At 45.2% G+C, this 144179-nt stretch overlaps 1 protein-coding gene across 1 annotated transcript; it reads left to right on the forward strand.

The window, feature by feature from the left end:
- The first annotated feature begins 22087 nt into the window (after positions 1-22087).
- On the forward strand, positions 22088-103699 carry LOC147898636 (uncharacterized). Its single transcript, XM_087379208.1, has 12 exons — positions 22088-22781; positions 22989-23165; positions 46662-46738; positions 46852-46989; positions 86822-86944; positions 87492-88079; positions 88197-88394; positions 88873-88962; positions 89049-89168; positions 102996-103109; positions 103277-103369; positions 103502-103699. The coding sequence occupies exons 1-12, from the start codon at positions 22088-22090 to the stop codon at positions 103697-103699; spliced, it is 2610 nt and encodes an 869-aa protein (XP_087235334.1).
- The last annotated feature ends 40480 nt before the right edge of the window (positions 103700-144179 follow it).

Here is a 144179-nt window from a genome sequence, read left to right on the forward strand (position 1 = left end):
CAGCTGATCGAGGAAAACTACAGTACAAAAGAAGCAAATCAAATGATATATGGGAAGCCTCTTGCCGACACTCTCTAGGATACTCCTATTAGAGGAGAAGAATTGTTGGCTGGACCCTCTGATGCAAAGAAAGCCAATTAGACAAAGCTTACAACATGAAAGATGCTCATCCCCAAGCTCACAGTGCAAATCAACGACACAGAAGAGGACATTGAAATAGTCATGCTCACACCTCCAAAACGTACAGCAAATAGTCCATTGACTCCTACAATTACGAAGCAAAGAACCTCAGGTGGCACATTGGGCAAAGTTTCCAATTCGGAGGTTGAGCATGCAATGACCATTCTCAAGTCATTCCACGACCATCAGCACAGTGTTCATCCCACCTTAACAAGATAGATTTAGGACCTTCAAAAAGAGAGAGATGCACCAGCTCAACATGCAATAGGAAGAGCAAAAGCAATGGGAGGAATCTCAAGAGGAGTTGGAAAGGCTCAGGGAGGAATATGCACAATACAAGGACTCTCAAGAATAGCAAGTATCCAAGCTACATGATTAAGTGAAAATTGAAAAGGAATGTCTACCAACCATTACAAAGTGGTTAGATGAAATGAAGGACTTCTTTCTTCAACTAGAGAGACTTTCAACAGACAACAAAGATGAGTAGATTCAAAACACTTTGCTCAAAGAGATAATTAAAGCCCTACAAGGATCAGTTTAGCGACTCCAAGAAATTGCCGAAGAGTAGATGGTATTTTCATGTCTTCTGTGGAGTTGGCCGACCTAGAGCTACAATTGATTAAAACATCTCAGGCCCTATGGGCTAATGTGAAAAACCAGTTACATGTGATTGCCAGAATGCCATATGAGGCCTTTTCTTTAGTAGCTTATGCTTATGAAGCCATGGCCCAAGAGATGGAGGACATGCGAACCAACCTGAGACAAATGCCATCGCGAGACACCCCAATGGATGATGCTGAATTTAACCATGCCCTCAAATAGAGTTTCTTAACTCTAAGGTCGATATTTTAATTGAGGCTACAGCAAAAGTGGAACCAACAGAAGAACCTATGCTTGCAGAAGAATGTACAGAGCCCGTCAATTCTAAACCTAGGGGGGAACATAGCAGTGGTGGCAACCAAGGATCTAACTGTCACTAACACCAACGAATCCAATATGCCAGAGGAGCCTACGGGGGGCAAACATGCAAGTCAGGACATGGTATCCACATGGGATGAACCTCTCTTTGGCATGAAAGAGAGTTTTGACGTCAAATGTAGCCAAACTATCAATTTTCAGTACAGTAAAGAGTATTTCTAGAAGGGTAAGGGTTTGAGTCTACATCTTTTTGTCCCAAAAAGATTAACCACTGGGGAGTGCCAGCTGTTGAGGGTTAACTCCACCACCCCACTAAGCCACTACTTCTAGGAATAGAATATAGTTTGTAGCTCAAAAACGGTTATAACTGTTTCCAATAACTCTCTTGGATTTTGTCTCTACAATTATGTATGCAGCCAACAATTATCAGACTGCAGTCTGACTAAGGTATTAGTATGTTTTTGGCTCAAGCTGAGCTCAATTGTTGTTCAAGAAAATATCAAGAGGAGAGACTTTTGTGTTCAACTCTCCTATAAGTTTGAATGTCTAGAAATCAATCTGCAGTCTTTCTTTTGAGTTATTCGCTTTGTTTGCTACTATGTATTATTCTTTGAAATAGCATTGCTTCCAGTTAAGTTAGTCAAGTAATTTGCATTGTGAGTTAATTGGGAACACCTCCCTTCCTCTTTCCTCCATCTCTCTTTCAAAGCTACCCGATGCCGCCAAGCTACTGCTGCTATATCATCGCCAAACTCAAAGCTTCCCCAACGATCACTGCCCTCAAATCTATAGTCCATGTCTCCAATTGCTTGGATGCCGCCCCCTCTAAATGCTTTCGGCCCAACACTCATGCCTCAAAATGAAGCTGTTGCCCATGAATTTATAAGTCATCCTAGGGAGCAATTTTTTAAAGCCCCTCTTGGCATAGCTTTCCGATGAGTTATGTCAGGAGGGGGATATTTTTCTCATGTACTACCAATGGTTTCCCCCCTTGCACATAGCTCAATGGCAAGCTATGTTGGAGGAGGGTAAAAAATGAAACACATTAACTCGACACCTAGTATGAACATGATCAGGGCCATTGGAACAACCTCCATTCTTATTTGGAATGAGCTAGCCCTCACTTATTTCCCACCCCCTCTAGCATATTTCTAACCTCGTCTGGCATAGCTTGCTGGTGAGCTATGTTGGGGGTTCCTCCACTTGCGATGATTCAAAAAATTTCAACCCCCTGCAAGCATAGCTTGCTAGTGAGCTATGTCTGAGGGGGATCAAAAAGAGAGGGAGAGATAGAGAAAGATAGATAGAGAGAGAAAGAGAGGGAAAGATAGGGAAAAGAAAGAGAGAGAAAAATAGAGATTGAGAGAGAAATTTAGAGTAAGAGCATAATCTCTTACCCCCTCTGGTATAGCTTGCCGACAAGCTATGTTGAAAGGGGCCCCAAAAAGATAGGGGAAATGTTTTTTAAAACTCCCCTCTAGCTTAGCTCATGGTGGGCGAGCTATGTCGAAGGGGTATCGAGAGGAAACATTTTTTAAAACCTCCTCGATGGTTGTTGGTTATGCAAAATTCGAAGGCCCTTCTCTTGATACTAGTCACCTCTTGGGTCTCTTAACCAAAAAGAGATGTCCAAGAGCCACTTGGGTGAGAGAGAAAGAGATGGGGGGAGGGGGGGGGGAGGGAGAGAGAGAGAGAGAGAGAGAGAGAGAGAGAGAGAGAGAAGGGGGGGGGGCACAGAGATGGGTGAATAGATTCCCCCCCCCAGGCATAGCTCATCGGTGAGCTATGTAGGAGGGGAATAAAAAACAAATAGAAAAAGTAAATTTTAGCCTCCTCCAGCATAGCTTGACGGCGAACTATGTCATACAAGGACCAAAAAGAGATGGGCGAGATGCTTTGTGTTCACAAGAGGAACATAAATGCAATTCCCATGGTGTCATCACCTAAGACCTCTCATCACAAAGGCTTGGTTGTAAGTCTTCAACTTTAAAACACACCCCCTCTAGCATATTTCTAACCCCCTCTGGCATAGTTTGCTGGCGAGCTATGTTGGGGGGGGACCAAAAAAGAAACTAATTCAAAAAGTTTCAACCCCCCACAAGCATAGCTCGGCGGTGAGCTATATCTGAGGGGGATCAAAAAGAGAGGGAGAGATAGAGAAAGACAGAGAGGGAAAGAGAGGGAGAGAGAGGGAAAAGAAAGAGAGAGAAAAATAGAGACAGAGAGAGAAATTTAGAGTAAGAGCATAATTTCTTACCCCTGGTACAACTCGTCGGTGATCTATGTTGAAAAGGGACCCAAAAAGATAGAGGAAATATTTTTTTAAACTCCTCTCTAGCATAGCTCGTGGTGGATGAGCTATGTTGAAGGGGTATCGAGAGGAAACATTTTTTAAAACCTCCTCAATGGTTGTTGGTTATGCAAAATTTGAAGGCCCTTCTCTTGGTACGAGTCACCTCTTGGGTCTCTTAACCAAAAAGAGATGTCCAAGAGCCACTTCCAAGAGCCACTTGCCTAAGAGAGAAAGAGATAGGGTGAGAGAGAGAGAGAGAGAGAGAGAGAGAGAGAGAGAGAGAGAGAGAGAGACAGAGAGAGACAGAGAGACAGAGAGAGACAGAGACAGAGAGACAGAGAGAGAGAGAGAGAGAGAGAGGGAGGGGGGAGAGATGGGTGACTAGATTCCCCCCTAAGGCATAGCTCACTGGTGAGCTATGTAGGAGGGGAATAAAAAACAAATAGGAAAAGTACATTTTAGCCCCCTCTAGCATAGCTCACCGGCAGGCTATGTCATATAAGGACCAAAAATGCTTTGTGTTCACAAGAGGAACATAGATGCAATCCCTGTGGTGTCATCACCTGAGACCTCTCATCACTTAGGCTTGGTCATAAGTCTTCAACTTTAAAACACACCCCCTCTAGTGTATTTCTAACCCCCTCTGGCATAGCTTGTTGGTGAGCTATGTTGGGGGGGACGAAAAAATAAACTGATTCAAAAAATTTAAACCCCCCACAGGCATAGCTTGCCGGTGAGCTATGTCTAAGGGGGATCATAAAGAGAAGAAGAGAGAGATAGAGAGAGAAAGAGAGGGGGAGAGAGAGAAAAATAGAGACAGAGAGAGAAATCTAGAGTAAGATCATAATTTCGTACCCCCTCTGGGATAGCTCGCCGGTGGCAAGCTATGTTGAACGGGGACCAAAAAAGATAGAGGAAATATTTTTTAAAACTCCCCTCTAGCATAGGTTGCGAACGAGCTATGTCGAAGGAGTATCAAGAGGAAACATTTTTTAAAACCTCCTCGACGGTTGTTGGTTATGCAAAATTTCAAGGCCCTTCCCTTGGTACTAATCACCTCTTGGGTCTCTTAGCCAAAAAGAGATGTCCAAGAGCCACTTGGGTGAGAGAGAAAGAGATGGGGGGGGGGAGAGAGAGAGAGAGAGAGAGAGAGAGAGAGAGAGAGAGGGAGGGAGATGGAGAGAGAGAGAGAGAGAGAGAGAGGGAGAGAGAGAGAGAGAGAGAGAGAGAGAGAGAGAGAGAGAGAGAGATGGGTGACTACATTCCCCCCCCTCAAGCATAGCTCGCCGGCGAGCTATGTATGAGGGGAACAAAAAACAAATAGAAAAAGTAAAAATTTTCCCCCTCCAACATAGCTTGCCAGCGGGCTATGTCATACAGGAACCAAAAAGAGACAAGTGAGATGCTTTGTGTTCACAACAGGAACATAGATGCAATCCCTGTGGTGTCATCACCTAGGCTTGGTCTTAAGTCTTCAACTTTAAAACACAAATCTGCCCATTTGTCAACGGCCAAATAAAGAGCTTGCAAGCTCACGGCATCTAGATCTCTGATAACTCTTTCAATGCGCTTTTCCCATTGGAAAATCCTGCCTGACGGCCCTTTCACACGTAGAATCTATTTGGATCACAGTGATTAACTTTGATTGAGATTGCAATGGAAATGCAAAAGATCAATCCATAAGAGTAATCTTGACGACACTTTTAAGCACAAGAATCTATTTGGATCATAGCGACTAACTTTAATTGACGTTACAACCAAAATGAAAAAGATCAATCCTTTACATACACAAAGTCTATGGAATGAGTGCAAAAATCCTTGTTGGCGAGCGACGACCCATCCCCATGAATTTGGAAATGCCACACGTTTCCCACTGCATTGATCAAATTCATGGAACATAGAACAAGTCAATCTACATTGTGGATCATAATGTCTATGCTATGCTTCCTTCTCTTTGCCCTTGCCATCACTATAGAGCTAAAGATCATGGTCATATGGGACCCTTGGATCATCCTCATTAGACTTCACATTAATGAGAGATGGGGTTTTAGGATGTGCCTTCAAAGACCCAAATCTATTATCCCTCAAGCAAGTTGAACTATGCAAGGGAGGTGTAGGTTGTTGGGCCTGCCTACCTAGGAGCAGCACAATGATGGTCCACCAATGAATCATCAAGCATTACAATAACCAAGCTTCTAAGTCCCATCTGCAAGTGACGCAAGATGCTTTATTGCACTTGCCACAATAAACTAGTGTCCAATAGCCCGTAAGAATCGAGTGATAGAAACTCAAGCATGAGATCCATACTCAAAGACTCGAGTGGCACCTGAAGAAGTGGAGCCAATGTTCAAAAGGTTTTTCAATTGTTCAACGACAAAAAAAGTGGATTTGTTTGTGACTGCATGGATACAAATAGTCATACAAATATTCCAACACCCACATGCCACAATCCGTACTCTCAACCCCAAATCTCCATTTACCACCTACTCATTGTGTCAATTGTAGGGAGTGTTGATTCAATGAACACAATGCACACCACACAAGGTAGAATGGGGGGATAGAGAAGAGGAAAGTAGAAGAGAGCTCAAGAGGAAGAGGACTCACAGGAAAGGGGGGAACCTACACTCCAGAGGAAAGGTCCCATAGATTCTAGTGTTGAGAGGTTGAGGGTGATGATTTCCAATTTGGGAAGCTGTTGTAGGGAAGGAGCCACTTGAAAGTTGATCAAGTAGAAAATCTTTTGAGCCTTGAGTCAGGACTATGAGCCCTCACGACTACTCATCATCAGTCATCATGAGCTCATGGACCATGGTCAACTCACAACGAGTCAAGACTTAAGACTGATGGTCAAGTGACATAGCCAAGGGCTAGGCCCAAGCCCAAAAGTACACTTGAAAGTGACTTCGTTTTGGATGGCATTCCTTGCTTTCACTCTTCTATTGACAACTTTGATGTTTTTCAACATTTATGTGAAGACATGCAAATTTCCAATTAGTCATTCTCTTAACAATTTGCTATTTTTAATACCCCTCCTGTGGTGTGGAGATGTCCCCATGGGCATGTCGATCAAGGCAATAACTTATCTCAATGGCTAGTCCTTCTCCTCCGTTCCTTATGATTTAGTCCATATCCTCTCCTCTCTCACCCTCCTAGCCCTCAACCAATCCACCATTAACTTTTTCAATTGATGTTCTCTTCTTCTTGATGTTGCTTTCCTTTCTACTCTCTACAAGTCCCTATTCCCTCTTTGGCTCCCTCCCTCCCTTCCTCGCCTCCCTCCCAAATCTCCAAATCATACTTGCTTATGACCTCCTCTCTAATGAACTCCTCTTATTGCTAATTTCATCTCCTTGTAGCTCAACAATTAGCTATTGTTCTCGGGCGGGGTCAAATGTCCATTGCCTTTAGTGTAATCCTATAAGTTGCAACAATACATAGTCTACAGCTTAAAGAAACTAATTATGCCTCCACCATCAAAGCCCTGAATACCTACATCAACTTACTAATTTGAGAACTAGTAATTGGAGCACCATCGACACCCTTAAAAGCCTACAATTGAGCTGGTCTAATGCCACAACAACATCAATGACATATTTACACTTGGAAGACTCAAGGCAAATGTGCCAAAGATTCTTGATCAACTATTGCTTTTGCTAATTTTGATTCAATCATGTGCAACTAGTTTTTCAACTATACACTCCGCAAGAGCAAATTGAAGGGTTGTAGTGAACCCTTGATATGTATCTGTCAATCCATTCAATGTGGTACTGACAAGTTGTGAATTTGGCACCACCTCATCAATGTTGGCAAGCTGTTCCATGAGGTCCTTGACCTTTGTCAGGTATGCATCCGTAGAGTCACCTTCATTCATGCTGACTTCCTATAATTGCCTTCTCAAATATGCAACACGAGCTTCATTGCGAATCTGATAGAGAGAAGCCAATTTATCCCAAGCATCCTTTGCTGTCCTGCAAGACCGGATGTGTGGAGTAATGATTCTCTTGCATGATAAAGCAATGCATGAATGTGCATTTGCGTCTCTTGATTCCCATCTTGACTGTTCTTGCCAGTGTACAAGCAACCGGCACTTGCACAAGCGCCCCCAGCTCCAAGGCTCAATCCTGTTCTCATTTGGACACAAGTCCCGCAACTACTCAGGAATCCGAATCCACAACCATATCCAAGAGCACCAAATCCAACTCCTTAGGCAGTTCCAATACATCAACTGCAAGCCGAGGAAGTAGACTCACCATTCAAGTATGAAGCAGAGTACCCAGTGTACTATGTAGAAGGCACAGAGGGTCTAATACCAATCTACACAAATCAAGTTTGGCCCAATACGTATCGAGCGCCAATCAAGTGCTACATTTGTGGAGAAAATCATCGGATCGCAAAGTGCCCTCATCGTGGTAGCCCAGCTACTTTCCAACCACTCTGCAGAGATTGTGGCATAGGACATGCCTGTATGGATTGTCCCATGAAAAATAAGGTCCCACAACAAACAAAGGTTAATCGTGATGTCCCAATCGGAATTATTGGGGTGGACCATCAAAGTTTGGGGCTGGTGAGCATAATATCACAACCTATGAATGTAACTACACGCCAGCAGAAAGAGGCCACCAAGGACCCTAACATTCCAATCCAACCTAGACGACTTCTTAAAAAGAAAGCACAAGTGCCTCCACCTTCGCCAAGCAATGAGTAGATGAGCTCATCCACATCAACTCCCGAGCCTCAAATAAAAGAAGCTCCATACCCAAATGCAAAGGTGGAGAAGGCTCGTTTTCAAGCACTTCAACAATGGGTACAAAAGGAACAAGCTCAATTTGAGGCTGAGAAACAAACTCAATTTGAGGCTGAGAAACAAGCTCAAGATCCAATACATGACTTGGCCCCACAGAGTATTGATACTGTCCTTGAGTCTCTGTTCCAACAACAGGCTCCGTAACATAATGTACCGCCATGTCAACTTGAAGGAGCTGCACTCTCTAGCATCCTGAGTTGCCCTGTGTCAATTCCCATCAGAATCCTCCTACGAAATTGTCCCAATCTTTGGGAGAGTTTCAAAGGCTGGATTGAACTCGCCAATCCCCCTCCACCTATGGACGACATCGAAGATATCCCTGTGCAGATGGGTGAGAGAGATGACATACACAACATTATTGTGCCTTTGATCCATAAGGCATATAATGAAGTCCAAGCCATAGTGGATGGTGGGAAGGTGTAAATGTCCTATCAAAGGAGCTCTACGATGAATGGGGTCTCCCACCAATGCAAAAGGCTAATTTCAACATACGCCTTGCCGATGATTCATGGGCTAAACCCTTGGGAATAGTGAATGGCATGTCAACAAAGGTCACAGGAGTCCACTTTTCCCTTCAATTCACAATCTTGGATCTCCCCAAAAAATCCTATCAAATCTTACTGGGACATCCTTGGTTACGGGAAGCATCAGTTCTCCATGACTGGGGAACTGATAGACTGACAATCCAAAATCACGACACCGCAATCAGGGTGAATGTGGGGACGAGAACTATAAAACCAATTGTGCCTAGAGTGTTGGATGACACATCTTCAACGACGATCCCAAGCAAATCAGCTCCCCTGCAATAGCATAATATAGCAGGCGATTCCCAAAGCAATGTCAATAACTGGATACAAACATTGGCAACCATCGACAACTGCCATTCATTAGACCCCATTTTCTCGCAAATAGATGCTAAGGTGCTACAGGTAGATCCTCCACTCACACATGAAGAACAAATCGATCTAGAGGTGCCATTCTTTATGGTTGAACTCGAGTGGGATAATGAACCTGAAGAAGGTACCCATACCAATTATGAATCCGATTTCCCTTCGAACCTTGAAACTGAGGCTAAGAATGCTGAAATTGAAGATCAAGTCTATGAGAATGACTTAGCCATTCTTCATGCCCTAATGGCAGTCGAGCTCCCAAAAATTAAACCTCCAAAGTTGAATAACAGCAGAAGATCCCACAAGAAAGCTGAAGGAGGAAATCGCAGAAAAGCCAAGGCCGAACACTTCAATGAATTCGAACGAGTCCATGTTGAATTGTATCTTGCAAAGCCAACTCCCTCAAAATCAGAACCACCGCCTCTTGAATGGTCCCCTGAGGGACTAGAAGGAGTATGCGCATCAAATGAAACCTTACTTGGGAACACCTTACCAATGGAAAAGTTACCCCACAATTCCCAAGGTAAGAAGTTTCAGAAGTATAAACCACATGTGCGAATGAAGCTCGATCAAGAGACTTTAGAAAAAGAAAGTCAAAAAGAGCTAACAAATTGGTTAATGAAACTATGCCACCCAATACACATGGCACATGTCAGGCTAGTTCAACACCATCAGAGGCTGATCTTCGAGAAGTGCCAGAGTACTTCAAGAATTACACAAGTGGCAGTGTCCCAATAGCAATGCCAAGACCACTAAGAGGATCTAAAGTTCAAGAAATCGATAGCATTGGAGAAACTCCAATCTATGAGGGACCGGCAAAAACTCGCACAATAAACCTCGCCCTTGAAGGGGAGGAAGAAAAACTGGTTTTCATTGGGAAATAGCTTCGACAAGAAGATGAAACCAAACTCAAAGCACTCCTAATGGAATACGGTGACTGCCTAGCATGGTCATACAAAGAGATGAAAGGAATTTCACCAGATGTGGCAATACACATGATACCTATAAGGGAAGGTGCCCACCCCAAGGTATGTGGACTTTATCGGACAAATCCTAAGTATGGCACCATGGTTTATGATGACGAGCTGGAAAAACTCTTAGATGCCAGATTCATCTACGAGATAGAGCACACAGATTGGGTTTCACCCATCTTCATTGTGCCTAAATGCAACAAGAACCTCAGAATATGCATAAACTTAAAGAATGTGAATGCCACCACAATTAGGGATCACTATCCCCTACCCTTAATAGAAACAGTGTTGGAAAAGGTGGCAGGTTCTGAAATATATAGCTTCTTGGATGGCTTTAGTGGCTATAACCAAGTGCAAATTGCTCCTAAAGACCAATCAAAAACAACATTTGCTACAGAATGGGGTATTTTTGCATATAGAATCATGCCATTCGGCCTTTGTACTACCCCGGCCACATTCTAGTGAGTCATGTTCACAGCTTTCAAGTCATTTTTGAATAAGTTTTTACAGGTATTCTTGGATGATTTGTGCATCCACTTGAACAAAAAAGACCACTTCAAATTTCTTGAAGAAATACTAATCAAATGCTAGGAGTATGGCATCTCCCTAAAATCCAACAAAATGCCAGTTCATGGTCACCCACGGAGTTGTTTTGGGACACATTGTTTCTCAACATAGGATTGCAACTGACATGGACAAAATCAAAATCATCATGGAATTGCCGCCTCCTACAAATTCCAAAGGTGTATAGGTCTTTATGGGACATGCTAGCTATTATATAAGATTTATCTTGCAGTATGCCATGATAGCCAAACCACTTTACAAATTATTAGTGGAATTCTTATGGACAAAAGAGTGTGACCAAGCCTTTGAGCTTTTAAAGTGGCACCTAATCACAGCACCCATCCTTATATCTCCCAATTGGGATATTGATTTTCATGTTCATACTGATGGATCCAAGTATGCAATTGGGAGTGTGCTTTGTCAACCTGGAGAACATAAGAAAGACTACCCCTTCTACTTCGCCAGTCGACAACTCAATGATGTAGAGATCAACTATACAACCACAGAAAGAGAAGCCCTAGCAATGGTGTATAGTGTAAAGAAATTTCGGCACTATGGTGTGGCGATATCATTGGGTACTTAATGGCAGGAAGACCCCCCTTGAAATGAAAGCAGTGGATGCCAGAAAACTAACTTTAAAGGCTGTGCCCTATCAACTCATTGCAGGACAACTGTACAAGATGGGCAAGGACCAAGTATTAAGAATATGTGTAATGCCTCATGAAATCATGCCAATCCTGAGTGAAGTCCATGAAGGCATTGCAGGAGGAAACTTCCAAGGGGAAGCCACAGTAAGAAAAGTCATCCTCGTAGGTTACTGGTGGCCAACACTTTGGGCAGATGCCTATGAATATGTAAAAGGCTGTGATGTATGCCAACGAACTACAAAACCAGAACACAAAGACTTCAACCCCTAACAATAGTTGTTGCACAAAACCCATTTGAAAAATGGGGGATTGACTATGTGGGTCCCATCCATCCAGCAGCAAAGGGAACATAGGCATGCTACATCATTGTGGCCACTGATTACTTTACAAAATGGGCTGAAGCTAAAGCAATTGGAAAGGTAGATGCCAAAAGCACAGCAAGATTCTTCTACGAGAATGTGATCACCCGATTCGAATGCCTCGTTGAAATTGTGTCAGATAGAGGCACACATTTTGTCAATGAGGTAATCCAAGAACACTTGTTTGGCTTTATGGTAATCCATAGAAAAAGCACACCCTACTACCCCCAAGGGAATGGACAGGCCGAATCCACCAACAAAATATTATACATTATCCTCACCAAGGTAGTAGAACCATAGCGTTCTGATTGGGCAGAGAAACTGAATGCAGACTTATGGGCATACCGAACCACACTCAAGGTCAGTACACGAAACACACCTTTTCAATTGGTGTATGGCCTTGAAGCTATGGTCCCACTAGAATTTGTAATACCAAGCCTACGCATAGCAATACAGGAAGGCATGGGAGATCATGAATCCTTAAAAGAAAGACTCTATCAATTGGAGAAGCATACAGAGACAAGACTAGTCGCCTACCATGCCATGACAACCAAAAAACGCAGAAGAAAGACATGGTTTGACAGAAATCTTAAAGCTAAAGACATCAAGGAAGGTGACTTGGTCTTGTTATACGATGCCAAAGTACACAAGGCGAAGCTGAAGTATCTAGGTCAAGGACCCTACAGAGTAAGAAAGATGAATCCCATCGGAGTTGTGCTGCTAGAAACATTGGATGGAGTCCAATTCACCACAACAATAAATGGGAACCGACTGAAGCGTTGCTACTTCAACACGCAAGCCATCCCCGACAAAAACAAAGATTTGCAAAACCCAAGTCTTCCTTAGTTAGGATTAGATTGTATCACGAGCACTCACTTACATATGTATGTCTTCGCACATATAGGTAGCGTCAATCGATTTCAACTTAGGGCTCAGAAGTGATGCCTGAGTTCTAGCTACCTTGTGAAATCCCAGCAACAACAAAAAATCATATAGTTAATCCCTACCTAGCTACTAGGTCACGTGCACTTACACGCTTTTGCTTAGACACATAGATGATTGCATGAATAATTGTGCCACACACTTTCATTCCACTCTCAAAGCATGTATAAAAATAAGATTTCTCACAAACACACACAAAGGTCATACCTGCATGCCAACTAATCTAATGATCAATGGTACACCACATGCACATGGATGTAGGTTCAAAAAACATGCCGCCACTAAAGAGGATGCGCAAAAAGAGCCCACCACCTCAACGAGACCCCCTCCAAAGTTTGCAGCCATCTACATCCTCTCAACCACGGTGATGATAGGCATTTGTGGTCCAAAGCGACACCTCTGAGGAGAATTCAGTGCATGACCAAGAAGAACAAATGCCACCCTAGTCACCACCAGCCTACACAACCATTGACAGGGCCCAGTCATTGGAACTTATGTGGCCACCTACATCGACTTATGCTCTTTCCAAGGCAGCAACATCTTATTTAGAGCAAAGGGGTCTGGGCAGTTTGTATGAGAACCTAAAATCCTTGGAGGATAGCCCTACAATGACCACATACATTAGGGACTTTCTCCATTCTTACCACTCCAGCAATGCACAAGTTGGCAAGTACGGTACCATCACTGTACCTTAGAGCCCACTCAACATTATTCTTAATAGTACAGTCATTCAAAGGGCCTTCTAACTCCCAACACAAGGTGCCAAATATCCTACATGGCCTACCGATGCTTAATTTCTCAAAGTACAGCCTCTCCTCGTCGCCAAGGGCACACTATTCCATAGGGACGGCATATTACTTCGCACCATCCTTAACCCTCGTCTCAAGGAAGCAGCACAATTCCTATCCACAATCCTGGGGTTAAGTGTGGCAAGAATAGATCCCTTCCACTCCACACATTTGTTTTGCTGAGTAGGAAACTAGAGCAAGACTAGATCCAGCACTTAGTCATCTTCTTCACAAAAACTAGATGGTTCATCAAGCCAAAAATGTAAAATTCCACACTTATTGGCTATAATCATAAAAAAAGAGCTACAGGAACGAGAAATGACTCTGCCCCAGTCACCAAAACCAATTGAGGAGCTTCTCACCAGTATGGGAGCCATCACCAACTTCTCCTACTATCACATTGGCAAATGCAGATACCTTAGAAGAAATGCATATTCTGGAGGTCGAAATTGAGGAATTGTCCCACAAGATCGGTGCACAATTGCAACCAATATATCTCCAACAATAGCAGCAACCAGAGCCTGAGGCAAGATCGGCACCAGAGCCCGAGGCTACATTAGCACCAGCATTGCCCATCGACTAGGGACAAATCAACAGTATGACTATTGTACCCAAGTGACTAAAATACAATTGGAACAACCCCCCACAAGTACTACAGAATCATCAAGATGGCTACATGGGCACCACTTGTATTAGCAGTATCGCTAGTCCTCATCACTGTCTATCATTCTCCAACATCAAGCTAGCCAAATGATCCAAATGTCCGAACTATTCACTAGCTTGGCCAAGGAAGAATATGCAAGAGAATTGGACAGACAAACTGCAACAGAAATCGAAGACTAATTCCAGGCAATCGCCATAGAGGTCAAGGCACTTCGGGCACAAATAGATGAGAAGGAGGTAGAAGAAGTGTGCATGAACCAAGCTCTCCAAGCTCAAGAGAAGGCAGTGAGGGATGTGACCTCCAACCTCCACCAAAGCCAAACATAGTTGACAGCAGCAGTACAAGCAACGGCAATCTTCTAGACCTACTATAACTCCTTGACCTCCGCGCATGCTCAGCAGACGGAGTTAGTGGCACAAGCTCCACTCACTCTAATTCACAAAGAAGAAGAGCTCTAGGATTGCAAAGACAAGCTTGAAGACATGAAACAATCTTTGGCAATACGTGCCTTCAGCATTGACGAGGTTATAAGGAAATGCAGAATCTTAAAGGACCAACTTGCTACCGCTAAAGAGGCCAGTACTTCACAAGCATAAGTCTTGGAACAATGGTATAATGCCATTGAAGACATTCCTCAATAGGCAAAGGTCACCTTGCAAATGAGAAAGCTTAAGAAGGCATATACATCCATCTACCTTAAATACAAAGAAAAAATGGATGAGATGCACTCCCAAAAGATAATCATCTCCAAGCTTAAACTCCAACTTCCCATATCTAACCACTCTCTCTACCAACCTCATAACCTCACTTACCATTGCTACTACCACCCTCTTAACCTTCCCCGAGCTCCATCCTAACATCTATTCCCTCCATCGTCTCTTTGCTCATGCCTCTCACCATTTTCAACTAACCCAGCAGTCACAAACTTATGAGCCTCTCACACCTAGCTTCTTCCCTTCCCTTGCTAATACTACCCTTGAGTATTACCAAGCTACTCAAACCATTTGCCCAGTTCTTCCCCCCCTCCCCTCTGCTCCCCCTTCCACAACTAATACTCTTCCATATTTCTCCCCCATGTCCCCAAATTCTTTGCCTACCCCGTCATCACCTCCGACACTACTTGTGCTACCCTCAGCAGAAATTGACATAGTATTTGATTTTGAATATCAGGATCTAGTATAATCCAATTCGTACTTCCATGCCAAGTTCCAATGATGGGTATGATTTTGATGAGATACCACTTCCCAATAACCCCATCAAGGAATTTGGGTCAAATATCCTGATATGAAAACTCGAGGTGGATGGCAACTTCCCTACCAACCTTCGTCAACATCAAATTAGTGAAAATTGGATAAGCAAGTTGGATCCACAACCTGATTGACGCCGTCCCAAGCTCTTTGATGTAATCTATTTGAAAGAGTACCTACATGCACCTTCTTGTCTCAGAACCCATCCCAAGTTCTATGCAGTTCCATGACACAAAAAATGGAAATCCAACATACACACTTTGGATGAAGATCGCACCATTAATTAACCAATGATCGAACCATACTCTAGTGTAGAATGGAATATCCAAGGCACAATGATCCGAGCACTTCAGCAGCATGAGAAAATAATGCGCAGCAACATTGATTGCTTCCTTCGCCTAAGTGCTATCTTCTGCAAAACATTGGAATATATTCTAGAGGTCCCATGTTACCTCGATAGCCATTTTCCTCCACTCAGTTTCAATCCCAATGAACGGGTCGATGCTAAGATTACAAGTCGACTCTATCAAAAAGTCATCTTCTTAGAAGCATGCCACATATCTCTGTTCAAACAAATGGTGGATATAGGCTACCTGGGAACTGAGCAAAAATTGTATGGTGCCAAGGCTTTATAGCAGGATCAACTGGCACGACACAAGTTCCATAGCCACTCGATTGCACGCATGGCAACCCAGCTACATACTCACAATAAGCCATAACCCAAGGACGGGTAATCAAATGGATCCGGGAGTATGTTATCTCTGTGCCAACAGGGACTTGGGTCGTACAAAATGTGTGTGTAGAGTAGCGACAAAGCTCCGCTTGTACTTGCATAAGGCTAGGAATAAATCTCTCTTAGGAATCCTCAACATGCAAGTTCTACTTGCGATTCCTACATGCGAGTTCTACATGCAACTCCTACATGCAATTCCTACATGCATGTTCTACTTCCAACTTCTACTTGCAAATCCTACATGCAAGTCCTACATACGATTCCTACATGCAACATGCAACATGCGAGTTCTACAGGCAACTCCTACATGCAACATGCAACATGCAACTCCTACATGCAACTTCTATATGCAAGTTCTACATGTAGAGAGAGAATGTCTTACAATTCCTACATGTGGAGAGAGAAGCTCTCCAACTTGTATAAATACCCCATAATGGAATGAAGCCCGAACCCTTTGGGGCATTGTGTTGAGTTCTACTTTGGTATTCCAAGCAATTGTCTGAAGTGTCCATGCTTCCTTGCACTCCACGTCCAAAAGCATGTCCTAACTCCTCCTCCCCTCTCCTCCAAATCCTCCAACCTTGCAACCCATCCTCTCCCTCTCCTCCTCCCCCCTCCTCCTCCTCCTCCCCTCCCTCCTCCTTCTCCTCCTCCTCCTCCTCCCTCCTCTTCCTCCCTCTTCTCTATCTCCTTCCCCCCCATGCTCTTACATCTTCTTTCTCTCCCACTCCTATGCTCCCCCTAAACCCTTAGTTCCTCAACCCTTAACCTCCATGAACTAGGAGGGAGACGATTTCTCCACCATGTACTCTACCCTAAACCTTGGATCCTCCTTCTAACCCTTGAACCTCTTCTAAACTCTGGAGCCTCTTCTAAACTCTAGAACCTCCTTCTAAACCTTGGAACCTCCTTCTAAACCTTGAACCTCCCTCTAACCCTTAAACTCTTCCTAAACGCTTCAACCCCCAAGGAAGGTGAAAGCCTTCATTACCTCAACCATGATGATGCATGGTCCTTTCACACATGCATGCACTATGTTTGCTTACCACACTTAAGCCTACGTCTCTCACTGGAATACGACTCAAGGTCCTAAGCTACACGTATACTACAAATGACAACCTCGATATATCTGTAGGTGACAAAAAGCCTCGGAACCCTGCATACTGAGAATACCCTGCTCTTCCTGCGGAAATTGTGGTGGGAAAGAGCTAACAGAGGGGACCAAAAAAAAAAATACAAAAAAGTATTTTTAGCCCCGTCCGAAATAGCTCACTAACAAGCTATGTTAGAGGGGGACCAAAAAGAGAGAGAACAAGTGCGAGATACAGAGAAGAAGAGAAGAAAGAGAGGCACAGAGAGAGAGAGAGAGAGAGAGAGAGAGAGAGAGAGAGAGAGAGAGAGACACATAGAGACAGAGACAGAGAGAGATAAAGAGAGAAGGGGGGGGAGGGAGAGAGAGAGAGAGAGAGAGAGAGAGAGAGAGAGAGAGAGAGAGAGAGAGAGAAGAGAATAGAGGGAGTGAGAGAGCCCAAAAAAGAATAGAGAGAGAGAGAGAGAGAGAGAGAGAGAGAGAGAGAGAAAGAGAGAGGGAGGGAGGGAGGGAGGGAGGGAGGGAGGGAGGAGAGAGAGAGAGAGAGAGAGAGAGAGAGAGAGAGAGAGAGAGCCCAAAAAACAATAGAGATATTTGAATGGTAATGACCAGCAAGCTTGCTATGGAGATGACATCAATAGATAAATTGCATCAGATAGACATAGGGGAGGAATTACAACATAAAGAGACTAGTGAAGGAGATAAAGAGGTCCAACAGAAGAATGTTGCAATTGGGGTGAGTACTTTCCTTCAATGACTCAATGAATATAGCACTAATAGATGGTTAAAGTAATCTATTAAATGTTTTGAGGTTTTTTGTGTGGATACTTCTTTGACAAAAAATAGTGAATGCTTTCAGCTCTCAAAGAATTCCCAAGCAAAGATTGCTGTCCATTCCATTCCAGATGAGAAAGAACATGCTTCCAGTCAAGAAGCAAGCGGGAGACAAAAGGGCATCCAGGCAAAGTGCCATCAGTGCAACCAAAAAAGAAATCCGAGTGATCGAGTTGCCAATGTCCAAACACAGAAATACTGATATGAGTGACCAAATCCTAATCATAAGAGCCCAAGGCTGATCATCTTGCAGAAATTGCGGCAACATTTTCCCCTTGTGGGCAAGAATATGCACATGAATATCCACACACCTCAACACACACACACACACTTTTTTTAAAAAAGTGAAATCTTTATATTTCTGTGTGGGAAACCTCAAAAGAGGTAAAAACCCACCAATAAGTACAAGGAAAAAGTTTTTACAAGTAAAACCTCAGAGCAAAAGTCATGAGGTATCCAAGTAAAAAGTTACATATCAAGCTGGAGGAGAATCAAACATGGCATCCTCCAACTTCAAATTGTTGCTCTATAAAAACTGATGCAGTGATGAAGCCACACCATCAATAAAAACAAGCTGTTTTTTGCCCTTGTGATTCTTCTTGATATAGGCTGGTACCCGAAATTTTTGAATCAGAGGGTCAAAAACCTGTTGTAACATGGGATGGAAAGATTCTAGTAAAAAAGGTACTTCTGCATCCCTGACAGAAGAAAACTCTGGCACAGGCATCAAAGGCAGAGAAGCTAAATCAACATCCGTATCTTGCGATGAAAAAGCTGCATCTAATGAAGCAGGGTTGAAGCAGGGTTCAGCATTTGAGCTTCATTCGGTAGGCCATAGACTCTCTCAGAGTTGGAATAGTGCATACAGCTAGACTGTAAATAGGCAAATAGGAATTCAACTCTGACCAAAGTCGTTCAATATTGTCGGCAAGCAGGTCTTGCAGGAGATGACGGATGGGGGCGCAGACTCCTGTTTTGAATGCGTGGGAAACGCTGATCTAATGTTAGCAGCGTTTGAAAGCACCCATGAGGTGAGAAGTATTAAACGTTAGGTGAAGCGAGACGGAGCGGATTGCTTGACGAGGATGTGGTGAGCGATATTTCTCAACATTCAATATGGATGACGAAAATTTGTGCAGGGATGGGGAAAAGCGGTGCTGGTGGGGATCGACGTGAGTGGAAAGCAGCCGTGTTTCAACCCCACGAAGGCCCAGCCAAGTGGTGGAGGAAAAGATTACAGCAACTTTGGGCCTATAAAGTACCGCTTCGGCAACAGGTTTTCTTTTGGCGAGTTCTTTTGGGAGTGTTTCCATCTGGACAGCTATTAGCTCATCGACACATTGCTCCTGCACTTTGCCATAGATGTTCTGCTTCTTCGGAGACTGTGCCTCACTTGTTTTGGCATTATCCGTGCTCTCGTGAGTTTTTTTATCTGCTTGACAACACTTGCGAGCGAGATTCCCATCTGTTCTGTTTGGGAAGTTCTTCTGGCTATTTCGGTTTCATCCATCCAGACCAGAGTTTCATCTTTTCTTCGTCTGGGTTCACTACTAGGCACTATGGACTTTATGGACATATAGGAATTGTAAAGTATTTGGTGATCCTACTTTCTCTCTGTTTGGCTTTTTTAGGCATTCTCTGCAGCAATCTTTCTTTGATTGCTTGCAGACCTGCTGCATAAATCATGAGGTCTTTTTGGCATATACTGAAATTTTCAGTTGATGTAATTGCAGCACATTTTTTGAGGTTGCTACTCATATAATATAATCAATCAAACATTTCACCAAAAAAAAAAGTGTGTTGAGCTGTGTGTGTAGGAGATGAGTGGTGAGTGCAGGTGTGTGGTGAGTGGGAGCCCTCAGCGATGGAGCCCTCCTCCTCTGCCTCGCCAGCCTCGTCTTCCTCCCCGTTTCTGTCCGTACAGTCACCTTCACCCTTTACCTTGCCTTCCGTACAGCTGCCGTCAGCTGTACGGCCTTCCATACTGTATCCGTGCAGCCTGCTGCCCCCGTACAACTCCTCGTATAGTTTTCATGCTCCCTACAACTCCCCGTATAGCCTTTCGTGCCTATTGTACGGCCATCCGTACAGGCTGTACGGTCAACTGCGCAGCCCCTTTCCTCCTCTTTTGTCTTCTCTGCCTCAGCGCCTCCTTCTACCTCTGCTTCTCTTACTCGTGTTTTTCTTCAGCAGAAGCATGGTGGTTTGTCTGCCTCACCTTTGATCAAACCGGCAAAGCTGGATATTTTTGATGGCCCTTGTTCTTCCCTCCAGTTGGATCTTCTTCGCCAATTGTGCTCTACCTCTATCGTAGAAGTTCCTTCAGTCAAGGGATTGGATTGGTCATTGTTTGGAATGATAGCTTCCAACACCATCTCTTCCGCCACCATCTTTTGCAAAGCCTTAGGCCGCGTTGCTATAATACTGAAAGGTTGATTGATTGTGGTGATTAATTCCAAGGTTATCTTATGCTTGAAATATTTCATTACTATTGATCGTGTGAATCCAGGGGAAGAGTAATTGATTGGGTGATGCCATCTAGCAAGCATGATCCACCATATTTTGGGCGCGTAGCGGGGATGAATAAGGCTTATGCCTAATTTTTGATATTACAAAATCTTATGTACATAATTGAATTTTGTAATATTAGTGGTTTGGCTAAGTGTATAAACTAAAGTTAGAAAAAGCTTTTTTTTAAGAAAAAGCCAGCTATTTTAGAAGGTGGATGGGCTTTTTGTAAAAGGGTGCATGGAGGAAAGCACAGGGGCTTTTGTATGATTTTTGCTTGGAAGCTTTTTGGGAAATATACATAAATACATAGGAGGTGGAAGGAGATCACCACTCCTATGGGGGGAGATTGTACCCAGCACGCTTGTTCTGTCTCTTCCGTTTGTTAGTTTTGAGAGTTTGTGCGTATTTTCGAAGAGTGTTGCTATGTTTTTCAAGGATTTGCAAGTTCCGCGAGCATTTCCTATCGCAGCTATTGGGTTGCCAATTCGAAAGAAACCTATTTTTTTCCAAGCTGCTACTTGCAAGGAGGGGCTCACAACAAAAACCAAGGGTAATGATTAGTTTAACTGGCTAGAACCCATTAATCTCTCCAATTTTGTGTTTGCAAGCACGAAAAGGCTACATAGTTTTGTGGGAAATGTGCTACAACATGTAAATTTGTTCAAAATTGCTGGCATGTGAGCTGAAATGGATCGCAACCTGGTTTTTGGCAGGTAGAGCTAATTTGAAACCAGGTTCGGGTGAAGAGGCTCTAAGAGGCTATTCACATAGGGCAGAGTTTCAAATCAAATGTTGGAAAAAAAAATCAAGGTTTTGGTTTTTTGAACACTCACGTGGAGATGATTTGCAGGTGCTTTTAATTGCAGCTGCTAGTTTTTCCAACAATCTTAGCCTTTCTCCTACTTGCAGACTAGAATTTGTACAAATGTTATGGGCTACAGCTAGTCCAAGGTAATGACGCTTGGTTTTCTCTTGTTGGGAGGAGGGGTTCGTGAAGTAGTTGGTTTTTTCAGGAAAAGCAATCATTACGGAAAAAACTTTTTGTGTGAATGCATTGATTTGAAATCGACCTTGAAGAAATTGCAAACCAAAAGCCCCACGTGAATGATAAGCGAGGGTTAGTGATAAGATTAGGTTAAGGGAGAGAAGCGAGCCAATTGTCGATGTTGTTGTTTGCCACCCTCTGCTTCACATTCACGTGAAAGCTCCCTTGTGTCTCTCCTTAGAAAAGGCCATGGCTAACCGCGACTATAGCACTACCTTTAAGCTACTACCTCTAAAGAGGCAGCAATGCTAACAAATCATAACCAAGGGTTCATGATTAGGTTAGGTTAGGTGAGAGGAAGCGAGCCAACTGTGGATGAAGTTCACCATCTTCTCCTTCACATTCACGTGGAAACTTCCTTGTGGAAAAGGCCATGTCTAAGAACCACTATAGCACTACTACCTTTAAGGTAATACCTCTAAGAAGGAAGAGTGCTAACAAATCATAACCGAGGGTTAGTGATTGGGTTGGGTTAAGTGAGAGGAAGCCAGCCAACTGTCGATGATGTTCGCCACCTTCTCCTTCCCATTCACGTGAAAACTCCCTTCGTCGAAGGCGATGGCTATGGCTATGGCGACTGCTGCCCTCCTCCTCTGAAACCATCGCCATGGCTGACCCTCCCCTCGCCTCTAGACTCCTCCTCACCCAATCCCAAGCCTCCAAACGAATCAAGCTCATCAATCAGCCCCCCCTCCATCATGCAGACTCCCCCCATGATCACTTCCCAGCCGTGAATTTCTCTTCCTCATCCCTCCGTCCCTCTCCCCCTCATCCCCCCGCCAGCGGCGCTAAGCGCCCCCGACAAGCCCGGCTCAGTAGCCATGGGGTCACCTCGGACCTCTTGCCCCTGCTCCGTGCGCGCGCTCCTGCTGCTGCAGAAGTGGGCGATGATGCTCCAGAGCTTGCAAAGCTCGAAGCTTTGCAGGAGGATTCTCAAGTGGAATGGCAATTGCTACCCTGTTTGAAAGAGGTGATTCCAACGGAGTTGAGTAGGACTGCAGCAGACAGGCTCCTGGATACTTGCCCAAAAATTGAGCCATTTCCACGAGTACGCCGATCATCTGCCCATTTTATCTCAGGTGGCACTGGCACTACCCGTGGCCATTCGGGGTCAGATAAATTCATCTCAGAAGTTGACGCAACAGGTGAAACGCTCGAAAAGGAAGACAAAGCTAAACTGAAGACACAGAAACGCTTTGCGAATAGCAGCTTGATGTTGTGGAAAAGCAGAAGAGGAAAGTTTGCTGCGCACCCCTCAGCTCAGTCAGGCCCAATCAACTATCAGTGGATGTCTTTTTTGAGTATCCTTGGTAAAGTTTGTAGTTGATGAATTCGACAATTAGGAGAGGGAGACGGGCAGGGTAGGAAGAGGGGCGAGCTTAGAGGGCTAAGTCATGTATGAAGAACCTCACGTATAGAGTCGAAGTGCATTGGAACTTCGAGCTACTTAGCGTATTCAGTAAGAAACTTGATACTCTCGAGGAATCTTTAACTTTGCTTTTGGACAGAACTACTGAGAGAGCAACCGGATTATCCAGAATTTATCTATTTGCAACCATCACGGGTGACAACTTCAGCATTTGATCCTTACGATCTTGAGATTGTTTCCCATTGTGAGATTTGTACTCCTTACTACTATACCATGAGCAGTTCAGGAGTCACTTTGTTCAGAGACATGGATGCAGGTCTGCAAATAGCCTTCTTATTAAAATTCATGTTCTTTGATATTCATTGAGTTTGCATTATTAACCACCTGCCCGGTAGGAGCTTCTGGTAATGAGATACCTCATTTGCATGGTCCCGATAGTCCCTTTGGTGATCTTCCAATCAACTTGTGCTAGCTTGCATTTATTGTTTCGTATTGAGTGAAAGGTTCACCACTTTCTTTAGAACTGTAGGATGGCCTTTTCTGCTTTCTGACCAATCGTCACTATGGGGGCGGGGGGGCATTTTCAAAGTTTCCTGCTACTTTATTAAATGTATCATAGTTGCTGCCAATAGGCATAAATTCACTCCTTTCGTGACAGCTCATCCACCGCAAAACCCCAACCGCAGCTAGAGCCGGTGCCAAAGACTCCTAGAGCACCAGTGCCCACAGCCTCTCGGGCCCACCCCCCTCCGAGCTTGGAGGAGGAGCCTCAGAGGACGCAGGTGCCTCCACTGCAGCACCCTTCCCAGGGGACAGTAGCAGACTCCACACGGCCTTCTTCTCCCCCTCCTGTGGACCCACCAGCCTCCTCTTCGCAGCCCCCTCCCGTGCCTCCCCCTCCCGCGCTGCCTTGGCTTGCTCCTTCCCCGGTGATTACCCTCACTACCCGCCCTTCCCCTCCAGCCCCCTCACCTTCCCCTCAATTAGGTGCAGCCTCTTCCTCGAGCGCCTTCCCAGGCACAGCAGCTGACCCTGCTTTTGCGATCACGGGCAAGGCAAAGGCTCCCCCGTTGACCTCTCCTCAAGGCAGCAGGTCAACGCTCTAGGAAACTAGGACTCAGCTTCCTCTTCCCACAATTCCGGGGAGCATGGTCATGTTGATGAGTCCGCGGGCCTTCGCATGCGTGCTGGGAGGCCGCTGCTGCACGAGTTCTGGCAGTTGGGACCTTGGAACTGTTTGGAGATTCAGGATTCTTACCCCATGCCCTTGGAGTTGACCATTCTGGTCCTCCAGCCCCGTAAAGGGGGCATCAGTGCGGTAGGATCGTGCACCCACCCGGTTCGGATCCTCCATTTTGCCTCCACGGGGGTGGAGAAGTGGACACTAGAGCTCTTTGACGCAATGATGGAGCACCAGATACTTCCAGCTTAGCTTCTCTCCAAGGAAGCCAGGGTTAGGCCTGGCTGTAGCAGTGATTTGCCCGCCACCACAACAGAGACGGTTCTCTCACAGCCTCACTACTAGACCCTTCAGTAGTGCGCTGACCTCTTTGGTGTAGATGTCTCCTTCATGCGGTACTGGGCACACAAGGTAGGGATCGAGACTCCGGTCCGCCGTTGGCGCACGGACATAGATTACTCTCCCTTTAAACCTTCGGTGAAGTCGTTGAAGTCAAGTTTCTTAGAGTAGGCTCCCACACACAGGCGAGCCTTGTTTACTACCACCCCTTCCCCATGAGTTTGACTGTGGTGACCTGGAATGTGCATGGCCTTCATGACCGTGCGCCCAGTCAGCCTCAGTACCTGATTCTCCCTCAGGAACTGCAGCGAGCTCTAGTAGGTGGATCAATTAACTTTCTCTTGATTCAGGAGCACATGTTTTCCGCAGCAAACATCACACGCCGTCACCGTCTTCTCCTTGGGAGGGGCCCAGAGGTTTGGTCTCCAGCAATTGGCAAGAGCGCAGGGGTCTGCATCTCAGCAACCCAAGCGGTAGCCCCATACACTTTTGCGCAGGGCGAGCTCATTCCAGAGGCCGCACAGTGTGGATGGGCCTTTAGGTGGGAGAGGCTCAGATTGGTGTCTTGAGCGTGTACGCACCCGCTTGCAGACAGCACCACCCGGCTTTCTGGCGACAGCTCACGGATTGCCTCCCAGAGGTGGACTCATGGATTGTTGGAGGGGACTTCAATAATCTTGAGTTCCTAGAGGATAAGCAGGGAGGAGCCTCTTTTGCAGAGATGCCAACAAGGGAGAGGAGTACTTGGGAGTAGTTCATCTTTGCAATCCATGGCAGGGACCCTTGGCGAGAGCCTAAGTTTTCTAGGACCCCGGGCAGCCTACACTACTCCTTCGGCCAGCGGAGGTAGGATGGACTACTGGAGCGCTTGGATAGATTCTATATTGGGGGTTGGGCTCTACTCTGCGGTGGCTCCACCGGCATTTTAGTAGGCACCACGATGTCCGACCATTCTCCAACGGTTTTGCACTTACAGTAGCCCGTTGCAGACTCCCCCAAAAAGGGGTTTGTATCTCAGATGTTCTGTTTCAGGAGGCGGACGTTCAAAAGCGGATAGCAAATCTCTGAAGACACTAACCCTAGGAGGGATGGACAGCTTGGATGGTTGAGAGGATTCAACGTAGCAGTCGGGAGCTCCAGAGTCGGCCCTCTAACGGAGAGCGGCTCTTCAAGAGCAGGAGAGAGCCCTTTGCAAAGACCTTGCATCTATCGAGAGACTCAAGGAGCAGGATCGGGGATCCCAGTGGCTTAGGAATCGCCTAGAGTGTGCACGCTTGAAGCTATAGGATTTGAAGGTTCGCAGAGCAGAGTTCTCATACCATTCTTCCCCGGCCAGGTCGGTCCAGCAGGGAGATAGGATGACCCGACAGTTCTTTCAAGCCATCGGAACACGGTCCACAGGAGCCCAACTTCAGAGGCTTTGAGACCCACATGGACACATGCGCACGGACCCGCAGGAGATCCTTGAGTTGACTACAACCTTTTGAAGCTAGCTTATTCAATCATAGGAGGTATCGCCCACCACCATTCTGGCTAGAGAGGCACAGGTCCCCTCAGTATTTTCATAGGGCCTTAACAGACGGTTAGAGGCTCCTTTCATTCATGACGAGTTGTGGGAGGCCTTTTAGCCCTTCCAGCCCAGAAGTGCCCTGGCGAGGATGGCCTAACCCCGACCTTTTTTTCGATGCTTCTGGGAGCATATCTCCACCCTTTTCAGACTAGCCTGCCAAGAGATCTTCGACTCAAGATCACTCCCACACTCCTTGAGCAGAGGCTAGATATGCCTGCTTCCGAAGGGGGGCGACAGATCAAACATTTGACAGTGGAGGCCGATCGCCCTTCTGGACACCGCTTACAAGATCTTGGCTAAGATCTTGAGTCTACATCTAAGACCCCACCTCCCATATATTATTCATGAGACACAGACCGTTTTTGTCCAACAACATAGCATCTTGGATAACATCTTCACTTTCTGGGAGCCAGTGGACTAGGCCAGGGAGGAGGAGCAACCACTCGCCATTCTTCTTGAAAATCCATCTCGCTCTTCTGAAAGACAGCAATTTCTATTTGATTCACTACGAACCTCCTTCGTAAAAGACAGCAAGCACACTTCCCCTTTTGCTCTCCCTCTCTCTCTCTCTCAACAAAGACACTAGGGCCCAGGACAACATGTCGGGCTGGACCCCCCCGAAGGTATTTTATTACTTGAAGAGAATCTGTTACAAAAGTTCAGCGTAGAGCTGTCTAATACACACACCTATTCAAAACGTGAAAAATCCCTTTATTACAAGAGCTTCAAGCTCATTTCAAAATTGGCAACATGCCAATTGTCAAAAATCTAGACTAAGTCCTTTTACATGCCACTAAGGGCCATTCTGGAGTCTTCAAAGCACTTGGTCACACGAACCGCCTCCTAGATGCTTGTTAGGCTCCCGTAGCGCTTAGGAAAAAATAACTCTTCCTAGTACCTGCAACAATTAATTAAAGCGCACCACCATGGCACCCATTAATTGTTAGTGCTTTGCATGCAAATAACACACTATGGACTAATTCTAGTCACAGTGGGCGTCCCCACTGAATACATGTGCACACCTAAACAAATATAAAAATATATATATTTATTCTCTGGTTGACCAGAGTCAACACTCTTGATTATAATTAAGGAGCTTTGACCAAGGGTCGAGGCGCCTTAATTATAGCCAAGTCTCTCCAACCGAAGTTGGCACATCTTGGTTAACCGGAGTTAACCCTCTTGGCGTATGCCAAGTCTTGTTGACTAAAGTCAACACTCTCTGACCGTAGTCAGCTCTGTAGTTCTCTGGTTAACTGCAGTTAACCCTCTTGGTAATAAACCAAGTCTTCTTGACCGAAGTCAGGTTTACTTGACTAGAGTCAAGTATCTTTGACCATAGTCAATCCCTTGACCATTAAAAGAACTCTTTGACCATAATTAACACATATAAACACTTTAATTATGATCAAATAAATGGTCAACTGTACTTTGACTTAGGATATTTACATTGTGGTGACATTCCCCTCGGCTTCTATTCAGTTGACCTCAACTGAAAAGCTTCCTTGTAAACATCCAAAAGCTGTGGATGGTCGGATAACATGTCTTCGTCCATCCACTTGGCATCTAATGCCGTATAATTCTTGAATTTTACAAGATACCTGTAAAACTCCTTACCCTGAGGGCCTTTACGTACAGTATGGTACACAATCTGCTCTGGTTGAAGGACCTCCTCCAACTCATCCACTTCTGGTGGATCCTCAATATTGGTTCTGTAGGCTTTGGTCCCTGGAATTTCTTTAGAAGACTCACATGGAATGCATTGTGAATCCTCCAATGCTCTGGCAATGCTAATCTGTATGCAACCTCATTTATTCTTTCTGTAACCTTGAAAGGGCCATAGTAACTTTGCATACACTTTCTGTTTGCCTTTAAACTTGCGGAGCCTAGCTTTTTCAAACTTCAAAAGTACCCAATCCCCTTCCTTGAGATTTAACTGTCTCCTATGCTTATCTGCAGCTCTTTTATGTTTCTCTTGAGACCTTTCAATTGCTGTCCGGACTTGGCTGTAAGCTGTCTGGAGGTCTCTCACAAACTGATCAATTGCAAATATTTCATCTTTGGTCCTCAATATAGGTGGCAAAATCACCTTCCCATATATGACCTCAAAAGGGGCTTTCCCTGTAGAGCTATGTACTGTATTATTGTAAGCAAACTCTACCAACGGTAGGTACTTTTCCCAGTCTGAACTTTAGTCACCCACGTAGCATTTTAGCATATCCAAAACTGTAGAATTTGCTACTTCACTTTGACCATCTGTCTGGGGATGGAAAGAAGAAGAAAAATTCAGATTCGTCCCCATGTTATCAAATAAAGCTCTCCAGAATAGACTGGTCATTTTGGGATCTCAATCACTAACAATGGACTTAGGCATACCATGATGTTTAAAAATCTGTACCATGAAAAGCTTAGCCATATGATATGCCTTTATGGTTTTGCGAACCGGAATGAAATGAGCTTGCTTGCTGAATCTATCAATGATAGTCCAAATCCCATCATTCCCTGACTTTGATCTTGGCAAATCAAAAATAAAGTCCATTGTAATACTTTCCCATGGTGCCTGAGGCACGGGAAGAGGCATAAGTAGGCCAAGTGCCTTCCGTCTATCATACTTCACTTTCTGACACGTAAGGCATTCAGTAACAAACTGATGTATATTTTTCCGCATCCCTGGCCAAAAGAAATACCTCTCTAGTGCTAGAGTTGTTGCTGTAATTCCTCTATGTTCAGCATAGGGAGGTGCATGGCATTCCTCCAAAATCTTTTTCCTCATCTCCTGGGTGATGCATAGGCAATCATTTTTCATTAGATACCCATCTTTCAGGGAATAGTGACTGGTGGATTGCCCCTCTTGCATTTGCTGTAAAATTTCACCAAAATCTGCATCACGAGCAAATTGCTCCCTCATGCCTTCCAGGTCCTGATGATAAGCAATAGTCACATTATTGACCTGGGGTCTTCGGGACAAGGCATCTGCCACTCTGTTCCGAATTCCTGGGGTATGGACAATCTGAAAATGATACATTGACAGCATGTTTGCCCATTTCATATGCTTCTCGGAAAGCTTGGTCTAAGTCAAAAAGTACCTCAGACTTTGGTGATCTGTCTTAACAGTAAAATCTGCACCCAAAAGATAGTGCTTCCATGTATGGATGGCATGAATTACAGCCAATAACTCTTTCTCATAGATTCCTAGATATCTCTCTGCATCCCGAAGTCTCGTGCTTTCATAGGCCACTACATGACCATTTTGATGCAATGCAACCCCAACACATTCTCCACAAGCATCGCAATCAACATCAAAAGATTGATAAAGATCCGGGACTACAAGAATAGGCTCTGTAGTCAATTTCTCCTTGAGTGTATTGAATGCTTTCTTCTGTGATATTCCCCATGTGAAGGCTGCATTTTTCTTAGTAAGGTCATGTAATGGAGCTGCGATATCAGCAAAATGTCTGATAAACCTTCTGTAGTAAGAACACAGGCCTAGGAAACTTCGACCTTCATGCACAGTTTTCAGCTCTGGCCATTCCTGAATGGCACAGATCTTTGCTGGATCCATTTGTATCCCATTCTTGGATATTATATGCCCCAGATAATGGATTTCTTCCAAGAAGAATTCACTTTTCTTGCTGTTTGCGTAGAGCTGATGATTTCTCAGCTCTTGAAACACTATAGCAAGATGTTCCCTGTGCTCTTCTTCTGTCTTAGAAAAGACTAAGATATCATCAAAGAAAGTACCCGTGAAATGCCTATACTTTCGGAAGATGTGGTCCATCATTCTATTGAATGTGGCCGGAGCATTTGTCAACCCAAAAGGCATCACTAAGTATTCATACAACCCGAATGTAGTGCGGAATGCTGTGTGTACATCCTGAGGCTGTATCCTCACTTGGTGATAGCCACTCTTTAAGTCTATCCTGCTGAAAACTGAAGCTCCATTTAACTGATCCAGCACATCATCAATGCGCAGAATAGGGAATCTATTCTTGATGGTCATTTTGTTCGGTGCGCGATAATCGATGCACATACGGAATGAACCATCTTTCTTCTGTACTAGCAGTACAGGGGAACAAAAAGGAGACGAGTTGGGCTGAATCAACCCTTTGGACAGCAAGTCCTGTACCTGAGCCATAATCTCCTCTCTCTGAGTCGCGCTGACGCTATAAGGTGGTCTGTTTGGTGGCTCACTACCAGGCATTAACTCTATCTGATGATCTTTTGGTCTCTCTGGGGGTAACTCCCCTGGCAGAGCATCGGAAAAACAGTCTTTAAAGTTTACAAGAAACTGAAACTTATCTTTGTCTGCATCATTCATTTCAGCATGCATATCATTCTCTTTTTCTTTTACAAAAACCATGTACGCAGAAATTGCAGACTTTATTGCTTTACCACATGTAACATCAGATACAATGGGGATAGTCTCCCCTTTATTCTTGGCAATTAAACGCTGATTTTTCCCCCTATGCACAAACTCCAGCACTCTTTCAGGAAGAGTTAACTTCACTGCCTTGCGATGAAACCAAGGCATTCCCAAGACTACATCGTGATGTTTCAGTGGAGAAATGAAATAGTCTTCTTGATCCACATAACTCTGAACATGAAGACGGAGCTTCCCTATCAAGGGAGTGACTGGCACAGGATTCCCACAGAACATCTGATCGGCATCCAAAGCCCTGCCCAACTCCTCCGTCTTTATTCCCAGCCTCAGGGCTAGATCCTCTGATATGAAATTATCAGTAGCCCCTGGATCAAATAAAATTAGCGCTTGCTGGTCTCTGATTTTGCCCCATGATAGCAGCAATTCTCATTCTTCTGGGTTTGAAACATGACCCAGTATGTCAGGAATTCCCCCCGCCATTGGCTTTTGCGGTCCTCGTGGCTTCTCTGCCTCTTTTCCCTTCGAAGTTGAAGGCTTTTCTGGGCACTGGGCAGCCACATGCCCCTCTTTGCCACACTTGAAGCATTTCCCATCTCTACGGAATTCAGCTATCTGTTCAGGGGTGAATAGAGATTTGCCTTTATAAACCTTTGAAAACTGAGTATCCCTCGGCTTCTAAGGCTGAAACCCTTTCTTTTCAACCTTGGGGTACTCTTTCTTTTCTGATTTTGGAAAATCAGTTTTCTTTCTATCAGTACGTCCTGCATGCAAGGATAGCACTATAGATGGATCTTGTAACGGCACAAGACTAGCTACTGAAGCTGAATGCATAATGTCTTGAATGTTCTTTGCCCCCAAAGCATTCACTACTGCCTGAATTCTTGGAGTGAGACCTGCTCTGTACTTTCTCATTTGGGTCCCTTTGGAGATCTTTTTGAAAGGTGCAACTTGCAAATAAGCATCCCAAAACTTTTGGTTGTACACATCCACTGTATCTCCTGCATCCATATGCAAACTGTCCCAATCTTGAAGAACATGGTCTCTAAACTGTTTAGGCATAAACTGATGGTAGAAGGCTTTCTTGAAGTCCTTCCACTTTCTTGGGGCTGACCCATTTGTGGTCTGTGCACTCCACCATGCACTAGCTGTTGCTGTCAAGTGCAAACTGACCATTCTTAACTTGGAAAATTTTGAAAACTTTTCTATGCCGAATGCAGCTTCAAACTGCCTGATGAACTACAATGCTTTGTCTGTATGACCATACTGTCCATTGTAGGTCATAAACTTGACAGATTTACCTCCCTCTTTGAATTCCTTAGTCTCTCTGGAAGACTTTCTCTTCCTAGACTTCTTATGTTTCCTTTTCTTTCTGGATGGTTTATCTGATAAAGAAGAAGAAGATACAGAAGTCGAACTTGAGGTAGACGGTGATGGACTAGGAGATCGGTGATGATGCCTCGATCTCTTCCTGCTATGAGACCGTCCCCTATGAGATCTCTCTTTCTCAGGCTGTACACGAGAGTGTGCCTTTGGCATTGGCACGTCATATGCTCTATTAGGCATAGCTTCTGCTTGAAACAAATGCTGAGCCCCTGGATCTTTTCTGAGATTTTCCATCTCTTGCATACGAGCACGTACCATCTGTTCAAATTCTTGTTGAGTTTGCTGCACACTTCTCTGTCTTGGATGTACATCCCTATCTTGTGAATCCCACTGGATAGGTGATTGATCCATATTCTGAGATCTGCAAATTTTCACACACCGTGTAGGTAACTGATGCACAACTACCTTTGCTTTTCCGACAGAAAAAAAAATACCTCAACAAGAGGTGTCTTGCATTCACAACTGGTGCCAGTAATTGGGCTATCAGTTCAAAGCATAAACCCACAAAATTGCTAAAGCATCAACAATTGTATTGCCCTTTTTCTGGCTACTGCAAAAAGCACTCAGAAGCATCTGATTCATCTTCCCAGTGTACAAAGGCATGCATTTTCTTTTTCTGCAAATCTCTGATTTCTCTGCTTTTCTGCTGCTTTTCTGACAGTAGAAGTCTGACAGGCAGGTGAAATTTGCTAGCAGAAACAGTGTTTGCAACTGTCCCTTTTTTTTTTTTTTTTTGAAAGAATAGTAACCAGATGGAGTAACTGGCTAGTTACTCTAACCAGACTGACTAGTTCTGGTCTGGTTAGTCTGCATCTAGACTAACTGGATTGGTCACAGTCTAGTTACAGTGACCAGACTGGTCTGGTTGGGTCAACTAACTGGACCTCTAACCAGTCCACTAACCAAGGTTAGGCTAGATAAACCCAGGGTCTGCCACATCAGCTACCTGATCTGGCTGCCACATGTACTGCCACGTCAGCACCCCTCAGGCCTACATGCCACGTTAGCAACTTGTCAAGACCTCTGCCATGTGGGCGCCACGTCAGCTCGCATGTGTGGCCGCCACGTCACCTGTGTGCCACGTGTGAGCACCACGTCAGCTTTGTGCACACCTGCCACGTCAGCAGGTGCCTAAGGTTCCAAACCTTGACTGTCAATTGGTCGACGTCACGCGTCGAGCCTTCTGGAGACCATCCATCGTCGCGGGACCTTCTGCATGCATCTAAACATCTTGGGCATCCGCAAGCACCCCGTCACCTGATGTAAACACGTGCGTAAGGGCGGTGTTCCTTTACGCCACTTAGACTCCTGGCGTTGGCTCTCCGTCTTGCCTTTCTTTCATTTCTTTCAGCAACGAAGGACAAAAGCACCCGTTCAGCACAAGCGCCTCTCAAGCATAGCTTTGAGCGTCAATTTGGCGATGCAAACCTCCACCCGTGCACGCCCGTCTGCGACCTTTTGCATTTGACATTGGTCGCTCATCCGTTAGCATCTCGTCGTTGATGACCTTCCCTCTAAGCCTATTCTCCGTTAGGCATTCTTTCGTTGTTGCGTTGGAGATCCCAGACCTACCAATTAATTCCTCTCCTTGGCTAGAATCGTCACAGCCTTAAAAGGCTATGAGCCTGGGCTCTGATACCAATGAAAATCCATCTTGCTCTTCTGAAAGACAGCAATTTCTCTACGAACCTCCTTCGTAAAAGACAGCAAGCATACTTCCCCTTTTGCTCTCCCTCTCTCTCTCTCTCAACAGAGACACTAGGGCCCAGGACAACATGTCGGGCTGGACCCCCCCCAAGGTATTTTATTACTTGAAGAGAATCTGTTACAAAAGTTCAGCGTAGAGCTGTCTGATACACACACCTATTCAAAACGTGAAAAATCCCTTTATTACAAGAGCTTCAAGCTCATTTCAAAATTGGCAACATGCCAATTGTCAAAAATCTAGACTAAGTCCTTTTACATGCCACTAAGGGCCATTCTGGAGTCTTCAAAGCACTTGGTCACACGAACCGCCTCCTAGATGCTTGTTAGGCTCCCGTAGCGCTTAGGAAAAAATAACTCTTCCTAGTACCTGCAACAATTAATTAAAGCGCACCACCATGGCACCCATTAATTGTTAGCGCTTTGCATGCAAATAACACACTGTGGACTAATTCTAGTCACGGTGGGCGTCCCCACTGAATACATGTGAACACCTAAACAAATATAAAAATATATATATTTATTCTCTGGTTGACCGGAGTCAACACTCTTGATTATAATTAAGGAGCTTTGATCAAGGGTCGAGGCGCCTTAATTATAGCCAAGTCTCTCCAACCAAAGTTGGCACATCTTGGTTAACCGGAGTTAACCCTCTTGGCGTATGCCAAGTCTTGTTGACCGAAGTCAACACTCTCTGACCGTAGTCAGCTCTATAGTTCTCTGGTTAACCGCAGTTAACCCTCTTGGTAATAAACCAAGTCTTCTTGACCGAAGTCAGGTTTACTTGACTAGAGTCAAGTATCTTTGACCATAGTCAATCCCTTGACCATTAAAAGAACTCTTTGACCATAATTAACACATATAAAACACTTTAATTATGATCAAATAAATGGTCAACTGTACTTTGACTTAGGATATTTACATTGTGGTGACACTTCTTCTCGATTTCGAGAAGGCATATGACAGGGTGGAGTGGTCCTTCTTGGAGGGGACCATGCAAAGGCTCAGTTTCTCAGAGAGATGGATCAGAGGGGTATCAGCTCTCTATGCGGGCAGCTCGAGCCAGATGATTATTGGGGGCCACACAGGCAAGGCCTTCCCTCTCTCCCGCTCAGTGAGGCAAGGCTGCCCGCTGGCCCTTATCTTTTCCTTTTCACCACAGAGACATTAGGTTACTTCCTGTGCTCCCAAACTCTTGGTATCACAAGGATGCGGCTTCCGATTAGGCGGGAGGAGGAGCTCCTTGACTCCGAGTTCCCAGATGACATAGCGCTCTATGTGGATGGCTCTGCGGCTAGCCTAGAGAGTGTCAAAGGGGCCTTAGCCATTTATTGCGCGGCTTCTGAAGCTCGCATAAATTGGACCGAATCCATTGGTTTCTTCACAGGCTCGGAGGACACTGAGGAGGTCCGAGATTGGGGTGCTGATTTTGGCTTTCGTATCCCGAGAGGAGAGACGGCACGTTACCTGGGCTGCCAGGTAGTAATTGACATTTCGGCAAAGCAACAATTCAACTTGGTCCTAGAGAGTGTCAAGCGGAAGCTCTCCATGTGAAGAGGGGATCTTGGAGGAATCCCAAGGGAGCTCTCCACATCCTACTACTCCTTGTGAGAGCAATGCAAGCCCACATAGTCCAAGGTGTCATTCAAATGGCTTCCAGAGTTGTAGCAATGTGAATCCTCAAGAGAAGAAAGAGGAGGAGGAAGAAAAGAGAGAGGGAAGAGAGGGGAAGGAGAGAGAGAAAGAAGGGAAGGGGAGGGGGAGAGGAAAAGTAAGAGAGACTAATCAAAAGGAGTGATTTCTCTGCCAAACTCTCGCTTGCGGGTTGTGCACTAGTGGTGAACCAGGTACTCCTAACCATAGCCTGGTACATCGCCTCGTGTTGGTGTTTTCATCGAGGCTGCATGGAGCAGCTACGTTGCCTAGTACAGAACTTCCTCTGGTCGGGATCGGATGGCACGCGCAACACTAGAGCCAAGGTGGCCTGGCAAACAATGATCTTGCCACAGACATAAGGGGGACTTGGCATTATTGACCCAGAGATGCAGAGCAGAGCTCTCTTTGGCAAGCTGGCTGTGAGAGGCCTTACCCCGGGGGTGGAACCCTGGAAGCTACTACTCCGGTGGGGGCTTCTTGGGAACACGCCTCGCACTGGGCGACAATGGAAGCAATCCTACAGGTGGATCTTCTCCAAGGCTCTGCTAACAAGGAAGGGCTAGGCTCCGCTAACAAGGAAGGGCTCTCCATTGATGCGGAGTCTCTACAAAGTGTGTTAGAGATTGGCAGGAGGACTCATACGGGCTAGGCCGTCTTGCAAAGAGGAGTTTGAGAGGCAACCTCTCGTTTGGCACCTAGACGTCAGAGACCTAGAGGGGCGCATGCTAGGGCAGCAGACCCATATCGGATGGGCACAATGGGATAGGGGAATGGCCAGATCCTTTGGGTCATAGAGACGACTTCCTAGAGAGATAGAGGCCCGCGACACACCCTCTCCTACCTCTGAGGAGCAGGTATTAGGATGCAGGAGATTGAGGAGGCGATCTTGGACTCCAGGTGGGAGGGACTACGAAGCCCTTGGACCCCCCATTGCTAGTCAAGACAGTTCTCACGGACAGGGGTACCACTTCGGATACGCTTTTTTCTGGAGTCTCTTGGTTCCCCTCAGTCTCGTTTCTATCAGGTGGGACCGGGAGGCTCATTGCAGGACGAGTCGGAGAGGGAGGAGGAGACAGAGGTGAGCCTAGAGGACCTAGAGTGGCAGAGGGTCAGGATTGTGGGTTGCTTGGGCATAACTTGGTACATTGATCCGTCCATCGTCTTATCGACCCCAAAAGGAGCGGTATGGCGCCTTTGAATTTGGGAGGGCAAACCCTTATGTGACATTTAGTGGGACCCACGGTAGTGGTTTTGGCTTGCTTGCATAGGGCACTTGGACCGGATAGAGGAGGTCTCCTTCTCGTATACCACTCACATTGGGTGTCATTTACAGCTGGAGACAACACGATGGTCCCCTTCGAGGGAGTGCCACTGGCTAGAGCAAGATGTCCCGAGAGAGGTCATAGGCCAATTTCCGCCTCTGGACGAGGTTGCGCCCACGAAAGATCTCTTACTTCTTCTTGTTGTTGGTGCATGGGGGTCTGCCCATCGGCCCTTGGCTAGAGCAGATACCGATTGATGGTAGATGCACTGGTTGTGGGATGGACTTTTGGAGACCATCCCGCACTATCTTTGGGGCTGCCTCGTTGCACAGCGGATTTGGTTGGCAGTCCTCAGGATTGTTGCTAGCATGCAAAGGATGAGCAAGAATTTCACATGGGGGATGGTGGCTTGGCTCACGGGGGGAGGCCACGCCTTTGCGATCAACCCTATCATGCCGGCTTATAGGATACATGGACAGCAAGATTCCCGGATTGAGATCCATGACGCAGTTCAGTCCACCCGCTCACGCCCATCAGCTCTCCCGGAGGATGGTGTTTGGGAGACCATCTCTAGCATCACTACTTGGAACGTATGGGTGGCTAGATGCAGCAGGGTGATGGGGGGCCAGTCAATCCCTCCGACGCTACTCTAGTAGCCATCTGGCAGGATATTATATTCACATTGTGCGCCATTTGGGAGCGCAGTACTCCAATGTGACTATCGAGATGCGAGAGCGCTTCTACCAGACATGGCCAGCAAGAGTTTTCTACACCCTTTTCACGAGGGGTATTCGTTGGGCATATAGACCACTAGCATGGTTACTAGCTCCTGTTTCGGAGTCTCTATAGGCGATGAGCCGTAAGATCTGGACACAGATGATTGTTCTTGTAGCTGGCAACCAGTTCTTTTCTCTCTTTTCTTTGTTTTCATCAACAGCTCCTATTGGAAGTTGGTTGTATGGTTTTTAAAACCATTAATAGAATTTACTTCTTGAAAAAAAAAAATCAAGTTAGATGAGGTACCTAGATTCAGGGTCATTGTTGACGACCCTAACATATCCAATGACCATATTATGATTAAGCGCTCGGATGGTTTCTTTTTTCGATAGAGAGTCGAAATTGCGGGCAGACAAGATGAGTGCAAGATCTATAGAGCCTATGGGCACTTTGTTAGGGATTTCCCTAGAAAGAATAAGAGGCCTAAAAAGCCTTCTGATATAGCTCCTCCTCGACCTCCTCAGAGTGCCCCTATCCACGGCAGAGTATTGGTACAGCTCTACCACAATAGGGTGTTGGTATAGATCCTCGATAGAGTGCTCCTCTCGCATTGATCTCAAACTCTACACGACCAACACCTGTGGCACTTCTGATCCTTCGACGAGCACCGAGATTTGTCCACCGACCTTCGTCATCGCCAAATCAAATGACCATTGTTCTGGAGGCCACTTCCTTATAGACCATAGACATTCCTGTCTTGGTGGGTGGTCAATTGAGTCTTCTGATCGTGTTCATGTTGGGACCTCCCTTGCTACTTATCCTGCACTCTAGTGGCTATCGCTCACGAGGTTTCCAGTCTTCAATCCTTCCAGTGATACATAAGGCTTCGCCTTACCTCAGATTCTTGCTCCATATACTATTTCGATTGCGGCTCCAGATGATGCTCAGTTTGCAACTCCCTCACCTACCCCTATCCCAAATTTTTGGGGTCATGGTTCTTATGAGCAAGCTCATCCCCCATCCACTTCGTCCCTTCTAGATAAAGGGAAGGGGTTGGCACCTACTTTCTCTCCAGTTTCTCTCTCTCCAGTTTTGCCTACAGGCAATGTTTGCCTCTAGGTCGGGAAGGCGTTCCATTCTACTTCCTCTTGTCAATGAGGATTGTTAGTTGGAACATACAGGGCCTTGGTGGTATACCTCATCGCCGTTGCAGGCAGCTTATCTATACTTATCTCTGTCCAAGTGTTACAGGGGGATCCATTGATATTCTTTTCCTTTAGGAACACAAGCTAGATGTCAAAGGTTGTTCAAGTCAGGTAAATTGCTTTCAGGTCACACATTTTGATCAACTGCCCTTGGTACTATAGGGGGGGGCATACATTTCAGTTTCAGATTCCATTCTTACTCTAGTGGTTGGTCATGGTATCATTATCCCTTCTAGAGCTTAGTGGATCGTTCTTTTGATTGGGGGACATAAGATTGGTTTTCTTAACCTTTACGTCCCTAATCGAGGGGATCGTGTCCTTCTATGGAAGGAACTTCCTTCTTGGACTCCCATTGCAGATTCTTGGGTCACAGGGAGTGGCTAGCTTCAACATGGTGCAGTTTCAGTTTCCTTTCGATAAGAAAGGGGGTAGAGAAGGAGGTATTCATTGTTGGAGAGAGTGGCTTGGGATACCTTCTTATCTTAGTTCAGTGGCAGAGATGTTTGGTTTGATGATGCTTTTCACACTCGGTCACAGTCTCTCTAGTTTTCATGGTCGAATAGGAGATCTCTGATGCCCATTCATACACACATTGACAGATTTTATATTGACAAGTGGGCTTTGAGGTGGTTCTATTTGCATTGCTCCTGGGATCCCTACTTCAGACCACTTTTCAGTGGTGTTGATGATTTTCGAGCCCCATAGGAGAGGTCACTCTGCCAGTCTTAGGATTCTAGATGCCTTGTATGTAGAGGAGGATCTCACCAAGGTGGCCTTACGGATTTGCGTTTCCCGTATGCAAGGTACAATGTCATCCCCTTCTCTTGTGGCAAAATCCCTATCTGACATTAGTGACTTATAATCATTCCGTTGCTAATGCCAGAAAACAAGAGATACTCATACAAGAACTTGGCTTTTGCTGACAGTTGGCAGCCCTTGAGAGGGAAGAGTAGAAATGGCCTACAGATGCTTGGATTCAGGAGCGTCTTGCTGCAGCAAGGGCTCTTCACCATAGTCATTGGAGATCAGAGAGTGGAGTATGCTTTTCATGCATGAGAATCCTTTCGGATTCATGGGGGCAATAGAGTCAACAAACACTTTTTTGTAGCTCATGGCCTAAGACACAGCAGAGAGTGTGTCATGTAGCTTGTTGACTCAAAGGGGGTTTTGCAGACTAGATGCCGTCATGCACATAGCCATTGATTTTTATGCATCACTTCTTGCAGCAGATCCTAACATGCCGGTCATAGATGAGGCCAGGGTGCAGAGATGGCAGCACATCCACTACTGGTGGTGAAAGAGGATATGAGGATCTTGATGCGCCTTTCACCAATATGGAACTTAAGATTGCTTTACTTGCTCTTCATAAGGGCAAGTGCCCGGGTTTAGATGAGTTGTTTCTCGTATTCTTCATTGTCCATTGGGATGAGATTGGGGATCATATTACCTCAGCGTTGCAGGTGGTTTGGGACTCTAGTACTATGCCTAGATCACTTACAGAGGGTCTCATTCATCTCATCCCAAAAGGGGGTTGCAAAAGTTTGGTGTCACTGTGGAGACCTATTACTCTTTTGGGCACCTTGTATAAAATTCTAGCAAAGGCAATGAACTTGCGAATGCAGCCCTATCTTTTGGACCACATCCATGACATGGAGACAGTTTTGTGCATGGAAGGAGCATTTTTTATAATATCTTCTCTTTTTGGGAGGCTTCGGATTGGGCTAACAAATTGGACAGAAATTAGCTTCTAGATTTTGACAAAGCTTATGACAGAGTGGATTGGAATTTCCTAGAGGGCGCCCTTCAATGTTTTGGATTTTCTGATGTTTGGATTGGACGGGTTTCCTCTTTGTATAGATCAGCCCACAGCCAAGTACTTATGAGAGGATTTAGGGGAGAGATTTCAGATTTCCAGATTATCCATCAGGAATGCCCTCTCGTCCCTTTTCTCTTTCACTTTGCGGCTGAAGCTATGAGCATTTTTCAGATGCCTCTCCTCAGATGCTCATTTTGTTCAAGGAAGCCTTGGATTTGTTTTGTATTGCAGCTGGTGCCCACATTAATTGGAACAAATCCAATGGTTTTTATATCAGCGACGATGAGGATCTTCATCGTGATCGAATTGGCCTCTTTGTCACGTAAGTTTTTCTTCTAAAGACGAGTTGCAGCAACTCAAAAAACATGTAGAGCTTGAAAATTCTACTTCTCTTCATGCCTGGGTTTTTGAATCCCATCCCTCCAGGCTACAGGCCAAGGATTGGATGCTAGTTGCATTACTTGGAGACCTTGCAGCCCATCTCACCGATGTTCGCTTATTGGGATGTGGGTTCTTCCAGGTGGTTTTCGACACTACAGAGTCTGCGGCCACAATGCAGAAAGCTAACCCTTTGATGCGAGGCATCTTCATCTCACAGTTCCGGTTGGCCTTTGACCCTATTGAGGAGGATAACGAAATTTTTTCCTTTTTGTCAAGTTTCCTAGCTTGCCTCAGGTTTATCATCGTCTCCTTCCTTCCATTGGTGCTGCATTTGGTCTGGTTGCAGAGACCTCCCCCCCTCCCCGGCATGCCCTCTTCGGCAACAAAGGCAGTCAAGTCTGATGGGGTGTGTAGAGTTAGGGTCTTAGTCATGGACCCTAATATCACGAATGACCATATCATGCTTCAGCATCTGGATGGCTCCTTCTTTCGCCAAAGACTTGAGATCACAGGAAAGAAGGACCAGTGTAGGATATGAAGAGCCCTTGGGCACTTTGCCAAGGATTGCCCAAGGAAAAAGAAAAGACCCAAAAGGTCATCTAGTGCAGCTCGTTGTCGTACCACTCCTTTGGCACCTACACCTTTGACACGCGCTACTAGACCTTTGACAACGTGTCCAAGGCCTTCACTTCCAGCACATCCAGGACATTTGGCATCATCCCCTCGTCCAGGACCTTCGCCCCTAGCACCTCCAGGATCCTCAGTGCGGCCTCCACCGCTTGTCCCCTGTTGGGTACCAGTGAGGGTTGTCGCTCCTACTCTTGGATGCCCCTGGTGCCATGGACCTTGCTATGTTGCAAGCACGGTACATCCCTGTCATAGTTTCATGTGCTGATGTGGTCGCCCTGTCCCCTATTGTAGAGCAGGAGGGGCCACCCCACACCTGAGGGACCGACATAGGTGCCCCTTCTTCCCTTGTGGATAGAGTCAGATATGTCACTCATGCTCATGCTCCTTCCCCTAGCCTTCCACCAGAGCAGCCCCCTCCCTCTTCTCTTCGTGCTATCTCTTTTGAGAGAGGTAAGGGGGTTATCTCTTCCACACCATAGAGTACAGGGATTCTTCGCACTCCAGCGCCAAAAATGATTCATAGGAACTCTTTTGCAACACTGGCAGAGATGGCAGAGTTTGATCTAGAGGAGGGGTTTGTACCCTCCACTTCAGGGGAGGCAATTATTTTTGTTCCTATTGACAAAGCTTCCCCCTTTGTAGGTGTGGGGTCCTTTCCCCAGTTGATGCTCCTCCACTTGACAGGGGGAGTTTTTCTCAGGAGAGGGTTATCTCCGCCACCAGGTCGGGTAAGGTATTCACCCGACTTCCTCTTGTTGATGAGGATTGTTAGCTAGAAGGTTCAGGGCCTAGGTGTTGTGCCACATTGCCGCCGTAGGCAGCTGATTTGGAACTAGCTTCATCCAAGTGTTACTGCAGGTCCCATCGACATACTTTTTCTTAAGGAACACAAACTGGATGCCAGAGATTGTGCCAAGTCAGGCAGGTTTCTTTCAGGACACACACTTTGGTCACCTACCTTGGGAACTAGAGGAGGTACTTGCACTTCTATATCTTCTTCTATGCTTCTCTTGGTGGTTGGACAAGGGCTTATTTCTCCCTCTAGGGCCCAATGGATTATTCTTTTGATTGGTGGGCAGGAAATTGGATTTCTAAACCTATATGCCCCCAACATCCGAGGGGATTGTGTCCTTATATAGAAGCAACTTCTCTCCTAGACCTCCATTGCAGAGTCATGGATTATTGGAGGTGATTTCAACATGGTTGTTTTTGCCTTCAGACAAAAAAGGAGGCAGAGAAGGTGGCATTCACTCTTTGGACAGAGAAAGTTGGGATGCCTTCTTGTTTCAATTTTGTGGCAGAGATGTTTGGTTTGATGATGCTTTTCACACTTTGTCACAGTCACTTCCATTTTTATGGTCAAACAGGAGGGTGCGGATGCCTATCCATGCATGGATTGATAGATTTTATGTCGATGATTGGGCTCTGGATAGAGGTAGGTCAATATACATTAGCACTGGGGTGTCCACTTCAGACCACTTTCCAGTTGTTTTGATGGGTCAGAGCCTCATTCGAGAGGCCACTCTACCAATATCAAGATTCCAGATGCCTTTTATGCAAAGGAGAGCGTCATCGAGGCCATTTTGCAAATTTGGGTTTCTCACATACAAGGTGTACAGTCGTCCCCATCACATGTGGCTGCTGATATTAGCGACTATCATCACACAATTCCTCATACCAGAAGAGGTGAGATTCTTAGGTGAGAGGTTTGTATTCGCTAGCAATTGGTAGCTCTTCAGAGGGAAGAGCAGAAAAGGCCGACAAGTGCTTGGGCTACAGCAAGGGCTCATCAGCAAACATTGTTAGATCAGAGAGTAGAGTAGTCATTCTGGACTCAGATCGGAGGTAGAGTCAATAAGCACTTCTTCCCTACTCTTGGCCCCAAACATAGCAGAGAAAGTGTTTCACAGCTTATTGACTTAGACGGGGTTCTACAAACAGATCCTGATACCGTCATGCATATTGCTACATATTTTTATGCCTCCCTTCTCACAATAGATCCTGACACATAGGCCATAGATGATGCTAGGGATAATATTTGGCAATGTATACCTATGTTGGTGAAACCAGAAATGAGGGTCTTACTTGATGCACCTTTCACCAACATAGAGTTCAGAGCTGCTCTTACATCCCTTCACAAGGGCAAATGTCTAGGTTCAGATGGACTTACCCCCTCTTTTTTCATTGTTTTTTGGGGATCACATCACCTCAGCCGTGCAGGGTGTTTGGAACTCGGGTGAGATGCATGAATCACTTACAGAGGGTCTTATTCATCTTATTCCAAAAGGGGGTTGCAGAAACTTAGTGTCTAAATGGAGACCCATCACTCTACTAGGCACTCTCTATAAGATTTTGGCGAAAGCAATCAGCCTACGTCTACAGCCCATACTTCTAGATCTCATTCATGATTTGTAGACGGGCTTTGTATATGGCAGGAGCATGTTTGATAACATCTTCTCATTTGGGAGGCTTTTGAGTGGGCCATGCACAGTGGCCAAAGGCTGGCCATTCTACTTCTAGACTTTGAGAAAGCCTATGACAAGATAGATTGGGGCTTTCTGGAGGGAACCCTTCTTCATTTTAGGTTTCCTCTCTTTATAAATCAGCCCACATCCAGGTACGTATTGGAGGAGTCAGGGGAGACAATTTTCGAATCTCTAGATCAGTCCATCAAGGATGCCCTTTAGCCCCCTTTCTTTTCTTGTTTGTGGGCTGAAGCTATGAGTATCTACATTAGATCTCAAGTTGATATTGTTGGGCCGAGGCTTCCACTGAGACAGAAAGATGAGCTATTGGACATTGAGCTGGCAGATGACATGGCTATTTTTTTGGATGCCACGCCACAGACACTAACTTCTTTCAAGACAGCTTTGGATTTGTTTTGCATGGCAGCAAGGGCACATGTAAATTGTCACAAATCCAATGGCTTTCGGATCAGCGTGATGAGGACACTCCGGACTAGGGAGCTAATATTGGTTTCACTTGGATCCAGAGGGGTGTCTATGTCAGGTATTTGGGATGCCAGGTAGGTGTGGGTATCTCTTCTACACAACGGTTTTCTCTTGTGTTGGAGAGCATAAGGAGGAAACTCCTTTTTTGGAGTTTGGCCAAACTAGACCTTGCATCTAGGGTCGTGGTGGTCAACCAAGTGTTATTGGCCACTGCTTGGTTTGTTTGTTCTTGCTGGTGCCGCTCCAAGGATAGTATCTTGCAGCTCGAGACCAGTAAGGAACTTTTTTGGAGTGGACCAGAAGGCTCTGCAAATGCCATAGCCAAGGTGGCTTGGGAGACCCTGATTCTCCTCACTGGGGAACTATTGACCCAGACTTGCAGTGCAGGGCATTGCCCTGTAAGATGGTGGTAAGAGGATCGATGCCTGGACACGAGCCATGGAAGGATTTTTTTATACACAGCATACAATCCTGTACACCCACCTCGGGAGGAGATTGGATGGACAGCACTAGATGGATATTTACTTCATCCGAGCTCAGATCCCCTTCTTTCCCTCTTATGGCTACCATTTGAAAAGCTTGGGACAGCTTCAGAGGTGCACTTCGGAGTTTTCCCCCCTCCTCTCGCCAAGAAATCGACAAGCAGCCCATCATGTGGAATGAAAGCATACTTGATGAGCATGGCAGACCACTAGGCACTTCGCATTATTAGTAGTGGTCCAAATGAGAGAGGGGCCCTGCTTCCACTGTGCAGTCTTGGAAAGCTTTCAGAGGACCAGAGAGTTTTATCAGTTAGTCATCTCAGAGGGAGTGCTGGAAGGATTCAACAAATTGATGCAGCCATGCAGTAGTGATAGTATCTCTTACCTACAGTGGTGGCTAACCCTTCCCCAGGAATGGGGAGGAGGACCAAAACATGCCACTGAGAGACTCTACTGGGACAAAGATGAACTGTCGAGAATGTAGGAGGGGTAGGATGGGCAGTTGGTTAGATCCAGTATGGATCATACGTGGACGATAGTTGGAGTCGGTTTCCCGGGGTTACCTCATCCGGATCTTGCAAACAACCTGATGGACTATCTCTCTTCAACTCCCTGAGCATGATGATATGGATACAGATGATATGCCTATTACGGACTCCACTTGGTTGGGTGCTTTTACTAGACGGGTATTCTCCTCTTCATGTTATTGCTTTGCGAGATGCACATGAGGATGCCCTTGTTTTTTATGTTCAGTCAGGAGGGAGACTTCATACATCTTCAAATGACATTCTTCAAGGGGTCCCCTTCCAGCCGGTCAAGATTGCAAGGTATATGGAGTATGGTACAGATTCACAATGGTACCTGGATCCCGATCCACTTCTGGGAGTGTATTGATGAAGGGCCCTGAGAGAAGAGCATCCCCTTCTTTCGTTATACAGTTAGAATTGCCAGGAGATTCCAGCTCAGTTGTAGAGGTTGGAGACCCTCCAAATTTCCTCATTTAGTATCAGTCCATATACTGACCAAAGTCTAAGAAGGGAGAACCTAGGATCCATCTAATGCCTCTGTATATTTGGCTCTCCAAATGTGCCATGCTGCCATACTAGCCAGAATCTCCCAAGAGGTGTCTATAGAAGCATGTGCAGCTTTGAAAGGAGTGAAAGAGAACATCTTGGAGAGAACATGAATCTACTACATGTCATCAAATAGAAAAATCCCCATTGGATTCATGTCCCTCGAAGAAGACCTGAGGCCCCGCAAGAGAGCCAAGCAACTGAGCCCCAAGTCATGAAGAAGGGTGATCTATAAAAAGTGCATAAGATCCTTGCACCTTCCAGATCGTCCTCACTTGTCTGCACTCTCAAAGGCAATGCTGACTTGACTCAACTGCAAAATGGCATCGAGGACATGTAGGGTCAGCCCCGAAGTTGGACCTCCACAGGTTCATTGCAATCCCTTTACATACTCTGATGGCCATCTAGACGAGCATGCAGGAATCATCGGGAGCAGCATCTTCTAGGAGGGATATTTTTTTAGAGTATGGAAAGGATCACCTTTCTTTTCTGACTCTGCCTCAGTGACTTGGCATTTTCAACCTCAACCCTGGTTATAAGCTAGCTCTTTTTGAGTTTTGGTTTTCTCATTCTTGACATGATGTACTCCTGCATTGAGCTTGCTCATGCGGTTTTCTTTCATACTTAATAGAAGTACTTTTTAATGCCAAAAAAAAAAATCTCCTTATGATTGCCTTTGTGTTGGTCTCTTTCTATTTGTCTTATATTGAAATCTTTGGATGTTTATAATTGCATGTTCCTCTTTGGGGACTGCTTCTTGTAATATAGAAAGACATGGATTTCACTAATTATTATTTTTTAAGTGTGTGTATGGCATATCTCTCATAGGTGTTACAAAATCTGTTTCTTAAGCTAGATTACTGAAAATTATAAACTTTGCCACTGCATGTACGTCTTCGGATTGTGCAATCTCTTCTCATGGCTTATGTTGAGTTCTTTTTACCGCTCATTTGTTGGTCTTGTTTGGATATTCGGAAATTGATCACAAAAGTTTGGATGAAATCGTGATTCTTCTTAGAGATAAAAATGCATGAAAATGATATTTTGTAGTGGTCATCCTGAAGATTCAAATTATTGTGTAGAGTTCATTCTACTGGATGAATGGGAGACTGACTTTGAGTATTACAAGTGCATTATGAAACTCAATGTGTTTGGACAGGTAAAGCTCATGCTGTTTAAAGTAAGCAAGATGAATGCTCTTGTATTCTTTTCAACTCACAAGTGAGTGTGGGTATGTCCGCTATTGTAATGCTGTGCATACACCTTTTCCAGTACAAGATTTGGAAAAGCTTTTCAATTTGGAGGCGGTTTGTAAGGAAAAAGCTACAAGGGACGTGTCGTAAAGCTTTGGAAAAGCAGCTTTTCTCCATGAATCCCATACTACAGCGGGTACTTTTGCAGATATGTCAGGTATTGTGATAAGTTTTGAATTCATTTTAGAATTTCATCTGCATGGATACCTCATTAAGGCCCTATAACAGTAATTTTCCCCCTATATTTGAAGATTTAAAACTCTTTTGCTTATATAAGCTATGAGAAATTTAAATCATGTGAGCACACTTTACAGATTATTTTCTTTCAAGAAAAAAACTTCTATTAAGTATGAACGAAACCCGCAAGAGCAAGCACAAAGCAGAAATGCAACATACAGTGCATGACATAAAGCCTCAAGATGGCCCAAAAAAGCTCCTCAAAAAGAGTGGACCTAGGAATATCAAGGCCTCTGTACATCTGGCTTTTAAATATGTCACGCTGAAATGCTCGCAGAATCTCCCAAGAAGAATCCACGGAAGCATGCACTGCTCTAAAGGGTGAGGCTAGAACATCATCTAGAGAGCATGACTCAACTAAGTGTCGCCGAATTGATAAAGCCAAAGAAGAGTCATGCCTCTCATAAAATACTTGAGGACCTAAAAAGGAAAGCCAAGCAACTGAACCCCAAGTCATGAAGAAAGGGTGGTGGGAAAAGGTGCTGAAGATCCTAGCAATCCCTTTCCAGATAATCCTCGCCTGTCCGCAATCGCATAAGCAATGTTGAACGGATTCCACCGTAGAGTGGCAACAAGGACATGTAGAGTTTGCCCTGAACCTGGATCTCCATAAGCTAACTACAATCCCACCATGAATAGAAAGCCAAAATAATAGAGTGATTTTTATTTTCCTGTGGGATTTTTAGAGTGTCTTCTAAAAGATCTTCTACAAATCAGCAAAAATCTGAAAATTCTCCCAATGAGGGGCTTTGGAAGGTTTCTGGCCTTTGCAATTGATCTGAAACCTCTTGGCATTGTAATGAAAGAAGGGGAGGCTCTTCTCCCTATGCCCTTCATCAATCCATTCCCACTCCTTGGGATCCCACTACAAATACTTTATGGAGACTCCACCATAGAGACACAATCTCCATGAACCGAAGGCCTAGAGAAGTGGTCAGGGTCTAGATACCATTGAGAATTTGAGCCATGCTCCATAATGCCAATGACCCTGATACATTTAAATGCAATCTCTAGTAGAACATTGTCTGCAGATCTAGACAGCCTGCCAACCACTTGGACATCAAAAACCAAGGCATCCTCATGTGATCGTGGTAAAGCAATAACCTAAAGTGGAATGCCCGAACCCGTAAAAGCTCCCATCCAAGTGGAACACGAAATGGGCATATCATCCGTCTCCATCCTATCTGGAATGGTTGCACTTCCTCTAAGATGACTTACTAATTTCATTTTGAGGTCCTCCAACAAAAGATTTTTGAAAGCTTTCTAGGATCCTATAGCGGAGGCAATGCCTCTCTCCCATCTGGACCATTGCATGTAATGTGAATGGTCAAGGGGTTTTCCATGCTCTTCGAGTATGCTATCATTCCACATGACAGGCTGCCTATCAATCTAATTTGAAGAAGTTGGGAAAACTCTCTGAAGAGTTTTTATGAAGATGATCCAAGCTTTTAGAATAGCAGCCATAAGAGGAGAGGAATGAGACTTGAGGGGGCCTGAAGTAAAAATCCACCTGGTGTTACCTATCCCATCTCCGCCTGAAGAAGGGATACATGCCTACATGCATTCGTTCTTCCAAGGCTCTTGCCTATTCGTAAGTCCCCTTACCACAAACTTGCAAAGGAATGCCCTGCACTGCAAGTCTGGGTCTATGATATTGAGACCCCCTTCCTTTGTGGGAAGGATCAACGTCTCTCAAGAAACCCTAGCCACAGTTTTGAGGTGCCATCTAGCCCATTCCACAAACAACTCCTTATTGGCCTCTTGAACTTAGTAATGCAATCCCTAGAGTTGCGCCAACAAGAGCAAACATACCATGCAGTGGTGGCTTGCAAAATCTGGTTAACAACCACCACCCTAGAAGTCAGGTCCAAGTCAGTCGAACTCTAAAAAAGGAGTTTCCTCCTGATGCTCTCCAACATTGGAGCAATTGTTGTGAAGAAGAGATAACCATACCAACCTGGCATCCTAGATATCTGACGAGAACACCGTTTGAATTCATGTAAATCCAAAACCGGTCCCCCGATCTGGAGTATCTTCTCACTAATCCACAAGCCATTGGAGTTGTTCTAATTAATGTGTGCACCAGCTGCGGTACAAAACAAATCCAAAGCTATTGTTATATAGAGATCATGCATAGCTATGTTTAGTCACTTTGTCAAGCGATGACATGGTCACAAGGATGACACAAGTCATGGAGGTGACAAGGTCACAAGATGACACAAATTAGGGAGGTGATAGGTCACAAGATAACACAAGTCATGGCGATGGCGGCATGCTCACAAGATGACACAAGTCATGGAGGTGACAAGGTCACAGGATGGCACAAGTCATGGAGGTGACAAGTCACAAGATGACAAGTCATGGAGGACATGGTCACAAGATGACACAAGTTATGGAGGTCAACATGGTCACAAGATGACACAAGTTGACATGGTCACTAGGATGGCATAGCCACATGGGGACATGGTTATCATGACATATCACCCAGGCACATGGCCATGCGTCGAGGGTCTTCATGTCATGCAGTCGACCTCTGCCAACTTCTGCAGACCTGACTCATAGGTGGCATAGATGTTTCATCCAATGGTGCCTTGTCAAATACAGAGTGGCTTCAGGCAGTGCACATGGAGTAGTTAAAACGCACCAACTCGGCACAAGCTGGCCGTTTTGCAGAAGACATGAAGATACTCAACAACCGATGGCTAAGGATGAGGGGACAACCAATAGGAGAGAGGGAGGGCATTGCCCAACCAGAAAGCGAGGGTGAAGAGGGGTCCCAAATGCTAGTGCCTATAAGAAAGAATCACACCAAATACTAGGTGCACCCAAATCTGTATGCCAAAAAAGAGTGCAGCATCACCAAAACTCAAAGCTTAAAGCATCAAAATGCTACTAACTCATGTGTATATACTATGCATCCATAGTATTGCTACCGGGGATGAGTGATCTCTGGTCTTTGCTTCAAAGAGACTGGTGTATGAGGATCCCTTCATTCTATGTTACGTACTTGCTCGTATTATGCTCTTGGCTACTGCTTCTCCGTGATCTATCATCAGTGTTATTCCTTCTTATCTCCTTTCCGGGTTTGTTCTTCATGTTTCGATTCCAGCGCTCAGCACTCCGTAGCACCTTCGATGTAGTGTTGTGTCATAGGTTCACGCGTCATGCAGCGTAGTGCAGTCGACGTAGAGTTGTGTCATAGGTCTATGCATCACCCACGTCATCACATCAGTGGCCTTAGGCCTCCGGTAACACCTCCGGAAGTGAGCGTACCTCCCCTCATACAACTACCTTGAAAGAAGTGAGTGTCTCAGGAGTGGCATCCCAAAAAACAGCCATGTCAACCGCCAACACACAATCTAAGAGTTCCTCATTATGTCTTAGGAGAAGCTTCAGCCCAAAAATGTCAGCTTGTGATCTAAGAAAAATGCTCATAGCTTCAGCCACAAATAGAAAAAGAAACGGGGCAAGTGGGCATCCCTGACGGACTGATCTAGAAATCTGAAAGCTTTTTTTCTTGATTCCTCTGATAAGCACCTGGATGTGGGCTGATCTGTACAAAGAGGAGACCCCTCTAATCCATGCATCTGAGAATCAGCCCTTGAGGAAATCCCAATCTATTGTTTTCAGAATCCAAGAGTAGAATGGCTAGTTTCTAGCTACTATGCATAGCCCAATGCGAAGCCTCCCAAAAAGACAAAATACTATAAAAAATGCTTTTGCCATACACAAAGCCCATCTGCATATTATGGATGAGATCCGGAAGAAAGTGCTGCAATCGTAAGCTAATTGCTTTTGCCAAAATTTTATATAAGGTGCCCATGGTTCTCCATTGTGACACCAAATTTCTAACTCCCTTTTGGAATGAGATGGATGAGACCCTCTGTAAGTGAGTCCAGCATAGTATCATAGTCCCAAATGTCCTGCAGGGCTGAGGTAATGCGATCCCCAATCTCATCCAACCAGGTGATAAAGAAGGCTGGGGAAATCCCATCCAACTGCGGGCACTTGCCCTCATGAAGAGCAAGAGGAGCAGTCCTGAATTTCATATTGGTGAAAGGCGCATCTAATGAGATCCTCATATTTGGTTTCACCAATATTCGAATATGCTGCCAAATATGAACCCTAGCATCATCTCAGATCGGCATGTCAGGATCTGCTATAAGAAGGGAGTCATAAAAATCACTAGCTATATCCAATACAACATCTGAATCAGTTTGTAAAATCCCGCCTAAGTCAATAAGCGATGTGACATTCTCTCTTCTATGTCTCGGGCCATGAGTAGAAAAGAAATGCTTATTGAGTCTACCACCCAACTAAGTCCAAAAATTCTCTCATGCATGAAAGGCATACTCTGCTCTCTGATCTAGCAATGTCTGATGACGAGCCCTTGTAGCATGGCGCTCCTGAATCCAAGCATCTGTAGGTTGTTTTTGCTCTTCCCTCTAAAGGGCTGCCAACTGTCGGTGAAGATCAAACTCCTATCTAATAATCTCATGCCTTCTAGTACTAGCGACCAAATGATAGAAGTCACTAATATCAGAGAGGGATGCTGCCAAATGTGAAGGGGATGGCACTCTGCCTGCATATGAGAAACCCAATCTGTAAAACTGCCTCAGTGAGGTCCTCCTCTGCATATAAGAAATCTGGAATTCTAAGACTAGCAGAGCGACCTCTCCTATGAGGCTCGAAAACCATCAATGCCACTGGAAAATGGTATGAGGTAAAAACCCCGGGAGAAATGCATATCGAACCAACTCTATCCAAAGCCCAATTGTCAACATAAAATCTATCAATACGTGCATGAATGGGCATCTGAGGTCTCTTGTTCGACCATTAGAACTAGAGAGACTATGACGGAGTGAAAGGCATCATCCAACCAAGCATCTCTACCACATTGAACTAAAATAGAAAGGCATCCCAGGCTGTTCCCTACAAAGAATAAATATCTCCTTCTCTGTACCTCTACTTGCTGAAGGCGACTCCACCATGTGGAAGTCACCTCCAATGCCCGTGGATCTACAATGGGGGCCCAAGAGAGAAGCTCCTTCCAAATAGGGACATGGTCCCCTCAACTATTAGGGGCATAAAGGTTAAGAAAGCCAACCTTACATCCCCCAATCAATAGAATGACCCGCTGAGCTCTGGAGGGAATGATGATACCATGTCCAACCACCAGGGAGGGAGTACATTTTGAAACTGAAATGCAAGTCTCACCCCTAGTTCCCAAAGCAAGTGGCCAAAAAGTGTGACCCGAAAGCAGTTTCCTTGACTTTGCATAACCTCTGGAATCTAGCTTGTGTCCGTGATAAAAAGTTTATCGATGGGACCCCTTGGAACACTTGGATAGAGTTGTGTATGGATGAGCTTCCTACGGCGACGATGTGGTACACCAAGGCTCGAGAGAAAGTAGCATGGAATACCTTACTCGCCCTAGTGGTGGAAACAAATTCTCTATGAGTGAGGACCTCCTGCTTGAAGAGTGAGAAAGGGAACCAAGTGGAGGAAAATCTACGAGGGAAAGAACTCATCCACCTGATGACGAAGACACCATGTCACAAAGAATACCACCCACTAGCTCACCAAAGTTGGAGGGTACAAAATACTTCTCAAAGAAGTCTGATAAATCCGCCAGGGCCAAAAAGGAGTCTTTGAGAATTAGGCCTAGCATCGGGTACTTAGAATGCCTGCAATCGAAACTAGAGAGATAGAATGCATAACCCCCTTCGCTCAATCCATGAGGGAGGATGCGGATGAGGAGTGAGTCTGCTCGAAAGAACCATTACCACAACGCTCTGCAATAGGGTCAAGGAGAGGAATTGCAATCAGGGCAGCATCCGAGCAGTCATCATCAGGGAAACACTTGAAGCACTAGTGTCCTAAGGTAAGCAAGGGGTAGACTAAGGTACCATTAAGCAAGGGGTAGCCTAAGGTACCATTGTGGTCGTAGCCTGAGGTACCAGTTTGATCGCAGCCTAAGAAAGATCATGAGAGTCACTAGATGCAACTAGAATGGGAGTGTCCGAAGCCTCAAGTAGGGCTGGGTCTGAGATGAGTGAGGCCCCCCCCTAATCTGCATGTGGTGGAGGTACACGTAAACTAACCAGAATCCAATGGGAGAAAAGGGTGCAGGTGTAAGAGATTATAAAGATATGGTGTTGTAGGCATAAATTCAACCCTATGATTGACCAGTAGTGCTTGGGTACTATATATACCAAGTACTTGTATTGTTTCATTTGAACATTTCTATTGGAGCTTTCTTGTGTGTGCACTCTTGCTCACTTGTGTTCACAACGTGTCTCCACTTAGTTCCTACATTTGGTATCAAAGTGCTTCCATCTCTAGAGCCCATTCCTGCGCTTGCTTCCAAACTCCTGCAAGCTTGGTGCTCCAATGCGCGTTCCTGGTTCTCACATTCTCCAGCTTTTGCTTGAGGTAGCTCCAACAGTCTAGCGGCTGTTTTTTGACCTTTTGAGGTCCGATTTCGACGTTTTTTCAAAGTTCAAAGCTACCCGCATACAAACAAGCCTGTCCCACACCATTTCAGGCGGGGGGGTCTCTTTTTTCCCCCCTTTCGTACAGTCCGTACAGATCTATCCGTATAGTTTCGTGACAGTGCCGCGAGTCCGTACGACTTGTTGGAACCTGATTTTGAGAACATACGACTTGTTAGAAGGCGATTCGAGCAGTTTTCGACTATTTTTGGGCATTTCTGCTCAGATCTGGACGTTTTTCAGCTCCAGTCTCTCCCGGGTGTGTTCCAGTAGCTCCAGGCATCTCCATACTTCTCCAAGCTCTTCTCTACATGTGTATTGTGTTCAGAAGTACTCCCGACAGCTAAATTCATCTGCAAACAGCTCACTTCAGCTCCTTTGTCATCTCCAGCTTGCCCACACAGTCAGTGGATTGTTTGTAGGTGTTTCGGGCCAAGGTGCACTTTCAGTAAGTGTTTTGAGCTGTGTATTTCTCTTCGGGACTATTTTTGCAGCCCATACTTTTGCACTCTCAGGTGCATTTGCAGATACTCTGCATTGTTGGGTGCATTTGCAGTTACTTTATAGTTTTGGATGCTTTTGAGCTCTGTTGGATGCATTTGAGCACTCGTCGGTGCGCTCTTTCAGATTTGGGTTGTGCATTTTCAGTTTGGGATTGCACTTCAGATTGCAGCAGAGTGCAATGATTGGTTGATGCCATTTTTGCAGTGATTGCATTGTGCAGTCAGTGGCATTTCGGAGCAACTAGTCATACTTTGCATTTGCAGCCAGTATTAGTTTGGGATTTGCAGGTACATTTGCAGCCAGTTGTACTTTTGGGACGGGGACTTGCGTTTCTTTTTGCAGGTACATTTGCAACTTGTGGGTATCCCATTTTGCATCATGTCGACTCTTTCAGACAATTTTGGCAATTTGTCCGAGGGTGACAAGCCAGATTGTTACGCTCAAGTTGAGGTAACATGACCTCGGAAGGGTTAGTCGACATTTTCCTTTAAAGGATCAATGTTTGTATTATATTTTTTTGGGCTTCATGTAAATGATCAAAAAGGAATCAAGGTCAAGGTCCTTGGTGAGGGTAACATGGCACTAGACTAGGTGGATCTAAGGCTAAGGGGCCTAAATGCATGAAATGTGCCAAGGGGCAAATGGTTTCAATGATATCCCAAGAGAGGGGTAAATGATGCATTTAGGAGGGACCCTAGAATAAAGACATGTGGCATACTAGATCCATCTAGGGAATTTTGGGGCTTGGTGGAATTTGTAAGCAGGAGCTTTCACGTAGCGAAAGAGAGAGAGCTTACTACCACCGAGCTTACTACCACCGAGGTTGGCTGGGAGGATAATCCTTGTGCCTATGCCCGTGATTGAGTAAAAGATTAGGCGTTGACATAATTTCACGTATCATTTGGTATCAAAGCGTGCAGGTGGATCACGAGAGTTGGAGCGTAACATTAGCACTGAAGAGCGACGTGTAGAGGCGATTGGCTGAGCTCGCTGGCAAGACTTTGGTGGGAAGCCTTAGGTGCTTGACTGGAGGTTGTGCATGTTGCTTAGGGTCGTCATTTGCAAAGCCCGTGGTTGGAATGTTGCTTAGTCGTTGGAGAGCTACTGGTCGTCGTCTTCGAGCTTGTCGCTGAAGAGCAGTTGTTGGAGTATCTGCTCAAGCCAATAGTTGGAGTTGCCCGTTGTATTGGTCGCTTGGTCGTGCAGCGTTGATGCTCGCAAGGTTGTTTGTTAGTAGACGTTGTCGCAGGTGTACCACTTGGTACCTTCAGGGCTCTTTGGCATTGCGTGAGGAATTTGGTTAGTGTTGAAGACTGGGACAGAACATTATATGATTGGCTGGCGTTCGTATTGTGGGTTGATTGCAGTCCGAAGTCCGTGAGTAAAATAGTCACGTAGATCAGTCCTCTTCGTCATCGAATTGATCACTTTAGAATGAGAAAGATGACGCATTCTGCCTTCATGCGTAGGGCTCTCTTCATTTGAAGGCGAGGTTACTGGAGTTACGACTACCTGTAGAGAGCTACTGTGTGGTCACGAGACTTGCTTGTGATATTTTGTTATTTGGAGATTTTGGTTATCAACGAGTACTATGCAGATAACAGACGATAACTGTTGAAGTGAGAGCTGGGGTGTTTTGGGTCTCCAACGAGGGTGTAGCTGAGCCACAGCAGGAATATTCATCTGGTTCAAATACAGGAACAACTTGATCTCTCTATGCTACATGAATGACCAAGGAGTTTTCTATGCCTTCTAAGTTTATTTGCCTCCGTGTTTAAGTTAATTCAAATTGCAGGAGTTTCCCTAGCATAGGGAAAAGTGGGTTTGGTTACAATGTGATATATGCCTGGTTAGCTGTAAATTTGGAAGTTGGACTTCCGATTTGTAAATACAGTTTCAAGCGGTGTTTTATTTATTTATTTTTAATTTTAATTTTTTTTAAAACACCCATTGACCAAAATGGAAGTAGAAGAAGAAGCTTCTAGGGTGGATCCCGTAGAGTCGGCGGGAGTTCGGCCGACCCCGCTGGTGTTGCGCCTAGCAGGCCATACACTTTTTGGCAGAATTGCAATGTTAGAAGATGCATTGCAGCAAATTTTAGCGCAACAGTTACAAGCAAATGTAGGGCAATCTGAGCTCAGAAAAATGGTTCATAGTATGTCTACTAGACCGTCTCGTGAAGAGAAGGGTAAAGCTCCAATGGAACCTGAGTCTAGTGTTCATACAGTCGAGCCTAGGAGGGCTAAGGTGCCTAATATTGCCAATTATAGGCCAGAAAAGTATTCTGGTCGGATGTATGACCGTAGTTCCAATATCATAGAGACCTGGTTACACAAATGGGATGAGGCCTTTGCCATTTGTGAAACCAGGAATGATATGAAGAAAATCCGCGAGGCCACCCATATGTTTAATGAGGCAGCGGATAGGTGGTGGATAAAACAGCAGAAAGATGGTGACAAGGTCTTTACTATTCTCACTTACGTTCGTCGAATCACGGGCTAGGCAAAACCACAGGCGATGGCATCCCAAATATCCTCCCAGCCTCTCTCATGGATAGCATGTGTACACAATACGTAATTTCATGCCCTTCATGCTTATCCACAAGCCCACAATTCCCTAGATGGTTCCCTCCTGCCACATGTCAACAATTTAGACCTTTAGCTTAGTATACCATTTACCCCTCTCTTGGGGCACAATTAAAACATTTGCCCCTTGGTATTATTACACATTTAGGTGCACCTAGGCCTGAGCACTCAGAACCACGTAGTCGATGCCAATACACCCTCACCTAGGACCTTGGCAGTTACTTACCTTGACCATTTTATTTACGCACATAAAATATTACAAAAGTCGGTCATCTAAGAGAAAATGCCCACCGATCTTTCCAAGGTCATGCTATCTCGGCTAGAGCATAACAGATGGAGTGGCATCCACTACTTGGGAGAGGTTTAAAAAGGAATTTAGAAAACACTTTTTACCTCCTGATGAAGCATCCCGAGCTTGGGATCAGTATCGAAACCTTCGTCAGAGAAATTTGTCAGTGGCGGAATACACTGATAAGTTCAGAGAAAGTGTAATGAAGGTTTATGAACCTCTACCTCAGTCAATCCAAGTAAAAGATTTTATCTTTGGATTGAATGATCGGATCAAGATGAAAGTTTGGGCTAAGTATGCAAACACGCTAGATGAAGCAATTGCCATAGCGCTAAGCAATTGCACCTAGGCCTGAGCACTCATAACCACGTAGTCGATGCCAATACACCCTCACCTAGGACCTTGGCGGTTACTTACCTTGACCATTTTATTTACGCACATAAAATATTACAAAAGTCGGTCATCTAAGAGAAAATGCCCACCGATCTTTCCAAGGTCATGCTATCTCGGCTAGAGCATAACAGATGGAGTGGCATCCACTACTTGGGAGAGGTTTAAAAAGGAATTTAGAAAACACTTCTTACCTCCTGACGAAGCATCCTAAGCTTGGGATCAATATCGAAACCTTCGTCAGAGAAATTTGTCAGTGGCGGAATACACTGATAAGTTCAGAGAAAGTGTAATGAAGGTTTATGAACCTCTACCTCAGTCAATCCAAGTAAAAGATTTTATCTTTGGATTGAATGATCGGATCAAGATGAAAGTTTGAGCTAAGTATGCAAACACGCTAGATGAAGCAATTGCCATAGCCCTAAACTATGAGGATGCAAAAGGGAATAGACCAAGTGGGTTTGTGCAAGTTGGGACTCAGTATGAGTACTCGAAGAAAACTGGGTTTAAGAAGAAGTGGATTAGCAAAGGGAGTGCCTCACAGCCTAGTGGTCAAGCCAAGTGGTTGAGACTCATAAATCAAGTACCACCATTGGAATGAAAAGAAAAGTAACACCAATGGCAACCCGCGCTTGGTCGAAATCTTCTTTGAACCTAGAGCAAAGAGAAAAAGCGAGGAGAGAAGGCTTGTGTTTTGGATGCCTTTAGCCTCATCAATGGAAAGATTGTCCACGAAACAAAGATCGTTGGATGGCTGAGATGGTGATCTCAAAATGCGACGTGGAAATGGAGGGAAGTCCCTGAGCAGAACATGTTGCTAAGTTAGTAACTAGTGCATCTGATAATGTCCTGTCAAAGCTTGCAGCAATGGGGTGTACAGCCTTTAATGATACGGAGTTAATTAAGATGAAAGGGCAAGTAGCTAATCATGATGTCATTGTGTTGTTTGACTCAGCGTCAACACACAATGTAATTAACTCCAAGCTTGTAAAGAGGCTGAAACTAAAGACTAGCCCATCTGACTATGCATATACAGTCAGAATGGCAGATGGAAGTTCAACTGAAGTATGGGACCAAAGGGTTACCCAGTTGGAGCTTCGAATTCAGGACTATGCTGAGAAGCTTGATTTTGAAATGACAAAGCTTGCTCATGCAGACATAGCCCTGGGTAAGGCTTGGCATTCTAGGAAGAATCCAGCCATAGATTGGAAAAAGCACATTTATCAATTCAAGATGAATGATGTGCTGTATGTCTTACGAGGTGAAAAAGATATACCTCAAGGACCGTTGGTTTCCGTAATGGAAATTCGAAAAGCTAAAGAAGAGTTTTTGTTTCTTTGTACAACATCGGTAGAGCCAATTGATGATTCTTCGGCTAGCACTGATGTTGCTCAAAATGGAGAGATGGCCAAGCTGGCTGATCAAATAGCAGAGGAGTTCTCTGATTGTTTTAGGGATGAGCTACCTTATGGGTTACCTCCAGAGTGGAATGTTCAGCATAAGATTGAACTAATCCTGGGGGCAGAGCCTATAAATAGACCCCCCTATAGGTTGAGTTTTACCGAAGAAGCAGAGGTACGAAGACAATTGGAAGAATACCTCAAGCTGGGGCTGATTCAACCAAGTTTCTCACCTTTTGCTTCGCTAGTGATATTAAAGAAGAAGAAAGATGATACTTTTCGCCTCTGTATAGATTACAGAGCATTGAATAATATCACTACTAAGCACAGGTATCCGATGGCTTGGATCGATGATTTGCTAGATGCGTTACATGGGGCCGTAATTTTCAGTAAGATAGATCTTAAATGTGGCTACCATCAGATCTGTATTAGAGCCGAGGATGTGCATAAAATCGCTTTTAGAAGCAAGTTTGGACATTATGAGTTTTTGGTAATGCCGTTTGGGCTTACCAATGCTCCAGCTACATTCGTCATGCTTATGAACGATTTACTACGTCCGTATATCGGAAAGTTTGTAGTACACTTTATTGATGATATTCTGGTATTCATTAAAAGTATTACTGAGCATCGCGAACACTTAAGAATAGTGTTCAGTACTTTGAGGAAAGCCAATCTTTATGTAAATAAAAAGAAAACTATACTATGTATGGTAAGACTTGAATATTTAGGATTCATAATTACTCATGAGGGGGTAGAAATGGATCCAAAGAAAGTGGCTGCGATACTGACTTGGCCAATCCCTCAGAGTTTGACTGCTTTTTGCGATCATTCTTGGGATTTGTCCAATTTTATCGAAGGCATATCAAAGGATATTCCGAAATAGTATCGCCATTGACTGATCTGACCTCAGATAAAGTACCTTTTATATGGGGACAGAATCAACAGGAAAGTTTTAACACCATAAAACAAGCTGTGGTCTCCCGGTGTTAAAAATAGTTGATCCCCAGAAACCGTTTTTCCTTGAAACCGATGCAAGTGGCATTGCAGTAGGAGCAGTTCTCCTCCAAGAGGGAAGGCCAGTAGCCTTTGAAAGCAAGAAGCTTTCTCCCTCTCAACGAAATTGGCCTAAGATCATTCTGATTAGATACTACTACCTTGCCAGTTCTTTTCAGCATACCATCCCTTATGGCATATCTTGCATAAGTTTGGCGTTTTCTGGATGCCAGGTCATCCTTTTCCCCGGGTTTGAATACATGAGCCTTAGGCCAAAGGCTTTGGACGAACTCGTCCACCTTTTGAGTTTCTCTAATCTCGGTCATTAGAGCACTCTCTAATACCATGAAACTCATATTATGCATAATGCGTGACAACGCATCAACAACTTTATTATCCTTCCCTCTTTCAGTACCAAATCGTCAAGTTAAACTCCTGCATGAGTTCTGCCCACCTAGCTTGGCGGCCTCTCAAGTCAGGTTGTTTACAAAAATGTTTCAGAATATCGTGATCAACATCAACATAAAACTCTGGCCCATACAAATAATGTCTCCATGTTTTCAGAGCATGGACAATAGCATATAACTCTAATTCATGAGTTGAACAATGCCACGATAGCCCATGTGCGGGACATCAGGATCGAGAAGACATGATCTCGTGAAGTGAGAGTTCTTTTGGCCAAAGATGAAAAAGCATATTCATGAATATGTGACGCGTTGTTTTTCGTGTCAGGTAAGTAAGGCAGAGCGGGTGAAGCCACCCAGACTTTTACAATCCTTGGAAATACCACTAGGTAGATGGGAGAGCATTTCCATGGACTTTATTGTAGGTCTGCCTACGACACAAGGTGGATATGATTCTATCCTTGTGGTGATTGATCGTCTTACCAAGATGGCTCACTTCATTCCAACTAGAGAGTCTGTTAGTGCCCCACAAGTGGCAGATTTGTTTATTAGACATATATTTCGTTTGCATGCATTACCCAAATCCATAGTGTCAGACAGGGATGCCAAATTTACCGGTCATATTTGGACTGCGGTGTTTGAGACACTAAGGACTGAGTTGGGAATGAGTAGTGGGAATCATCCAGAAACGGATGGTCAGACGGAAAGAATCAACCAAATTTTAGAGGATATGCTTAAAGCATATGTGCCATTGAGGCAACATACATGGGACAAGTGGTTGCCATTGTTAGAATTTGCCTACAATGATAGAAAACATTCCTCTACAGGGTTCAGTCCGTTTGAGCTGAACTATGGTTATAGACCAGTGAATCCAACTATAGTTGGAGTACCTCAGAAAGTGCCTAGTGCCATGAACTTTGTGATTCAAATGTGGGAGATGCTAGCACTTGCGAGAGCTAACATCCGCCAAACTATGGATAGAGCTAAGGTGTATGCGGATGGAAACAAATCCGGTAGAGAATTTAAGGAAGGAGAAAAAGTTTTTCTCAGAGTTCCTTCGCACTCTAAGTCTTTGACTGCAGGAGAGTGTGCTAAGTTATCACCTCGATATTGTGAGCCATGGCTAATTCTAAAAAGAATAGGCAAGGTAGCCTATAAATTAGAATTACCAAAGGGTTGTAAGGTGCACCCAGTGTTTCATGTTTCTCGTTTAAAGAAATTTTTGCATACAGGTGACTCACTAATCGAGGGTGTTGTTTTGTTTCAAGAGATAGAGGATAATGCAAGACGCAAACCAACAGAAATCCTGGACTGAGGAACAATGCAAGTACGCAATCGGAAGATAACCACGGTGTTGGTTGCATGGCATGGTTTACCTCTATCAAAAGCTACCTGGGAATCCGTATACCAGTTACGGAGAGTGTTCCCAGACTTCATCATCGAGGACGCTGATGCCTGAAGAGGGAAGGAATGTTACGCTCAAGTTGAGGTAACATGACCTCGGAAGGGTTAGTCGACATTTTCCTTTAAAGGATCAATGTTTGTATTATATTTGTTTGGGATTCATGTAAATGATCAAAAAGGAATCAAGGTCAAGGTCCTTGGTGAGCGTAATATGGCACTAGACTAGGTGGATCTAAGGCTAAGGGGCCTAAATGCATGAAATATGCCAAGGGGCAAATGGTTTCAATGATATCCCAAGAGAGGAATGATATCCCAAGAGAGGATGCGTCAATTTTACGAGCAAAAACCTATGAGCAGGTTTATACGAGCGTGTGTTTCAAGAGATTTTAAAAATAGTATTTCTTTAGGAAACATGGTTTTTACACTTTTATTTTCATTAGAACTAGATCCCTTTATCATAAAATTATACAGACTAGTCACTCATTCATTTTTACATAACATAAATCTTCTTATTCATAGACATCCCTTTGTACCGTTGTTATTACCTTAAAAAAGTATTGAAAAATAATTCATTTAAGAAACGTCCCTCATAATCACTCTCAATATAATAATATTATACATAAATAATTACTTATTAAACATATCATATGGCAATATCTTTCAAGAGTTTTTATAGTATTAATAACAGGATATTTATGGACATGTTTCTACAGAAATTTAAATTACTGTAAATAAGTATTAACTTGGGCTCATATATCACTCTCATAAAATACATGTAATATTTAATACTATATATGCAAGGTTTTCCTAAATATAACCCCATAGATGTGCTCAAATGGGGTTTTCCGATCAATTTGAGTGGCTGAATGACTATATTTGGACATTGGATGTGAAAGTTATGTCACTTTTAAAAGTGCTGTCCAAGGTAGTTTCGTCAGGGAAACTACCTTGAAAGACCTTGTTCAAAGGGGTTTCGCTGGCGAAACTACCTTGATGGCTTGCTTCAATGAGTTTTCTTTGGAGAAACCCTTTCATGAAGATAGGTTGAGAGAGGTTTTTCAATGTCACCCCCTATTAAGTAAAAAGTTGTAAGAAGGATCATAAGGGAATTTTCATAGAGAAGTCTACTCTACATGTGGGTTTCTTCAAAAGCCATCCCATTATGTTCTCACCATTCCCAAAGATTCAAATAAATATTTGTGTATAAAATAGGCATTCCTATAATACTTTTCATATTTCTAAGTGAAACTATGTTTTCTTCTGATCCATTTTTGTCATATTTTTGCATAGTTGGAAGCTTTTTTTTTCCTTCGCTCGGACGCTCGGAAGATTTCGCTCGGAAAATGCTCGGCCCCCCCAAGAGAGGGGTAAATGATGCATTTAGGAGGAACCCTAGAATGAAGACATGTGACATACTAGATCCATCTAGGGAATTTTGGGGCTTGGTGGAATTTGTAAGCAGGAGCCTTCACGTAGCAAAAGATATAGAGAGCTTACTACCACCGAGGTTGGCTGGGAGGATAATCCTTGTGCCTATGCCCGTGATTGAGTAAAAGATTAGGCGTTGACAGAATTTCACGTATCATGGATGGACCAAACTATGCCTTGTGGTCATTCATGCTTAAGAACATCTTGGTTGGTAAGGGCTTGTGGGATATTGTTAGTGGGGATGAGGTGAGGCCAACAGGCTCATCTACATCCAGCACAGCTTCTTCGGGTCAGACTACAGGTAGACAGCTGATTGCTACAGTCCCTCCTGCTAGTCCCATAGCATCGACAGAGGAGTAGAAGAAGTTTGACCGCCGCAGTGCCCAAGCGATGTTTTTGATTGCCACAAATGTGAAGAGGCACATTATGACGACTATCAAGTCGTGCAAGGATGCAAAGGCAGCATGGGAAAGATTGGCAAACATGTATCATCTTAAGAATGAGGCAAGATGTCACGAGGATGTCAAAAAAACTGCACAAGAACAACTGAAAACGTCCAACAACTCTGGGAGAGTGAGGGGAGAGAGATGGAAGGTGGGGAAAGGGCATGCATACACATGCATGACAAATGGCATCTCCTCCTTGCCATTTGTCCCTTCATTGAAGTCCCAACCCCCATACCAAGGACAACGTTGGTTGTCCTTGGGCCCACTTTTAAAGCCTTTGCCTTGCCCCTAGGACCTAGTGGTGCACCTAGCCTTTGCCCTTAGGAACTTCTAGGAAGTGTGCACTTCCTCTAGCCAATCCCTCACGGCCAAACCATTACAACACTTAACCATGGTTAACCTTGGGTTAAGCGTAGGTTGAGTTACGAAGATACTTCTGTTTGAGCTATTTCAAGCCTGTTTTCAGCCGTTTTAAGCCACTTCAACTCTCTTTTGATTGTTCCAAGGCTAGTACGCACTTTCAAGAAGTGCCAGAAGTCATTTTTGAACTTTCTAAAAAATTTCTGTACGGATTGCACGAACGTCCGTACGGCTGTACGGAATCCGTACATACGTGTTCAGCTGCCTCCAGCAGGTGCCTGGGGTTTTCTTTTGCTGTGCTGGACCTTTGTGCACATGTTTTTGGCTGTGTGGTGGCTTCTGGAGCTTTTTTGGACCAGTGCAGGCTGCAGGAGGAACTTTCCTTGCTGCTTTTGGCACCCTCTCTTAGGAGGACTCGGGCACAGATCTCGAGGCAACAAGCCATGTCGATGTCGTAAGAAAAGATCTGTTGACAGGGCTTTGGTGAAGATATCTGCTACATTGTCCTCAGATGGACAATAGATGAGATCAATAAAGCCATTAGAAATACAATCCCGTACTTAATGATAATGTTTTTCAATGTGTTTCATGCGAGCATGAAAGACAAGATTGTTGGCTATGGCAATGCAGCTCTGGCTGTCACAGAAGATAGAGTTTGCTTCGCCATCCTGTGCATGATGCAAGTCATGCAAAAGCTTCCTTAACCACATTAACTCTGTAGTGGCTGAATTTGCAGCTTTGTACTGTGCTTCACTAGAGAAAAGAGAGACTTGCTCTTGCTTCTTACTAAGCCATGAGATATAGGCTGAACCCAATGAGAAGCAATAGCCAGTAGTGGACCGTCTGTCGTCAATGTCTCCTGACCAATCTGAGTCGGTGAAACCACTCAGCTTTAGATCACAATCTGAAGCATAATGCAAGCCAAGAGAGAGAGTGCCATGGACATATCTGAGAACCCTCTTTGCTGCATTTCAATGTGTGATCGTGGGACAATGCATGAACTGGCTCAAAAGCCCTCTGGCGTAGGCAATATCAGGCCGTGTGGAGCATAGATATATCAAACTACCAACCAACTGCCTGTACAAAGTGCCATCAAACTTTTCAGCAGTATCATGCTTACTCAGCTTGAGTCCCTTTTCCAATGGAGTAGCCACAGGCTTACAGTTCTCCATTTTAAATTTCTGCAACAACCCCTTCGAATACTTTGTTTGTGACATAGAAATCCCATCATGGGTCTGCCAAAATTCAATGCCAAGACAATAGTGCAATAGGCCCAAATCTGTCATGTCAAAGTTGTGACATAAAGCGGACTGCACTGACATAAAGCGGACTGCACTGCTGTAATTTGCTGCAAATCACTGCCAGTGAGTATGATGTCATCCACATATAGTACCAAGATGACCAATTCTGATTTTTGCTGCAGAACATATAGATTTGGCTCTGTATGAGTGTTGACGAAGCCCTGGGACAGCAAAAACTGATGTATCTTCTGATACCACACACGAGGTGCTTGCTTCAGCCCATATAGAGCCTTCCTGAGCTTGCATACCTTGTGCTCTTGTCCCTTCACCTCAAAACCTTGGGGCTGATGTACATAGACCTCCTCTTTAAGATCTCCATTGAGGAAAGTGGTCTTGACATCCATTTGGTATACTGACCAACCATAAAACGTAGCAAGAGAGATGACAGAACGAATGGTAGTCATCTTGGCCACTAGAGCAAAAGTCTCCTCATAATCTATCCCCTCCTCTTGTGCATACCCCTTGGCAACCAAACGGGCTTTGTATTTCTCAACTGTGCCATCTGAATGGTATTTCACCTTATAAACCCATTTCGTGCCAACCACATTTTTCCCAATGGGTGCATCAACCAAGTCCCATGTGGCATTCTTCTCAATGGATTTAATCTCAGTTTCCATATCTTTCTACCATGCCGGATTATGCTGAGCATCCTTGAAGCTCTGAGGCTCATTTTCAGCTTCCATCACTGAGGTCATCAAAGCAAAATTGACCTTTTTCTGATTTTTTTGGGTTCTGGCCCTGGTTTTCCCCAAAGTAGGCTGATCCTTAGCATCTTGAATGGTCAACCTTGCCCAACGTGGAATAGATTTCTCTGCTGTACCACTCGGAGCTGCATCAACATCTTTAGTGGCCTCACGACGTTGATAATGCCTCCAAACATGAAGCTGTCTATTCTCATTAATTGGCTGCAAATCTGAAACATTTGAGGGAGAGCCATCCTCAACATCTGACAAACCATCTGAACTATGAGAAGTAGAAGGGGATGCATGATGAGACTCCGTCTCATCATCCTCAAACTGGATGATGTCCAAAAAGGTGTCATCGTATGGTGGCAAGTCTGCATTAGCGGGCTGCATGCACTCATTCTCAGCAAAGAGAACATCTCTGCTGATTATTACCTTCCTGGTAGCGGGATTATAAAGCCTAAATCCCCTGCTTTCAGTGCTATACCCCACGAAAATGCTTTTGACACTCTTATCATCAACCTTTGTTCGATGTGCATCTGGAACCAAAGCATGTGTCATTGAGCGAAAAATTCTGAAATGACTAACCTTTGGCTTAAAGCCATATAAAGCCTCAAATGGAGTCTTTGTGAAGATAGTGGGAGAGAGGGAAGGAGTCTCACTTGCGGCCTTCTCACATGCACAATGGGGAAATACACACACAGGTGGAGGCTGAAAACAGTTTTCCTCTTCTTGTTGTGAAAGCCAAAAGAACTCTAGTACAAAGAAATAGAAGAACCCTATATGTGGGTCTCAAACCAAACTCAACTAACTAAGGTGGCATACTAACTGAGCCACAAACTAGAGTAGATAAGGATAGCTGTCATCCAGCTATTATTCGTGGGCAGTGTACCAACCGCATCTGCAGCTAACAAGTCGGTGACATAAATGCACAACGGTCACCCTGGCACATCGGAGCTCGATATCTCAACACTCCCCCTCGAGCTCAATCCCAATTCTTGCACACCAAGCAGGTCTTTGAACTTGCGCAGCTTCTCTGCGCCCAATGCCTTCGTGAATATGTCAGCTACCTGATCCTCTGTGCTGACATAAACTAGATCAATAAGACCTAGTAAAACCTTCTCCCGCACATAGTGATAATGGACCTCAATGTGCTTTGTTCTAGCATGATAGACTAGGTTGTTTGCCAAGTGTATACTGCTCATGTTGTCACAATAAATGACAACTGGCTCTGTAGACTGATGCATATCATAAAGTAGCTTATGCAACCAAGCTACCTCACATGCAGCCATTGCTGCACCCCTGTACTCAGCCTCTGTGCTCGACAAGGCAACTGTAGGCTGTTTCTTGCTGCTCCAGGTGACTGCAGCACTCCCAAAAGAGAACACATATCCACTGGTAGATCGTCTATCAGAAATACTACCAACCCAATCAGCATCAGTGTATCCATGCAGCTGTATCTGAACCCCAGCCTCATAAAATAGTCCATACTGTAATGTGGACTTCACATACCTGAGTATGCGTCTAGCCACATCCAAATGCGGTTTTCTTGGAGCTTGCATAAACTGACTTACCAATCCAACAAAATAGCTTAGATCTGGCCTGGTAATAGTCATATAAATCAAACTTCCTACTATGCGTCTGTACATAATAGGGTCTTCCAAAAGCTCACCTGCATCTATGCTCAGCTTCACATTCTGCTCCAAAGGAACTGAAATAGGCTTACAGCCTGTCATCCCATATTTGGACAGCATGTCCAATCCATACTACCTCTGCAAGAGCTGTACCCCACTTGGTGATCTAATCACCTCAATGCCCAAGAAATAACGCAGCTCTCCCAAATCCTTCATCTCAAACTTCTGCTTCAATAGCATTTTCACATGAAGGATATCTTCATCACTATCACCTGTGATGATCAAATCATCAACATAAATGACAAGCAGCATAATACCTTTCTCTGGTTTTCTCACATAGAGTGAGAAATCTGCCTTGGAAATTTGAAAGCCAATAGTGACAAGATACTGTCCTATCTTGTCAGACCATGCTCTAGGTGCTTGCTTCAAGCCATACAAGGCTTTCTTCAACCTGCAAACAAACTCAAGATGAATAGCATGAACATAACCTGGTGACTGCTCCATAAAGACCTCTTCTTGCAAATCACCATGCAAGAAGGCATTCTTTACATCCATCTGATGTAAACACCATCCCTTTGATGCAGCCATAGCAATGACTGCTCTTACAGTTGCCATCCTTGCAACCGGACTGAATGTTTCTTCATAATCAATGCCATATGTCTGTGCATACCCCTTGACAACTAATCTTGCCTTGTATCTATTCACAGAACCATCTGCATTGTGCTTGATCTTATAAACCCACTTACAGCCAATTGCATTCTTGTCTTTAGGCAAAGGCACCAATCCCATGTAGCATTTGCTTCCAAGGCATCCATTTCTTCATCCATGGCTTTCTCCCATTTTTCATTTCCCATGGCTTGCTCAAAAGAAGTAGGTTCTGGTTCCTGTATCACTTTGACCATATAGGCATAGTGAATGGCTGTAAATCCATCATATTTCAGCCTATCCACAGGATACCTAGCTCTGGTAGACCTACGCAAAATAGGCTCACTTCCAGGTGCTCTCAAAACATCCCTGGTCTTCCTTACTCCAGGTGTAACAACAGAAGGAATACCCAACTCATCATCAATGCTCTGCTCTGAGCCACTAGATTCACCATCCACATAAGAGTGACCTGCATTCACATCAAACATGGGCTGATCTACCTTCTTTTTTCCTTTTCGTGATACCTGCATACCACTATCTGCATTGCTTTGAGGAGATTCTCCTGATCTCAATCTGCCTGTCCATGGCGAAGTATGTGAACCACTGCTAGAGGACACTGCAGGTCCACTGATATTTTGTGATTGCTACTGTGAATTCTGTGCAGCATTACCATTTTGTGCATCTACATCAATCATCACATTTACTGGTTTATACCAGCTACTCATCTCATCAAAAACAACATCTCTACTCACTGTAAACTTACGAGTAGAAGGGTTATAGCATCTATACCCTTTCTGCTGCAGAGAATAACCAATAAAGACGCACTTCTCAGCTTTTGGATCCAACTTGGACCTCAACTCATCTGGCACATGAACATAGGCAATGCAACCAAAAATTTTCAAATGAGAAATGTCTGGTTTCCTACCAGTATACATCTCCTCTGGTGTCATGCCATGTATTGCTGCAGTGGGAGTCCTGTTCATTATGTAAGTTGCTGTAGCAACTGCTTCAGCCCAATAATAATCTGGTAGATCTTTTTCATTTAGCATGGCCCGAGATACCTCTCCAATATGCATGTTTTTCCTTTCTGCAAGTCCATTTTGCTGTGGGGTATGACTGCATGAATATTGCTGCTTTATGCCATGCTCCTGCAGGAACCTTGCAAACTCATTTGAGAGGTACTCTCCCCCTCCATCTGACCTTAGGCATTTTATTTCCAGGCCTGTTTCTTTTTCAACCATAGCTTTAAAAGCTTTGAAGTGCCCAAACACTTCACTTTTCTTTTTCATAAAATACACCCAAAGTTTTCTGCTGAAGTCATCAATAAAAGTGACAAAATAGTGACAGCCTCCAATAGATGCAGCTTTAGTAGTCCACACATCAGAGTGGATTAATTCCAATGGCTTTTTACTCTCTTGAACATGCCTAGGAAATGGTTTCCTTGCCTGTTTTCCAAATTGACAGGCTTCACAAACCTTATGCATTTCTGCAACCTTGAATTTAGGCAATCCTGCAACAATATTTTGGGCTTGCATTGATTTAAGTCGCTGTATATTAACATGACCAATGCGTTTATGCCAGATATCAATATTTGCAACTACACTGGTCCCATGTGCAAACATTGTTGCACTCAATTCAGGCATGTCCGCATCCAACGTAAACATCCTGCCTTTCTTCTTTCCTTTTGCTATCAAGCGACCGTTATTTTTCATATCCTCAACAAAGCATCCATGAGGATTAAATCTGACCTGCAAGCCCTGCTCAACCATTTGACCAACAGAAACCAGGTTCTTGGTGATGTTCGGGACATGAAATACATCAGACATGTATTTCTTTTTCCCATCCTGCATAGACAAAGGAATTTTACCAATCTGCACAATAGGATGTGCAGTATCATCACCAGTCTCCACAAATCCTGGTTTTTCCATTTTCCTTGCATCCTGCATCCATTCTGCATGACCTGTCATGTGGTTTGACGCACCTGAGTCAACATACCACACATCATTTCGTTCTTCTGCACTTGTCACAGAATTGGTCATGTGCTGCACCATAAATAGATGCTCATTTCTGTCATCACCCTGTCTACTAGAAGATGCATAATTGCCTTGCTGCAATTTTCCATTTATAATGTCATTCTGCTTTTTGTAGCAGTCCTTAGCCATATGACCCATTTTACCACATTAGTAGCATTCAACATTGTTATTTGCATTTTGGCCTCTCTGCCATCCACCACGGCCTCTTTGGCTCCCCCTGCCTCTAGAGTTACCACGTCCTCCTCCATAGGACTGGTTTTCTTGAGTTTGCTGCATATTCTGATTTCTACCACGGCCTGCAAATCGGCCTCCTCTTCCTCTTCCTCTGTCTCTGCCTCTGCCTCTGCCTCTGCCTCTGCCTCTACCTCTTCCAGCATTTGAGTAGAAGACAGTTTCTTTTGAAGCTCCTCCTGAAGAAGATGCACCCCCATTTCTCTGCTCTTTAGAAATTAGAAGAGCAAACAACTCTTCAAAATCAGAAAATTTTTCACGGACGGCAATGGATGTTCGGAACTGTGCATAATCCTTTCCTAGACCATTCAAGGTCACAGAAACTAGATCATCATCTTCCACTGGCGATCCAATGGAAGCAAGTGCATCTGCAATTTTCTTCACCTTCATATGGTAGTCATTTATGCTCAAATTTTCTCTCTGCACATTGTGCAACTCCTGTTTGAGTTGCATTTTCCTGGCTTGTGTATTTTTGCTGTACATTTTTGCGAAAGTATCCCATGCCTCCTTTGGCGTACTTGCATCCTGAATATGCACAATCATAGAATCCGAAATGCTGATAGACAGCCAGTACATAACTTTTCTGGCTCTCTCATGCCATCCTTTAAATGCCTGCATCTCCTGTTGATTGGGAACATTAGGAAGAACTGGTTCTTCTTCATTTCCTATAATGAACTCCCAATAGCCTTTTCCCATAAGGAAATTTGTCATTCTAAACTTCCATGCCTGGAAGTTGTTCTTGTCAAGCTTTTTAGTGACAATCTATGAAAGAGAATCAGACGCCATTACAGAACACTGCAAAATATTCAGTCACTGCAAAAAACACAGCTTTTCCCTCACATGGGCAGATCTGCAAAACTGACGAAAGTGGTATTTGACCACACAGTCACTTCCTAGTGACGATTTTGCATCAACAGGCAACAAGCATGATTCTGCAACTCCCAATATCTCTGCACACAGGCATACGATGAAATTTCTGCGGCAACTTTTCACCGACCAGCCGAGCAGTGGTCGCACAGCAAAAACAGGGCCTTTTTCAGAGTGCCTGCGAAGAACTTCCGCCTTCAAAAAGGGCCTCAAAAAGGCCTCGAATCAAAAAATAACGTCACCAAGGGCTTAGCCCTATCCCGCAGCATATACTGCGCTCTCGCCACACCGCGAAGGGCATCTCAATCTGAGACAGTGCACTCTTGCACTTCTGGCTGTGCTACCTGCAGAGATTTTCTCCCAAACTCGAAATAGGAAAGCAACACTGGTCCTCTTACCAGGACACGGCGAACTTGGTTTGCTTTCTTGAGCTCCTTACCACGAACAAGGCTCTGATACCATGTGAAGATAGTGGGAGAGAGGGAAGGAGTCTCACTTGCGGCCTTCTCACATACACAATGGGGGAGTACACACACAGGTGGAGGCTGAAAACAGTTTTCCTCTTCTTAGTTGTGAAAGCCAAAAGAAATCTAGTACAAAGAAATAGAAGAACCCTATATGTGGGTCTCAAACCAAACTCAACTAACTAAGGTGGCATACTAACTGAGCCACAAACTAGAGTAGATAAGGATAGCTGTCATCCAGCTATTATTCGTGGGCAGTGTACCAACCGCATCTGCAGCTAACAAGTCGGTGACATAAATGCACAACGGTCACCCTGGCATATCGCGAGTGGAGCTCGATATCTCAACAGTCTTAATAACCAAAGCTTTGGTAGGGCATCTATTCTAAATATAAGTGGCTGTCACAACTGCTTCTCCCCAAAAAGCCTTTTAGACTCTATTGAATTTCAGCATGCATCTCGTCATTTCCATGAGAGTACGATTCTTCCTCTCAAGGAGTGGATTCTGCTGTGGTGTGTAAGGGCATGTCCAGTGATGTTTAATCCCATGTTGCTTCAAAAATCCTTGGAATGCATGTGACATGTACTCTCTCCCTCTATCCGAGTTGAGTGTTCCAATTCTAGAATTGGTTTGGTTCTCAGCCATAGCTTTGAACTCCTGAAACCAATAGAACATCTCATATTTTCCCTTCATGAGAAAAAGCCATGTAAACCTAGACAAGTCATCTATAAGGTGACAAAGTACCTTGCTCCTTTATGCGTGGGAATAGTCATGGGACCACATACATCACTGTGCACTATCTGCAACACTTTGGTTGCCTTGACCCAATTCTTGCCTTGTTTACTGAATGGCAAGCTATGCAATTTGCCAAGTGCACACCCCTCACACACTTCATTTGCTGGTTGCTGTAATTTTGGCATTCCCTGAGTCATATTATTGTTGTACAAGTAGGACAATGCCCTGGGATGGACATGTCCCAAACCTGGCATGCCATAAATTAGCCTGGGAAGTGTTTGTTACAGCCAATACCTTTTGATCATAAGGCTGAGCATCAAGCTTGTGTAAGCCTCTGTCATATGTGACTGTTGCTACAACCTCATATGTAAAATTTTGAGGGAATCTTAAAACAGGTGTCCATTTTACTTACCCAAAAAATAGGGTAAAGGGGCCAATGTTGTGCCCCCCTAACTTGCAGGCCACCTAGCTTCTACTTTGCTGGTTCTTCTGCACAATTGGAGCGGGGAATGCCTTTGCAATGCACAAATCACCTTCTAGCAAAACTTTGGGAGCAATTCGTGCCAACCCTGAAACCGTCATATCTAGCGATTGGCAAAATGCGACATGAGAAAATAGGACTGCTTAGCTAGGCAGACATGTGCTATGTGCATACCTGAATATAATGAGTGAGGAACACTTCTGACATTCATTGCCAAGTAGGAGTCCTTTTATGACAAACTTACCTAGCGAGGCTTTGAACTAGATGTTAGGATTGATAATGTTGAGGCCTCCCTCATGTCTAAGTAAGATGATAGTGCTGCAAGCCACCCTGGCTCTCGTATCATGCACGCCATCGGACATGATATACCATGCATAAGCTAATAAAACTTGGTTCACCACAAAGGCTTTGGAGGCTAAGTCTAGGGTAGTGGAGCTCCAATAGAGTAGCTTCCCCCTGATATTCTCCAAGTTCTACATGGCATCCCAAATAAACCAAGCTCGGTCTCCATCCTGGTGTGTCTGCAGCACGACTGACCCAAAATCCAATGGATTTATGACTCTCTATCTATCTGAAACCACAAGCGTAGTCTCCCATCTTGGCATGTCTATATGGTTGACCCAAGATCGAATGGATTTGCGCCACATGATGGGTGCATGGTTGAAAGGCAAAAATCCATCAATGTTCTTTGGATCCTTGATCCTGCATTGGCTATCCTGAAATTCGACCAACATATGCTGATTATGGGCAATATTTGAAACTGAAATCAGATTTTGCCTAAAATCTGTAACATACCAAATATCTCGGATATACTTAACTTTCCCATTATCAAGCTGAATGGGAATGTGCCCAACTCCGATGATGTCTTGAGAAGCATCATTGGCACATGTAACCTGTCTGCCATGAACAGATGTGATGCTCTCAAACCACTCCTAGCGAGGAGTCATGTGCTTAGTAGCACCGCTATCGATATACCATGTATCACTTGCAACAAGGGAAGCATCCCCTGATTGATTTTTAGCATTCAAATCCCCCCTGGCATTCATCTTCTCATTAAATGCAACAAACACAAAATCTCTATCACCTTGGGCAAGATGAGCTTCACCATATGCATCTGAAGCACGAGTTTCGGTGGGGGCAACAAAATTACTGCTAGAGCTGTCCCTTTTCCTCTTCTTTTCATTGGCAATCCTTTTCTGACACTCTGCGATGTAATGCCTTGGCTTCTTGCAATAATTGCATTTGCCCTTTTTCTGAGTTTTGCTTGAACTGCTTGCATTCCCCTCCTTGGGCTGAGTTGTATGGTTGTGTTTTGGCTCAAAATTTTTCTGAAATTTGCCTTTTCCACCCATAGCAAGCGCTTGCTCACCCTCACGAGAGGCTTTGACAAAATTTGAGCATCTCTCCTCTTTCTGCAACAAAAGCCCAACTAACTCATCGAACGAGAGTGGGACTGCCTTGAGAACAATGGTCAATGAAGTGACGAATGTGCCACATGAGGACGCTAAGCTATTAAGAGTAATAGAGACGAGGTTCTTGTCTTCTATTTCCTCATCAATACTTGTGAGCTGATCACGTTAATAGGACAAACTTTGTATCAAGTTTTTGAGCACTGTATATAGCTATGGGTAGGCACATAGTTGTACACATCTAGGGTAGGTGTGGGCTTTTGGCATTTGTGGATTTTTCTTTCACAAGCATGATGGACTAATGTATAGTTTTTTGAGACAATAAAGTATGTTTTGTAGGGACTTCATGGGAAATGATGAAATGCAATGTGGTTGTACCAGACTTCCAGAGCAAGGGTGTCTAGTGTGTGGTCAAGTGAAATGTTTTTGGGGTCATGTAAATCAAGTCATGAAGGGTTTATTTATTTTATTTTTCTGAGTCAATGTGCACTAGCATGCTACGGGAATTTGACATGTTTTGGTGCCTGTGTCAAGGGGTTTTTCATGTGTGTGTACAGGGGTGCATGCAAGCTTTAATGTGCATGCTAATGTGTGTGGGAATTGTGTGACTAAAGGTCCAAAATGTGCATTTAATGTGCCTTGGGGGGATATTTGCATTTTTTTAATGGGAGAGTGGTAAAATGTCATTGATGAGGTGGCAAAGTAGGTTGAGGTGGCTGGACTGATTGGGAAGGCATCCTGCACATGCAAGGTGGCTACGTGAAAGGATGAAGCGGAGCTTTTGGACTGTGATCTAGAGCTACATGAAAATGGCATCTTGGAGCTGATTCGGTTTTACGCTGGAAGGATCTATGATGCAAGGGGGGCTCCTTGAAGAGAAGGCTGGACGACCAAATTTGGAGAGTCTGGTAGATGAAAGAGACGGTGTGCATAAGAAAAAGGCTGTGTGAAGGTCTACGTACGTAACGGGATGAGGAATTTCGACTACATGCTTGGCATAGATGGATTCCAGGTGCTCCGTGATGACGAGCTCTGTGGTATAGTCAGCGCTTACTGTAGTCTTGTAAAGACTTGGCTGTAGTAGATGATGTGGGCTGGGGAAAGGACTTTGGGCGATGGATAAACATAAAGCACGGTGGGTTCTCAGTTCTGTGGGGAAGCGTCGCTACTACCATGGAGGCTTGGGCAAAATATCTCGAGTGACAGAGAGCATGCGCTGTGAGCAACAAAGAAAGAGAGGCTGTGGTTCTTGTGAAGACAGAGAAGAGGGGGTGGTAGCGCTACTATGCAACATGGAGTATCCTCAGTGACAGAGAATTCATGAACTCCGTATGCAAAGAGATAGAGGGACGAAGGAATTGTAGGCTAAGGCAAAATGGAACGTGACCTTTCATCGATGATGGTTGTCCTAAAGGAGCTGGGCACTCTTCGTGGAAGAACGTGAGATTGATGCTTGCTACAGATGTTCGTCAATCACTGATCTTCTGCTTTGTGAGGGAAGAGATGCTATCCTAAAGGACTTGGAAGCTTCTTTGACATGGTTGTGATCTTATGCTGATTTGATCGTGGGAGATTCTTGGGTACTGATAGAGAAGGAGAGGAGGTGGCACTGCAGCTTTGGGGAGAGTTACGTGCTGTTGTCCTTGATGGAAGCTCAGGAGTGTGGGCTGTGGGTTCATAGTATTCTGAGGCTGACTGTTCTCTGAGTTTTAGTCTTTTGGCTCTCTTTGAGTCTGTGTGATCCATGTTCAGTCAGTTTTTGTGGGGGGTTTGTCTTGGTGCCTAATACAAAGAAACCTGCTCTGGAACCTGATTCATAAGCTCATCGTCTACGAGCCCACATTGCAGTTGATCCCTATGAAGTCTCAGCTATCTGACGTGGTGAAGTACATAATTCGTGGTTGTCTTTCCTTTTTTTTCTTTATCATCTTTTTTTTTGCCCATCCCCAAGTCTGCACACATTCACGTCTTGCAGATAGGGGTATATAAGATTTGAATTTCTTCAGAGATATCTGTTGAGATATCGAGCTCCACTCGCGATATGCCAGGGTGACCGTTGTGCATTTATGTCACCGACTTGTTAGCTACAGATGCGGTTGGTACACCGCCCACGAATAATAGCTGGATGATAGCTATCCTTATCTACACTAGTTCGTGGCTCAATTAGTATGCCACCTTAGTTAGTTGAGTTTGGTTTGAGACCCACATATAGGGTTCTTCTATTTCTTTGTACTAGAGTTCTTTTGGCTTTCACAACAAGAAGAGGAAAACTGTTTTCAGCCTCCACCTTTGTGTGTATTGTGTATTCCCCCATTGTGTATGTGAGAAAGCTGCAAGTGAGACTCCTTCCCTCTCTCCCACTATCTTCACATGGTATCAGAGCCTTGTTCGTGGTAAGGAGCTCAAGAAAGCAAACCAAGTTCGTAGTGTCCTGGTAAGAGGACCAGTGTTGCTTTCCTTTTTCGAGTTTGGGAGCAAATCTCTGCAGGTAGCACAGCCGGAAGTGCAAGAGTGCACTGTCTCAGATTGAGACGCCCTTCGTGGTGTGGCGAGAGGGCATTTTATGCTGCGGGGTCATTTCAAGGCCCGTTTTGGAGGCGAAAGTTCTCCACAGGCACTCAGGAAGAGGCCCTGTTTTTGCTGTGCGACCACTGTTCTGTAGGTCGGTGAAAAGTTGCCGCAGAAATTACATCGTATGCCTGTGCACAGAGATATTGGGAGTTGCAGAATCATCCTTATTGCCTGTTGATGCAAAATCATCACTAGGAAGTGACTGTGTGGTCAAAAACCACTTTCGTCAGGTTTGCAGATTTGCCCTTGTGAGGCAGAAGCTGTGTCTTTTGCAGTGACAGAATATTTTGCAGTGTTCTGTAATGGCGTCTTATTCTCTTTCACAGATTGTCACTGAAAAGCTTGACAAGAACAACTTCCAAGCATGGAAGTTTAGAATGATGAATTTCCTTATGGGAAAAGGCTACTGGGAGTTCATTACAGGAAATGAAGAAGAACCAGTTCTTCCTAATGTTCCCAATCAACAGGAAATGCAGGCATTTAAAGGATGGCATGAGAGAGCCAGAAAAGTTATGCACTGGCTGTCTATCAGTATTTCAGATTCAATGATTGTGCATATTCAGGATGCAAGTACGCCAAAGGTGGCATGGGATACTTTGGCTAAAATGTACAGCACAAATACGCAGGCCAGGAAAATGCAGCTCAAGCAGGAGCTGTACAATGTGCAGAGAGAAAATATGAGCATCAATTACTACCACATGAAGGTGAAGAAAATTGCGGATGCACTTGCTTCCATTGGGTCGCCAGTGGATGATGACGATTTAGTTTCTGTGATCTTGAATGGTCTAGGAAAGGATTATGCACAGTTCCGGACATCCATTGCCGTCCGTGAAAAATTTCCTGATTTTGAGGAGTTGATTGCTCTTCTAATTTCTAAAGAGCAGAGAAATGGTGGTGCATCTTCTTCAGGAGGAACTTCAAAAGAAACTGTCTTCTACTCAAAAGCTGGAAGGGGTAGAGGCAGAGGTAGAGGAGGCCGTGGTAGAAATCAGAATATGCAGCAAACTCAAGAAAACTAGTCCTATGCAGGAGGACGTGGTAACTCTAGAGGCAGGGGGAGCCAAAGAGGTCGTGGTGGATGGCAGAGAGGCCAAAATGCAAACAGCAATGTTGAATGCTACTATTGTGGTAAAATGGGGCATATGGCTAAAGACTGCTACAAAAAGCAGAATGACATTATGAATGGAAAATTGCAGCAAGGCAATTATGCATCCTCTAGTAGACAGGGTGATGACAGAAATGAGCATTTGTTTATGGTACAGCATATGACCAATTCTGTGACAAGTGCAGAAGAAAGCAATGATGTGTGGTATGTTGACTCAGGTGCGTCAAACCACATGACAGGTCATGCTGAATGGATGCAGGATGCAAGGAAAATGGAAAAACCAGGATTTGTGGAGACTGGTGATGATACTGCACATCCTATTGTGCAGATTGGCAAAATTCCTTTGTCTATGCAGGATGGGAAAAAGAAATACTTGTCTGATGTATTTCATGTCCCGAACATCACCAAGAACCTGGTTTCTGTTAGTCAAATGGTTGAGCAGGGCTTGCAGGTCAGATTCAATCCTCATGGATGCTTTGTTGAGGATATGAAAAATAATGGTCGCTTGATAGCAAAAGGAAAGAAGAAGGGCAGGATGTTTACGCTAGATGCGGACATGCTTGAATTGAGTGCAGCAATGTTTGCACATGGGACCGGTGTAGTTGCAGATATTGATATCTGGCATAAACGCATTGGTCATGTTAATGTACAACGACTTAAATCAATGCAGGCCCAAAATATTGTTGCAGGATTGCCTAAATTCAAGGTTGTAGAAATGCATAAGGTGTGTGAAGCCTGTCAATTTGGAAAACAGGCAAGGAAACCATTTCCTAAGCATGTTCAAGAGAGTAAAAAGCCATTGGAATTAATCAACTCTGATGTGTGGACTACTAAAGCTGCATCTATTGGAGGCTGTCACTATTTTGTCACATTTATTGATGACTTCAGCAGAAAACTTTGGGTGTATTTTATGAAAAAGAAAAGTGAAGTGTTTGGGCACTTCAAAGCTTTTAAAGCTATGGTTGAAAAAGAAACAGGCCTGCAAATAAAATGCCTAAGGTGAGATGGAGGGGGAGAGTACCTCTCAAATGAGTTTGCAAGGTTCCTGCAGGAGCATGGCATAAAGCAGCAATATTCATGCAGTCATACCCCACAGCAAAATGGAATTGCAGAAAGGAAAAACAGGCATATTGGAGAGGTATCTCGGGCCATGCTAAATGAAAAAGATCTACCAGATTATTATTGGGCATTATTATTGGGCTGAAGCAGTTGCTATAGCAGTTTATATAATGAACAGGACTCCCACTGCAGCAATACATGGCATGACGCCAGAGGAGATGTATACTGGTAGGAAACCAGACATTTCTCAATTGAAAATTTTTTGTTGCATTGCCTATGTTCATGTGCCAGATGAGTTGAGGTCCAAGTTGGTTCCAAAGGCTGAGAAGTGCGTCTTTATTGGTTATTCTCTGCAGCAGAAAGGGTTTAGATGCTATAACCCTTCTACACGTAAGTTCACAGTGAGCAGATATGTTGTTTTTTATGAGATGAGCAGCTGGTATAAACCAGTAAATGTGATGATTGATGTAGATGCACAAAATGGTAATGCTGCACAAAATTCACAGCAGCAATCACAAAATATCAGTGGACCTGCGGTGTCCTCTAGCAGTGGTTCACATACTTCGCCATGGACAGGTAGATTGAGATCAAGAGAATCTCCTCAAAGCAATGCAGATAGTGATACGCAGGTATCACGAAAAAGAAAAGAGAAGGTAGATCAGCCCATGTTTGATGTGAATGCAAGTCACTCTTATGTGGATGGTGAATCCAGTGGCTCAGAGCAGAGCATTGATGATGAGTTGGGTATTCCTTCTGTTGTTACACCTGGAGTAAGGAAGACCAGGGATGTTTTGAGAGCACCTGGAAGTGAGCCTATTTTGCGTAGGTCTACCAGGGTTAGGTATCCTGTGAATAGGCTGAAATATGATGGATTTACAGCCATTCACTATGCCTATATGGTCAAAGTGATACAGGAACCAGAACCCACTTCTTTTGAGCAAGCCATGGGAAATGAAAAATGGGAGAAAGCCATGGATGAAGAAATGGATGCCTTGGATGCAAATGCTACATGGGAATTGGTGCCTTTGCCTAAAGACAAGAATGCAATTGGCTGTAAGTGGGTTTATAAGATCAAGCACAATGCAGATGGTTCTGTGAATAGATACAAGGCAAGATTAGTTGTCAAGGGGTATGCACAGACATATGGCATTGATTATGAAGAAACTTTCAGCCCGGTTGCAAGGATGGCAACCGTAAGAGCAGCCATTGCTATGGCTGCATCAAAGGGATGGTCTTTACATCAAATGGATGTAAAGAATGCCTTCTTGCATGGTGATTTGCAAGAAGAGGTCTTTATGGAGCAGCCAGCAGGTTATGTTCATGCTATTCATCCTGAGTTTGTTTGCAGGTTGAAGAAAGCCTTGTATGGCTTGAAGCAAGCACCTAGAGCATGGGCTGACAAGATAGGACAGTATCTTGTCACTATTGGCTTTCAGATTTCCAAGGCAGATTTCTCACTCTATGTGAGAAAAAAAGAGAAAGGGATTATGCTGCTTGTCATTTATGTTGATGATTTGATCATCACAGGTGATAGTGATGAAGATATCCTTCATGTGAAAATGCTATTGAGGCAGAAGTTTGAGATGAAGGATTTGGGAGAGCTGCGTTATTTCTTGGGCATTGAGGTGATTAGATCACCAAGTGAGGTACAGCTCTTGCAGAGGCAGTATGGACTGGACATGCTGTCCAAATATGGGATGACAGGCTGTAAGCCTTTCAGTTCCTTTGGAGCAGAATGTGAAGCTGAGCGCAGATGCAGGTGAGCTTCTGGAAGACCCTACTATGTACAGACACATAGTAGGAAGTTTGATTTACATGACTATTACCAGGCCAGATTTGAGCTATGCTGTTGGGTTGGTAAGTCAGTTTATGCAGGCTCCAAGGAAACCGCATTTGGATGCGGCTAGACGCATACTCAGGTATGTGAAGTCCACATTGCAGTATGGACTATTTTATGAGGCTGGGGTTCAGATACAGTTGCATAGATACACTGATGCTGATTGGGCTGGTAGTATTTCTGATAGACGATCTACCAGTGGATATGTGTTCTCTTTTGAGAGTGCTGCAGTCACTTGGGGCAGCAAGAAACAGCCTACAGTTGCCTTGTCGAGCACAGAGGCTGAGTACAGGGGTGCAGCAATGCCTGCATGTGAGGTAGCTTGGTTGCATAAGCTACTCTATGATATGCATCAGTCTATAGATGGGCCAGTTGTCATTTATTGTGACAACATGAGCAGTATACACTTGGCAAATAACCCAATCTATCATGCTAGAACAAAGCACATTGAGGTGCATTATCACTATGTGCGGGAGAAGGTTTTACTAGGTCTTATTGATCTAGTTTATGTTAGCACAGAGGATCAGGTAGCTGACATATTCACGAAGGCATTGGGTGCAGAGAAGCTGCGCAAGTTCAGAGACCTACTTGGTGTGCAGGAATTGGGATTGAGCTCGAGGGGGAGTGTTGAGATATCGAGCTCCACTCGCGATATGCCAGGGTGACCGTTGTGCATTTATGTCACCGACTTGTTAGCTATAGATGCGGTTGGTACACCGCCCACGAATAATAGCTGGATGACAGCTATCCTTATCTACACTAGTTCGTGGCTCAGTTAGTATGCCACCTTAGTTAGTTGAGTTTGGTTTGAGACCCACATATAGGGTTCTTCTATTTCTTTGTACTAGAGTTCTTTTGGCTTTCACAACAAGAAGAGGAAAACTGTTTTCAGCCTCCACCTTTGTGTGTATTGTGTATTCCCCCATTGTGTATGTGAGAAAGCTGCAAGTGAGACTCCTTCCCTCTCTCCCACTATCTTCACAATATCCTCATCCATGAGGTCTTCCGGCTTGTCTGGTTTCATCACAGTAGGTCCACAGCTGCCTATACTCATGATTCTATGAAAGTATTTCTTTAGTCTGAAGCCATTGACTCTATTCTTATGCTGCTGACCATCCAAATCCTCAAGTTGATATGAGCTATTTTTTAATTTCTTTGTCACACGAAAAGGTCCATCCCATTTGGTCACAAATTTCTTCTTGAAGGTAGAATCCAGACTACTGTTGTATCTCAAAACTAGATCACCTTCCTCGATTTTCTTATCCCTGAATTTCTTGTTTGCTCTCTTCTTATTATCCTCTTAAATTAAAGCATAATGTTCCACCGCCTTTTGTTTGTCTAGTTGTGCTTCTTGTAAATACAATAACCGGTTCTGGAAAGTAGAATTACTTGATTTACATGACCCCAAAAACATTTCACTTGACCACACACAAGGCACCCTTGCTCTGAAAGTCTGGTACAACCACATTGCATTTCATCATTTCCCATGAAGTCCTGCAAAACATACTTTATTGTCTCAAAAAACTATACATTAGTCCATCATGCTTGTGAAAGAAAAATCCACAAATGCCAAAAGCCCATAGCTGCCCTAGATGTGTACAACTATGTGCCTACCCACAGCTATATACAGTGCTCAAAAACTTGATACAGATTTTGTCCTATCAACGTAGATCAGTGATCTCGGCAATATGATCAGTGATGGCCTGGCCTTCCTGCATCTGGAGATCCTTGAGCTGATTTGTGAAGGCAATGGCTCTTGCCTCATTCTTAAGATGATACATGTTTGCCAATCTTTTCCATGCTGCCTTCGCATCCTTGCACGACTTGATAGTCGTCATAATGTGCCTCTTCACATTTGTGGCACTGCGGCAGTCAAACTTCTTCTGCTCCTCCGTCGATGCTATGGGACTAGCAGGAGGGGCTGTAGCAGTCTGTTGTCTGCCTGTAGTCTGACCCGAAGAAGCTGTGCTGGATGTAGATGAGCCTACTGGCCTCACCTCATCCCCACTAACAATATCTAACAAGCCCTTACCAACCAAGATGTTCTTAAGCATGAATGACCACAAGGCATAGTTTGGTCCATCCAGCTTGTTACCCTCGGACAAATTGCCAAAACTGTCTGAAAGAGTCGACATGATGCAAAATGGGATACCCGCAAGCTGCAAATGTACCTACAAAAAGAACTGCAAGTCACACGAGGAGGGTGGACATTTATGTCACTTCTCGACGCGTTTAAGGAATTGGTGCCTAGTCAACTGGCTACAAATGTGCCTGCAAATCCCAAACTAATACTGGCTGCAAATGCAAAGTACAACTAGCTGCTCTGAAATGCCACTGACTACACAATGCAATCACTGCAAAAATGGCATCAACCAATCACTGCACTCTGCTGCAATCTGAAGTGCAATCTCAGACTGAAAATGCACAACCCAAATCTAAAAGAGCGCACCCACGAGTGCTCAAATGCATCCAACGGAGCTCAAAAGCATCCACAACTGTAAAGTAACTGCAAATGCGCCCAACAATGCAGAGTATCTGCAAATGCACGTGAGAGTGCAAGAGTATGGGCTGCAAAAACAGTCCCGAAGTGAAATACACAGCTCATAACACTTACTGAAAGTGCACCTTGGCCCGAAACACCTGCAAAACAGTCCACTGACTGTGTGGGCAAGCTGTAGATGACAAAGGAGCTGAAGTGAGCTACTTGGAGCTGAATGAAACTGTCGGGAGTACTTCTGAACACAATACACATGAAGAGAAGAGCCTGGAGAAGTATGGAGGCGCTTGGAGCTGCTGGAACACACCCGGGAGAGACTGGAGCTTAAAAAGGTCTAGATCTGAGCAAAAACGCCGAAAAACAATAAAAAAACTGCTCGAATCGCCTTCGAACAAGTCGTACGGGCTCGAAATCAGGTTCTGAGAAGTCGTACGGACTCATGGCACTGTCTCACAACTGTACGGACAGATCCGTACAGACTGTATGGATGGGGAGGGGAAAAAGCCAAAAAAAAATCGCCTAAAATGGTGCAGGACAGGCTTGTTTGTATGCGAGCAGCTTCGAAATTTCAAAAAACATCGAAATCGGACCGCAAAAGGTCAAAAATTAGCCATTGGACTATTGGAGCTACATCAAGCAAAAGCTGGAGAGCTGAATGTGAGAACCAAGAACGCGGATTGGAGCACCAAGCTTGTGGGTGTCTGGAAGCAAGCGCGGGAATGGGCTCTAGAGATGGAGGCGCTCTGATACTAAATGTAGAAACAAAGTGGAGACAGGTTGTAAACACAAGTGAGCAAGAGTGCACACACAAGAAAGCTCCAATAGAAATGTTCAAATGAAACAATACAAGTACTTGGTATATATAGTACCCAAGTACTACCGGTCAACCATAAGGTTGACTTTATGCCTACAACACCATATCTTTGTAATCTCTTACAGGTGGGCCTGTGATTGTTGTCTCTGGTGAATTGTTGCCTACTATAGTTGGATTGCGAAGAAAAATTCAGCAAATATGTCTCTTACGAGTGATGATTGGGATCTGGAAGAGGAGTCCTCTCAAGATGAGCAGGATGCACAACAAATGAATGAGGGAACTTCTCAAGATGCTCAAAATGCTGATGGGCACTGAAGTTGTAAATGCTCTTGGTGTGAATGAAATGCAGGGTGGGGGTCTAATGATGCTCAGGATGTAGAGGAGGCTGATGCATTGTTTAACGCACATAGCTGTTAAGTGTAGTGGGAGCACTTGCTCATCTGATGCGGGACCCAAGGTTTGCTGAGTTTAGGCAAACTCCTTTTAAGTCTACAGAGAAAAATGGTCATTCACATCCATGGGAAACTAGTGGGGCTCAGAAGCAGCCCGATGGTTCCATGCCATTCAATGGACATCCTTCAATAATGCCAAATGTGTAGGGTGCTCCACTGCAAGAGTCTATTTATGGTCCTATTGTGGGAGTTGCATCGCTCAAGGGAATAATTTTTAGAATGCAAATAGGGACAGCAAGCTTTCCCCCAATACTTGACACATTTAGGGTGTTTTGATGGTGGTTCAGTGTTCCAGGCTATGGCTCGTCAAGCTATAGATATTCCTGGAATGCCTGAAAATTATCCAATGGGTTCTCAGCCTGGTATGCAGGGTATGCAAGGGAATATGTCTGGGGGTATGCAGCCTGGAATGCATAATATAATGTATGGCAATATTGGCATGCAGCTAGGAATGCCAGGTAATTTTGGAGCTCCCACGGGTATGCTTGGAATGCTTGGTGCTGGTTTGGCAGACCCTCCAACAGGTAGTGGCCGTGCAAGACAGGCTGGAGGTAATGCTATGCATCCTCCATTTTTTCAGCCGCCTGGCAGTAATCTGGAACTTCCTGGCATTACTTACCATAAAGTCAAAGAAGGGAAGATATTTTGAGTGATTGTCTGCTACAATCTACTCTTAGTCACCTGGATCCTAGTTTAAAAACTTTATGAGGAGAACCCCAATAGGCCAAAGCCTCCAAGTACCAAGAGGAATATGCTCTAGACAAGGATTTACATACTAACCAAAAGAACAATGACACAGCCCACAACTTTGACTTGCTCTAAATGCACATCAAAACCCACATATGAATTCTAGTTGCATCTATGGGAGGTTGTTTTCAACTTCATAGGTCTTAGATTGATTGATGTTGTTTGATTCACTAAGAAGTACCTGCATGCCAACAAGGGTACAATCTTCTTATAGCTATAACCAATGATATTGGCTGAAGCTATAGTTAAGGAAGTCATCGCAGATTCTGTCCTCCACGTTGGGCCCCTCGGAGTCAATACACCATATCCATCGCAAGAAATTTCATAACAAAGAAAATGCCACTCACAACTACATTCACTCCCATGACTACATCTAGTGATCTTACTAGACGACGGTCTACCAATCTGAAAGAAAAGAAAGGCAATAAATGGAAGTTTGCATCTTGAGTCTTGTAACCTAAGGAAGTATATTTACTCCCAAGCCTACATCAACTATGTGTACATTGATCATCACACAATCTAAGTACAGTATCCACTTTGGGGCTTTGTTTTCTATCAGGCTTGAACTTGGAGACATTACTTGTGGCAGTGGTGGGAGAAGCAGAAGATCAAGCGACAGAAGATGATGATCAGGAAATTAAGTATTCCGCCCTAGACCACTTTGACCAAATCAACAACGTACAAATGGTTCCAGTGCTGAGAACACAATAATTGTTTTCATGCAGACCTTTTAAGAAGTGCTTCTAAGACAATGGAGGGAGTTGGGATGAAAAGGAACCTGACATGGCAGAAATCCCTTCTTAGAATCAATGACAATAGAGTGGATACATTGGTGAAGGAAGACAACCCTAGCCTTGCAAAACAGGATGTCATGCTCCTCTATTACAAACCAAGCTCATCGTTATTCCTTCAATCGCAGCCTTGCAACTGGATGTTCTGCTCCTCTATTACAAACCGAGCTCATAGGTAGATCCTTCTCAGACCTCCCATCTCTTTTTATCTCACACATAGTGTATAACACTTTGTCTATGCTTCGTTACAGTGGGGAATTGCCTACATATTCCAGTCCTTTGCTGTTGGTCAAGCCCTCTCCTGACACAAAGCTGGCTTTTTGGACAATGTTCAAGCAGACCCTAATTCCATGGGCTCTACTTCTCGTGTGAGATTATGCAAGCTTTAAAATGACACACAAGTTGGGACATGCTGCACACGAGGCGCTTCCATAAGCAATAGTGTAATTTAGAAGACACACAAAAACGTTACTGTAAAAATGGAGATGTAATAGCTCCTGGAATGCAGAGAGAATAATTTCGTAGTATTTGTTTTTTTCTTCATATGATGTCTAGGTATTGTTTAGAAATATATTTCAACGTCCTTGATTCTCCTGTAAAATTATGTCCATTTGAAAATTAAATAAAATGATTTTACCTTATCAACTTCTCTGTAGATTGTAGAGTGGTCTCATCAAAATTCCCTTTGACAACTGTCAGATGTCCTTGAGCATATCCAGACTGCGTTTTTTTGAGTATCAGAAAGGTGTTGTATACTCTCTTGAGGATTTTTTGGAGATGCAACGAGTAAAGCGCGCATGCATTATGGAAAAGTTGTTTCAGGTAGTATGGGAAATTCGAAAGGTTATCTCACTTCTATTTTAACCGCCTATTAATACTCCTATACATGCACATGTCCTGTTATGCCATACACACATGCCATAGTTACAAATGTGAACATCTGCATAGACCAGTACAGTGAGCACAAGATTTCCTTTCATTCCCTTTTTATTCCTCTCTTCTCATGACTTCAAGTAAACTTTGTGGATTATAATTAAATTTCATTTTACTCTAAAGGTGCTTGCTCTTAAAGCTTTATGCTTAAAGTTTTCTTTGCCTTCCCATAGTATCTTGCATCCACGTAATTTGGATCCTTAACTGGACACATAGACCAAAGGTAACCTTTTTAGTTCAAGATATCAATGATTGAGAAATTTTCTAATTTATTAGAAGGGTTATTCTAATGCCTTGGAAGAATATACAGTTCATCGCTGTTGTGTTATGTCTCGGATAAAATTGTTAGAAGTCATGAACTTGTTATGATTTCATGTCTAGATGCACACCTTCAACTCATATTCTAGATTTTTTAATAATAATGTTGGCTTTGCAGTTGTCAGAAGACGTTGTTGTAGATGTCAGAGGTGCTTGCACTGCAGTGCTTGCCAAGATTGAAGAGGATCTTCTTGGTCAGCAAATCGAAGATATAGATTTTTCCTCAGGGATCAGTAATAACATCCATACATCCCATTCTAAGGTAACTGGATCAAAGCTTGCTAGTGTCGCTGCAAAATGGAAACAGGAAAAAGAAAAAGCAGCAGAGGAAAGGGAAAACCAGGAAAGGTTTACCTTTGCCATTGCTGCTGCGAAAAGAAATGAGAGACAAAGACTCCTGAAGTTTCTCAGACTTGGTGACTATGTAATTGCTGATTGCATTCATCAGATTTTAATCAGGTCGTTTGTGGAAGTACTTCAGAATGTTTGTCATCATTCACTTCAAGAGATGTACCATTTCCTGGATGATTCCAGTACTTTTGAAATTTTGGTAAGAAAGGAACCTTCTAACCAAGCAGAGGGCATGGGCTCTCTCGAGCAAGCTGTTATCCAAATTGGAACAGAAGTTCCAATTTTTGAAGTCAAAATTGTTTTAGAAGGTGTTGATCTGCGACTACAACCAAATTGTACGGATTTCTTGAGAACTGTAAGATTCCAGCATCTCGAAGGCTAGATATACTTGATGTTATACTTGATGTTATTCTTATACTTTGGGTTTTACCGTGTTTTGCACTTGTATATCAAAATCTCTTGCTCATGGCAGTTTGAAGAGTTCTCAAAACGTATTCCTGATGGACTGAAGACAATACAAAGGCTTGTTTCCCATTGTGGTTTAAATGGAGTGGTGGAAAGAATGAGCCTCAACAATGAAACCACTTCTTCATACATGGATTTGATAGGTGAAAAGCAACTCGGAGAAGTATTGTCTATGATTCGGACTTCTTTTCAATTATCCTTCCAAGTGAGGATTGACGAGTTTTCCCTACTGTTTGAAATTCCTTTCCATTTCCTGAAAAGGGAATTTACTATTTTTGAACAAATAAATAAAGAAGGAAAAGGAAAGCTCAGTTCATAACACCTTTTCCATCAGCCTATAAGATGTTAATGAAAGGTTTAGTGGAGTTGGAGTGATAATTAATACTTGGATTATGAGCACTTTGTATGCTGAATGGTTTCAAAGACATTGTTGTAAGGTTTGGAGGTACAAATGCTCAAAGTACTCTGGCTTGTTTTAACAATCTTTTGTTCACCTTCTCTGTCAACCTAGAGGGGTGTCGATGAAGTGTTTAGTGGAGTTTGAGTGATAATAAGTACTTGAATTTCAATCATTTATATGCTGAGTGATTTCAAAGACATTGTCACAAGGTTTGGAGGTATGGCTTGTTTTGATAATATCGTCGTTGTTAAAGCACGATCTAACCATAGCTGTTGTTCAACAGGACGCAGAAGATGTAAAAGCACAGTTTCAACCCTTTTTAGACATTTACATACAAAATCAGAGTATCTCTGTTGAATGGATGCAAAAAGAGGTAAGGTTTTGAACATCACGTAAACTCTTGCTGAGTTTTGGCAGCTACTTACATGTTAACTGTTAAAATGAGCTTCTTCTAATCAGCAAGCTGTTTTAGTACAGGTTGATGAAGGCCGATGGGACATTGGAAAATTTCGTATAGAGTTGGATTCGTTTCTCCAACAAATTAAAGACATAAACTCGCTACTAGATAGTAAAGATGTGGTATGGATCTCAATTCTATGGGCATTATTTTCCATAAAAAACTTTTAAAATCAGTCAAACTTGCATGATGGTGTTCTCTTACTAAGGTCATAAGAGACAGTAATTGTTGAGATATTGGTCATTTGAGCAGCCAGTATCTTCAACCGTTGCACCCTCATGACTTCTGCGCACCCTACTCTATTGCTTTTCTTCATGTCGAGCCTCTACATCTATAGCTGTGCAAAATCAGCATCATCTTCCATATGAATCTGTCCGTGCAGATTTGTATGCAAGTTTTTTATTGCAGAATTCATTATTTTCCAGGTGATATACAATCGTTGAGGAGGATGTATTACTACTTGAGTTGGGACCTTTAAGGCGTGGAGTTATGAGGAGGATGAGGCCCTTCATTTCAGCTATCCGGCTCAGCTAGACAGGGGTTCCCCCTTGCTCCATATTTTTTCATTTTCGTAGTTGAGGCTATGGGCTACTACTTGCAGGCTACCAACAGTTATGGGACATTGAAGCTATCTCTTTCGATTAGGCAGAAATCTGCAATTTCTCCCAATGACGAGCTCTGGCATTCCTAACCGCGTATGGAAAGAAGGGGAGGCTCTTCTCTCGGTGCCCTGCATCAATCCATTCTCACTCCCCGGGATCCCATTGCAAATACTTTATGGGAACACCTCCATAAAGCCAAAGTCTCCATGAGCCCAAGAGAATATGATGAGGTTTAGGGTCCAAGTACCATCCTCCAAAAAGGACCTACAGGCTACAACTTTGACAGGCTGAAATGAAATATGCATAAGAATCCCATCCACCGATCTAGATAACTTGTCCCCATAGTGAACATTCTAGGAACAAAGTGGAGACAGGTTATGAACACAAGTGACCAAGAGTGCACACACAAGAAAGCCCCAATAGAAATGTTCAAATGAAACAATACAAGTATATAGTACCCAAGTACTACTGGTCAACCATAGGGTTGACTTTATGCCTACAATACCATATCTTTGTAATTTCTTACAAACCCCCCCTCAAAGATATGGTTGAGAGTGCCCTGAAAAGGTCTCAGGTGTACCCTGCAGTACCTAAAGTACCATGGTTGTACAAATTCGTCCAGATGGATATGCAACCTATGGGAGTACATGAAAACAATGTCATTGTGAATCACTTCACAACCCCCCTTGACATTGTGAGAATGTCTCTGATCCCCAAGCCATGTCGATGTCGTAAGAAAAGATCTGCTGACAGGGCTTTGGTGAACATATCCGCCACATTGTCCTTAGATGGACAATAGATTAGATTAATGAAGCCATCAGAAATACAATCCCGTACTTAATGATAATGATTTTCAATGTGTTTCATGCGAGCATAAAAGAAAGGATTGTTGGCTATGGTAATGCAACTCTGGCTATCACAGAAGATAGAGTTTGCTTCGTCATCCTGTGCATGATGCAAGTCATGCAAAAGCTTCCTTAACCACATTAACTCCGTAGTGGCTGAATTTGCAGTTTTGTACTCTGCTTCATTGGAGAAAAGAGAGACTCGCTCTTGCTTCTTACTGAGCCATGAGATATAGGCTGAACCCAATGAGAAGCAATAGCCAGTAGTGGACCGTCTGTCGTCAATGTCCCCTGACCAATCTGAGTCGGTGAAACCGCTCTCAGCTTTAGATCACAATCTGAAGCATAATGCAAGCCAAGAGAGAGAGTGCCATGGACATATCTGAGAACCCTCTTTGCTGCATTCCAATGTGTGATCGTGGGACAATGCATGAACTGGCTCAAAAGCCCTGTGGCGTAGGCAATATCAAGCCTTGTGGAGCATAGATATATCAAACTGCCAACCAACTGCCTGTACAAAGTGCCATCAAACTTTTCAGCAGCATCATGCTTACTCAGCTTGAGTCCCTTTTCCAATGGAGTAGCCACAGGCTTAGAGTTCTCCATTTTAAATTTACCCCTTCGAATACTTTGTTTGTGACATAGAAATCCCATCATGGGTCTGCCAAAACTCAATGCCAAGACAATAATGCAATAGGCCCAATCTGCCATATCAAAGTTGTGACATAAAGCGGACTGCACTGTTGTAATTTGCTGCAAATCACTGCCAGTGAGTATGATGTCATCCACATATAGTATTGTGACGCCAAAAATTGATATTTCTTATTTGGCATTGGTATTTTTTTTCTCTATGTTTGATAAGAGTTTGAGTGTCAAGTGATAGCCTAGCGGCTCTTACTTATTTCTATTTTCTAAGATATTGTATGGGATTGAGAGAATGAGTGGAATGGATCATTGTAAAGACCATGTGTATGAATGATAAACACCTTGGTATGGGGTGAGAGTTATTTGTGTATGGGATATTATGGGGTTTTTTAAAAATAGGAAGAGTGAGTCATATAAAGAGGTGGGCTCATGCCCATGTGTTCCAATAATATAAGAGAGGCCACATGATAAGCGTGTGGAAGGCATGTGGAGGAGTGTGGAGTCAAGAGGAATCCTTTTAGAATTTCTATGTGGAATAAGGAGGATGTGGACATATGGAAAAGAGAGGGTCCCTATGGGCTCCATGTGGGGAGACTCTTGACTTTCTCAATATTTTAAGAGTCTTGAGTATCTTTTGATGGGACACATGGCAAGAGTAGTAAAAAAGGACATGGATGGTGACATACAGGCTTATGTGATTGATGGGGAAAGGAATCTACATGTAGCAATTCTAAATGGGTGAAGGAGGGTGACAAAATCTCTATAAAAGGAGCCCTCCTCTCCCTTGTTCATCATCTCTTCCACCATTAGGCCTCATGTTGTTGTAGCTCTAGTCTCCTCAAGCCTCTTCCATGAGCCTTCTCTCCCTATTGTAGAACTTATCTAGACTCTTGAGTCCATCTCTCTCTAGTTCATTCTCTCTCTATGAGTAGTCTTGGAGCTTCCGGTCCCTCTCATACGTATGAAACCTCTTCTTCTCCCTTGTGTTTAAAGTATTTTGAGTTACATTGGAGTGGAGTCTCACTCTATTGGTAATGAAGGTCACTTTAGGTTCTCTCTCTTGAGTGTCTCTTCTCTTTTTCCGTCGTTTTCTCTTCCAAAGTGCTGCTCCTTCCTCCCTCAGCCCGTCTCTCTCCCCCCTCAGCCTGTCCCTAGCCCCTCCCTGCTGCTCCCCCCCCTCCCCCCCTGCTGCTCCGCCCCCTCCCCCTGCCTGTCCCTCGCTCCCTCCCTCTGTTCCCTGCTTCCGCCCCCTCCCCCCTGCTGTCCCGCCCCCTCTCCCTGCCTCCGTCCCCTCCCCCCTGCTGCTCCGCCCCCTCTCCCTGCCTCCGCCCCTCCCCCCTGCTGCTCCCCCCTGCCCCCTGCTGTCCCGCCCCCTCTCCCTGCCTCCGTCCCCTCCCCCCTGCTGCTCCGCCCCCTCTCCCTGCCTCCGCCCCCTCCCCTCTGCTGCTCCCCCTCTCCCCCTGCCTCCGCCCCTTCCCCCCTGCTGCTCCGCTCCCTCTCCCTGCCTCCGCCCCCTCCCCCTTGCTGTCCCGCCCCCTCCCCTGCTGTCCCGCCCCCTCCCTGCTTGCTCTCCTGCCCCCTCTCTTCCTCTCACTCCTCCCTTTCTTCTCCTCTCCTTTCCCCTCCCTCCCTCTCAGCTTGCCCCTCTCCCCTCTCAGCCCCAGCCCCTCTCCTCCTTCCCTCCCCTTCCCCCCTGCTTCCTCCTAGCCTCCTTTCCCCTCCCTTGCCCCTCGCAGCTTTTTTGGAACGGAAGGAGCTTTTTTTTTTCTGTTCGAGTCGGCCTCCTCACCTTGATTGGCGATGGATTCCCCGTCAGCCAATCCTACTCCATCTCCACCGGCCGCGAAAACTATCACTTTCTCTAAAGACGAGTTGCAGCAGCTCAAGAAGGATGTAGAGATTGAGTGCTCTACCACTTTGCTAGCACGCATCTTCGGGTCTCACCCTTCCAGATCCCAAGCCAGAGACTGGATGCTTGCGGCTCTCCCCCCAGACCTCGCTCCTCGATTGGTAGATGTTCGCCTTCTGGGACGAGGTTTTTTCCAGGTTGTTTTTGACACTCCAGAGGCTGCGAGCACTGTGCTCAAGGCCGAGTTTTTACACCTGGGACACAGGAAGATCTTCTTTGAAGCCTTTCACCTTGGTTTCGACCCAGTTGAGGCAGATAAGAAATTCTTCTCGCTCTTCATCAGGTTCCCCGGGCTTCCCCAGGTTTACCATCGACTTCTTTCTGTTATTGGGGAGCATTTTGGCGCAGTTGCTGAGATCCCACCCCTCCCTGGGTTGCCATTGACTGCAGCAGAGGCAACCAAGGCTGATGGGGTTCCTAGAGTTAGGGTCCTTTGCAAGGATCCTAACCTCGAGATGGACCACGTCATGATACAGCGCCCGGATGGTTCCTTTTTTCGCCAGAGAGTGGAGATTTCAGGCAGGCAGGACCAGTGCAGGATTTGCAGGACCTCGGGACACTTTGCCAGGGATTGTCCCAGGAAGAAGAAAAGGCCTAAGAAGGCCTCTGGTACAGCTACCGCCTCAGGGCATCGACAGGGGGGACAGGGGGGGGATTAGACCCGGCACTTGCCCCTCGACCTCGACAGAGGGGTGGTACAGGTCCAGCTCCTGCTCCTCATTCTTCACGTGGCGGTCCTGCTCAGTCAGGTGGTGGTACAGGTCCAGTACCTATTCCTCGGCCTCATCAAGGGGGTGGTACAGGTCCTGCTCCTCGACCCCCACCTCCCTCAGGCACACGCGACGCTTTACAGTGGGTTCCAGTACGTGTGCAGGTCCTTCCTTCAGTTCACGAGGGTACCTTAGTAGACTCTGCTTCACCTCGAGCTGTCCTTCCTGTCTCACCTTGCACAGTCCGAGACGCTGAAGCTTCGACCTCCTCCCCAGTTGCAGCTTCTTCCTTAGATCCAGCACTGCCAGATGTTCCTCTTGAGGATGGAGAGATTTCCGCGGCTGGGCAGACACCGGGTAGAGAGCCTTCCTCACTCCCTCCCTTGGACAGGGGGAAGGGGATAGCTTACACTGTTGATCCTCTTCCCTCACAAGGGATCCTTCGTACTCCGGTGTCTGGATTGCTCCACAGGAACTCGTTTTCAGCCTTGGCAGAGAGTTCAGATTTCCCAGAGGAGGAGTTTGTGCCCGCTACTTTTGGGGAGCCAGTGGTTGGATTTCCTATTGACAGGGCTTCTTCTTCAGGTGCCAGGATTCTTTCCCCTATTGACTTTCCTCCACTGGGTTCCTTCCCTCCTTCCAGGAGGTCTTCCCCTGTTGAGGGGTTTGTTTCCGCCACTAGGTCGGGTAAGGTGTTCCACTCTACATCCTCCCGTTGATGAGGATTATCAGTTGGAACATACAGGGCCTAGGTGGCGTCCCACATCGCCGCCGCAGACAGCTGATCCGGGTCAGCTTCATCCAGGTGTTACTGGGGGTCCCATTGATATATTATTTATTCAAGAGCACAAGCTGGATTATAGAGATTGTGCCAAGTCAGGCAAGTTGCTTTCAGCACATACTTTTTGGTCGCCTGCATTGGGCACTAGGGGAGGCACTTCTATTTCAGTTTGGCAGTCGGTTCTCCCCTTAGTTGTTGGGCACGGAGTCATTATCCCCTCTAGAGCTCAGTGGATTATTCTCTCGATTGGAGGGCGTAAGGTTGGCTTCCTCAACCTATATGCCTCCAACATTAGAGGGGAACGTGTCCTTATGTGGAAGACTTTGCTCTCCTGGGCCCCCATTGTGGATTCTTGGGTGATTGGAGGTGACTTTAACATGGTCGAGTTACCTTCAGACAAAAAAGGGGGTAGAGAAGGCGGACTTCACTCTTTGGAGAGAGCAGCTTGGGATGCCTTCCTTTTCCATTTCTATGGCAGAGATACTTGGTGTGATGATGCCTTTCTTATTCAGCCACAGTCCCTCCTGTTCTCTTGGTCGAACAGGAGGCAACAGATGCCTATTCATGCACGCATTGACAGATTTTATGTAGATGACTGGGCACTAGACAGAGGTGGATCGGTATGCATTGCTGCGGGGGTTTCCACCTCAGACCATTTCCCTGTTGTTCTGGCTATCTCAGAGCCTCACTTGAGAGGCCGATCTGCCAGCATCAGGATCCCAGATGCCTTTTACACAGAGGAGGACCTTACAGAGGCAGCCCTACGGGTATGGTTTGCTCATGTCCAGGGAGGGCAGCCACATCCTTCACATTTAGCCGCTGCCGTCTCTGGTATTAGCGACTTTTACTGCTCAGTTGCTTCTACCAGGAGACGAGATATTCTCAGACGTGAGATTGGTGTTCGCCAGCAGTTAGCAGCTTTGCAGAGGGAAGAGCAGAAACGGCCTTCAGATGCTTGGATTCAGGAGCGCCTTGCTGCAGCGAGGGCTCATCTGCAGTTATTGCTTGATCAGAGAGCAGAGTATGCCTTTCATGCACGGGAGTCCTTCTGGATTCAGATGGGTGGTAGAGTCAATAAACACTTCTTCTCTACTCTTGGCCCTAGACATAGTAGAGAGAGTGTATCTCAGCTTATTGACTCACATGGGGTTTTACAGATAGAGCCAGATGACGTCTTACGCATAGCTTCAGATTTCTATGCCACCCTCCTTACTGCTGATCCTGAGACACACGATATAGAGGATGCTAGACAGGCTATTTGGCAGAGTATCCCAGTGTTGGTGAATCCGGATATGCATGTTCTACTTGACGCACCTTTCACCAACACAGAGTTCAGGACTGCACTTTCAGCCCTTCACAAGGGCAAGTGCCCAGGTTTAGATGGCCTCACCCCGTCTTTTTTCATTGCATTTTGGGATATGATTGGAGACTATATTACTTCAGCCATGCAGGCCATTTGGGACTCTGGCGAGATGCCTGAATCGCTTACAGAGGGCCTCATCCACCTTATCCCAAAAGGAGGTAGCAGAAATTTGTTGTCCCAGTGGAGGCCTATCACACTTCTGGGGACTTGTTACAAGATTCTGGCCAAGGCTATCAGCCTCCGATTGCAGCCACTTCTCCCTGATCTTATCCATGACACTCAGACGGGATTTGTGCATGGCAGAAGTATTTTTGATAACATTTTTTCTTTCTGGGAAGCTTCAGAGTGGGCCATGCAGAGTGGCCAGAATCTTGCCATTCTACTGTTGGATTTTGAAAAAGCTTATGACAGAGTAGATTGGAGTTTTTTGGAGGGCACCCTTCTACGCTTTGGATTCACTGATGTTTGGATCAGAGGTGTTTCCTCTTTGTACAGATCAGCCCATAGCCAGGCACTTATTGGTGGGGTAAGGGGTGAGAGATTTCAGATTTCGAGATCAGTCCGTCAGGGATGCCCCCTTGCTCCTTTCCTTTTTTTATTCGTGGCCGAAGCTATGAGCATCTATGTTAGATCTCAAGCTGACATCTTTGGGCTGAGACTTCCTATCAGAAGAGAAGAGGAGCTGCTTGACAGTGAGTTGGCTGATGACACAGCGATTTATTTGGATGCCTCTCCACAGACATTGACTTCTTTCAGGACAGCATTGGATTTATTTTGCTTGGCGGCAGGGGCGCAGATAAATTGGCATAAATCCAATGGCTTTTGGATCAGTGATGAGGACACTCCAGTTTGGGGACTTGACATAGGGTTCACTTGGGTTCAGAGGGGTGTGCCTATCAGGTATTTGGGCTGCCAGGTCGGCTTGGGTATTTCTACCACGCAGCAGTTTGCTCCCGTGTTGGAGAGCATCAGAAGGAAGCTTCTCTTTTGGAGCTCAGCCAAGCTGGATCTTGCCTCTAGAGTTGTGGTGGTCAACCAGGTCCTCTTGGCCACGGCCTGGTTTATTTGTTCATGTTGGTGCCGTTCTAGGGACTGCATCATTCAGCTCAGAAGACGCCGATCAGGAACTTTCTCTGGAGTGGGCTTGATGGCACAGCAGATGCCTTAGCCAGAGTGGCTTGGGAGACCCTCATCCTCCCTACACAGGATGGGGGTCTCAATATTATTGATCCAGATTTACAGTGCAGAGCCTTACTTTGCAAGATAGTGGTGCGAGGACTTATGCCAGGACAGGAACCGTGGAAGGACTTTCTTATCAGCAGCATACAGAGGTGCACACCTTCCTCAGGAGGAGACTGGATGAGCAGTGTTAGATGGATTTTCACCTCAGCACACCTCAGATCACCTTCATCCCCTCTCATGGTTGCCATTCTGAAAGCTTGGGCTAGTTTCAGAAGCTCTCTTCGGAGGATTCCTCCTTCCTCCCGGGAAGAGATTGATAGGCAGCCCATCATGTGGAACGACAGTATTTTAGATGATCGTGGCAGACCACTGGGTGCCTCACTCTACATGCAGTGGGCCAGGTGGGAGAGGGGACCTGCTTCTTCTTTGGGATCTTGGAAAGCCTTCCGTAGGCTTCCAGAGGAAACCAAGTCAAGGTTGACAGGACATCTCAGAGGGAGTGCAAGGAGGATCTTGCAGATTGAGTCAGCCCTTCCAGAGGCTTGGATAGACACAGATGATATGCCTCTCACTACCTCCACTTGGGCAGGTACTTTCTCGAGAGGCGGGGTTCCACTTCAGGTCTTAGCCTTCCGAGGTGCACAGGAGGATGCTTTGGTTTTCAGTGTCCAAGATGGTGGCAGATTGCTCAGATCTACAGATGATATATTGCTTGAGTCTGCTTTTCAGCCTATCAGGGTCGTAGGCCTTTTGATGCAGGGATCAGATTCAGAGTGGTTCTTAGACCCTGACCCCCAGTTACTCTCCACCGGGTCTTGGAGACTTTGGCTCTATGGAGGAGTTCCCATCAGGTATTTACAATGGGACCCCGGAGAGTGGGAGTGGATTGACGCGGGGCATCGAGAGAAGACCATCCCCTTCTTTCGTTACACGGTCAGTAATGCCAGGAGATTTCAGCTCAGTAGTAGAGGCTGGAGACCCTCCAGAGTTCCTCATTGGGAGACTTTTGGTATTACTGCGGATCAGCAGAGGTACTTCTGGAGGAGGCTCTGGAATTCCCACAGGAATAGAAAGATCACTATCTTCTTTTGGCTTTCTATTCATGGAGGGATTGCAGTGAACCTTTGGAGGTCCAGATTCGGAGCCGACCCTACTTGCCCTCGTTGCCTTTCTGCTTCGGAGTCTATTCAGCATTGCTTATGGGATTGCAGATAGGCGAGATTGATTTGGATGGGGATAGCCAGGATCTTCAGTCACTTTGCCCATTCCCCACTCTTTATGACTTGGGGCTCGGTGGCTTGGCTTTCTCTTACAGGACCTCAGGTTTTCTATGAGGGACTTGACTCCTCCCGGGCCATTTCGGTTCGACATCATTGGGTTGAGCTTTGCTCGTTGGATGTGGTTCCACACCGTCCTTTTACAGCTGTACATGCCTCTGTGGATACTTCTTGGGAGATTATAGCGAGCATAGCAGCCTGGCATATCTGGAGATCCAGATGCACAGAGGCTATGGAGGGTACTCAGGTTCATCCCTCGCACACATTGGCTAGTATCTGGACAGACATCGTACACACTCTGATGGCCGTATGGACGGGTATGCAGGGGACTCCCGTGCAGCCTCAGCTAGGAGGGCTTCTTTCTTCAGGGAATGGAAGGATTCTCCTTTCTTCTCTGAATCTACTACAGGGTTGAGATGGCACTTTCAGCCTCAGCCTTGGTTTCTTTCCACCTCACTCTAAGGGGGTTTTTTATTATCCTCATGATTTCATGATGTATTCCGCTTTGAGCTTGCTCTCGCGGGTTTTTGTTCTTACTTAATAGAAGTCTTTTTCATGAAAAAAAAAAAGTGCTCAAAAGTGTTGTCTATTCGGTCGCTCATTACACATACATGGTTTATCTATTTGCCAAGCCACAAAGGGAGCTCTTCCTTCCCTCGTAGAAGATCTCTATGGGACTTGGATCATTGATGAAGTCTAAGCATGGAGGTAGTATTATCCCAAGTTGGCACCGGTAGGAGGAGTAGGTGTTTTTCATGACATGACAGTTTGACCCCTTGTTAGTATTTTGCTCATAGCTTTTTGCTCCATCGTCCGATTTGGACGAAACTTATATCAGCGCAAAGCTCTCTTCAAGGAGCATCATCTTATGTCTTCTAGATGTCAAACCAAAAATCTACGACTCTCTGTGTGTGATTGTTTCTTTTTCAGACAGTTTTTACCCTCGCCGAGTAAACTGCCCATATCTTTCCGGTCGCTTCTCTGTTTCTTACGAAACTTATATCAGAGCGAAGGGTGGAGGGGCTGAGGCAAGGGTAGAAGAGGCGGGGGGGGGGGGGGGGGGGGGGAGAGGAGGCGGGGAGGAGGGTAGAGGAGGTGGGGGGTAGGGAGGATTGAGAAGCGGGTAGAGGAGGCAGGGGGGGGGAGGGTAGAGGAGGCGGGAGAAGGGCTGAGGCGGGGGGAGGGAGGGAAGAGGTAGGGGTAGAGGAGGCGGGGGGAGGGCTGAGGCAGGGGGTAGGGAGTGGGGCTGAGAGGGAGGAGAGGTAGGGGAGCGGCTGAGAGGGAGGAGGCGGGGTAGGGAGGGAAGAAAAAAGAAAGAAAGTTTATTAATGTCCACTGGAGACCTAAAAAGGTCTATGGAACAAAAGAGACCTGCTTATACATCAGTACAGAGAGGGCCATAGGCAACCTCCCTGGGAGTATCATCAGATTCCTCCAAAAAAACAAAACACATAGAACATAAAACATAAAAGGAACTAAGTACTAGGCTATGGAGTGGCCATTACATTAGTTTAAGACTGAGGGTCTTTAGATTTTGTCTTAAATTCTCTAATCACTACAAGACCGTCACGATATACTGCCCATTTTCCTGCTTCCTTGGCTGCCCGTGCCTTAGCAAGCTCGGTAGCTTTGTTCTTCAGTTGGGTTCTTGTAAGCTCCTCAGCAATCCATATCTTTGTCCCCTTCAGCTTATAGGATTGTCGTAGAATCCTCTTCCTGAGTGTCTTCGAGTTGAAGGTGATGACAACGTGTCCATTCCTAGGCGATAAATAAACTGGGGAAGACTCCTCTTCATCATCATTCTTGTCATCAGTTGGGCTTGTTGACCAATCAATGGCCAGGACTGCTGCCTTGATTCTGTCGATTGCCTCCTCGAAAGTGTCATCCTTGTGTTGCCAATCGGGTATTCCCCCTATTCGAATCTTCATAGCATTCTCTTTCCGAAGGTGATGTTCTTGGATCTCTGTTTGGATGTCAACCTTGGGTTCAGCTGTCACTTTCACCTGGATGAGCTCTTTAACCATGGAAATCAGCTGTGATGTTGGGGGCTCAGCTTTACATGTTTGTACGGCTGCTGCAATAATCTCCTGCTTCCCTGGGCCTTCCAAAGTTGCAATACGAGCTAGGGCTTGGGTGAGCTGGGACCTCAGGTCTCGCACTTCTTGCTGGAGATGGTAAATCTGCTCTTGCGGCTTGGTCGGCATAGGGGGAGGTTGAATCTTATACCTAGAGTACGTCCTGTCGAAGGGAGCAGGGGTTGTGGCTACCATGGCGAAGTAAAGCTTGGGGGGATGAGGGGAGGATGGGCTGGCCATATTGACTATTCCCCTTTTGGCTGGACTAACCCCTTGGCTGGGCCTGGGGTACAGCCCAGCCAAGAGTGGGGAGAGGAAGTGGGGAAGTGAAGAGCGGTGGGCTGGGCAACGACGAGCTGAGCGACGAGGGGAGCGACGGGGCTGAGCGACGGGGGGAGCGACGGGGGCAGAGCGACGAGGGCGAGCGACGAGGGACGGATGGGAGGAGCGACGAGGGACGGACGAAGGAAGCGACGAGGGACGGACGGGGGGAGCGACGAGGGATGGACGGGGGGGAGCGACGCGGGACAGACGGAAGGGCTGAGGTGGGGGGTAGAGGAGGCGGGGTAGGGAGTGGTTGGGAGGGAGGCAGTTGGGGGAGAGGGAGGGGTGGTAGGGAGGGAGACGGGCGGAGAGGGAGGGGCTGAGAGGGAGGGGCAGTAAGGGAGGAGGAGGGGGTTGAGAGAGAGGAGAGGCTGGAGGGGCAGTCGTGCGGGGAGGAGCAGCACTCCCATCAATATAATTTGTCCCCTTTCCTTGTCCACATGCTCGTCATACTTGGAAATTGGAACTTTTCCCCTCCCATTAATATAATTTGTCCCCTTTCCTTGTCCACATGCTCGTCATACTTGGGAGTTGTCTCTATGCGTAATAGTATGGCAAGGTATCGATGGTACACCTAAGGAAGGTGGGGTAGTTGGATAAAGAGAGAGGTGACCCGACTGCCTTCCCTCAATAGAATCAAAACCCAAAGGGAAAGGTGACATAAAAATCCTCCTAGAGGCTAGCACCAAGGGTTAGCCTTGAGCACCGAAGCCGTGGCCTTAGGAGAATCGAAAACCACCTGAAAGAAGCCTCATCCTAGTAAGTGTGCATCTAAAAGGTGAGGAGCAAGGTCTTTGGGTAAGGCCACAAGCATCCAATCCCTGGCTTGCGATTTAGAAGGATGGGACCCATGGATGTGGGCGAAGAGCGAGGTAGAACTTTCTATCTCTACATCGTTTTTGAGCTGTTGCAACTCGTCCTTTGAGAAAATAATTGTTTTTCGCGGTCCGTAGAAGTGGTTGAGGAGAACGTGTATCCATTCATCAATCAAGGCGAAAAGGCCGACTCAAACACGATGAAACTCTATTCGACAATTCCTTGCTATGGGAGGGGCTGGAAACCAGAGAGTTAGAAGCAAAGGAAGGGGCTGAAGCTGAAGGGTGAGAGGAGGGACGGTTGAGGGGAAGGGCAAGGGCTGAGAGGAGGGAAGGCTGAGGGGGGAGGATGTGAGAGTGAGGGGGGAGGAGAGAGAGGATAGGAGTGGGGCAGGACAGCTAGGGAGGGGGAATGAGAGGCTAGGGAGGGGGGAGGGAGAGCTAGCAGGGGGGTGTGAGGAAGCTAGGGAGGGGGGCGGAGCAGCTAGGGAGGGGGCGGAGCAGAAAAGGAGGGGGATGGCTAGGGAGGGGGGAAGAACAGCCACAGGGGGGGGTCTGTAGCAATCAGCCGAGGGAGGGAGAGTGCAAGGAAGGGGGGCGGGGCAGCAGGTAGAGTCTAGAGAGGGGGGCAATAGAAGGCCAAGAGGAGGGAAAGGGGTAGAGAGGGGGCAGGACAGCAGAGCAGAGGCAAAGAGAGGGGACAGAAAGGGGTAGAGAAGGGGCGGGACAGCAGAGTAGGGGCAAAGAGAGGGGACAAAAAGGGAGGGAGGCAGGGAGGAGCAGCCATGTACATCGTTTCGAATGCAAGAATCATTTTCAGTGTCATTTGGCCATCAATTCCCTTAAGGATGTGATCTATTTTCTTTTCCACATCACTTGGGGGCTACTGTTACTTTGTTACTTTTATAGATGAATTCACCAGGTTTCACTTGGATATATCCCATGAAGCTGAATTCAGATGTGTCTCTTTCTTTAAGCATTGGATTGCCTTGGAAGAGAATGAAAGTGGGGAGAAACGCTTGACCTTCCGCACTGACAGGGGGAGTAAGTACATGACCCGGGAATTTTCTGATTTTTTAGCAGCCCGGGGTATCATTCATTAGTGCACAGTGGCCTACAGTCCGCAACAAAATGGACTTACAAAGCGCAAGAATAGAACAGAAATGGAAATGGGCAAGTGCATGCTTAAGGGAAAGTCTTTGCCCAATAAACTTTGGTTGGATGCAACAACTTCTATGATACATGGTTCTAAGACCTCACTCCTTGGTGCACTGTTCCTTTTGTATTGAAAAAGAATCTAGTAAAGTGTCATATTGCAAACGTTGGGCCTGGAAGGGTCTCTCTTGTTTATCTTTTGTCTATATTTTGGTTCTTTCCTATATATCCTTTGATAATATGGTGTGCTCTCTCTTGTTATGTAGGGGGTTTTGCACATCAATAACAAACTATTAAAGGAGAGCCTTCTACCATCACCTCAGAGATGTTTGCAAGCAATTTTTACCTTGATTCCACAGCTTGTCTCACGTTACTATCAGGTAAGACACCTTAACAAAATATTAAAGTTCAAATTCCCCTTTTTAAAGTCACAGTTTTAATTATATCAATGGTGTAAGATATGAAATACTATATTGCAATGATAAATGAGCGTGCATAGAAAGCTCCCTGAAGACATTATATTTGTTCTATTGAAGTGGAATTTCAGGTCTTTATTACTGAAATCCATACGTCAACAAAAAAGCTACTCATAAAGCCATCAAACGTGGAGGAGTTTGTGGAGCTTGCTAATTTTCTTCAGGTAAAAGTTATAGTACTCAAAGAATTGACGCTTCTAGATTTAACAAGGATCATTGTTTTCATCTTCGATACGGAAAAAAGTGGTAGGACCCAATGAAGTTATGTGTAATAATTTTAATTAGGCTTGATCTAGGTGAGGATTGTTCATTGGAACATACAAGGCATTGGTGGCATCCCTCATCGCACCGCTGCAGACAACTGCAGCTTCATCCAAGTGTTACGGGTGGCTTTATTGATGTCTTATTCATTCAAACCCAGAAAATCGATTCTAGAGATTGCGCAAAGTCCGGCAAATTACTTTCAAGTCACGCCTTTTGGTGACCTGCTTTAGGTTCTAGGGGAGGTACATGCATCTAAGTTTCAGACTCTTTTTTTTCCCTTGGTTGTTGAGCGATCCTTCCCTCCAGAGCCTAGTGAATTCTTCTTTTGATCGGGGGATGTAAGATTGGATTCCTCAACCTCTATGCCCCCAATAATAGAGGGTCTACGAAAGCAGTAGGAAAGAGCCAACATTTGGCACCACTGCCGGGGAGACTAGCGTCTCAAGTAATGAGTAACCATACTCAAGTATGTTCCCCTTGCTCATGGCTGCAGCTCGTTGCAGTTTTCTTTTCCCCCTACTCATTGTTGCTAATCAGCCTAGCTTTGCACAAGCTCTTGCTATCTTCCAATCTGTGCTCGGCTGAAGCAAAGCTTGCCGTGCCTTGCTGCATTTTCTTTTGCTTGGGGCTAGGATAATGGCTGTTAACTGCCCACCTCCTTCCCCTTACCCTTTCGTTTTTCTTCCTTCCAAGCTGTCTTTGACAGCCCGCGAAGGCCTTCTTGGGGTGTCTGCTTTTGCAAACCCCCCCGGCCCCCCCGGCCCATCCTCTCTCTCTCTCTCTCTCTCTCTCAATCGGTGGACTGCTGCACGGACACTCTCTGGTGTGAAGAGACTAGATGAAGCTGGCCTAGGGGTATGGGATAAATCGATGGCTAGCTGATCTGGAACATCGTATAGAGCTGAAGTATATGCAGACCAGACACGTGGATCTGTGAGGGGGCTCTGAGACTTCAAGCGGTTGGTTAGGCGCAAGAAACGCCAATTTCTAGCCCGGAATGAGGAGGAGCTGAGAAGCTTGCTTTTCAGCTGTGACTCCAAGGAATTCTGGAGAAAATTCCTCCGCTTGAAGTCTCAGAGCCCCCTCACAGATCCACGTGTCTGGTCTGCATATACTTCAGCTCTATACGATGTTCCAGATCAGCCAACCATAGATTTATCCCATACCCCTAGGCCAGCTTCATCTAGTCTCTTCACACCAGAGAGTGTCCGTGCAGCAGTCCACCGATTGAAGAACGGGAGAGCTAAGGATCATGATGGATTGCAAGCGGAGTATGTAATCCATGGGATTGATGCCTTAGATTTTGTTCTTTCCCGTCTCTTCAATGAGTCTGTTTATATAGGCCTACCACAGTCCTGTTTAGGCAATACCATAGTACCTATCCACAAGTCAGGGGACCCTATGGAGCCGTCAAATTACAGGACCATCATGATTGGCCACGTTATGGCTAAGATCTATGCATCAGTTTTGGAAAGCCGTATAAATGACCATGCCGAGACGACAGGACTCAGAGCCAGAGGGCAGGCTGGATTTCGCAGGGATCATTCGACACTTGACCACATCCTCACACTCAGGGCACTGGTAGAGGAGGCGAAGTCACGAAGGCAACGGCTTTATTGTTGCTTCGTGGACTTCAGGAAGGCATTTGACACAGTTCCGCGATTCAGATTGTTTCAGAGGATTCGTCAGATGGGCTTCAGTGGAGAGATACAGTGGGCTATCATGGCTTTGTATGAGAGGGTCACTGGTCGGGTTCGGACACGTGAGGGGCTCTCAGAGGAGGTATGCAGCACGATTGGGGTGAAGCAGGGTTGCCCGCTCTCTCCTACTCTCTTTGGATTATATATTGATGAACTAGAGATGTTTGTACAGATGACAGGCGGTGTGGGCTCTACTCTCTCAGGATCCTCCATTCCTATCCTCCTGTATGCGGACGATGTGGTTCTCATTTCCTCTACTGCTCAGGGCCTCCAGGCACATATTGAGGCACTCCACAGGTTTTGCCAGGACAGGGGGTTGACCGTAAACCTTGGCAAGACCAAGGTTATGGTTTTCAACACCTCTGATCGTATTTACAGCACGGATGAGTTTTGCTTCACTTATGACGGACAGCCCATTGAGCTTGTTAGAGAGTACACTTATTTGGGGGCAGTTTTCAGGGGACCGGTTTTCACCATGACATATGCAGCACGAGATAGGATTAGTAAAGGGTATGCTTCGTTGGCTCATCTTGAGCCTCAATGTTTTCAGTCCCACTTTCAGCATCCCGATACGAAATCCTTGCTTTTTGATACATTGGTGAGACCAGCTGCGATGTATGCAGCTCCTTTCTGGGCAGAAGACCTCGGCGCTGCAGATTGGAGACGAGTAGAGAGGTTACAGATCATCATGTTCTCTCGGCTCATTAGGGCCAAGGCTACAGTTCCGCACAAGATCATGCTAGCAGAGTTTGGAGCTACTCCCCTTGCATTGGATGCAGCGTTTTAGTTGGTCATGTATTTGCACATGGTTAGGGAGTTTGGAGACTCAGCAGCAGGCAGAGCTCGGTTGCCATGGTTAGCACTTGCATCTTCTATGGAGTTGGCACGATCTGGGGCCCGATACTGCTGGTACTTCAGACTCACTAGGTGGCTCACATCTCTTGGACTAGACATGGATAGACTGCCTCCCTTCCGATACAGCATTGATGCCCCTCATCTCGAGTTGACTCGCCACGAGCTTAGCCAAGTCACGAGAGCAAACTTGCTGCAGCTTCATACGTATCGCACTTGGATTTATCCCACGTAGCTTCCGACGAAGATGGCCACATATCGTGACCACTTCCTTTGGATCTCAGAGGACGGGTTTGTCATTCCACCAGGCTATACAGGTATCCACATGTCCCACTCACTGAGGATTTGGCCAGCTTAGAGTCTCTTCGCATCAGCTCGAGATAGAGGCTGGTAGGATGCGACGCATGGAGGATGGACGGCGACCAGGCCGAGAGACCAGGATCTGCCCTTGTTGCACCATGGGAGAGGTGGAGTCAGAGGAGCACTTCATTTGCAGATGCCCGCTATATTATGAGCTCAGAGGTAGATTCCACTGTCTCTTCACGGATGACTTTGGACCTCTCTCACGAGTGATGGACTACGAGGATCAGCATTGCCTAGCTCTTTATGTCAGGGAGGCCACTATGCTTCGACGAGACTACCTCAGAGACCATCAGCACAGACCGGAGCGTGATAGAGCCCAGCCTGATAGAGCTCAGGCACACGCTATACCAGAGGACAGAGACCAAGAGGAGCATGAGGAGGTCAGAGCTCACACAGGACACATGCCTCCACCCTGTGGATGTACATATGAGATGGTTTGTAGACGCCGTAGGATCTTGTTACATAGGGGACGTACTCGCCGCTTCATCTCCAGACGATCCAGGATGATGGCAGCTTTTTGGAGGAGACTTACTCATGGAGATCTCGCCCCACCAGCCGCTCACCTCACCTTTGCTCAGATTTGTACTCTCATAGCAGGAGGCAGAGTCGATGGACAGGATTTCCAGTATTATTTTGGTTCTCATACTCCGTGACACCTGGACTTGTATCTTTGCATTGGCATATTGTACTCATCCCCCCATTTTGCACCCAGGGGCGGTTTTCTTGCATCTAGTTTACTTTGTATTTAGGCTCAGATTTGACATTATGTACTTTCACTTGCATTGTATTGCGTAGCACTTAGATGATATTCGACGATGCCTCTTCTTTGTGGCACGTTGATTTTGTGCTATCTTGTATGCAGAGTTCTTGATGTCCCATGGGCCCATTTTGGCCTTTAGTGGACAATAATACACTTTCTTTCTTTCTTTCTTTCTCTCTCTCTCTCTCTCTCTCTCTCTCTCTCTCTCCGGCCTTCCAACAATGTACTCTCTCTCTCTCTCTCTCTCTCTCTCTCTCTCTCTCTCTCTCTCTCTCTCTCTCCGGCTGTCCCCAACAGTGTAGTCGGTTGGAACGTTCAAGGCCTCGGAGGTGTATCTCACCGCCACTGTAGGTAGCTGATTCGTAACCAACCTCATCCAGGTGTTACGGGAGGCCCATTGATATTCTCATGATTTAGGAACACAAACTCGATGTCAAGGATTGTGCCAAGTCAGGTAAGCTATACTTTTTGGTCACCCGCCTTGGGCACCAGGGGAGGTACTTGCATTTATGTTTCTTCTTCAATGCTCCCCTTGGTGATTGGACATGGGATCATAGTTCCCTCTATAGCTCAGTGGATCATTCTTTTGATTGGTGGGTGTCCCTCCCTCTACCCCGCTCCCTACCCCCTGCCTCTACACCCCTCCCCTCTACCCGCTTCCTTCCCCCCGCCTGTACCTCCCTCCCCTCTTCTCCCCTCTCCTCTACCCTGCTCCCTCCCCCCCGCTTCAGCCCTCTCCTCTACCCCCTCTCCTCTCCCCCGCTCCCTATTCCCCGGCCTTAGACCTCTCCTCTACCCCCTTCCTCTTCTTCCTGTCTCCCCCCTCTTCCTTGTCCCGCAGCGTTTTTGGAGCGGACGGAGCCTCAAAAGTGTCCGAGTCAGCCTCCTCACCTCGATTAGCGATGGATATTCCTTCAGCCAATCCTAGTCCACCTCCACCGGCCGCGCGAAAAATATTACTTTTTCTAAAGACGAGTTGCAGCAGCTCAAGAAGGACGTAGAGATTGAATGCGCTACCACATTGCTCGCACACATCTTCGGGTCTCACCCTTCCAGATCCCAAGCCAAAGACTGGATGCTTGCGGCTCTCCCCCAAGACCTCACTCCACGATTGTTAGATGTTCGTCTTCTGGGGCAAGGTTTTTTCCAGGTTATTTTTGACACTCCAGAGGCTGCAAGCACAGTGCTCAAAGCTGAGTTTTGACACCTGGGACACAGGAAGATCTTCGACGCCTTTGATATTGGTTTCGACCCAATGGAGGCAGGTAAGGAAATCTTTTCGCTCTTCATAAGATTTCCCGAGCTTCCCCAGGTTTACCATCGACTTCTTTTTGTTATTAGGGAGCATTTCGGCGCGGTTGCTAAGATTACACCCCTCCTTGGGTTGCCATTGACTGTAGCAAAGGCAACCAAGGCTAATGGGGTACCTAGAGTTAGGGTCCTCTGTAAGGATCCGAACCTCACGATGGACCATGTTATGATCCATCGCTCGGATGGTTCCTTTTTTCGCCAGAGAGTAGAGATTACAGGTAGGCAGGACCAGTGCAGGATATGCAGGACCATTGGACACTTTGCCAGGGATTACAGCTACCGCCCCACGGCCTCGACATGGGGGTGGTACAGGTCGAGCACCTGCTCCTCAACCTCAACAGGTTCAGCTTCGACCTCCTCCCCGGTTGCAGCTTCGACCTCCTCGAACTAGCGGTGCTAGACCTTCTCCTTGAGGCAGTAGAGGTCTCCACGGTTGTGCAGACACAGGATCGAGAGCAGACCTCACTTCCTACCTTGGATAGGGGAAGGAAATGGTTTACACTATTGATACTCTTTCCTCAAAAGGAATCCTTCGCACTCTGGTGTCTGGCCTGATTCACAGAAACTCATTTTTAGCTCTGGCAGATGCTTCAGATTTCCCAAAGGAGTTGTTTGTGCCCTCTACTTTTGGTGAGCCAGTGATTGGGTTTTCTGTTGACAGGGCTTCTTCCCCTATTGATTTTTTGCCACTTGGTTCCATTTCTCATTCCTCAAGCAGGAGGTCTTCCCCTGTCGAGGGGTTTGTTTCCACTACTAGGTCGGGTAAGGTGTTCCACTCTACCTCCTCCCGTCGATGAGGATTGTTAGCTGCAACATACAGGGCCTAGGTGGCGTCCCACATTGCCGCCGCAAACAGTTGATCCGGGATTAGCTTCATCCAGGTGTTACTAGGGGTTCCATTGATATCTTATTTATTCAGGAGCATAAACTGGATTCTAGAGATTGTGCCAAGTCAGGCAAGTTGCTTTCTGGCCATACATTTTGGTCGCCTACCTTGGGCACTAGGGGAGGCACTTCTATTTCACTTTCGCAGTTGGTTCTCCCCTTAGTTGTTGGACATGGAGTCATTATTCCCTCTAGGACTCAGTGGATTATTCTCTTGATTGGAGGGCGTAAGGTTGGTTTCCTTAACCTGTATGCCTCCAACATTAGGGGAACGTGTCATTATGTGGAAGGATTTGCTCTCCTAGGCCCCCATTGCGGATTCATGGGTGATTGGAGGTGACTTTAACATGGTCAAGTTACCGTCAGACAAAAAAGGGGGTAGAGAAGGAGGACTTCACTCTTTGGAGAGAGCAGCTTGGGATGCCTTCCTTTTTCACTACCGTGGTAGAGATACTTGGTTGGACGATGCCTTTCTTATTCAGCCACAGTCTCTCCTGTTCTCTTGGTCGAACAGGAGGCAGCAGATGCCTATTCATGCACGCATTGACAGATTCTATGTAGATGATTGGGCACTAGATAGAGGTGGATCGGTATGCATTGCTACTGGAGTTTCCACTTGAGACCACTTTCCTATTGTGCTGGCTATCTCAGAGCCTCACTTGAGAGGCCGGTCTACTAGCATCAGGATTCTAGATGCCTTGTACACAAAGGAGGACCTTACAGAGGTAGCCCTGCAGATATGGGTTTCTCATGTCCAAGGTGGGAGCCATATCCATCACATGTAGCTGCTGCCCTTTCTGGTATTAGTGACTTCTACCACTCAGTTGCTTGTACCAGGAGACGAGATATTCTCAGACGTGAGATTGGTGTTTGCCAGCAGTTGGCAGCTTTGCAGAGGGAAGAGCAGAAACGGCCTTCAGATGCTTGGATTCAGGAGCGCCTTACTACGGCAAGGGTTCATCAGCAGACATTGCTTGATCAGAGAGTAGAGTGTCGCCTTTCATGCAGGGGAGTCCTTCTGGATTCAGATGGGTGGCAGAGTCAATAAACACTTTTGCTCTACTCTTGGCCCTAGACATAGTAGAGAGAGTGTATCCCAGCTTATTGACTCACACGGGGTTTTACAAACAGATCCAGATGATGAGATGACATCATGCGCATAGCTTTAGATTTCTATGCCGCCCTTCTTACCGGCAGATCCTGACACGCATGATAGAGAGGATGCTAGACAGGTTATTTGGCAAAGCATCCCTATGTTGGTGAAACCGGACATGCATGCTTTGCTTGATGCACCTTTCACCAACACAGAGTTCAGGACTGCACTTTCAGCCCTTCACAAGGGCAAGTGCCCAGGTTCGGATGGCCTCACCCCTTCTTTCTTCATTGCATTTTGGGATATGATTGGAGACTACATTACATCAGCCCTGCAGGGCATTTGGGACTCTAGCGAGATGCCCAGGTCGCTCACAGAGGGTCTCATCCACCTTATCCCGAAAGGGGGTTGCAGAAATTTAGTGTCCCAATGGAGGCCTATCACACTTTTGGGGGCATGTTACAAGATTCTGGCCAAGGCAATCAGCCTCTGATTGCAGCCCCTTCTCCTAGATCTTATTCTTGACACTCAGATGGGATTTGTGGATGGCAGAAGCATTTTTTATAACATTTTCTCCTTTTGGGAAGCTTCAGAGTGGGCCATGCAGAGCGGCCAGAATCTAGCCATTCTACTCTTAGATTTTGAGAAAGCTTATGACAGAGTAGATTGGGGTTTTTTGGAGGGCACCCTTCTACGCTTTGGCTTTACAGATGCTTGGATCAGAGGTGTTTCCTATTTGTACAGATCAGCCCACAGCCAGGTACTTATTGGTGGGGTAAGGGGTGAGATATTTCAGATTTCCAGATCAGTCCGTCAGGGATGCCCCCTTGCTCCTTTTCTTTTTTTGTTCATGGCTGAAGCTATGAGTATCTATGTTAGATGTCAAGCTGACATCTTTGGGATGAGACTTCCCATGAAAAGGAAAGAGGAGCTACTTGACAGTAAGTTGGCAGATGACACAACAGTTTATTTGGATGCTACACCACAGACGCTCACTTCTTTCAGGACAGCATTGGATTTATTTTGCTTGGCGGCGGGGGCGCAGATAAATTGGCATAAATCCAATGGCTTTTGGATTAGTGATGAGGACACTCTAGTTTGGGGGCTTGACATAGGATTCACTTGGGATCAGAGGGGTGTGCCAGTCAGGTATTTGGGCTGCCAGGTTGGCTTGGATATTTCTTCCATGCAGCAATTTGCTCCCATGTTGAAGAGCATCAAGAGGAACCTCCTTTTTTGGAGCTCAGCCAAAAGCTGTATCTTGCCTCTAGAGTTGTGGTGGTCAACCAGGTTCTCTTGGCCATGGCCTGGTTTGTTTGTTCATGCTAGTGCCATTCTAGGGACTGCATCACTCAGCTCAAGAGACTGATCAGAAATTTTCTTTGGAGTGGGCTTGATGGCACAGCAGATGCGTTGGCTAGGGTGGCTTAGGAGACCCTCATCCTCCCTACACAGGAAGTGTTATGCTCTAGCCGAGATAGCATGACCTTGGAAAGATCAGTGGGTATTTTCTCTTAGATGATCGACTTTTTTAATATTTCATGTGCGTAAATTAAATGGTCAAGGGAAGTAACTGCCAAGGTCCTAGGTGAGGGTGTAATGGCATCGACTAGGTGGTTCTGAGTGCTAAGGCCTAGGTGCACCTAAATGTGTAAAAATGCCAAGGGGCAAATGGTTTAATTGTGGCCCAAGAGAGGGGTAAATGGTGTACCAAGTAAAAGGTCTAAAATGATGACATGTGGCAGAGGGAACCATCTAGGGAGTTGTGGGCTTGTGGATAGGCATGAGGAATGAATTACGTATCTGTTGTAACATGCGATCCATGAGATAGGCTGGGAGGATATTCGTAATGCCTACGCCTGTGAATCTTAGAACGTGAATCGATAGATAGGCTGAGAGATTAGTCAGTGTTCGTTTCAGGAAGGGGGTCTCAATATTATCGATCCAGATTTACAGTGCAAAGCTTTACTCTGCAAGATGGTGGTACGGGGACTTATGGCAGGGCAGGAGCCGTGGAAGGTCTTTTTTATTAGCAGCATACAAACGTGCACACCTTCTTCAAGAGGAGACTGGATGAGCAGTATTAGGTGGATTTTCACCACAGCACACCTCATATCACCTTCATCCGGGAGTGGATTGACGCAGGGCATCGAGAGAAGAGCATCCCCTTCTTTCATTACACGGTCAGTAATGCCAGGAGATATCAGCTCAGTAGTAGAGGTTGGAGACCTTTCAGAGTTCCTCATTGGGAGGCTTTTGATATCACTGCGGATCTGCAGAGGTGCTTCTAGAGGAGACTCTAGAAATCCCACTGGAATAGCACTATCTTCTTTTGGCTTTTTATCCATGGTGGGATTGCAGTGAACCTTTGGAGGTCCAGGTTCGGAGCCGACCCTACTTGCCCTCGATGCCTTTCTGCTTCGGAGACTATTCAGCATTGCTTATGGGATTGCAGACAGGCGAGGATGATTTGGATGGGGGTAGCCAGGATTTTCAGTCACTTTGCCCACTCCCCATTTTTTATGACATGGGGCTCAGTGGCTTGACTTTCTATTACAGGACCTCAGGTTTTCTATGAGAGAGTTGACTCCTCTCGGGCCATTTCGGTTCGATGTCATCGGACTGAGTCCTGTTCGTTGGATGTGGTACCACACCTTCCTTTTACAGCTGTACATGCCTCTATGGATACTTCTTGGGAGATTCTAGCGAGCATAGCATCCTGGCATATGTGGAGAGCCAGATGCACAGAGGCTTTGGAGGGTACTCAGGTTCATCCCTCGCACACATTGGCTAGTATCTGGACAGACACCGTACATACTTTGATGGCCGTATGGACGGGTATGCAGGGAGACTCCCGTGCAGCCTCAGCTAGGAGGGCTTCTTTCTTCAGGGAATGGAAGGATTCTCCTTTCTTCTCTGAGACTACTACAAGGTTGAGGTGGCACTTTCAGCCTCAGCCTTGGTTGTTTTCCACCTCACTCTGAGGGGGTTTTTTAATTTATCCTTATGATTTCATGATGTATTCCGCTTTGAGCTTGCTCTCGCAGGTTTTTTTTCTTACTTAATAGAAGTCTTTTTCTTGGAAAAAAAAGATCATCTTCATCCCCTCTCATGATTGCCATACTAAAAGCATGGGCCAATTTCAGGAGGACTCTTCGGAGGATTCCTCCCTCCTCTTGTGAAGAGATTGATAGGCAACCGATCATGTGGAATGACAGTATATTGGATGATCATGGTAGACTACTTGGTGCCTCACTCTACATGCAGTGGTCCAGGTGGGAGAGGGGACTCGTCGCCTCATCATTGGGGTCATGGAAAGCTTTCCGCAGGCTTCTAGAGGAGACCAAATCTCAGTTGACAGGACATCTCAGAGGGAGTGCAAGGAGGATCTTGCAGATTGAGGCAGCCCTTCCAGCGGAATGGGTAGACACATATGATATGCCACTCACTTGCTCCACTTGGGCAGGTACTTTTACGAGAGGCGGTGTTCCTCTTCAGGTTTTGGCCTTTCGAGATGCACATGAGGATGCTTTGGTTTTTAGTCTGCATGATGGTGGCACCTACCCCTCCTTCTATTGCAGTGGAAGTTGAGGGAGTGCAATTGGGAAAAAAGTATTTTGAATTGAAATGGGGTGTGTTTGCAGGAGCTTGTTTTGCCTGCCACAAGTTTGGGCATCTAGCCTCTGAATGCCCAATGGTTCTGCATCAACCCCCTCCCAATGCCTTGCCGCCCCGGACACGGGAAAAGAATGAGAATTTGCAAGCTAAGACAGCAAATAGAAATGGAGCAAAGAATGCCAAACCAATTAATAGGTGCAATCACTTGCTGGAAAAGGAAAAGATAAAGAAAAAGAGAAGATGAAGGAATCTGCGGGAACTGATCGGGATGGTTTTCAACAGCCTAAGAAGGTGGTTGTATTGAAGCAATGCCCCTTTCAATCTCGTCAATGGGATGCTTCTTCTCCCTCACAAGGGCAGGCTTCTACTTCAGCTCCTGTCCTTCAAAATTGGGTGGGGGTTTTGAAGAAGGGCATCCCCATATGTGATTCTGAAGAAGGGGAGAATGCTATTTCTTTCATGGATCACGAGGGAACGCAGCCCATGCAGGCAGAGGCTTTGCCTCTCTGACATCTTGTTCTATACTTATACTTTATTGTATATACCTCTTCCATGCATCAAACACTTAAGTGCTTTACATACAATGTACAGAGCCTCTGCAATGTCTCAAAGTGGAGGCTTTTATGGAATTATGTACATAAAATGCAGCCAGATATTGTTTGTTTGCAAGAGCATAATCAACACTCTAAGGTTGGTCATCATGATTATTTTGGCAGTTATGACATATACTATGCTGGTACCACTACCTACTCAGGTGTATGCATAATGGTTAGACATGAGCTGGAGCCTCAGTTAGCCTTCAATGACAGCAGTGGCAGATGGATGGTCATACAATGTAATGTCAATAGTGATATTCTTGAGTTTGCATCAGTCTATGCCTCCCAGACCTCTGCCATGAGGGCTTCTTTATGGGATTCTTTAAGCAAATATCCATGGAGATCTAATGCATTCATCTGTGGAGATTTTAATAATTCCCCTCTGCCAAGAGATAACACCACTTCAAGATCTCATATGCTATCATTGGAAAGGCAGAAATGGGATAGCATGCTTCTTTCGGTGCAGGCTGAAGATTTATGGCTGCTTCTCCAAGGGTCAGTGCCTGGATATACTTTTCATCATAATGCACTTACTACATACTGGGCAAGGCTTGACAGATGGTATTTGTTTTACCCACAACAATATGCAGATTTTAGCCCTCATCTCCTCGTAGATTTCTCATTGGGCTTGTCAGATCATGCCCCATTATGGATGAATTTGCACCTTGGTATGCCACTGGATGATTTGCCACCCCTTTCTAGTAGATTATTGCATGTTAATCAGGCTTATTTCCGACATCGCTATTTCCAGCAAATGATCAAACTTGCAATTCATCCCTTGCCTTTGCATGCCCAGGAGGACATGGATTATGCTTGGGACAGCTTTGTCTCTCGTATACAGAATGTCATTAGGGAGTATGGAAACTGGCATATGACTAAATGGAGGAATGAGGTTAAATGGGCAAAAAGGACAGCACAACAATTGACTGAATTTTCACATTTAAGGCCTCTCTCTAAATCAGAAAATGATTCCCTTTCACATGCTCAAATTAAACTGACTGCTAATGATCATAGGAAATTGCACAAATGGCAGATTAGAGCAAGAATGAAGCCCCTCATGGATAAGGGCTGCTCATCAAAAGCCTTTTTCCAGGGCCTGCATGCTACTCGAAATAAAAACTCATGTCTAAGGGTAAGGAAGCTAGATGGCTCTTGGACACACTCTTTCTCTGATCTCCAAGATGAATGCCAAAATTATTTCCAGAAATTGTTCTTTGCTCCTGGTTCCCCATCAAATCAAATGACTGATGCGAGGACTGAATTCCTCCAATATGTTTCTGAAATAGTGGAAATGGATGATGCTCTTACCTTGGAGAGACCTTTTACTGATACAGAACTTGATAATGCATTGTTCCACCTCAGCAAATACAAGTCCCCTGGCTGGGATGGCCTTACGGTGGAATTTTCTATTTCTTTTTGGGATGATTTGAAAGATGTCCTCTTGCAAATGATCAATGTTGCCTGGCAAGAAAATCAGTTACCGCACTCTTGGAAGCATGGCATTGTCAAACTTGTGCCCAAAAAACATCTGTGTGACCATATGTCAGATTGGAGGCCTATTACTTTGATGCCTGTAGTTTACAAACTCATAGCCAAAATGATTGTGTATAGGCTTCATGGAATACTGAATGCGGGCCTTCATCCTCATCAGTATGGGTTTGTGCCGCGAAGACAAATCCATGACAATATCTCCAATGCATTGACTGCAATTGAATATGCTAAGTACTCGCATCAAGATGTGCTCATATTGCAGGTAGATATTGCTAAGGCATTTGACACTGTTCAATGGGATTTTATCTCAAATCATGACAAAGTTGGGCTTTGGTCCAAAGATAGCAAATGCAGTTTACTGGCTTTATTCTGGCTCTACTTCTCAGTGCATTCTTGGGGGTCATCTATCTCGGTCATGGACATTGGGTAGATCAGTTAGACAGGGCTGCCCTCTTAGTGCTCTCTTCTATGCCATTGCGACCCATCCCCTCTTAATGTATCTTGATCATCTTACAAACACAGGACAGATGACTGGTCTTAAAATCCCTGGGGCTGCATCTTTTTTGGCACAAGCATATGCTGATGATTCCTTCTTCATGCCATAGAATTCTCCCCGGGAAGTTCACATGCTTATGACCACTCTATCATTGTATGGATTGGTAGCGGGATCGCATGTCGATTTTGGCAAATCTAAATTGCTTCCCCTGAAACAATGTGATTGGCATTCTATTCTTTGGCCAGGTTAGGTGGTGAATTCCAAAGATGTAGTTAAACATTTGGGATATCCTATAAGATGGCATATCACCAGGAAGCAGTAGTTAAAATGGATCTTCCAAAGACTTCAACATAAACTGGAATACTGGAAAATTTCTACTTGGCCACTTCATGTCAGGCTCAGAATAGTACAGTCCATTGTAATGTCCTATGTCCAGTTCTTTTTGCCTTTGCTGCATTGGTCCTCCAGAGATATTTCAGCCTTTATGTCTCAAGCTATGGAGCTGTTATGGAGGACAAAAACTGCTGTGAAAGCATTGAGACTGATGAAGATGGAAATGGTGTGCTCTCCTAGGATGCATGGTGGACTTAATATCCTCAATATAAGATATCATGTACTTGCAAGGAAGGCGACTATGCTCCATACTTTTTTCTGCCAACAACAGCCATGGACTTGTATGATAGCATCCATGTGTGTCAACATGAGGACTTCTGCTTATGGTCATTGGACTACAGATCATTGGGAGGTTGTCATTGGGAGACTTGTAGGGAAGATACCTGGCTGTCCTTTCTCTACTGCTCTGATACTTGACTGGAAACAAGTACTTTCTAAGGTCAAATGGGCTCCTAACAATTGCTCGGGGACAAACTCAATGAGGAAAGAAAGTATTCATTGGAGTGCCATCTTTGACATTCCACTCGCTTTACAGGAACCTGTTCGGGCATACAATCTCATGAAATTGGGAATAAGATATATACATGATGTGGTAGATAATCAGGGCTATGTCTTATCTTTTCCTCAGGCCACTACTTCCTATGCATTGGGAATGCACCATAGGTCGATATGGAAGAAAATTGCTGATTTGTTACATCCTTTTCTACTTGTTCCCCCTGTGGCTGACACAGATAGGCTTATGGATTGGCAATTGCAACCCTCTGCTACATGCTCTCATCCTGTTCCTCTGCCTGCCTTGACCTCCATCAAAGCCTACAGGCTTCTTCAGCCTGCTCCATGGATTCAGCAATATGCTAATACTCTGTGGCATATCAGGAAGTCCCTCTCATGGTGGCAGAAGAATCTCCGGATATTATGGAAGTGTAAAATGCCTTTGAAACAAAGACTTTTTCTTTGGAGATGCATGACAGGCACATTGTCAGTGGGAGTCACACTTGCCAAACGTCGCATTGCACCATCCACATGTTTAAGATGTCAGGCTCCTTCAGAGACTGTCCCTCATTTGCTTTGGCACTGCCCGTGTTCTAGGAACCTCCTAGGGAGAATTTCAGATCATCTTCGGCTCCGTTTCCCGAGTCACAAATTTGGGAAACATTTTTGGCTATTTGGCAGATTTATGAGGTCTTTGTCTCAATACTCACTATTTCTCTCTTGGGTGAGATATTGGGCTCTTTGGACAATCTGGAGTGAGCATAATTTAGCATACTTGGGTCGGCAGATTCACAAGTCATATGAATCTTTCCGAGCCTCATTGCCGCAATCCTTATATGATGCCTGCCATGAGGGTGATATAGATGCTTCTTGCATAGAGCTTTTCTTTTTATGTTTCTGATCTTTAGGATACTCTCCATTTTGGAGACTTCCCATCTTGTAAATTTATGAGCATATAAATACAGCACTGGATATTACTAAAAAAAGTGCATGATGGTGGCAGATTGCTCAAGTCCACAGAGGATATCTTGCTTGAGTCTGCTTTTCAGCCTATCAGGGTTGTAGGTCTTTTGGTGCAGGGATTAGATTCAGAGTGGTTCCTCGGCCCAGACCCCCGGCTTCTCTCCACCGGATCTTGGAGGCTTTGGCTCTACGGGGGAGTTCCCATTAGGTATTCGCAGCGGGACCCTGGAGAGTGGGAGTGGATTGACGCAGGGAATCGAGAGAAGAGCATCCCCTTCTTTTGTTACACGGTCAGGAGATTCCAGCTCAGTAGTAGAGGTTGGAGACCTTCCAGAGTTCCTCATTGGGAGACATTTGATATCACTGCGGATTTGCAGAGGTGCTTTTGGAAGAGACTCTGGAAATCCCACTGGAATAGAAAGATCACTCTTTTCTTTTGGCTTCCTATCCATTTTGGGATTGCAGTGAACCTTTGGAGATCCAGGTTTGGTGCCGACCCTACTTGCCCTCGTTGCCTCTCTGCTTTGGAGACTATTTAGCATTGCTTATGGGATTGCAGATAGGCGAGGATGATTTGGATGTAAGTAGCCAGGATTTTCAGTCACTTTGCCCACTCCCCATTCTTTATGACATGGGGCTCAGTGGCTTGGCTTTCTCTTATAGGGCCTCAGGTATTCTATGAGAGACTTGACTCCTCTCGGGCCATTTCGATTCGACGTCAACAGGTTGAGTCCTGTTTTTTGGATGTAATACCATACCTTCCTTTTGTAGCTATACATGCCTCTTTGGATACCTCTTGGGAGATTCTAGCGAGCATAGCAGCCTAGCATATCTGGAGAGCTAGATGCACAGAGGCATTGGAGGAACTCAGGTTCATCCCTTGCACACATTGGCTAGTATCTGGACAAACATTATACATACCTTGATGGCCGTATGGACGAATATGCAGGGAGACTCCCGTGCAGCCTCAGCTAGGAGGGCTTCTTTCTTCAGGGAATGAAAGGATTCTCCTTTCTTCTCTGAGACTCCTACAGGGTTGAGGTGGCACTTTCAGCCTCGGCCTTGGTTGTTTTCCACCTCACTTTGAGGGGCTTTATTTAACCTCATGATTTCATGATGTATTTGAAGAGACATGGTACCTAGCTAGGAACGCGGAATGGAAATATGGAAAGCATCATGAAAGAAAAAATGGAAAGGAAGGAAAGTACAAGTGCAAGGCAATAACCAAAATACTCACAATGTATTGATAGCTTGATGTTGACTGATATCTTAAGACTCAAGATAAGTACATCACTATATAGTGTGATACTAGACTCTAGAAAGCCATAGTATATATGGAATAACTCTCAATATGACACATGGCATGTCTAGGACTCACTAGACTATAAAACACCCCCTAGACACCTAGTACACTCTTTTTTTTTTTTTTTTCCCCATGAAAAAGACTTCTATTAAGTAAGAACAAAAACCCGCGAGAGCAAGCTCAAAGCGGAATACATCATGAAATCATGAGGATAATAAAAAAACCCCCTCAGAGTGAGGTGGAAAGAAACCAAGGCTGAGGCTGAAAGTGCCATCTCAACCCTGTAGTAGATTCAGAGAAGAAAGGAGAATCCTTCCATTCCCTGAAGAAAGAAGCCCTCCTAGCTGAGGCTGCACGGGAGTCCCCCTGCATACCCGTCCATACGGCCATCAGAGTGTGTACGATGTCTGTCCAGATACTAGCCAATGTGTGCGAGGGATGAACCTGAGTACCCTCCATAGCCTCTGTGCATCTGGCTCTCCAGATATGCCAGGCTGCTATGCTCGCTATAATCTCCCAAGAAGTATCCACAGAGGCATGTACAGCTGTAAAAGGACGGTGTGGAACCACATCCAACGAGCAGAATAACTCAACCCGATGACGTCGAACCGAAATGGCCCGAGAGGAGTCAAGTCCCTCATAGAAAACCTGAGGTCCTGTAAGAGAAAGCCAAGCCACCGAGCCCCAAGTCATAAAGAGTGGGGAATGGGCAAAGTGACTGAAGATCCTGGCTATCCCCATCCAAATCAATCTCGCCTGTCTGCAATCCCATAAGCAATGCTGAATAGACTCCGAAGCAGAAAGGCAACGAGGGCAAGTAGGGTCGGCTCCGAATCTGGACCTCCAAAGGTTCACTGCAATCCCTCCATGAATAGAAAGCCAAAAGAAGATAGTGATCTTTCTATTCCTGTGGGATTTCCAGAGCCTCCTCCAGAAGTACCTCTGCTGATCCGCAGTAATACCAAAAGTCTCCCAATGAGGAACTCTGGAGGGTCTCCAACCTCTACTACTGAGCTGAAATCTCCTGGCATTACTGACCGTGTAACGAAAGAAGGGGATGGTCTTCTCTCGATGCCCCGCGTCAATCCACTCCCACTCTCCGGGGTCCCACTGTAAATACCTGATGGGAACTCCTCCATAGAGCCAAGTCTCCAAGACCCGGTGGAGAGTAACTGGGGGTCAGGGTCTAAGAACCACTCTCAATCTGATCCCTGCATCAAAAGGCCTACAACCCTGATAGGCTGAAAAGCAGACTCAAGCAAGATATCATCTGTAGATCTGAGCAATCTGCCACCATCCTGGACACTGAAAACCAAAGCATCCTCCTGTGCATCTCGGAAGGCTAAGACCTGAAGTGGAACCCCGCCTCTCGAGAAAGTACCTGCCCAAGTGGAGGAAGTGAGAGGCATATCATCTGTGTCTATCCAAGCCTCCGGAAGGGCTGTCTCAATCTGCAAGATCCTCCCTGCACTCCCTCTGAGATGTCCTGTCAACCTTGACTTGGTTTCCTCTGGAAGCCTACGGAAAGCTTTCCAAGATCCCAAAGAAGAAGCAGGTCCCCTCTCCCACCTGGCCCACTGCATGTAGAGTGAGGCACCCAATGGTCTGCCACGATCATCTAAAATACTGTCGTTCCACATGATGGGCTGCCTATCAATCTCTTCCCGGGAGGAAGGAGGAATCCTCTGAAGAGAGCTTCTGAAACTAGCCCAAGCTTTCAGAATGGCAACCATGAGAGGGGATGAAGGTGATCTGAGGTGTGCTGAGGTGAAGATCCATCTAACACTGCTCATCCAGTCTCCTCCTGAGGAAGGTGTGCACCTCTGTATGCTGCTGATAAGAAAGTCCTTCCACGGTTCCTGTCTTGGCATAAGTCCTCGCACCACTATCTTGCAAAGTAAAGCTCTGCACTGTAAATCTGGATCAATAATATTGAGACCCCCATCCTGTGTAGGGAGGATGAGGGTCTCCCAAGCCACTCTGGCTAAGGCATCTGCTGTGCCATCAAGCCCACTCCAGAGAAAGCTCCTGATCGGTCTTCTGAGCTGAATGATGCAGTCCCTAGAACGGCACCAACATGAACAAATAAACCAGGCAGTGGCCAAGAGGACCTGGTTGACCACCACAACTCTAGAGGCAAGATCCAGCTTGGCTGAGCTCCAAAAGAGAAGCTTCCTTCTGATGCTCTCCAACACGGGAGCAAACTGCTGCGTGGTAGAAATACCCAAGCCGACCTGGCAGCCCAAATACCTAATAGGCACACCCCTCTAAACCCAAGTGAACCCTATGTCAAGCCCCCAAACTGGAGTGTCCTCATCACTGATCCAAAAGCCATTGGATTTATGCCAATTTATCTGCGCCCCTGCCGCCAAGCAAAATAAATCCAATGCTGTCCTGAAAGAAGTCAATGTCTGTGGAGAGGCATCCAAATAAATCGCTGTGTCATCAGCCAACTCACTGTCAAGCAGCTCCTCTTCTCTTCTGATGGGAAGTCTCAGCCCAAAGATGTCAGCTTGAGATCTAACATAGATGCTCATAGCTTCGGCCACGAATAAAAAAAGGAAAGGAGCAAGGGGGCATCCCTGACGGACTGATCTCGAAATCTGAAATCTCTCACCCCTTACCCCACCAATAAGTACCTGGCTATGGGCTGATCTGTACAAAGAGGAAACACCTCTGATCCAAACATCAGTGAATCCAAAGCGTAGAAGGGTGCCCTCCAAAAAACTCCAATCTACTCTGTCATAAGCTTTTTCAAAATCCAACAGTAGAATGGCAAGATTCTGGCCACTCTGCATGGCCCACTCTGAAGCTTCCCAGAAAGAAAAAATGTTATCAAAAATACTTCTGCCATGCACAAATCCCGTCTGAGTGTCATGAATAAGATCAGGGAGAAGTGGCTGCAATCGGAGGCTGATAGCCTTGGCCAGAATCTTGTAACAAGTCCCTAGTACACTCATTTTTGACTCACTTTAGATTCATATTCCAACACCCCCACATGAAGGCAACGTGAGAGACTACTGAAATGGAGCCATGAAATGGAACCAAGAACAGAACATGACAATGATGGTCTAAGGTGAGGGACTATTGGAATGGAACCAAGAACAGAACATGACAATGATGGTCATCAAACTGTGCACCCTATGTAACTTAGAGGCTAAAGTCTAAGCGTGTTTAGAGGCTGATCCAAGCACTCTCATGGCTTGAGACTCAACATGCTTAGAGGCTCATGTTATAGCATAGCTACATGACCAGCTCATAGGTTTAGGAATACACCAACATCCTGGAACTCGGCCAGGCTTGATATAACGAGACCTATCAAAGCCAATACATGGCTCCCACAATACATCTTCCTCTAAACCTATTAAAGCCAATACATGGCTCTCACAGTACATCCCCCCTAGTTCATAACAAGACATGTTAGGAAGCCACACACCAAGATAGAAAAACCAATACATCTTTTTAGGAGGACTATCCAAGGCAGAGGACCTTTAGACTCAATGAAAACCAAACACTCAATACATATCATTTTAGGAGGATTACCCAGGGCAGAGGACCCCAAAATACATCAAGTGTGTAGTAATAAATAAAAATATCTCTTTGGGAAAGAGATGTACTCCAAGTAGCCAATGCACATGAGTGCACATCCTTGTGAGTCGATGACGATGTCGATGAAGTGCTAGGCAGGAACGCCCAAAAAATATGTATCGGCGGCGGTAAAGTCCATGGGTAGCTACATGGAGCAGTTACATGATGACTCTCAAAATGCAGGAAGGAGAATCACCAATGTCGAAGTAAAAGCCTCAGGTACCACGACCAATCGGAAAGTCAATCAATGCGAAGTACCTCAGGCACCATTCGAATAAGCAATGTTGAAGAAGTTACTTGTTGATGTAGAGTGCTCTACATCAAGCTTGATGTAATGCACTAATTAGAGAGATCACTGTAGTTGAGTGTGTCGGAGTAGTATCATAGAACTCACATTTAGCTCGGGAAGTCTTCACCAAAGTGTGGAGTAGTCACATGAAGGAGTCACTGCAATGTAATGTCAAGAGCTCACAGCTGCGTGGGCAGCAAAGCTACGTGGAGCAGAATGGCGGGCACCAACTACAGGCAGCAACTCCAAGAGAATGTCGGACAGAAGGAGCAAACGGCGGGCTGGAGCGAGGTCAACGATGAAGAGAATGGACAGCTCCACGTTGACTTGGCTGCATCATGCTTGGGCTATCAAATCATTGAGCTCCAGAATAAAAATCCGCGCGTAGAAACAAATTTCGTCACTTTTTGCAAGGGCTGTAACTTTTCACAGAATACTCGGATTGCAATGATGTACGAACGAAATTTGTAGTACTCAAGGTCCTCTACAACTTTGTTGAATACACAAAGCCGTGATTCTGCTTCTAGATCTATATAGAAGTATCACATTGTCCGCAGGTCACAGAAAGATGTAGCTGAAGGAAGGAGAAGAGAGGTAGCAGATCATGGCGTGGAGAAAAGAGCTCAAGTTGGAGAAGACAACGTTGGAGGAAAATAACAATGTTGATGAAGCCTTCAATGGAGAGGAGTACGGAAGGGGAGCTCTTCCAAGAGAAGAGACGGCAGCTTCTCTTTTCGGCCACCCTCTACCTCATGGAGAAGCAAGGAGGAAGAGAATGACTAGGAAGGAAGGCTCTGATACCATATGAAGAGACATGGTAGCTAGCTAGGAATGGAATGGAAATATGAAAAGCATAATGAAAGGAAAAATGAAAAGGAAGGAAAATACAAGTGCAAGGCAATAACCAAAATACTCACAATGCATTGATAGCTTGATGTTGACTGATATCTTAAGACTCAAGACAAGTACAACACTATATAGTATGACACTAGACTCTAGAAATCCATAGTGTATATGGGATAACTACTCACTAGACTATAAAACACCCCCTAGACACCTAGTACCCTCATTTTTGACTCACTTTGGATTCATATTCCTACAGTATTCCGCTTTGAGCTTGCTCTCGCGGGTTTTTTCTCTTACTTAATAGAAGTCTCTTCATTAAGTATGAATGAAAACCGCAAGAGCAAGCTCAAATGCGGGAGCACATCATGCCATGCATGAGAAAAATAATCCAGCTCAAAACGAGCTAACAAAAATCCAAGGTGGAGGCTGAAATTGCCAACTCAACCCTGAAGGAGACTCAGAGAAGAAAGGAGATCCTCTCCAAACTCTGAAAAAAGTATGTCTCCTAGCAGTAACTTCTCTAGAGGATCCCTGCATGCTCTCCCAGATGGCCACCAATGTGTGTATAGTATCCGTCTATATACTAGCCATAGACTAGGAGGGGTGAACCTGGGAACCCTCCATTGCCTCCATACATCTGGCCCTCCAAATATGCCAAGCTGCAATGCTAGCCAGAATCTCCCATGATGTGTCCACCGAGGCATAAGTAGCTCTGAAAGGAGTGAAGGGCACATCCTGGAGAGAACAAGACTCCACAGAGTATCATCTTATAATGAAGGCTGAGTCTGAGCCATGTCCCTCGAAAAACACCTGAGGGCTAGTAAGAGATAACCATGCCACTGATCCCCAAGTCATGAAGAAGGGTGCTTTATGAAATATGCTAAAAATCCTAGCAACACCCTTCCAGATCGTCCTCTCCTGTGTGCACTCCCAGAGGCAATGTTGCACTGACTCAACTACTGCGTGGCATGAAGGACAAGTAGGGTCAGCCCCGAACCTGATCTCTACAAGCTCACTGCAATCCTTCCATGCATAGAAAGCCAAAAGAAGAGAGTGATCTTTCTATTCCTGAGGGATTTCCAGAGCCTCCCCCAAAAGTTTTTATGCACCTCTGCAAAAATCTGAAAACTATCCCATTAAGGAGATCTGGACGGCCTCCAAACTCTACTGCTAAGCTGAAATCTCATGGAATTTCTGATTGGGTAACAAAAAATCGGCAAAGTTGGATAATTCTGATGGCCCTTCTTCTTCCCAGCTGGATCTTCTTCGCCAATTGTGCTCTGCCTCTGTTACAGAAGTTCCTTCATCGAGTTTCCCGCTTGTTTGTTCCTTGGATTCTGCCCTTTTGGTCTCTGATCTTCAATAGGCTCAGAAATTTTGAGTCTGCCTCTACTTCATGGGCAGGGTTTTATCTTCAGCTCAGCTCCGTCATTGGGCTGATGTTGCAGTGGGTCTGGATTGTATTTCTTCCTTTGTCTTTCTAGGCAAAGGATTTAACTATGCCTAATGCACTTCGACTGAGGTGGTAGAGCGCCTTGTCAATGATGCTAGCGTTCCTAGAGCGGGTTTCTTCGCCTATGTTATGCCCTGGGATCTGCTTTTCGATCCTTCTGCAACACTTCTGACTCACTGTCCGGTTTGGATTACTCTCAAAGCACTGCATGTGCCTCTTTTTCAGCATCTTCCAACTCTTGCAGCTTTTTTGGGAAGGCCTCTCCATATTCTGAGACAGGAGTTCTTGCAAGCCTCCGGTGATGTTCGTCTTTGCATCTTGTGGGATATGACGCAGCCCGTGCCATCTACTTTGGATCTTGATTTGGAATTTGCTCATCCGATGCACATCAAGCTCCATTTTGCATCTTTCCCCACTGCATGTTATCGGTGCCAACAGGTTGGTCATTTTGCACGTGCTTGCCCTTCTATATCCAGGCCCATACCACCTGCTCCTTCTTCAGCTGTCAAGGTTACTCCCCCTTCTCCTCTGGTTTCTGCTATGGCTTCTTTGGCGAAGCCCTCCACTGCTCCGAAGCACTACTGGAGAAAGGTTGATAAATCACAGGCAAATCTTCCTCTTGCTGAAGAAGCTCAGGATTGCACCCTTGTTGAGCACCATCAGTTTTCTTCTACTCAGGATATGGATGTACCCCTTGCAGAGGGCAATTTACAGGATGACATGCATGCTCTCTCTCAGGATACTACCCCTGCTCTTACTCAGATTGATCCTCCGAATGAAGCTCAAATGCTGAACCCTGCTTCATCAGATGCAGTTTTTTCATCAAAAGATACGGATGTTGATTTAGCTTCTCTGCCTTTGATGCCTGTGCCAGAGTCTTCTACTGTCAGGGATGCAGAAGTACCTTTTTTACTGGAATCTTTTCATCCCATGTTACAACAGGTTTTTGACCCTTTGATTCAAAAATTTCGGGTACCAGCCTATATCAAGAAGAATCACAAGGGCAAAAAACAGCTTGTTTTTATTGATGGTGTGGTTTCATCACTGCATCAATTTTTACAGCAGAACGATTTGAAGCTGGAGGATGTTGTGTTTGACTCTCCTCTAGCTTGATATGTAACTTTTTACTTGGCTACCTCATGACTTTTGCTCCGAGGTTTTACTTGTAAAAACTTTTTTCTTGTACTTATTGGTGGGTTTTTACCTCTTTTGAGGTTTCCCACACAGAAATATAAAGATTTCACTAAAAAAAAAAAAAAGCGTGTGTCCACTCTATGTGAGTGTTGTACTTTCACTTGTCACATCAATCAACTCAAGTGGATTTTTTGGGTCATGTAAGTGATGTCCTTTGTTTCTTGCATTTCTTTCCATTTCCATTCCCTTTCATCTCTATTTCAAATTATGCTTCCTTCCTTCCCTTTCCTTCATGTGGTATTGGAGACATGTTGCCTTCCCTTTCCTTCATGTGGTATTAGAGCCATGTCCCCTTTCTAGCTTTCCCTTCCTCGAGCAAATCTTAGAGGTGAGGTAGCCCAAAAATGGAAGCTATCTTCTTCAAAGGGCAGCCCTTCCCTCAATCTCTTCCCTAGCCCTATCATGAAGATCGAGATGCCGACTTGGAGGAGCCTCTCATCATCAACTTGATGCTAGCTGCCCGTGCAACAGCTTGTCTACCTTAGTCTCTCCTTTTCCTACCCACGTCGCCTCCTCTTCTGCCTGTGCTCCTCTTCTTCTTGCCCGTTGCCTCTTCTCCCTGCCCATGCATATTCCATCCATGCTGCCCCTCGCTTGATCCCTGCTGCCCACGCATATTCCAGCTCACACTCCTGCTTCCCACTGTCTGAGGGGGAGGTCCGCTCACTTCTGGAGGTGTTACCGGAGGCCTAAGGCCACTAATGTGAGGAGCATGAAGTGGGTGATACGTAGACCTGACACAACTCTACCTCAGTTGCACTACACTGTGTGATGCGTGAACCTATGACACAACACTAGTTGAAGATGCTATGGATTGCTGAGTACTGCGGAGTACTAGAACAGAAAGAACAAACCCAGAAAGGAGATAAGAAGGAACAACGCTAATAACAGATAACGCAGAAAGCGGTAGACAAGAACACAACACGAACAAGTGCGTATGATAGAAGGAAGAGATCCTCATACACTAGCCTCTCTGAATAGAGATCAGAGATCACTCATCCACAACAATGCAACAATAGCAATACACCATAACAATGCAACATGCGAGCTCGTAGCTCTAGCCTCTCTCCTTCTCACTCTCAATCCCCGTACAATGTTGAATCAATCCCCATACCCCTCATCTCCCCTCTTCACCCTCGCCCTCCGGATGGAAAATCCCCTCCCTCTCTCCTATTGGTTGTCACCTCCTTAGCCATTTTGCCGCTGAGCCTCTTCATGTCTCCAATGGCAAGCTTGCGTCGAGTCGGTGCTTTGTAACTATTCCATGTGCATCGTTGCAGCCACCCTGTATCTGACAGGGCACAGCCAGATGAACGTCTATGCCACCAATGAGTCAGGTCTGCAGAGGTTGGCAGAGCATGACTGCGCAACATGAAGACCCTTGATGCATGACCATGTGCTTGGGTGATATGTCCTCTTGATGACTATGTCCCCATGTGACTATGCCATCCTGATGACTATGTCCTCATGTGACTATGCCATCCTAGTGACCATGTACTTGTGTCATCTTGCAACCATGTCATCGTTGACTTGTGTCATCTTTGTGACCATGTCATCCCCTGACTTGTGTCATCCTTGTGACCATGTCATCCCCTGACTTGTGTCATCCCCTCACGAAGTGCTGGACATAGCTAGTCCTGCATGATGTCGGTATAACAGTTCCCCTGCCACACTCATTCACCGTCCCGGTGAATAAGTGATGCTGAAAGATGTGTAGGGAGAGTGCCTTTTGCTAAATACAGGAATTGAAAACATATCAGAGTCATTCACTTCCAAATGTATCACTAATGCAGAGGATGGTGGGAGCTCCAACTCATAAGCCACTTCCCCAACTTTCCTCAAAACCTTGTAAGGTCCATAATACCTATGAGCAAGTTTAACATTGGTATTACCTTTCAAAGAAGCATGCCTAGACTTATGTAATCTGAGAAATACATAATTCCCTTCTTCAAAATGAAGATCTCTCCTATGTTCATCAGCATAATCCTTCATCCTTGCTTGGGCCCTTACCATATTATCTTTACATTTCTGTAATAGAGCAGTCATGTGAGCCAAATCATCCTTGGCTTGTTGGATTGTCAATGCTTGATCAATAATGGTTGATGGGACATGAGCTTTACAGCCAAACATGGCTTCAAAAGGGCTCATACCAATTGAAGTATGCTTGGTGGTATTATAACAAAATTCAGCTAGATGCAACCATTGATCCCACGATGCTTGGGTCTCAAAGCAAAAATGCCTTAGATACTCTTCCAACCAGCGGTTAACCCTCTCTGTTTACCCATCAGTTTGAGGGTGATCTCCTGTACTTGGGGTAAGAAGTGTTCCCATGGAACTGAAAAGCTCTTGCAAAAAATGCCCCATGAACTTAGCATCACGATCACTCACAATCTCCTGAGGAAGTCCATGTAATTTAAACACATTCTCCATGAATTGCTTAGCCACCTTGGAAGCTGTAAATTGGATCTTAGTAGGAATGAAGTGGGCAGCTTTAGTAAGTCTATCAACAACCACAAAGATATTGTTCCAACCCTTAGAGGTCATTGGTAGACCTGTAATAAAGTCCATGCTGATATGTGTCCATTTACCTTGAGGTATAGGTAGAGGTTGTAGTAGACCAGCTGGCCTCAAATTCAACTCCCTGTTTTGTTGACAGGGTTTACAGCTTTGAACATAAGCAAGAACATCCTTCCAAAGCCCCTTCCAGTAAAAACTCTGTTTTACCTTATCATACGTCTTGTTGAGGCCTATATGCCCAGCCATAGGAGATGAGTGAAATTCCTGCAAGATTAGCAGCTTATAGGAGGAATTTTCAGTAAGAAATATTCTATCATTATACCACAAGAGCCCATTGTGCAACTTGAAATTGGGATATTGCTGACAGTCAAGATCTTGCAAGTCTTGGAACATAGCAGCTGCTTGAGGATCATTGAGATACTCTTCTTGAATGCCATGGATCCAATCTTTATAAACCTCAGTAATAGATGATAAAGTACAAGCCCATATCCTGGAAAGAGAATCTGCCACAATATTTTCTTTGCCCATCTTGTAATCTATGTCAAAGTCATAGTTTTGCACAATGGATAGCCATATCCTTTGCTTGGGTGATAGAGAAGACTCAGATAGAAAATATCTGAGAGTCTTATGATCAGTCTTGACCTTGAAATGGCTGCCATAAATGTAGTGGTGCCACTTTTTTATTGCATGAAGTATTGCCAACATATCTTGGTTATAAATGTGGAAACTTGACTCCTTGTCATCCAATTTCCGACTTTCAAAGGCAATAACTCCATGACTCTTCTTTAGGACAGCTCCAATGCCCCTTCCACTAGGATTAGCCTCAATTATAAAAGGTTGAGAGAAATCAGGACATACCAAGATAGGCGCTGAAGTTAATGCCTCCTTTAATGCTTCAAAGCTCATATTGGCACTGTCAGACCATTGGAAAGCATTCTTTTTTAGAAGATCAGCGAAAGGAGCTGCCAATTTGGCAAAATGCCTTATAAACCTTCTATAAAATGATGCTAGACCAAGGAACCCTCTCAGCTGGGTGATATTCTGAGGTATAGGCCAATCCTTTACACACTTTACCTTGCTGGGATCCACCTTAATGCCACTACTGCTGACAATATGGCCCAAATATTCCACTTCTTCAGCCATGAAAGTGCATTTACTTGATTTGGCATACAACTGGTGTATTCTCAATACTTCCAATACTTGTTGGACATGCAATAAATGCTCTTCTTTCATTTTGATGTAGATCAATATATCATAAAAGAATACCAACGCAAATTTATAGAGGAAAGGCTACAATACCTTGTTCATTAGGGCCTGGAATGTTGCAAGTGCTTTGGTTAGGCCAAATGCCATCACTTTGAATTGATAAAGCCCACGTTCTGTCTTGAAGGCAGTTTTATGTTCATCTCCCTCCTTCATCCTTATTTGATGATAGCCTGACCTTAAGTCAATCTTTGTGAAGTACTTTGCCCCTCTAAGCTCATCCAGTAGATCATCAATTCGAGGGATAGGAAACCTATTCTTAACTGTCATTTTGTTCAAATCCATGTAATCAATACACATTCTAAATGAGCCATCCTTCTTAACCAATAACACAGGAGAGGCAAAGGGTGACTGATTGTGTGTAATAAATTCCTCGTCAAGGATTTCTTTATTTTCCTTGCCACCTCTTCCCTTTCAGCTCTAGAAAGTCTGTATGGAGCTTTGTTGATTGACTTAGATCCTGGCTCCAACACAATTGCATGATCCACATCTCTCATGGGAGGGAGATGGTTGGGAAGATCAGCAAATACATAAGAGTATTGCTGTAGTAGGGACTGCATGTCTTTATCCTCCACCAACAACCCATTACCGTCTTGAGACTTGGTCAATTGAATAGCATAGACTCCACAAACACTTTTGAGGTCTCTGGCCATTCTTCTTGTAGAAATTAAGGACAATTTAGGATATTGGTGACCCATCAAAGTGATGTGCTTACCTTCATGCATAAACTTCATATACAGTCTGTTAAGGTCCATAGAGAATTCTCCCAAGGTTCTCAACCATTCACAACCTAGGACAATGTCAATAGGTCCCATTTCCAAGACAAATAGATCTCCATGAAAAGTATAGTCTTGAGAAAGTTGCACTTGAGGAGCCTAACAATATTGCTTACTGTGGGAATGCTAACCATTAGCCACCTCAACTTTGATCCCATGATCCAAAGTGGATGGGCATAACCTCACTGTTTGAAGTGTCTTTGCATTAATGAAGTTATGAGTGCTCCCACTGTCAACCAAAATGTGGACTGGTCTGTTATTAATTGTTCCTTTTAACCTAAGGGTTTGAGAGCCCTTGCAGCCCATAAAAACATCAGGAGATATGCTGTACATAACTGATTGTGTATCCCAATACACTTCATCATCATCAACAGCATCATTTCCATGAGAATTTTGGATCTCATTTTCATAACCTCAACAACTTCAATGTGCCATTGTCTAGATCTATTCTAGCACCTTGGTAAACTATCATCCATAAGCATGGTGTCAAACATGGATAACCCACCTGGATCAAAGGGAAAGGTGGTCCCCTTTTTGGAACTATGATCCTCATCATCATCAAGGCCTTCATTCACACAGTCCTGATATTCATGAAATTCAGATTCTGGTGCATAAGTATTAGGAGATAAATCCTTATCAATCTCTAGAATTAAGCTCAACTTTGCTCCTGTTTTTACTTTGCACACATTCCTATGTTCAGGGGTCCACTTCTCACCACAAAGGTAGCACAAATTTTTCTTCTTCTTGTCATCATTAATTGCTTGAGATAACTGCTTAACCAACTTGTTTCTTTTATCACTCAGATCATCCTTTGGATTGGGTTTAAAGGATGACTTTACATTTGTAGCCTTGTAAGCCTTAGGTTGTCCCATGCCACTGCCACACAGTGTGGGGAACCTAGAAATAGAAGAAGTTGTAGCAAGTGCAGGAAGTTTGCTTTCATCATTGGAAACCCCTTTGACCATAGGCTTGGTTCCAAAGTGACCAATACCCAAAGTCTTCTCCTTCCCATTGTATTTGGGTTCATAAAGCTCTGCCAACTGCATGGCCTCTTTACGAGAATTGGGCTTTTGAGCTGCAACATCTGAAGCAATACTAGTGTGCAACATCTGAAGCAATACTAGGGTGCAGAACTTGAGCATTCTAACTCTTTCATCAATACCATGAACAAATAGAGCCAATTTTCAAAACTGTTTGATATAAATTTTCATTGATCCTTGCTGAGTAAGATCATACCACTTACAAATATATTGATCCCTAGTGTAAGGAGATATAGAAGTTTTAAGCATTTCAGCCAAATTCATTCCAAGCATAAAAAGTTAACCCTTCTTGCTGTAGATGCCTCCACAAAGAGAGGGCATAATCTTCCAGACGAAGAATAGCAAATCTGATTTTACCTTGATCACCCTTTGGATATAGAAGGAAATAGTCATCCATCTTGCTGAGCCATTCCTCCAATTCCTCAGAATAGGTAGAATCACCTTTGAACTTAGGAAGTATAATCTTGTCTTTCATATCTTTGTCTTGATGAACCCTTTTGGTTCAATAGATTTATCTGTTTGTATATATTGTTGGAGTGTCATTGCTGCCCTAAGGTCTGCTGGTAGCAACTTATATTCATGGAATTTTTTACACAACTCTTCAGCTGCTGCTGAACTATTATTATTAGGAGTCTTACCATGTGCTGAATCCTTATCCATATGAGCCGTAACTCCACTAGAGTGGTAGGTCCTTCGGGCAGAAGCCATAAAACCAACCGGTTCAGTTACATGTATATGATCATCATTATCATCATCTGAACCTGAGTCTCCATCAATTTGGGGATCCACAGGTCTCTTCCCATTATAAATTTGGCTTCTCTTGAACTAGTCAAACCTTTTATTTAAAGTGGCAGACATGTTCTGCATCCTTTGGTCAATCTTCTGATTATTGGTCTTGATCTCATTGGTTAACTCCTTGAATACCTGTAGCATTGGGTCCATACAACTCCTTATAATCTGCTCCTAGTTAAGGGATGTTTGTACTTGAGGAGTTGCTGCCAAATCCCCTTGAATATTGCCAACATGAAGATCATTGGGCTCAGAAACTTCAGCCTGATTATCAATTGCTTCCTTCTTTGAGATAGAATCAAGGATACTCATTGGCTGCTTACTAGCTTGACTAGTAGACCTCTTTACAGGCATCTTTAATGACTTAAATCTAGAGTAAATGCACTGTCTTAAGCCCTGATCAAAAACCAGTACTAAAAGCCCCAAATGCTAGTTTTGCCCTAATTTCGCAGGTCAAATTTCTAAGAGAAAACTTGAAATTTCCCACTTGTTTAGGCGACCCTTATGCTAAGACTGAACCAAAGGGGCCAATTAGGAGTAGAATTTCATAACATTACACCTAGATGGCTAGAAATTGCTAGAACCTTTGGCAAATAGCAATTTTGCGCTAGCTGTTGCACTAAATTTTTGAAATTCTCAGTAACTAAAAATCAGATTACTATCAAACTTTATCAGTTGCATCCATGGAGCTGAGCGACCATATGCACTAAAGCTGACCCAAAATGGAGTTATAAATCTGAATTTCCGCAGCATTTCTTCTATTCTTGCTAGTCGAATTTGCTCATAACTTCTAACAGTTTCGAATCACCACCAGACTTAGGGAGAAGCCTTATGTGATTAGTGCAAACAGATCAAGCCAAGAACGACTTAGTTTGGTGCAGGCAAACAGCAGATCGTCACTTACATCAATTTCTTGTGCCAAAGAGAAGATCACTCCAATGTTGATGAAATACTCCACCATTTTAGGATTCTCATGAGTAGATGCTCCAAATTTCAAAGTGATTGGACAAAGAATTTCCCACAAATTCCCACGAAAAGTGCTCTGATACCAATGCAACAAGACTGCTCCTAACTGACAGTAAATACCCCTAAATTTGGTAGAATGTGCAGGAAAGTTGAGTAGTGAAGTACCTTAGGTTTTAGGAAAAAGGTAGGAGTGGAAGGTCATGGGCTGGACCTACAACAGAGACTTGTGAGGGGCTGCACAAGGACAGGAGGAAGTCAATCCTTTTTAGAATTCAGCTGAGTATTGAACTCTTGCTGTAATTTCTATTTCAGTAATGAAGTACAAGTCATAAATGCCTTGCCAAGTACAACTAGAGCCCTTATATAGGTATGGCCCAGGGTAGTACAAAGCAGTATTGCTTATGGGATTACCTCCTAGGATGCCACGTGGCAACTTATGGTATCCCCAAAAAAAGGAAGAAAACACTTACAAGCCAAAAAAGGCCTTTCTACTAACTTTTAGCCTAAGTTTAAAGTAACCCTCTGTTACACTGTTTTTATGAAGAGCAGTCCTAAATTCCAAATTGGTGAAAGGTGTATGAAGTAGAGCCCTCATTTGGTTTCACCAATTCTGGAATGACATACCAAGCTCTCTGCCTAGCAACATCTTTGGTAGGTGTTAGGATCCTGATGATGCCGTCATGCATATTACTATGGCGACTTATTTATGAAAAATGGGACAGCTCGTCCCAGAATAGCACATTGAGGAAGACAATGTATAACAGTGTATCTACGTTTCCTTTGGCTTGATTGCAGTTTTACTCAGCATTCTATCCTATCAACCTTTGTAGGGTCCTTATATTTGAATTAGATGCTTCTAATTGGCCTTTATCTTGAAAATTTGAAAGGCTTGCCAATGATATGTTACAGACCTTTGATGTAATTTGCATACTCTTGAAATTTGTGAAAGGCTGGCCAATGACATGTTACAGAGCTTTGATCTAATTTGCATACTCCTATTCCCCTTGATTGTGTAGCAATCACTATAGGGGATTCTCTCTAGCATCACCCACACTAGCAATGTACATGAGATCTGGAGCAATATAAATGGTGGGGAAGAATGCATGCGATGCATACAATATGGTCACATAGGATTGCAAATCATACACGCTTCTTGCACCTAGGGGTTAGGTGCAGGGGCACTTCTAAACCTAGTAATGGAAATTAGTATTTCCTTGGGTTGTGGTTTGTGATATTTTCATCTTCTTATGCACAAGCTTTGAGGTGGGATTGTAAGCCACTTAGGCTGTTCCCTATGGATTTCCTTAGGGAAAGAAATGGCATTTGGCTAGCCCCAATTGTGACGTTGACCAGCATCTTGTCCATACATATTACCATGTATCAGGTTTGAACATGTAAAGTGAATATAAAGAGAAATTCACCTCGATTAAACTTTCCTTTATCTATAGGACTTCCAGAGTTGGATTTAATAATAGAAAATGATTCTCTAATATGTTTGCTTGTATGGATTTGTATATGATATCTTTAAGCATCAAAGTTTGAATTTTCAAGCTTTACTCAGCATGGTCGTGTGTATAAAATCAAATCCTTTGAGTCGTTATACAACCAATTTAGAGTTTGTTTATAGATGTTAAGTTGATGAATATGTTTTGTTCAACCCATTTTATTGGTATTTGTGTTCGTTTTGAGGCCTGAGTTCAAACATACATGTCCACAGGCTATCCAAGAAAGAATTAATTCACTTGAAGAACAGTTCCTTGGAATAAAAGACTACATCAGTTTGATGCAAGAATACCAGATTCCAATACCTGAAATCGAATATACATCTTATCAAATGATGGGTTCTGATTTCAATGCCTGTAAAGATGCAATGGTTACTGCTGAGGAAAGTAAGGTGGAGAATGTCAAGCTGTTCAGTGCTGACTTAATGAAGCAAATGGACCAAGTAAAGAATGAGGTTGCTTTGATAAGGCAACGAGCACATCATGACATGATTCTCGATGAAAGTAGGTGATTCTTTTTTGCTTATTAGGCAACAAGAAAAGAAAGCATCTTCATAAACTGACTTTTTGTGTACTGGAAATACCATAGAGTCAGATATGCAAGAGGTCCTCACCTATGTGCAGAAACTCTCTAAAGATATGGAATTCCAAAAGAAACAATTTCAGCGCATTCAACAATACCAGTTGGTTTTCCAGGTGAAACTGCATGGTTTTGGGGATAAGTTCTTTTGAAATTGAATGGATAAAAAACAATAAATATAATAATTGGCTGTAAAGAACCCGTTTTTATCTGTCCTGAATTGGTGTTTTACTAAGTGTATGGTTTAATTGTTGAGAAAGCAATGTCACTGACAATGAAGAGAAGAATCAGCATAGCAGCGACATGCTGCTGACACAAGTAAATTGGTGCTTGAAGGATTAAGACTGATCATCGTACAAGCAGGCGAATCATAGAGCAGTGCATGGATTGGAGGACTAGGTAGAGCATCAATGAAAGAACTCGTGTAGCCTGCATGGTGATCAGTGTGAATGACTAGTCTATTACCGATGGTCTTCCTGTTTTTTATGCATCCATCGATGACTATTGTGAAGCCTGAATGGTGATCAGTGTGAATGAACAGTCTATTGCCGATGGTCTTCCTGTTTTTGATACATCCATTGATGACAATCAGCCCAACGAGGATCAAAGTTTGAGCAATAAATGTGTCATTTGATTGGCCATGGTCGTGCCACTGTGTGCAATCCAGTGGTTAATGGAACAATCAGCAGTCAAAGCATTGCTGACTTATTTTGAGGCAAATTGAGAAGTTTTTCTCAAGGGACATCTCAATTGTGAAGACAACTCTAGTTTATAATTGCCTTTTTTGGGCCAAAGCAATTCAAAGGCATTTGCAAACAAGGTATCTGAAGCAAAGCAGAGGTTGGTGCAGCCAGCCTTTTAGAAGGATATCATTTACAGGTCCTTTACAAAAGCAGTAGCCTTGATGAAGATCACCTAGAAGGATTTTGCACTCTACAAATACCTGTATCTATGCACAAGCAAAAAGCAGTGAAGGAGCATCCAAAGATGCGAGAATCCACTTGAAATTGGCCTTCCCCTTCAGATTGGTGAATGACTTCTCATTCAGCTGATCCCTCCTCTGCTTCTTTGGTGATGAGAACATGCTTTTTTTCTAAAGGCAATTTGTAAGCAGCTCAAGAAGGATGTTAGAGTTGAGAGTGCAACCACTCTTTTCCACACATCCATGGCTCTCATCCTTCTAGAACTCAAGCTCAAGATTGGATGTTGGCAGCCTTCCCCATATCTTTACACACATGTTCAAAATGTTTGACTCTCAAGGAGGGTTTTCTTCCAAGTGGTCATTGATTAATTTCAGACCTTCTCCTCTATTTTGGCGGCTAGTCCCTGTTGGAATATGAAGCCAAAGTGAGTCAAAAATGAGTGTACTAGGTGTCTAGGGGGTGTTTTATAGTCTAGTGAGTCCTATGGATGCCACATGTCATATTGGGAGTTATCCCATATGCATAGGTGTTCATATGTGTGTGTGTGCTCTTATATAAGAGCTGTACTTGTCTAGTGTCAAATCAATCAAGTATCAAGCTACAAGCTCGTTGGTCTACATGTGAGTACTCCCATTTTAGTTCTTTGCTCTAGTCATTTCATTGTCTCCTTTTGAGTATCACTTCCTCTCTCCCTAGCCTACCCTCTCTCTCTCCCTCTTTCCACCATGTTCCTTCAGTCCCCTAGCCCTTAGCTTTAGAAAAAATTTTCTCACTCCCTCCTCTCTGGATTTTGGTTTGGTTAAGGAAGAAAGTAATGTCTTTTTTAATCGGATACATGAATTCCTCCGATATGCTTTTTTATCGACTTCCTGGTTTGCCCTCTTCAGCAGTAGCAAATGCAGTCAAGATAGATGAGGGGCCTCGTGTTACAGTCCTTGTGTCTGAACCTTTTATCGTTGAGGACCACATTTTGCATCCAAATGACTCCCTTTTTAGCCAGAGGATTGAGATTGTGGGATAGCAAGACCATGCCATGGTTGTAGACTCTTTTGGCCACTTTGCTACAGATTTCTTAAAGAAGAAAAAGAGGCCTAAAATGAAAAATAGAAACACTAAACTCCACAAAAAAGCCTTGGATACACCACAGGAGGTGAAGAGAGGACTAAATTGTTGGAGGAGCTCCTGTCTGCAGCTGCCCGTCGCCATCACCCAGCCCCGTGGTAGCGCCTTGCTCCCTTGGCCGCACCCAGCTCCCTTGGCCGCGCCCTGCTGCCTTGGCTGCGCAAGCTCCCTTGGCAGTGCCCTGCTCAGGTCGCCCCCCCTTCAGCCCGTCTGGCCACGCGTCGCGCCCCCCCCTTCAGCCTGTTGTCTGGCCGCGCCCTGTTGGTCGCGCTCCTTTGCCCTTCAGGTCGCCCCTTCAGGCCGCCATCTAGGCCGTCTTTCAGGCCCCTCCCTTGCTGCTGCCCATCCCTCCCTTGCGTTTCAGGCTGGGCTGCTTCAGGGCCCTCTCCGGGGCTGTTCTGCTCGTGTTCCGGGGAGCTGAGTTCCTGGGCTGTTTCCAGGCATTGGCGGAGCTTTCTGCTTCAGCATTGAGCAGCCTGTTTTTCATCCCACGCAGGCTGAAGTTCGGGGCATTCATTATACAAGTTTTTGGGGGTTTACTTGTGGTTGGTTGCGAGTTCTTGGTGGGTATTTTCAGCAAAGGTAGCTCCTCCCCTCAGGACAACGCAAGCTGAGACAATGGAGGACACTAATGCCACTCCCGTCGCCGAACCTGAGGAGATTGAAGTCACAGTTTCTTTTCCTCCCGACATTGTGCAGATGATTGAGGTAGCAGAGGAGGGTTTTCGTTTGACGCACATCATTGGCTTTCTACCCGGTAGAGGCCAACAGTTATGTGATTGGGTGTACATCAGCATGGCCTCATTGGGTGTCTCAGTTACGGTTTTCCGATTGCTTGGCAGAGGGTACTTTTCTTTTGGCCTTCAGTCTGCACAGCAGGCTCAAAGAGTACTTATGAGCTCACCGATTCAGTTTCAGAGCAGAGTCATCCATTTGTGGCCTTGGCGGAAGCACTTCAGTTCTACTTCCCCGAGACTACGCCAAGTTTCTTTTTGGATGCTTTTCCTTGGACTTCCTGATGAGGTCAGCTCTTGTCGCAGAGCTGTGGAGCATATGGCTAGTGTGGCAGGTACAGTCATCCCATCAGGTGCTAGACTTTCCTATGCTCAGTCACTTGCTGGTACAGGTGTTACAAGGGTCAGACTCACTTCAGAGTTCCCCCCTCCTCGACCTTTGCCTACTTTGATTTCGTACTTCATGGGAGATGGGGTCCAGATGCAACAGAGGGCTTTGTATGAGGGTCTTCCTGATCAGTGTCTTTTCTGTCGGAAGAGAGGTCACTTTATTAGGGATTGCCCCGGTCGTCGGCCTCAATCAGAGACTCCGGATCCACCTCATCCTACGAGTGACCTAGAACCTACAGCTTAGCCTCTAGGGGTCTCTGAGCCTGCTTCGACTCATTCAGCAGAGCGAGAGGAGACTCCTCCGGGGGAGCCTCTAGTGGACTCAGAGGACTTGGAGGTGCCTCCAGCGGAACAGCTTTCACGGAGAGCTCGGAGGAGACGGAGACAGAGGGAGAGTCAGCAGTACGAGCTCACAGATGGCAGAGAGTTGAGACACATGTGCAGGAGACCCCGGAAAGGGGAGATGCAGAGGACAGGTCTTGACACTATGCAGGAGATGGTAGCTCAGGGAGTCGAGACACACGTGCAGGAGACCCCAGAAAGGGGAGATGCGGAGGACCATCCGCAGGCAGGTCTTCACACTGTGCAGGAGACAGTAGCTCATGATTTGATGACTCTTGACACTACTACCCCGGAGGTTCAGATTTTGGTTACTGAGACAGTTATCCAGTAGGAAACTGCTCAGGCTGCAGTTACGGTGACGGATGCCTCTTCCCAACAATCCATTGAGAGAGTGGTATTTCACGACACAGGAGCCCGTCCCAGGATCTCATGCACCTATATGAGGTCCCCTCAAGACCTCTTTCTCTTCCCCGTCACATAGTACCTTCTTTTGTTGCTATGCGGAGTGTCCTTTTAGACACCCCTCCCAGTACAGCCTCGTCCTCGCAGCTTTTCACTCCTGGTTTATCCAGATCTTTTGCGAGTGCGGTCACAGATTTTGCTCAGTACCCAAATAGGCATGAGGGTTGGGAGATCCTAGCAGATGAGATTGAGCGAGATTATCAGTCACCCATGCTTACAGGCACCTCGTTGCAGATTCTTCCTCTCCCTCTCACCTATTCCAGGAGCAGAGTTAGGACGGCTCAGCCCTTTTCAGCTCTTCTGACTCCTAGACCTGACCCCAGGATGGTTGACGGAGATTTGCCCGTTGAGTTTTGGCCCTTTTTGGCTCGAGGGGTTTCCACAGACTCCCTCACTCGATTGGAACTTCTCCTGGTATTTTTTTGACGGTCAGAGGAGGTAGAGGAGTACTTGGGATCTGTTACTCTCTCCAGAGAGGGGCACATTCTTTGTTTCTCCACAGGCAGCTTTCGATCTCGGGGGAGCAAAAGCTGGTCAGCTGAGCTACTTGACAGCGAGATTGCTAGACAGCTCATGAGCATGACTCAGTTTTCTTCGATTCACCGTATTGTCGGCTCGCAGATTCATTCTTGCCCTAGGACTCTTCGACCTGGCTTCGGTGGCAGGGCCTTTTTGTTTCTGTTCTTTGATGTTCAGGGAGACTTTGATTTGCCCAGGAGTGCTGGTTGGTTTGACTTTCAGCTCCTCAGTTCGCGCCAGAGTACTATTCCCTTGGATAGAGCCATTTTACATGAGTTGGGGCAGATTTGGAGTTTGATCAGAGACCGACTTTGGATTGCGCCGTCAGAGAGAGTGATTTGTGCCGCTGCCACTGGCACCCCCTCACTTCCATCCGATGTCTAGGTTGTCCATCATTTCTTGGAATGTGAGAGGACTGAACGGCCGCAGATTTACCTTAGATGCAGATGGTTGTAGATCGGGAGTTCCTAGATTGCAGTTGCTTAGGGACTCCCTTCAGTTTATTTCCTCAGGGTCCCCTCTAGACATTGTGCTTATCCAGGAGCATAAGCTCTCCCAAGACAGGATTGACAAATGCAGATGCTTACTCAGAGGACAAAGCCGGACATATTGGAGCCCAGCGGATGGCACGAGGGGGGGAGTTTGCATTTCAGTTTCAGCCAGGGGGCCTCAGAGATCACCCAAGAGGGTACACTAGTGGAGAGCAGGGCATGCTATGTTATTCTTCAGATTGAGAGCACAACAGTTGGTTTTCTCAATGTGTATGCTCCCACAGATCCAGCCCACAGACGGGCTTTTTGGAGACAGCTCAGAGAGTCCCTTCCTCAGGTAGACACCTGGATTGTTGGAGGAGATTTCAACATGGTTGAATTCTCTGAAGACAAGTCGGGCCAGACAGAGGGTGGCCTTTTTGATAGGGAGAGAGTGGAGTGGGATAGTTTTGTTTTGCATGTTGGACTTTATGATACAGCTCGATTGGACGACTTTCGTCACTTGGCTGACAGAGTCTTCAGTTCTCTTGGTCCGGGGTTTGCCATGGCTCTCTTTCTTTGGTCAGACTTGACAGGTTTTATATTGGCCAATGGGGCCAGGCCAGAGGAGGACAAATTGGGATATCCGCCCGGGTTATGTTTTATCTGACCATGCTCCCGTCCTATTACAGATTCTCCCTACCTCTCGATTGGAGAGCACAGGCTGTGTGAGAGTTCCGGACTGTGTTTTTCAAGACACAGAGTTCGTGGAACGGTTGAGAGAGGCTTGGTTGTCAGAGGACACTCCTGTGGATCAGGGCTGGTTGATGTGGGTAGAGGGGGCTTTGGCTAGAGTCAGTATGGCCTGCTAGTTGAGGGCAAAAGAGGAGAAGGAAAAGCTCAGAATCAGAGCTCGGAAGGCAAGGGCGGAGGTATCCAGACTTCAGAGATTGATTCAGAGTTTTCCTCATTCTCTTTTCATCAGAGGGCAACTTTCGGAGTCTAAGGAGAGACTAGAGGAGATTCAAGGCAGGAGGGTCCAGTTCAGGTTTTACTCCCATCAGACTTTCTGGATCCAAAAGGGGGATAGATGCTCTAGAGAGTTCTTCAGGGCAGTGGGTCAGAGATACTCTTCGGACAGTCTTCGTAGACTTGTGGATGAGGCCGGGTCTCTTCAGACGGACCCTCACCGTCTTGTTGAGATCACTTCTGATTTCTATTCCACTCTTTACACCGCTGAGCCAGTCACCGAGGAGATGATCAGAGCCAGAGAGGAGATTTGGAGTCATGTCCCCCAGATGGTCTCAGACAGGATGAGTCATGTTTTGGATAGCACACTATCACTCTTGGAGATCATGGATGCGTTACATGAGCTGCCCAGAGACAGATGCTCGGGGGAGGACGGTTTGTCGCCACTTCTTTTTAGAGCTCTTTGGAATATGATTGGGCCTCATCTACTTTCTGCCTTTTCAGAGGCTCTCGATACAGGATCTTTGGGCGATGGATTATGCACAGATATGATTTGTCTCATCCCGAAAGGGGGAGACAAGAAAATCCTACGTAATTGGAGACCCATTACACTTCTAGGGACAGCCTACAAGATCCTAGCGAAGACCTTGGCTCTTCGCTTAAAGCCTATGCTGCCAGATATCATCAGAGCTACTCAGACAGGATTTGTCCAAGATCGGAGTATCTTGGATAATATATTCACTTTTTGGGAGGCCACTCACTGGGCGAAGGAGAGTCAGCAAGAGATTGCAGTTCTCCTTCTCGATTTTGAGAAGGCTTATGACAGGGTGGACTGGGGTTTCTTGGAGGGCACTATGAGGAGGTTAGGCTTCAGTGATAGATGGATTTTATGGGTCTCCTCACTTTACTCTCACTCCTCTAGCAGGATGGTGGTCTTTGGAGGCAGAGGACCGGCTTTTCAGCTATCCAGATCAGTACGACAGGGATGCCCGCTTGCACCTTACCTTTTCCTTTTCGTAGTAGAGGCTATGGGATACTTTATGCAGGCTACCAGTCATGGCACTTTGGGCCTTCATCTGCCTATCCGGCAGGAGCAGGAGCTTCTAGACACTGAGTTTGCTGATGACACGGCACTGACAGTCAGAGGAGATGCATATAGTCTTGCTACTGCTGCGGATTCAATTGACAAGTTCTACCTAGCCTCAAGGGGACTTGTCAATTGGAACAAATCAAAAGGCAGCTGCAGCAGGATACCCCAGCATGGGGAGGAGACAGAGGCTTTGTATGGATACCCAGAGGCACCTCCATGAGATATCTAGGCTTCCAGGTTGGCATTGAGGTGTCCCCGACGCAACAGTTTGCCCCAGTTCTTGAGAGTATCCGGAGAAAGCTAGCCTACTAGAGTACGGCTAGACTTTCTTTGGCCGGAAGAGCGCTGGTACTCAACCAGGTTCTACTAGCGACTATGTGGTACGTTGTGTCATGTTGGTGCTTTCATGCTGACTCGATCCGTCAGGTGAGGAGATTGCTTCGGAACTTTCTGTGGAGTGGTGGTGATGGTTCTGAGGACACTAGGGCCAGAGTTTCATGGGATACTATCACTTTACCCTTCTCGCAGGGAGGACTTGGGGTTCTTGATCCAGAGATGCAGAGCAGAGCC

The sequence above is a fragment of the Dipteris shenzhenensis genome, chromosome 9 (assembly GCF_047967505.1).
Source record: "Dipteris shenzhenensis isolate YYH24624 ecotype China chromosome 9, Dip_SZ_1.0, whole genome shotgun sequence".
In the NCBI taxonomy this organism is placed as follows: domain Eukaryota; kingdom Viridiplantae; phylum Streptophyta; class Polypodiopsida; order Gleicheniales; family Dipteridaceae; genus Dipteris; species Dipteris shenzhenensis.

Coding starts and splice junctions, on each gene's coding strand:
- LOC147898636 (XM_087379208.1), top strand. CDS start 22,088: ATGGCTGACCCTCCCCTCGCCTCTAGACTCCTCCTCACCCAATCCCAA. Junction 22,782..22,988: donor TCAGTGGATGTCTTTTTTGA/GTATCCTTGGTA, acceptor GCTTTTGGACAG/AACTACTGAGAGAGCAACCG. Junction 103,110..103,276: donor TTGTCTCACGTTACTATCAG/GTAAGACACCTT, acceptor GTGGAATTTCAG/GTCTTTATTACTGAAATCCA.